At 51.2% G+C, this 120,874-nt stretch overlaps 4 protein-coding genes, 3 long non-coding RNA genes and 1 pseudogene across 33 annotated transcripts, besides 15 other annotated features; 5 read left to right on the forward strand and 3 right to left on the reverse strand.

Annotated features, from left to right (window-relative positions):
- Positions 1-506: 506 nt before the first annotated feature.
- Positions 507-34,842, reverse strand: FENDRR (FOXF1 adjacent non-coding developmental regulatory RNA). Of its 2 annotated transcripts, none has more exons than NR_033925.1 (4): positions 34,637-34,842; positions 4,687-4,738; positions 3,868-4,033; positions 507-3,181 (listed from the first exon to the last, which is right to left on the reverse strand). It is a non-coding gene; the product is annotated as an FOXF1 adjacent non-coding developmental regulatory RNA (long non-coding RNA). The 2 variants fall into 2 exon arrangements; NR_036444.1 differs by lacking the exons at positions 507-3,181; positions 3,868-4,033; positions 4,687-4,738 and adding exons at positions 13,645-15,714; positions 16,246-16,495; positions 16,835-16,986.
- Positions 24,281-24,905: an enhancer, noted in NCBI's record as "H3K4me1 hESC enhancer chr16:86531905-86532529 (GRCh37/hg19 assembly coordinates)". NCBI's record gives its function as "activates a minimal SCP1, AML or CMV promoter by ChIP-STARR-seq in primed H9 embryonic stem cells {active_cell/tissue: H9 hESC(primed)}" and the evidence as "EXISTENCE:reporter gene assay evidence [ECO:0000049][PMID:30033119]".
- Positions 26,483-27,039: an enhancer, noted in NCBI's record as "H3K4me1 hESC enhancer chr16:86534107-86534663 (GRCh37/hg19 assembly coordinates)". NCBI's record gives its function as "activates a minimal SCP1, AML or CMV promoter by ChIP-STARR-seq in primed H9 embryonic stem cells {active_cell/tissue: H9 hESC(primed)}" and the evidence as "EXISTENCE:reporter gene assay evidence [ECO:0000049][PMID:30033119]".
- Positions 36,509-41,404, forward strand: FOXF1 (forkhead box F1). The gene is made up of 2 exons (NM_001451.3): positions 36,509-37,530; positions 38,907-41,404. Exons 1-2 carry the CDS (start codon positions 36,552-36,554, stop codon positions 39,065-39,067), a joined length of 1,140 nt encoding a protein of 379 aa, NP_001442.2. The 5' UTR covers positions 36,509-36,551; the 3' UTR covers positions 39,068-41,404.
- Positions 38,002-38,768: an enhancer, noted in NCBI's record as "H3K27ac-H3K4me1 hESC enhancer chr16:86545626-86546392 (GRCh37/hg19 assembly coordinates)". NCBI's record gives its function as "activates a minimal SCP1, AML or CMV promoter by ChIP-STARR-seq in primed H9 embryonic stem cells {active_cell/tissue: H9 hESC(primed)}" and the evidence as "EXISTENCE:reporter gene assay evidence [ECO:0000049][PMID:30033119]".
- Positions 47,745-48,245: an enhancer, noted in NCBI's record as "H3K4me1 hESC enhancer chr16:86555369-86555869 (GRCh37/hg19 assembly coordinates)". NCBI's record gives its function as "activates a minimal SCP1, AML or CMV promoter by ChIP-STARR-seq in primed H9 embryonic stem cells {active_cell/tissue: H9 hESC(primed)}" and the evidence as "EXISTENCE:reporter gene assay evidence [ECO:0000049][PMID:30033119]".
- Positions 51,417-52,297, forward strand: RPL7AP63 (ribosomal protein L7a pseudogene 63; annotated as a pseudogene).
- Positions 53,040-54,019: an enhancer, noted in NCBI's record as "H3K4me1 hESC enhancer chr16:86560664-86561643 (GRCh37/hg19 assembly coordinates)". NCBI's record gives its function as "activates a minimal SCP1, AML or CMV promoter by ChIP-STARR-seq in naive H9 embryonic stem cells {active_cell/tissue: H9 hESC(naive)}" and the evidence as "EXISTENCE:reporter gene assay evidence [ECO:0000049][PMID:30033119]".
- MTHFSD (methenyltetrahydrofolate synthetase domain containing) lies at positions 56,168-81,217 on the reverse strand. Of its 26 annotated transcripts, NR_027489.2 has the most exons (9): positions 81,155-81,217; positions 80,627-80,730; positions 78,161-78,274; positions 74,446-74,559; positions 74,017-74,093; positions 72,541-72,631; positions 68,083-68,195; positions 67,679-67,804; positions 56,168-58,463 (listed from the first exon to the last, which is right to left on the reverse strand). NR_027489.2 is itself a non-coding variant. In NM_001159380.2 (8 exons), exons 2-8 carry the CDS (start codon positions 80,687-80,689, stop codon positions 57,993-57,995), a joined length of 1,092 nt encoding a protein of 363 aa, NP_001152852.1. In that variant the 5' UTR covers positions 80,690-80,733; positions 81,155-81,217; the 3' UTR covers positions 56,168-57,992. The 26 variants fall into 26 exon arrangements, 24 of the variants coding, with proteins under 24 accessions (NP_001152852.1, NP_073601.2, NP_001152851.1 ...); NR_027490.2 differs by lacking the exons at positions 74,017-74,093; positions 78,161-78,274 and adding an exon at positions 77,955-78,128 and having other exon boundaries at positions 80,627-80,733; positions 81,151-81,217; NM_001159380.2 differs by lacking the exons at positions 74,017-74,093; positions 78,161-78,274 and adding an exon at positions 78,015-78,128 and having other exon boundaries at positions 80,627-80,733.
- Positions 78,824-79,488: an enhancer, noted in NCBI's record as "H3K27ac-H3K4me1 hESC enhancer chr16:86586448-86587112 (GRCh37/hg19 assembly coordinates)". NCBI's record gives its function as "activates a minimal SCP1, AML or CMV promoter by ChIP-STARR-seq in naive H9 embryonic stem cells {active_cell/tissue: H9 hESC(naive)}" and the evidence as "EXISTENCE:reporter gene assay evidence [ECO:0000049][PMID:30033119]".
- Positions 79,489-80,151: an enhancer, noted in NCBI's record as "H3K27ac-H3K4me1 hESC enhancer chr16:86587113-86587775 (GRCh37/hg19 assembly coordinates)". NCBI's record gives its function as "activates a minimal SCP1, AML or CMV promoter by ChIP-STARR-seq in naive H9 embryonic stem cells {active_cell/tissue: H9 hESC(naive)}" and the evidence as "EXISTENCE:reporter gene assay evidence [ECO:0000049][PMID:30033119]".
- Positions 81,074-81,287: a silencer, noted in NCBI's record as "fragment chr16:86588698-86588911 (GRCh37/hg19 assembly coordinates)". NCBI's record gives its function as "represses an EF-1alpha promoter that drives an FKBP-Casp9 reporter gene in an ReSE screen in K562 erythroleukemia cells {active_cell/tissue: K562}" and the evidence as "EXISTENCE:reporter gene assay evidence [ECO:0000049][PMID:32094911]".
- Positions 81,074-81,499: a biological region, named in NCBI's record as "ReSE screen-validated silencer GRCh37_chr16:86588698-86588911".
- Positions 81,120-81,169: an enhancer, noted in NCBI's record as "active region_11317". NCBI's record gives its function as "activates an Ori minimal core promoter by ATAC-STARR-seq in GM12878 lymphoblastoid cells {active_cell/tissue: GM12878}" and the evidence as "EXISTENCE:reporter gene assay evidence [ECO:0000049][PMID:35858748]".
- Positions 81,210-81,499: an enhancer, noted in NCBI's record as "active region_11318". NCBI's record gives its function as "activates an Ori minimal core promoter by ATAC-STARR-seq in GM12878 lymphoblastoid cells {active_cell/tissue: GM12878}" and the evidence as "EXISTENCE:reporter gene assay evidence [ECO:0000049][PMID:35858748]".
- Positions 81,302-83,281, forward strand: FLJ30679 (uncharacterized protein). The gene has a single exon (NR_026674.1). It is a non-coding gene; the product is annotated as an uncharacterized protein FLJ30679 (long non-coding RNA).
- Positions 91,127-93,743, reverse strand: FOXC2-AS1 (FOXC2 antisense RNA 1). The gene is made up of 2 exons (NR_125795.1): positions 93,599-93,743; positions 91,127-91,300 (listed from the first exon to the last, which is right to left on the reverse strand). It is a non-coding gene; the product is annotated as an FOXC2 antisense RNA 1 (long non-coding RNA).
- FOXC2 (forkhead box C2) lies at positions 92,811-95,710 on the forward strand. Its single transcript, NM_005251.3, has one exon. It carries the CDS (start codon positions 93,318-93,320, stop codon positions 94,821-94,823), a length of 1,506 nt encoding a protein of 501 aa, NP_005242.1. The 5' UTR covers positions 92,811-93,317; the 3' UTR covers positions 94,824-95,710.
- Positions 92,946-93,530: an enhancer, noted in NCBI's record as "H3K4me1 hESC enhancer chr16:86600570-86601154 (GRCh37/hg19 assembly coordinates)". NCBI's record gives its function as "activates a minimal SCP1, AML or CMV promoter by ChIP-STARR-seq in primed H9 embryonic stem cells {active_cell/tissue: H9 hESC(primed)}" and the evidence as "EXISTENCE:reporter gene assay evidence [ECO:0000049][PMID:30033119]".
- Positions 93,531-94,114: an enhancer, noted in NCBI's record as "H3K4me1 hESC enhancer chr16:86601155-86601738 (GRCh37/hg19 assembly coordinates)". NCBI's record gives its function as "activates a minimal SCP1, AML or CMV promoter by ChIP-STARR-seq in primed H9 embryonic stem cells {active_cell/tissue: H9 hESC(primed)}" and the evidence as "EXISTENCE:reporter gene assay evidence [ECO:0000049][PMID:30033119]".
- Positions 96,323-96,824: an enhancer, noted in NCBI's record as "NANOG hESC enhancer chr16:86603947-86604448 (GRCh37/hg19 assembly coordinates)". NCBI's record gives its function as "activates a minimal SCP1, AML or CMV promoter by ChIP-STARR-seq in naive H9 embryonic stem cells {active_cell/tissue: H9 hESC(naive)}" and the evidence as "EXISTENCE:reporter gene assay evidence [ECO:0000049][PMID:30033119]".
- On the forward strand, positions 104,531-109,460 carry FOXL1 (forkhead box L1). The gene has a single exon (NM_005250.3). It carries the CDS (start codon positions 104,706-104,708, stop codon positions 105,741-105,743), a length of 1,038 nt encoding a protein of 345 aa, NP_005241.1. The 5' UTR covers positions 104,531-104,705; the 3' UTR covers positions 105,744-109,460.
- Positions 105,391-106,012: an enhancer, noted in NCBI's record as "H3K27ac-H3K4me1 hESC enhancer chr16:86613015-86613636 (GRCh37/hg19 assembly coordinates)". NCBI's record gives its function as "activates a minimal SCP1, AML or CMV promoter by ChIP-STARR-seq in naive H9 embryonic stem cells {active_cell/tissue: H9 hESC(naive)}" and the evidence as "EXISTENCE:reporter gene assay evidence [ECO:0000049][PMID:30033119]".

The raw sequence follows: 120,874 nt of genomic DNA on the forward strand, positions 1-120,874 counted from the left end.
TGTGAGATTGTCTGTCTTTTGACTTCTCTCTCTCTCTATTTTTCTGAGGCAAATTTCCTAAGACAAGCCTGAATTATTGGAAGTGGATCTAGGTCCTGAGGGGGGCACAGGGCACCGTTAGTGTCAGTTTCTTGGCCTGGGTGCTGGATACAGAACTGTATCCAGTGGGTGATGGTTGAAAAAGCTGTTCGTTTGTATCTCTGAAATTTTCTGCTTGTGTGTTATTCTTCAATAAGATGTTTATTAGATTAAAACAATGAGCTACCTCTACACACCTATGAAATGGCTAAAATCCAAAACAATGACAACACCAAATGCTGGTGAGGATGTGGAACAACCGGAGCTCTCATTCATTGACGGTGGGAATGCAAAATGGTGCAGCCACTTTGGAAGACAGTTTGGCAGTTTCTCATAAAACTAAACACACACGTATCATATGATCCAGCAATAGTGCTCTATAGTCCAAATGAGTTAAAAACTGACATCTAGAAAAAAAAACCTGCACACAATGTTTATAGCAGTTTTATTTATAATTGCCCAAACTTGGAAGCAACCAAGATGTCCTTTAGTAGGTGAATGGATAAACAAAATGTGGTACATTCAGACAATGGAATATTATTTAGCAATAAAAAGGAATGAGCTATCAACCCTTGAAAAGTCATAGAGGCACCTTCAATGCACATTGCTCGGTGAAAGAAGCCCATTTGCAAAGGCTACATAGCGTATGATTCCAACAATATGACATTCTGGGAAAGGCAAAACCATGGAGATGGTAAAAGGATCAGTGGTTGCTGGGGTTGAAGAGAGGGATGAATAGGAAGAGCACAGGGTATTTTAGGGCAGTGGAAGCACTCTGTATGATACTGTGATGGGGACACATGTCTTCTTTTTTGTGTTGAGACAGAATCTCACTCTGTTGCCCAGGCTGGAGTGCAGTGGCGCGATCTTGGCTCACTGCAACCTCCGCCTCCCAGGTTCAAGTAACTCTCCTGCCTCAGCCTCTGGACTCTGCAGTAGGCTGTATCATATGGTAATTCTATGACTAAAGCTTCTAGCATTTTTAAAACTGCTTACATGATGGTAAAGTCAGCATGAAACAGAGCCATAGCTCACTGAGCGCATGCAGCCTATGCAGGGAGCAGGCTAAGGGTTTCATGATCGGAATTCTGTTTAACGATCCCACCAACACCATGAGGTAGGTGATACTCTTGTCTCCATTTTACAGATGGAAAAACAGTCCCACAGCTGCTGTCAGAGGTGGAATCTAGCCCACTCTGAGGCCAAAACCTCTACTTGGACCTGTGGTGTTAGAATTCTATGAAGCTCTGTGGATGTAAAACTGAGAATGATCATGGCAGTAGATATTGGACACTGATCCTTGCAACCAATGAGGATGTGTGGCTGTGGATTCTCCACCAGGGACACTTGCTTGTCTACAAAGTGCATCATGGGACATGGGGTTGGATAACGCAGAGAGGATAATGCTCTCTGACTCAAATCATGCCTCTCCACATGGGATAGGAAGGAGAGTTGATTTTGCTATTCTTGCCACCAGGATATAATCAAACACGAGAATAGACCAGATATAGAAAGGACCCAACAGATATTCGCAGTCCGGGCAGGTGGTTAGTGCCCAGCATTAGGGCGCCAATGCCTCCTGCCAGCTTTATCTGCTCACTGCATGAGTTTTGCCACTCACAGAATAAGAACAACCTTGCATTTAGAACTTCACTCGTATATTCTATTGTGCCATCATGTGCTCTGATTATTAGCAGGTAATAAAGTTCCGTACTTGTAAGACCATTATAAGACAGTCAATCGCTTCCCTGAAGATGCTTAAATACTCATAAGAGTCTGGTCAGTGTGGTGTGACAGGAGCTGTCTGCAGGATGCCCTCTGGCCACAGTTGATCACATGACGAGTCTCTCTAGTCAAGGCAGGATTCAGTGCTGTCGATAAGCAAAAACTCCTGGCTGTGTTCAGTCCACCTCAAATGCATTTTCCATCTGTGGATTATTAAATTACATGCATATTTAACTGAAAATGATTATCTCCTCACTGGTTTCAGTGGACCTAGTTAGGGGAGGTATTTCAGTTCTGTCGTCGTTTTAAAATTAAAAATCAAAACATCAATTTCCATGTGCATGTTGATTCTTCCTCAGAAATACACACCGGGGTGTGTTACAATCATTTCTCAACCATTTGAGCTTTCGATGTACTTGTAGGTATGTTTATTTGGCCTCTGGCTGCGTTTTTCACTTAAAAATCAGGATCACATGTCTAATCTCAAAGGGTAGGATAATCCCGGCTCGCATGTGCGTTTGGCAAACGTTCGCATTGGTTTAGCATCAAGAAATGGCTTCCACGGGAGGATCTGCAATTTTATACTTTGCAAAAGACAGCTTTCTGTTGCATCCCCCATATTGTTAGGAACAAACTCTTTTCTTATTTGAAGAAAAGAACCTGCCCTTTTATGGGAAAACTAGTTCAGCTCTGTGTATATTATGCCACATGAAAGCAGTTTTGCCTTCATTTGTGGCTGCCTGATTACAAAGACAAGATCTTTAATTAAAATTGGTTTGGTTCTGTGTATTTCTTTCAAAGAAAACCATCGAAATAGCATTTGTGACTCATTACCTTCTTAACAGTGATGTTCTCCTTCTTGCCTCAGCATTGGGTCCATTTTGATGGAGATGCTGACCTCGAATGATCAGGGGACTGTGCCAACAAAGAGCTTTGTCTTCATCCTCAGGTTGGCTTTCTGGTGCTGTGACTTTGACCTGGGCAGTGAGTTTTTGTCTGAACAATTGTTTTGAGGGCATGGAAACCTCAGTCTTACCTGAGTCCAGGAGGGCATGGTTGAGGCCTCTGCAGGCCAGCTAGCATCCTCTGGGTGGGCCCCGGGCTGAAGCACCAGGGGATGCCCCCATTCACTTGGCTGGAAGGCCAGGGAAGGCCGGAGCTGATTTTCTCATTATCCCCATATGTCCAGGGTGGATTTGGAATCACATGGCTGGCAGGAACTCTTTCCAGCTGAGGAACAAGATTGCCTAGATCCGAAGGCTGTCTAACATGTTAGCAAAATTAGTGCTTAGCAATATTTTTGAGGATCTGTGGTTGGGTATTTTGTGTTTTTTCTTCTGCCAAAACAAGCTTGCTAACTTCTTTGCTTCTCTGTTTCCTGCAAAGAAAAGCAAGGGAGGGGGGACGCCAAATCATTTGCACATTTCACGTTGACGGAGCCCTGTGCTAGCACGATCGGAGGTCAGACGGGAAGCCAGGCTTCTCGGGCGGGGCTTGTAATAACAGAGTGACCCGGGCTCACTCACCCCACCCAGCACTTCCCACCTGATCCCAGCAGGAGCTGCTCTTAGCTGCTCTCCCTCCTCCTCTTCCATGAATCCAGAGCTTTCAAAAATTTGGCAGAGTAAATTGGAATCTTAGACTTTTCTAAGTGTGGGTTGTATTTTTCAGTTCTCCTTCCTCCCCACCTAAGCAAGACCAGCCATATCCCAATTCCTTAGGCAAGTCATGATGACAAGAGCTAAGCTTCAATGAGCACCTGCTGTGTACTGGGTCCAAGTGCGTTCTGCTCACTGATACCTTTAACCCTCATAATAACCTAGATCTGGATTGCTAAGATTGAGTCTTAGTTCTGCTGAGCAGTGTGACCTTGCACAAGTTACTTAACCTCTCTGTGACTCAGAAAGACACAGTGGAGAAAGTATGTGACTGACCTCAAAATGTTGTTTTAAGCAAATAAGGCTAAATATGCAATGCTCTTAAGAGTAGTTCTGGGTACATGATAAGCACCTCCGTCCCAGTGTTAGCTGTTACTGTCCCATTGTCCTGAAGCCAGGCGATTACCTAAGAGCACACAGTGCACTGCTGGCAGAGCTGGGCTTCGGGCTTTTGACGAGTAGGCTGCAGTGCCTTGGACAGAAGCAGCAGCTGCAAGATACCATCACTGTGTCGGGGTATGTGCAGAGAAGAGCTCCTTATGCAAGCATTCTTCAGTGGCTGCAGGCCATAGCTGCATGCAGGCAAACGCAATGCCAAGGCATGTGTGTGTGAAAGAAGGAAAATGTTCACCACCATCCTCTTGCCCCACCTTCTAAAAGAGAAAGGGTACTCCCTTTACTTGGCTGGTTCCTGGGCTGGAGTGTGGTGTGAGGACAAGGGAAGCAGGGTGGAGGCGATCTAGAAGATGGGACAGAGAGAGGCCACAGGATGTAACAGCCAGGGTGTGTGACCAGCCAAATGTCCATCAATGGAGCTTGGTTAAATAAATGGTAGTAGACTAAATATCACACAGCTGCCACCAAGATGGAGGAAGCTCTGTGGGGGCTGACAGGGAAGGAGCACCAAGGTATATTGTTAGGGGGAGAGCCAAACTGCAAAATGGTGTGTATGACGCACTAACTTTTGTGTAGGAGGAATAAGATATACACACTCTTTCCTTGCTATACTCGCAGACTTGGTTCCAGGACCCCTCAATATATCAAATCTGTGCATATTCTAGTCCTGCAGCCAGCCCTGTGGAACCCACGATACCAACAGTCAGCCCTCTGTGTGTGCAGGTTTCACATCCACGAACATCGTATTTCCATCCTTGTTTGGTTGAAAAAAATTCACATATAAATGGATACGTGGACTCAAACCCGTGTTGAACCAGTTCATACCTACGTTGTTCAGGGTCCACTGTAGTTGCGTTTTCTTTTATGTGCATGAAGTAATCCTAGAAGAATAAAACTGGTTATCCAGGAAGGGTGCAGAGAGGAGGAGATGCTAGAAACTGAGCAAATGGGGCACAGAGATGGGAGCAAGCTCTCTCTACATGTGTGTCTGTGTACTGTATGTACATATATTGTATATTGTATATATATGCTGTATACATAATTTCATCCACATATACATTATTAATTAATATTAATAAAACATTAATATTTATTAATGTCATAATCAATATAGTATTATATATTTCTATTTATATTATATACTTGTATAATTATATATTATTATAATGTTATAATTAATACATTAAAATTGCACATTAATTAATAAAACATTAATATTTGTTAATGTTATAATTAATAAATATACATGTGTATGTATATTAACCCATGTGAATAGTTAAATGTGTATATACTTAATAACAGAGCTTGAAAATATCATAAAGCAAAATTTTATAGTAAAAAAGGAGAAACCAAGAAATCAACCATCATAATTGGAGATGTTAAAATCCTCTCAGTAGTTGATCGAAGTAGGCAAAAGAAATCAGTAAAAATATAAAAGATTGGAACAACACTAGCGACCACTTGACCTAATAGAACATATAGAATACTCACTCAGCAAGTGTAGAAAACTCACTCTTTGTGACTGTATGTGAAACATTCGTCAAGACAGACCATATGCTGGAACATAAAACAGTTGTAATACATTGCAAAAGACTAAATGTCCAGAATATGTTCCCCGACCACAATGGAATTAAGTTAGAAATCAACAAGAAAATATCTGGAAAAAATCCCGAGAGACTTGGAAATTAAGGAACACTCTTCCAAATAACCCATGGGTCACAGAAGAAACCGCAGAGGAGCGGTGGATCAAAGAGCACGGACACTCACGCCTCCAGCAATAAAAGACTGGCTCAGCTGAGCCTGTGTGTCCTTGGATGACGCAGAACACAGTGGCCCCATCAGTCCAGAGAACCCGGAGCTGCCATGCTGTCTCTTGCCGAGGCAGTGGCAGAGGTTCCTGGAGTTTTGAACTCCCCTCCCAGCACCCACTAGAAGCCCACCCTTCTGGGATTGCCAGCTGGAGGGAGCCTCATGCTGAGGTGGGCAGGGAAGGTGATCCTTCATCCTGGTCTGGGAATGATTTTGTGTGGTGAAAATAGAAGCAGCACTTTTATCCAAGGAGAGAGGCATAATCACCAAATGCACATGAAATTGCTTAAACTCTGGGAGCCGACAGCCCCCTTGGTTTAATTACACAGCGGGGCCGTATTCTGCTGAAACCATTACATTTTAGATCTTCTCTCTCACACACATCCAGGCGCGCACACACACACACACACACACACCCTGCCCAGCCTCCGGGGGCAGCCAGCAGGACTTCCCATCCCCACCCTCCCTCCCTCTCTGAGATGGGAGTATATATTTAGCCTTTTGCAAGGTGAGGATATTTTTGAATTAGATATTTGTTCACATAGTCCAATATGCCTAAGTCCACAGGGATAGAGTGTAAGTTTCTTCCCCTCCTGTCCCTTCTGCATACTACCCAGCTACCCAGATACAACCAGCGCCATCAATCTCTTGCAAATCTTTCTGAAAATCATTCCCACCACAAGCCCATCTATCCCTCCACAGCCCTTATTCCGGAAGGGATATGTGAATTTTTGTATCATCTGTTTGCAGTAAGTAGCCAACCACTTCTCTTCCCAGCAAACAAGCTGGCCTCCTTCAGGATAGCTCCCTGTTAGAAGTCAAATAAAGGGTTCGTCTCCAAGGAGGGCCCGTTCCAGGTAGCGGTAGCTCGAGCCACAGCCACTGTGCCCAGAGCTGGTTAACGAGCCGGCCTTGAGGTCCCCACCCTCCCCAGTTGCAGCCGTGAAAGGCCCCCTTTGTGACAGGGGAGGGCTCCAATGGGACACAATGCTCTCTTGTCGGAAAGGCCTCCTGGAGCTGTCCAGGAGCAGCTGAGAAGGAAGGGAGCAATTTTTTAGCCGTTCCCGCAGGCTGGTGGAATCTGTGGAGACTCACGTTTCCAGGCCCGAGCTGGCACGTGGGCTCCTTCCCCCGGCAGACCTGACCTCTGCCTCGAGAAGGCCAGGGTGCAGGGTACAGAGCCTCAATGTCACCCTTCTCCAAGACAGGCTAGCCCTGGGGTGGGGGCCATAGGGGAGCGGCACCGGGCTTCGGCCACCCCTCTTGGCCACCAGAGGAGCAAGGCTCCTGGGAGGGTATGATGGCCAGAATGAAACTCAAATCTGTAGTTCCAGGTGATTCCATTCTTCCTGTTATTCTAAAACTAAGTGCTTCACACGTTTGGGAAGTATTATTAAATACGGGTCTGTTGGATGGTCTGTGGTCAGAGCTAATTTCTTCCAGTTTGCAGAGTCTAGTTACCAGACCCCTCCAGAGGAGCTGTCAGAATTGTTTTGGCTGCAAATGCCACTTGCAAAGTTTCTGCTGGCTCTGAGGCCTGGGCCCTGTGGAAGAGACCTGTGCCTTCGCAGCATTTCTTTAGAATTCGCTCCAAGATCGCAGTTCCCTCCTGGTTGGAATTTGAATGTAAAATCCAAGGCAATTGCGTGATCGCTGAAAACCTAACGGAGTAATTATTTTCCTTCACTCCAGTGGGATGAAAGTTTGAGATTTTGTGTTGTCTTAGGGTTACCCCAAAGGCAAACCTATAATTGATTTTTTTGAAAAAATGATCTGGCATTTTAAACATTCTTTTCACATTTCTCCAAAGCATTTGACAGACACAAATTCTCCCAACGTTCCAGAGAAAAGAGATGGGGATTATGTTCTGCTCTGGATTAGAAGATGCATCGGCAAGAGTGGAATGAGGTTTCCATTTGTCAAAAGAGGAATTCAGGGTTGAGGCTAAGACTCCTGGGTGTGCGTCCTGCTCCCAGCTGTCAGCCCCAAGGTTGCCATGGGGACAGACAGTGACATCTGATCAAGAGAACAGAGTGTAGATAGAGCCAGAGGGCCTGTGTTCAAATCCTGACCCTCCCTGTTCTAGCCATGAAAACCTGAGCAAGTTGCCTGACCTTTGGAGGCCTTAGTTTCCTCATCTGTAAAATGGGTGTAACAATATCATAGTATCTAACTGTATAATTAAAGAAGTTAATACTCAGAAGCGGGTTATAGGCCCTTGGTGCATAAAAAATGCTCAGTGTTGCTGTGCTCATCCTCTCTTCCTGCCCTTCCTTCACCCATGGCAAGGTGCCGCTCTCTGGAGGGAGCTGTCCAACTGTGGGCTTGCCAGGTGGCTGAAAGGCCAGCAAAGGGCCGAGGCGCTGACTTTTTGTCCCATTGATAAGCTCAGAAGTGGAGAATGACAAAAACCTTAAAGTGTCAGTCAGCACCTCAGAATAATCCTAAGTGGTGGTGCTACAAGGCTGGGCCCAACGTCAGATACAGGCAGAGCCTGGGCCTGCAGGGAAGAGGGACCCAGTCAGGGACAGTGTGATCTGACCTTGGCCCCTGCCATGGGCAGGTTTATGCATCAGTGTGGCCAGGCTGTAGTGCCCAGAGATTCAAACACTCATCTAAATGTTGCTGCAAAGGTATGCGGTGGATGTGTTTAACCTCTACCATCAGCCGGCTTTAAGAGAAGCAGATTACCTGTGACAGCGAGGGTGGGCCTCATCCAATCAGGTGAAGGCCTTATGAACCAAATATGAGGTTTTCCTGGGATGGAGGAATTCTGCTTGAAGAACACAGCATCAGCTCCTGCCTGGGATTCCAGCCTGCTGGCCTGCCCTGTGGATTTCAGACTTACCAACCTCCACAGCCATGTAAACCTCTGTGTGTGTGTGTGTGTGTGTGTGTGTGTGTGTGTGTGTGTGTGTCTGTGTGCGCGTGGTGGGGGGTGTTCTGTTTGTGTGTGTATGCGTGTGTGTGTATGCGTGTGTGTGTATGCGTGTGTTCTTTTTCTCTGGAAACCCTGATTGCTAATACCGCTCGTATGACTAAGCTGGTTGGGAGGTGTGAGGGGAGGGATGTCTTCTCATCAGTGCTGGAATGATAAGTTTCTATGCCACTTCTTGAGTGCTAGCTGGTTGCTGGGCAGAGTGCTAAGGGGTTCCACTGTCTCACTTAAGCCAACCTGTCACCTCCTTTCATTTCTCAAAACTTCCAAATGAGACACTGCTGTATCACAGGATTCATGCATTTAAAATTATAAGGTTATTTCTAAATTACTTAACCGAAGAGTTCAGCTGCTGATACTCCCACCAATAACAGATTTAATCCAGTGGGTGAAAAATGTTACTTCATTTTGTTTCTCCATTCATCTGTCAGTGGATATTTGGGTTGCCACCACCTCTTGGCTGTTGTGAACAGTGCTGCTGTGAATATGAGTGTGCAAATATCTCTTTGAGATCCAGTTGCTGTTTTTTTTTTTTTTGCTTCTTGTTTTTTTAAGCGATGGGTTAGCTCTATCGCCCAGGCTGGAATGAAGTGGTGTGATCATAGCTCACTACAGCAATGAACTCCTGGGCTCAAAAGATCCTCACTCCTCCACCTCCTGAGTGGGTGAGACTACAGGTGCAAGCCACCAAGCTCAGCCCCATTTTCAGTTCCTTTAGATATATACCCAGAAGTAGGTATCTAGGGGATTAGTATTCACATTTCCTGAACAGTTCTAGTGAGACTGGACCTATTTCCATATCCTTATTGGCCAATTCACATTACTTTAGCATAACAGTTTAGCATGATATCATCGTGTCTGTGTCTGTCTATCCATAATATCACACACTGCTTAGCTGCAGAGATGATGCCTGGTGCATTTAGCACATGGTCTGGCCCTTAGAATGTACTCTTATTTGCTGAATAAATGAATGACTGCTGAAAAAGTAAATGAATGAGTAGGTTAGAGCAGGTCCACTCCCTATTGCCACTGAGCCACAAAGAGAACAGGACAGGGGGCGTGCTTGGTTTGGGATCTGGCAGGAGGCTTTGAAACACACAATGCAAGTAGGATATTGCCAAGGAAAGGCGGTGGTTTTGCCTTCCTATGGCTGGTAACCTCACACAGCCTGCTGGGCAACATACCACCCCAGAGCCAAGTCATGCTGGGGGCTGCCCCCAGGTCCCCAAAGGCCTTGAGCAGGCTACTCTGGGGGATTGTTTACATCCTATTTTGCAGAGGGCAGTTTGCCAGAGAGTTCCTGCAGCTTCTCAAACAGCAATAATTCATGGAGAAATGCTTGCTACAGTACCTAGCACCAAAGTGTATAGTCAATGCATTTCTCTTCGCCTATACGGGCAGAGAGTGGGCTATCATCTCAAAGGACAGAAAGCTGAACCCTTGTCATGCTGGGGCAGTGGGCATCAGCTGGTGTAAAAACAAGCAGTGAAGCCAGCAATGTCCCATAACTGCTATCCTCAAGGAACCAGGCCACCATAAGATCTAGGGCTTTTCCAGGCAAAGACCCATCAGCCTTTCTCCAGCAATCTCCCGGTCAGTGGAAGAGCCAGGAGATGCTGAGCGTGGTCCCAGAAAGCCAGACCCCTCCTTTGCAGAGAATGTTAGCTATCACCCAGTTATCCATTTCCCCAATATCCATTATTAGAATTTTCTGCCAGGCAAATGGCCATCTCCAATAAAGAATACATTTCCCAGACTCCCTTGCAGCTAGCTGTGGTCATAGGACCAAATACTGGCCAATAGGGTGTGAGTGGAAGAGGAAAAGACGGGTATAACTTCTGGGTCATGCCTTCAAGGGGAGGGATATACCAGGGGTGGCAGCCCAAACATTGAACAACCAATAGAGTACAGGCAGTTAGGATACACAGCACCAGGAGGAGGCTCTCAGCCATGACAACGTGCACCAACCTCACCATTAGTCGTGGACAGCCCTCCCCTCGGCCAGAAAGAGGACTTGGAGGTGAGCCATGCAGACGGGTACAGCAGCCTATGGTTGGCAGAGGAACCAGCAAGAGATTCCGGATCTCTGGCACAGGGGACTACCACTCAGCCCTGCACACGACACACCTGGAGTGCAGTGAATGAGCAAGACTTAATTTCCCTCTCATTCAGACCTGTGCTATTCTGGATCTGCACTGCAGCAGCCAAACCCATACTCCACACACATCTCCTACTCTCCCCTCCCGTCTTCCTGCATTAGTTTTGCTTTCCAGGAAGAGAAAATGGAAGAATTTCCTACAACAACTTCTGTCATCTCAGTGCAGCTGCAGGGCATGGAATGGCTACTGCTGGGTGTAGTGGGCTGAATGGTAGCCCTCACTACTCTTCACCAAGAAGAGATGGTCACATCCTAACCCCTGAGCCTGTGAATGAGGTCTTCTTTGCAAAAGGGGTCTTTGTAGATATTATCAGTTAGGCATCTCAACATGAGATCATCCTGTTTGGAGAGGTTCCTGAGTCCTATGACAGTGCCCTTATAAGAGACAGAAGAGGAAGACACAGAGACAGAGATTGGAGTGAAGTTGCCCAAGCCCAGGAGTGCCTGGAGCCACCAGGAGCTGGCAGAGGCAGGAAGGAGCTGCCCCTGGAGCCTCCAGGGAAAACAGAGCCCTGCTGACAGCTTGATTTCAGGCTCTGGCCCCCAGGATTATGAGAAAATAACTTTCTGATGTTTTAAGTCACCAAGTTTGTGGTGGTGATTTTCTCTGGCAGCCTCAGGGCACTCCCACACCAGGGTGACTATTTTTCTCTGCCATCTCGGAAATTTTTGTCTCCTTCCTGCAGAAGAGAGTGTGGCTCTATCTGAAAATCATGGACGAGTAGTCCAGGGTAGTTGCTTGGAGGTCCCACAGTCCTCAGACCTCCTGGGTTCTGATTGCATCTACCCCATGAGGTTCAACCCTGAGAACACCAGCCTCACCCCACCCAGCCACACCCACCCAGCCTCACCTCGCTCCTCTCAGCCTTTCCTTCTGAAGGATTCCCATTGCAGATGCAGGCAGGGATTCCTCTACTTGTGGGTCCTGTGAAACTCCACAACCTGTTTCAGAGATCTTGACTCCTGCTATAGAAAGGGCAGGTGGTCATCATGCAGGACTTTCTCATCAAGACATCAGGGCTATTGGGATGACACAGACTCAAACAGCCTGTTTTGGAAATCAAAAGCTTTCTCTCTGCATTCCAACCATAACATCATAATCCTTCCTGGGGTGAACTCCTGTCTCTCAAAGAAATGCAAAAGGAGTCAGACATTCAAGCGTATGTTAGTTACCAAGCACGTACAGCTGCTGTAGGAGAGACTTGACCACAGTGGCTTAAAAAAATAGGGCCCTAGTGTCCCATGCACACATGCTCACCAGAGGCCCTAGAGAGATGGTTCAGGGATGCTGTGGAAGCTCCGTGGAGGCCCTTGAATGGGGCTCTTCATTCCTCTGCCCTGCTGCTGTCCTGTTCTTGCAGGCTGAGGCCGGGGCAGAACCCACTTCCCTCTCATGGGGTGTCCTGCTTGGATGGCCTTGCCTTTGTGGGGTGACTTCATGCCTGTTGCCTCATTTCTGGAGCCTCTGTCTAAACCTCCAGATGGCGAGACCCTGGGCATCCAGCATCCTGGTCTCACGGCTATTGACTCCTAACAAAAAGAGTAACTGTTCCCTTGGAATTTCCTTAAGTCTTCCCAGCCCTCAGACCAGGCTGCAGCCTGGGACTCAGGAGTCAGGGGTGCCTGGCTCTCAATTCACCTGTTGCTGCGTGACCTGGGCCAGGTGACTTGGCCTCTTCTTACATCAAAATGGGGCAACTGTCTTGTTCCCATCGAGGGTTAAACATGATGTGCCGGGCACTCCACACGTGGATATAAATGTCAGAGGCTGAGGTCAGGGCCCAAGCCCCCCGTGTCTCCAACAGCACTGTGTGCTCGGTCCACGAGGATGCAGACCCAGGAGTTGGGAACCAGCACTCCGCTAAGTGCTGGGGAGGCAACGACCTCCAGGAACAAGAGAGAATATTCCCTGCCCGCGGGACCCTGACAAAAGCAGGATAACTTCAGACAGTGACAAGTAAGGTAGCACGCACAGAGCAAACTGGGGAGGAGTGAGTTGGGGGAGGGTGCCCTGGTGTGGGGATGGCCCCTCTGAGGAGGTGGCCCTTGAACTGAGACCCAGGAAGATAGAAAGGGGAAACGGAGCCGGCCAAGGACAGGTGAAGGTGAAGCCAAGGGTGAGTTCCGTGGGGCGCCCCCTTTCCACGCAGCTAAGCCCCCTTCCTCCTTCAGCTGGATGGTGGAGCTCTGCGGTTCTAGTCCTGTTGTCCTACAGTGGGAAAGTGACTTTAACCTCTCTGTGCCTCAGTTTCCCCTGTCGAATGGGGATGATGATAATAGTCTGGCATCCAAGTAGATGAGCACAGAGAATACTGAGAACAATGTTCCCAAATGCTGCAGGTGTGCTGGGAACACTGGGGAATTTCAAAGGCATGAGTGCTGTTTGCTTGACACAGAAGGGTTGCAGTTTCTGGCTGGCGTGTCCTGAGACTCAGAGACAGATGGGCTCTCAGGAGTGGAATCCTTTTCCGAAGGGTCGAGGCTCCTGCCTGTAGCAAAGCTGCCCCCAAACCCAGATTGCACCATGAGCCAGTAAGCAGGGAGCCAGCACTGTGGCCCAGGAACTCGCTCCTGGGTGTGCATTTCTCGGAAAGGCTTCTATTCCCATCCCTCAAAGTAAGCAAAACCCCAAACCCCACAGATGCACACCACACACATCACTGTCTGCAAGCCCAGCCCTGTTTCCACGCTGGTGGGGATGGTTGATCATTTAAGTGCATTGAACCCTTTCTGTTTGTTTCATGAAAAAATAATTTCTGTTTGCTTTAGTCACATTGTTTGTTGTTTAAAAGAATAAAATAATTAAAATAAGAGGAACCCTATGTAGTCTTAGATTTTTTTCTGTTTGCCAGCACATAAAAATGTGTGGGTGATATCTATCATTTTTTTTAACCAACACAATTTAATGAGTTGTAACGTTGTCCATCGAGTTGTCATGCTTTATCTTTTATTTAACAAATACACATGCATATCTATATATGCAAATTAGATGTCTAAATCTATATTCGTTTTCTGTGGCAACCATAACAAATGACCACCAGCTGGATGGCCTCCAACAGCAGAAACATTTTCTTGCCCAGTTCTGGAGGCCAGAAGTCCGAAAGGTGATGAAGGGCCAGTTCCTTCTGGAGACTCTGACGGAGGGTGTGTTCCAGGTTCTTCCCACTCCCAGGGTTGCCAGCATCCTTGGCATTCCCCGGCTTGTAAAGGCATTTCTCCAATGTCTGCCTCCACCATCACTTGGCCTTCTGTTTGTGCCTCCCTCCGTGCCCTTTCTCTGTGCCCATCTCTACCATTTTCTAAATTATTTTCTTTGCCCATCTTTGTCTAAGCTGGATAAAAAGCCAGGACAACAGGCATGTTTTCTTTCCTAGAATGTATGGTCACCCAAGCTCTGCTGTCCCCCTGGGTTTCAGTTATTTATCACTAGCCAGCAGCTCTGGCATATTCATGGCAGCTGGTACTCGGCCTTCTAATTGGACCCTTCCCTCTTCCACCTGTTTTTGGGGACTACACTTTGCAAAGGAGAGTGGCAACCATCCATGTGGCAAGCCCCAAGCCCCCTTTCCTGACTACTTAACTTTGAGGATGTAAACACAGAGGTCAGGTGACTCGGGGGAGTCATGGTCACTTGGCGAGGGGGCTTGGATTTGAACCTGGGCATTTACCTTCAGAATCTGAGTTTGTATCTATGGTGCTCTAGTGCCTCTACCCTAGTTCTAAATGCCCTGTGTTTAGAATGTGTTCAGGCTGCTCTGATCAGATTAAGAGCACTGCTGAACACACTTTTCCTTCAATGCTTTTCACTGCTGTAGGGCTCTTACCTACTCCCCTGGAGAGGACCACCTAGGTTGTCTCCACTGCTAGGCTTCCCAAACCCCATGCTGATGAGTATCCTCATACACAGGACCTCCAGGGAAACACCCCAGGTGCACAGGCTCAGAGCAGCAGGTTGCAGGATATTCCTATAATTAACTTCTCCAAGCACAAAGTGTGCTCCTTCTGTGAATTCCTGAAGCCGTGCAGGCTCCTACTTCTAAGCTACACAACTGCAAACCAAAAGGTGCTTCGAGGAGCTGTCATCGTGAAGTGACCGGCTGACGGGACTGTGTACTGGAAAGGAATCTGCAAACGGTTTCATGCTGGACAAATGTGTGGGCCACTCACATTGTTGCTGAACAGCAGGATCTGTCTTTAGGGTGAAGTGTGGGCAATTTCCATTGAGGGGATGTACCTGCCACCGTCTGGTTTGTGGAGGAGAGAGTGCCCCTGGAATCCAACCCACAGGCAGGAGCCTAGGACCAAAATCAAGCAAGCTCTTCTGGCCTGTTAGTATGCAGGTCGAGGGAGGGGCCTTGATTCACAATGGCTCAGTGCTCTCACCACCGGGCCCTAATGCACAGGCTGAGGCAAGGGCAGCAGGGCTCGGATTCTTAAATCCTTGTGGACTCTGAGCACACAATCCACTCTCCACAAGCAAGCATAGTGGACTTCCTCAGGTAGAAAGCAGCCCAGCAATTTACTCCTTGGCACACAGCTCCAAAGATGATCCCCAACAATGCTACCCCTACCCCCAGCATATGCCACCCATTCCTGCCCAAGATGGAAAAATTACTAGGCTGGCCTGTAAATGCTCCGGTCAATACAGTGACAGTCTGGGACATCTGAATCCTGGTCTTAAGAAGGCTGAACGCTTCTAATTCCCTCCTCTTGGAATCCAGCCTCTGTATTGTTAGAAGCCTGAGCCACAGGGCAAGGATACAGAGAGGTGAGCTGAGGAGCTCTGGACAGAAGTCCAGTGGAGCTCCCAACAGCAGCCAGCACCACTGATGGCCACGTGAGCAAGAAACCTTGCACGTTCAGCCCAGTTGAGCCTCTGAATGACTGCAGCCCCAGTACCATCACATGGAACAGAAGAACTGCCCAACTGAGCCCATCCCATGCACCAAATCCTGAGAAAGAAGAAAATGGTAATTGTTTCAAGGACTCAATTTGAGGGTGGTCTGTTATACGTTAAGAGATACCTGAAACAACCTCCAACAGAAATGCATGCAGAAGGTAGCCAAGAGACATATACCAGTCTCCAGCTGGAAATAACTATGCGTCCCTCAACAGTAGAAGGAATAAATAGCCTATGTCCCATCAACAGTAGAATACTCTATGGTGGTGAAAATGAACAAACGATGGCTTCCATGCAGCAATCTGGGTGATGCTCATAAACACAGCCCAGAGTGAAAGAAGCCAAGCCCATTCTGTATGATTCCGTTTGTACCACGTTCAGAATTAGGCAGGACTATCTCTGTGGCTGCAAGTCAGGAGACGGGTGACCTGTGAGTGGCGATAACAGGAGGGGGCTTCTGGAGGATGGAGATGATGTGTCTGGATGTGCACACTGCTCAGAGAATGTGTTTCCTTTGAGAAAGCTCATCGAGCCAATTGGTGGACGTCTCTGTGTGTATGTGATGTTTCAATAAAAAGTTTACCTTAAAATGTAAATCCGATGTTTTCTGGTTATCTACGACTGCATAACAAATCATGCCAAAATGCAGTGGCTTTAAACAGCAGTCTTTCATTACTTCTTGCAGTTCCTGTAGGTCAGAAATTCGAGAGGAGCAGGGCTGGGCGGCTGTGGCTCAGGATCTCTCATGCGCTCAGTCCTCATGGAGGGCTAGGTTGGGGTCAGTTGTGCCAAACTGAGTAAACCACTCACCCTCTCTGGTCTTCAGTTTCTCACTGTCAATTGAGAGAAGGAGACAAGACCATATCAAGTTTCTTTGTGGCTTTAAATGCCAGGATTCCCTTCTCTTCTTCTCGGTGTTCATGGAGTTCTTTTGTAATTAATCCTTTTGACCAAGGAACTCTGCAGAGCTTCCTGCCTCACGCCACAACCCACACTGGCCCCTGTGAGGTCACGACAGGTGATTTTAATTTGTTTTATTACAGAAAAAATAAAATATATGAAAGTAAAGACAATAGGATAACCAACCCCTATCTGCCCAGTACTCAGCAACAACCATTTATCAGCTTCTGTCCAGTCCTGTTCCACCTCCGTCCCTTCCCATGGCCTCTTGCCTTGGTTTTTCAGATGTAAATCCCATCTACATGTATTTCACTTGGTATCTTCGGAAGACACGGGCAGAGCTGGTTTTGACAGTGATGCAGTTGCTGGCAAATCCGTTTGCATCCAACATTGTCTTGAAATTTGGGTCACCTCTTCACAAATCCTGTTTGGAAAAGTGCTCTTATGAGGAACAGATGCTCCAGATGAGTCACAAGCCCTAAAACACACATACAAACAGACACGCCCGTCCTTTCTTTTGTTTGGAAAGCAATTGTTAGAACTTCAAGAGTGATTCTAGGGTGCTTTGCAGTCAACTGGTTACCACAAATGGGATGTGTATAACTTTAATGATTTCATTTAACACTGCCCAGTCCAGGCCTCAATCCCCTGCACTACTGTCAATGCTCCTTCATCCTGCACACGTGCTCTGCATCTCATGTTCTACGTCAGTGGTGGCAATGAGCACATGCCAGGTGTCCTGCAAACTTGGGCTCTGGAACCAAATGCCTGTGTGAGACCTGGCTCCACCACTCACTAATGTGTGCCCTTGGGTGAGTCAGAACCTCTCCTTCCCTCCATGTCCACATCTGAAGCATCCTTCATTATACTGCTCCGGGGATTGAGTGAGATCATAGACTCAGCACTCTGCGTGGTGCCTGGCACGCAGGGAGTGCCTCATAAACATCGGGCACTGCCTTCCAAACTGAGCAAGGGTTCCCCATGGCCAGCTGCTGGCTGGCCGTGCCCAGTGTCTGTCTCTCTATAGGTCAGCTATAAGCGTCTGTGTTAAATCCAAAGAACAAGCCCAAGTATGATCCCCAAAGGGAAAAGATTGCCTGAGCGAGCCTAATCCTCCTGCATCTTCCGTTATTGCCTCCACTGCTTGATTAAGCCTGACACAAGGAAAGCATTCAATCTCACTTTTGGAGGCGAAGAAGCACAGAGAAAACCTTTCTCACAGCAAGAACTGAGTTTGTGTAAGAACTGCAATTTTGAGGTCCTGAAGGACACAATCGGGGTATTGTACTTGTGGCTTCTCGTCACAGCAGCCAGCTCGCCGGACAGTAAACAAGCTTCCAATGAAATAAAGGCTTTGCATGGCAGATTCTCTTGCTGTGACTAATAGATCATGTACTTCCAAGAGTATATGTCACATTTGTCATCTCAGATGGGGGACCCTCCCAGCCACAAAACAACCTGAACAGTAGCAAGGAAGCCAGTTCCAGGCAGTGATGCCTGTTTCGGACATGGCCCCCTCTTGGTCTGAGCTGGAGCTTTTAGACACACCTGAGGGTAAGGAAGATGAGAGGAGCCACCCAGCAGTCTGTCCAGCCCTTGGCTGCCTGTAGCCTATCTTCCCTCCTTGGAGTTCCCGGGGAATAAAGGATGCAACCCAATGAAACGTTACATCTTGCAGCATTGTTTAATAGAAACTCTAAGTTAAATGGTGGATCTACATAATTAAACTTGTTGCATTTCCCCTGAACCGCTGCCTTAGCCATGGGTGCCAGGGTCACTAGAACAAATCCCACACAGATCCCTAATCACCTATCAATGAGCACAAATGATGCAGAGAGGTAATACGTGTGGTATCACTCACTAGCTGTGTGTCCCTGGGTAGTTACTCAACCTCTCTGAACCTCAATTCCCTCACTTGGAAAATGGGGATAATACCACCTGCCTTGGAGAGGTGTGATGATTAAATGCTTGTGAAGCAACTGATGTGTGCTTCATGAAGGTGACAGTGGTGGTGATGAAGATGACAGTGGTGGTGATGAAGATAACACTGCAGAGACAAAATGATTAAACTAAAAAGGATGGCACCATCAAATGCTACAGGCAGAAGACCTGGTCTCCAGAGGGTTAACAAAGAATCCCCATTTCCCAGAAGAAGAAACAGAGGGCCAGAGATGGAGCAGGACGTGGCCACGGTCACACAGCACTGCCACCCAGTGCCTCCCTCTCAGAGTGGCAGGAAACTCCAGGAAGGGCCATGAGCATCCCTCTCCTTGCCAGGATGAAATTCAGAAAGCTGCCCAGGACTTGCTGCTGACTCTGTATTCCAATGGATATGAGGAGGCTGCCCTAAGAAGATAGTGTCAGGGGACTTGCTGGGTGTGTGTGTGTCTGTGTGTTTGTGTGTGTCCACAGGATGTGTCTGCAGACTCTGTTCTTGTCCCAGCACAGCCTGCATCTATCTGGCAGGAGCTCCCAGAATCTCTAAGCAGGACATACATAGGGAAGGGATGGAAGGTCTGGTGTCTTGCTCAGCTTGGAAGCCAAGAAAGTTGGGCCTTGGCCAGTGGGGGTGGGGGACATGGCCACTTTCCTCTAGGACACAACTGCCCTGCCTGGGGGGCCCATTAACCTTATAATTAATCTGCCCCCTTGGAGGCCTTGGGCAAACATTTAGATTGGGGACGACCTCATCTGGTTTGCCCAAATATTTGTAGCTTGTGGGTCACCCGGCCACTTCCTGAGAGGCTAAATCTGGGGATGTCCCTGTCCACACAATTTCCATCTCCCCGGCACTGCCAGGATGAAGCTGAGCATTGTTGGTGTGTCTGGAGGCTTCTGGTTCCAACTGGGGCCACCTGGACATCCAGGATGTTGGCGGGGGTTGGGAGGACGGGCAGCAGGGAACAGGATCATGTGTGAGCAACTCCTCTTATGGCGAGCACTGCTGATCACCGGAGAACATGATCTCAGCAAATCACGGCAACTCTGAACAGGCTGCCAGGGCAGGTACTGCCCGGGGTGATGGTCTGCCCCCCCCCCCACCCACCAAAGCTGCGACTGTCCAACCCTGCAGGCAGGTGGGGATCCTGCGCAAGGGAAAAAAGTTACCCTAGCTGGTGGGCACGGCTGGTGATGGTCTGGGCCCCACCGAAACCTAAGGCTGTCCAATCCTGGACTCCAAATCACTCACAGCCCCTTGCATGAGTGGTTTCATTCATGCATTCATATCAGCAGCCCAAAGACTTATTTTTATGCACTTCCTCGTGATTTGTCCTTTGGTCACCATGAACTAAACTTCTCTGCACCCGGCACTGGGCTATACAGGCTTCACATTAACGTCGGATTAAATTCTCCTAAGCTTTCCGGGAGAAGGCATGGCCTTTCCCCCACTTTACACATGAGGTCACTGAAGTCAAGAGAGGTTAACTAACCTACCCATGGCAGCCAGAAGTAGAGCCTCCCTAGAAGCCAGATATACAGACTCTACCAAGCTCCAGATAGTTCCACAGCAAGCCACGGCTAGCACACCACCGTCTTACGATCCTGCCAAAGGCTTTCCCACTACAGACCAGGCGAGTGGGCTGCAGGGAGCTCTGAATTTGGGAACTGAGACAGAACATCATCCATAAGCGCCCTAATCCACAAGGATGTTTCTCCCCCGCGACCAGAGCGGCTCCTTCTGGGATGCAGCAAGCGGCGGGGAGGCAGCGCGCCGGTGCCAGGCCTGTGGCGGGGGCGCAGGCACAGCCGGAAAGGGCCTGGAGGAGCAGCTGATCCTGCTGGGGTCGCTTAGAAGACTGAGCCTGTACTTAGCTCTCCGTGGTAAATAACAGCTCTGGTTTCTGCTAAAAGGATTCATTCCCAGAACACAATAATTTTCATCTCCTCCTCACTACAACCCATATTTTATGGCTAAATATACGCCATAATGAGCCACTGGCCTGATAGCGTCGTTAAGGAGATATTTGACCTCGGGTTTAATTGCAGGATGGAATAAATGGCTGGGAAGCGCAGAAGGGGCCCTACCAGCTCGCAGGCGAGTTCAGGGCTCAGCATCTGGCATTTGCCAGCCCCAGAGAAAGTGGCGCGGGTGGAGAAAGCGGCTCCCGCAGCGTCCGGGGCGCTGAGACGCTCGAGGGCGCAGGCGCCCTAGAGCAGCCGGGTGCAGTCTTTGGCCAGGGCTGCCCCTGGAACACCCCGGTGTGGCCGCATTAGGGAGCCCCCTACCCCTGGGGAGCGGCCCTTTCTATCTCGCTCCCTCTTTAGCTTGCCGCCCTTCCTTTCAAAGCACCGGGAGAAAAGGCCAACCCCACCCCTGTGAGCCAGCGCGAGGCCGGCTACCTGGGCGCATGCCTGGCCACCCATCACGACAGATTAAACATCGGTGTGAAGGGTTCCTGTGTCTATCCCTCCGCCGAGGGCGCGGAGGGAGCGGGGATGAGGACCAGTCCCGGCACCTGCTGAAGGTTATGCAGAGAATGGAACCCGCGCTGGCGGACAAATTGCAGCGCACAGCTGAGCAGGGCGGCTGGCCCAGCAGGAGGGGCTCCGCGGGGCAATTGCACCCGGCCTCCCACCCCTGGGTGTGCAACTCCAGAGCTTCTGTTCGGAAAACACAGGCCAGCCGGAGCCTGTGACCTCCACGGCCCGAAGAAGAGGGGCGGATTCAGGCCTGTGGCAGCGCGGGCCTTTCGCGCTCCCGCCCCTGTCTGTTCTCAGATTTTTCCCTCGGCTGCTCAACGTCAAGGCTACACAACCCGTCAAGGGAGTGTCAGCGGTGCGCACGGGTTTGACAAATCATAGTTCGCTGAAAGAACGAGGTGCCCGATAACTGTGACTTAGGCGCACTTTATTCTGTCTTGGTCGTTTTTATTTGGGAGGGAGATGTGTTAGGGACTTGCTGTATCCGGTGGAAACTATGATGCTGCTATTCTCAAAAATGCACCTACACACCTAGTTTGCACCTTCCACTTCAATATCCTTTGATCTGGAGATAAAAACACAGCCTTTCGCCTTCCCCATGCTTGACCCACTCTGTTACCCAAGGCCCTGGAAGCAGCCCCCAGGCTGACCCTTGATGGGGGGCAGCAACCTCCCGGCCCCCAATCAAGGGGTCTGCTGCTCTCCTCTGAGGTGGCAGAGGAGAGAAAGTGGGACAAAGTCCTCAAAGAAATGCCTCATCCCCAAGTAACTCACTCCCTAGGCTGTGAGCATTATCGCTACGTCAACTTTGGAGGAGTTGGAAGGAACCACCCTCAGAACAACTCTCCTTCCATGGGGGAGAAAGTTTACAAGCAAAACTTTAATTTGGTCCAGTAATTATCTATCTCTCGATGTCCCCTCTTCCTTGTGAAGTGTTGTTTCCTGGGATCGACTGACTTCTTTACCGCCGGGGTGCTAATCTGATTACCAGGCTGGTGAGCTCGGCCTTCAAAGCGTGTGTGAAGCAGTGTCGGTCTTCTTTGTAGTAACGGGGAAAGCAGAGATTCACAACAGGGCTTGGGGGATGGCGCCCCAGCGGTGCCAGGAGGTCCATCTCTCCAGGTGGAAAACCCAGGCCGGGTGTTCTCTGGGCCCTGCCTTCCACCTGCAGGCGGGCGGGGGTCCAATGAACCCACACCCAGGCTGAACTGGCCAGAAAGGGAGGGAACAGCATCTACACAAGCAGACTATGGCGACCACCAGAGAAAATAGGGCGGACAACCCAAATCTCCCCAGTCAAAGTTCCTCTAGGAAAAGATTAGACACGGCTCCGAAAGTTCCACTGGGCTAGACGCCCGCCGAGTCTCCGTTTCACCTTGTCTGTGGAGACGCAGCTATGCGGTGTCTGATAAGTGGACCGGACCTGGAAGCGCCGGGCTGTGGTCGCCCAAAGGCGTGGTGCCCGCATCAGCCTGGCTGCCCTGACCCAGGAAACACCGACCCTGTCCCAGGGCCACAGACACGGCCCAGGTCACCAGCCTCGTGGGTCAGTCTCTCTCCCGCTGCTGCAAGTCGGGCTGTCTCTCCTGCTGGCCGTTCTCCTCTAACCAAAGCAAAGGAGGGCAGCACCGCCAGGGTCCTTGCCTATCCACGGAGGAAAAGACGGCAGTGGGATCCGGAAAAGGGGGAGAGAAAAAAAAGTTCTCTCGGGATGGAAGGACTTGATAGGGCCTTTAGAAAATCTAATTGCTTAGCCCCAGAAAAAAAAAAAAGGCAGCCGGCCAGGAAATAATGTCAAAATCCGGGCTAATTATATTATTAAAAACAAAGAAAAAAACGAAAATGAAAAGGAGCAGAGCGGTGAAGGGGATAAGGGAGACTGAGTTCTAGCCGCATCCGAGTGTCCCGGAAGCGTTATCTGAGTGCTCCTTAAAAAAAAAGGAGCTGCGGGACTTAAATTAGGGTTTTTCTTATCCACAAACCTGATTGCGCTACCGAGGGTTGGTGGGGGGAACGAGGTGAGGGGGCTGATTGCAAACAGAGGGTTCTCGATTTGGAGAAAGTTAGAGAGGCGGGCAGGGCAATTTCACCCAGTTAGAGGAGGTGGGGGGGAGAAGGTTTCTGCTGGAGGTCCCAGAGCGGCCCAGAGCGCGCTCCCTTTGATTGGGCCTGGGACCAGAGCGCGGCGAGTCTCCGGCGGCCGCGGCGCGATCGGCTGGCTGTTTGTAATTCCATCCTTTTTTCATTAACATAAACACCACTTGAACAAAAATATACACGGCCACCTACTTCGTCGGGAAAGACAGTCCAGCGCCCACCGGCCCGTGCTCGCCCGCCTGCCGAGCCCCGAGTCCCGGCAACGCGCCCCGGGTGCTCCGGTCCACTCGGCACACGCCGCGCGCGGGGCTCGGCCGAGGTGGCTTCGGGTGGCTCTGAAGCCTCGGTCTTCCCGGCTCCCAGGACGCCCCCCCCGCCCCCGCCCCTCCATTCAGCCTGTCATCTCGGCCCTCCGCCGCCTCCGGAGCCCCGACGGAGGTGCTGAGTTGTCAACGCAAATTCCTAGTTAAGCCACTTGTTGATAAACCCTCTAGGCAAATTGGTTCCGTCTTTACCTGCCCGCCCCGCCCCCGCCCCCGGCCCCAGCCGGCGCGCCCCTAATTGCTGGAGGAGCTCGACGCCGGCGGCGGCCTCTGCAGCGAGCTAATTGAGTTGGAACCCGAGCGGTCTTCGTTAAGCCGGACGCAAGGCGGGGACGGGGGAAGGGGGCGGGAGGTGAGACGCAGCCTGGGACCTCCGGCCTGGGGTTGGAGGCCCACGCTTGCTGGGGTGGGCTTTTGGTGGAGGAAGAGCAATCATGCGGAGGGCTCTGCCGCCGGGTTAAGTGGACGCAGCGACTATCTGGCGGTTCTCGGGGGTCTGCGTTCCCTGGTTCACAACCACCCCACCCCCACGCGCCTGTGCACATGTCCCTCCCGCCGCGCAGGGTCTCCGCGGGCGCGCCCCGCCCCAAATAGAGCTTACTACAGTAACCCGGGAGTCTCACATCTGCGCGTCCCCCACCCGCCCACCCCCGCACCGCCTGTACCCCAATTTCGGCCCGCACCCGACCAAATTTTAAAAATTGGGAGGGTTTTGGGGACTGCAATGGAAAATCAGCTGGCCCCGGCCCCAGACTCCGTCTACACTGGCACAGACAGGTGGAGTACAAAGCCGGCTTCCTGGATGATTCAGGCCCCAAATCGTAGGTAGAAATGTGCAAGTAATGGACCTTCGATCTGCTTTCCCTCCCTTAGCACATAATCCGTAGTATTCGCTGTTTCCCGTTGCCCCTATAGACACGCCCCAACCAATCTCGCACTGTAAGTGCATTTCTTGGGTTTTCCGGGGAAAAGCACGGTTCCAGCACCCCAGATTCGTCTACCTTGGATTCCGACCCAGGCGTCACCCTCTAGCGGCAATCTCAGTTGCATCCAGAGAACAGCGCCGAGGCCTCCCACTCCCAACCGTCTCCCCTCCTGGCTGGGGCGGGCAGGGGTTGGGGTTTGAGTATGATCCTGATACCCGGGGCCTGGGCAGTTTTACCACCGCCCAAGGGGCAGTCCCGGCGGGAGACGCGCGGGGCCTGGGTTTCCAGAAGGTGCCTCCCCAAGGGGGCGGGCCCCGGGTGCACCCCGGTGCCCCGAGGCCCCCCAGCCTGAAGGCAGGCCGAATCCGCCCTTGACCAAGTCGAGGCCAAGCGAGTGCGAAAAAGGCGTGTATGAGGGGCCCCAAGACCTTTTCCCAGCCTGAAAAGTTTTCGGCGTTGCAGCTCTGGCGTTCCTGGACCCCGGGCGCTCAGGCGCGCACCCCTCCCCTGGGCTGGTGAAGGTATAATAAACACGGCGTTCACGCCGGCAGGACCCATCATTAGCCCAAACCGCGGTGGAAAGGAGCGCTCGGTTGCAGAGCTAGAACAGCAGTTACCAGCCGGGGCTGCCTGGCACCCTCCCGCCGCCGCCGGCGCCTTCCTGGCCGCCGAGCTGCCTCGCAGCCAGGTCCCAATGCCGACCCCAAGGCGTGCCGCCCCTGGAACCCGCGGGGGTCCCAGGTCCACGCCAAAAGAAACGCGCTCTGCTTCTCCCGGGCGTCAGATGCACCGCCTCGGCCGGACGCCAGCCCTGGACAAATTTTTCCGGGAAGGCGACGTAAAGAATGTCAGACTTGCAAAACCAGAGTGCGCCTCGGTTGCTTAAAATGGAGAGAGAGAGAGAGAGAGAGAAGTCAGGGGCAGGTGGGCAGCGGTGGAGGGGCGGCTGCCCTGGAGTCACGGACTTCAGCAGAGGCGGCTTAGCAAAAAACGCAGAAAAACGTGGGGGCGGCAGCGGAGGGAGTGTTGGACGCTTACCGCTGGTCTCACAAAAGAATGAATTTGATTCCTAATTAAGTTAGTTTTCATGGTGCATTAAATGGATCTCAGCTCAATTTTGGGAAAAAAAACAATGACCCCACTGAGAGAAAGCTTCGCCTGCAGCTGCCAGTGGGAACGAAGTGGTTTTCAAACCCTAAGGGAGGTGGGAGGAGAGGCCAGATAAAAGGATCAATGCTGACCTTGGGTATATAACAAAATATTTAAAATATGTTGCGGTTTATGCTTTTTTAAATAGCGGGTCTTATACATCTACCCATGTCAGGGATAGAATTTTTGCAGGTAATTAATTGCTAACTATTAGGAAAAAATCCCCAGGATGAGAATTAATTGGCACTGGGGTAGAGAAATGCAGAGCACATATGAAAACCAAGTGAACCACAGAAATTCCTTTTAAAAAGGAATAGGCGCTAGGATCTCTGTGTGATCAAATTGGTTAAAGATTTGGTGTATTGCAAACATTGAGAAAATACGTTTCAAAATAAAAGGACTATGAACTTTGAGTGGTTACTTTATGTTTTCGCCTCCATTTGATTTTTAAATTCTAGAGGGTAGAAAGCTTGCTGGCTGGTAACAAGGTGAGCACTGAGTGGCAAGGTGAGAGGCAAAAATAATCATCGCTAAGACGGGGATAACGCGCTTGTTATTTACATTGCTAGGAGCGCTCCAACCCTTAGGCTGAGGAGCAGAGGAGCAGTCTCTATGACACCCCAGGTAGAGACAGTGCCTGGGCCAGTCAGGGCCCCCTACTCCAAGGAATTCTCCTGGGAGGTCTGCTTTGCAGAATGGGGGACAGGGGCCCCTCTGACCTCCAAGGAGCTAAGTCCAAGCGGCTCTAAGGGCCCCGCTTTGCTCGAAGTCCTCCTGCTCCAATTCCTTGACTTGAAAAGAGCCTTCAATAAGGATTCTCCCTGAACACCCAGGGAGGGGCAAAGGGCGAATGAGCGCCTCCCCCAACCCCGCAGCAAAACAGCAACAGACAGTGCTGACGTTGAGGGGATGTTCAGGACAAAACCCCCACCCCTCACCCTCCCTGTCATTTCTCAGAAACTGGACTGTAGGGGGCTGAAGGCTGGGAAGTGGGGGTGGGAGCTGGTGGGGCCTCCCCAGGAGGCCTCAGATTTCCCCTGCTTTCCCCGGGGAGGTGGTCCCAGGCAGGACCCCAGGCTAGAAGCTGTTGTTTTGTTATTAGGTGTTGTGGGAAGCTGGGGAAGGGGGATGCAAGGGCTTTCAAACCTGCCTTAACGTTGCCAGAGCCTCCAAGTAGATGAGGACATTTCCCCTCCCCGCTTCCAGCCTCCCCGCCAACCCCGTGCTTTTCCTGGGCTTGCCAATGGCAGCCCAGAGTCCAGATGCCACAGGGGTCTGCACTGTCGACTTTGGGAGAAGGGAGGGAAGTGCCTTAAAATCGATCCAGCGTTTATTGGGCCCTTACTGTTTGCCTCTGTGCTGCACCTTGCTTTCCTGTCTGTGAAATGGGCTTCAGAACAGCAACTGCACAAATAACAGCAATGCCTCAGCACAGTGCTTGCACACTGCGGGTGCTCAGCCGTTCTCTAATTGTAACAGCATTATCTTTCCATTTAGTCTTCATGGCTGCCCTAGAGCACAGGGACTGTTATTCTTGCCATCCTGCAAAAGAGAAAGGGGGCTCAGAGAGGTCAAGAAGCTGCCCAGGGGCCACAGAGCAGATGGGGCAGCGAGGTGGGATTCTGACCCAGTTCTGGGGCAGCCACTACAATGCGGTGGGGACCCCTTAATGAGGGGCTCTGTCGACTGCAGAGGGTGACTGGGGACCAAGCCCAGCCATGAGAGGATGGGGGCTACATCTGAGACTGTGTCACCGTCTGGATGTTGAGAAGTCATTCTGAGTTCTCCAAGGGCTCAAGGAGGCCGCTGGTTGACCCCCAGGCTCCTCCCAGAGCCCAGAGGGGAAGGTGCTCATTCACCAGCACGCAAGAGCTTAGACTCCCCACTTCTGCTCATGCCTGGCCCTGACCCTAAACTGCCAGGCTTGAAGGGGCTCTGCACCCCCAACAATAACAACCACAGCTAACAATTGCTAACTAATTTAATCAGCTCAGCCACCCAGAAAGGAGGTGCTGTCATTGTTCTTGTTTTGCAGATGAGGAAAACGAAGCACAGAGAGACAAAGCCACCAGCCCATGTCCCCATGTCACACAGCAGTGGAGCGGAGTCTTAGCCAGGTGGGACCCACACTCCCAATCACTAATAGCTATATTTGTTTGTTTAACAATTCGGCCATGGTTTGAGTTTACGGTGCCCATCCCCCCACCCCCACCCCTGCCAGACCCTGCAGGACGCACTTCAGGTGTTCCTTCCCTGGTCCTCATGTCAGCTCTGTGGATGGGGACTGAGGCACCGAGAGATTTAAATCATTTGCTCAAGGCCAGAGCTAATGCCAGGGTCAGGACGGAACCCTTCTCCACCTCTGGGACCCTTCCTGCATTAGCGGGGTTTTAAACTCAGAGCTGAGAATGGGGGCCTCTGGAGTGGGGCTCTGGCCACCCCAAACCCCACTTCTTCCTCAGGGTACTTCCCTGCAGCCAACCAAGGAAATCCATCCATGTGAATGGAATCTGTGTATGCGTGTGCTTGTATTGTGCGCTCTCTGTGTGTGCATTTGTGTGTTCTCTGTGTGTGCGTGTGTGTGCATTTGTGTGTCCTGTGTGTGTTCTGTGTGTGCCTGTGTGTGTATTTGTTTTCTGTGTGTATTTGTGTGCTCTGTCTGTGTGAGGTGTGTGTGTGCACGTGTTGTGTGTATGTGCCTGTGCATGTGTGTGTGTTGCTGCCTCCCTGCACGTCTTTGCCTTCCATCCACACCTCCCTCACTGTGCTGAGTCCCCGATTCTCCCACAATCTTTGTATATGTCTCTTGGGGCCTCGCCCCTGTCCCTGAGCCTCTAGATTCTCTGAATTCTGATGAGGGAATATCCTCGGTCTCTCTCTGGGGTGGGCCGGGGTTCCTCTGTCTCCCTGTGCCTCTGTTCTGCGTGCACCCCACCTGGCTCCCACCCTGAACTTTTCTTCTTTACTGACTTGCCAGGGGCTGTGTTACCTTTGCCCACGCCAGGCACGCAGGATCTGGCTCTCCAATCGATTTTGCAAAACAAACAAACAAAACAGGCCGGTGGGTCTGTGCATGTCTGCACACGTCCAAGTGTAAATCCTTCAAGGGGTTCCTGGAGTGGCTGAACTACAACCCGGCTGGGACAAAAAGGACCCAAACTAGCCTTGGAGGAGGGTGTGAGACGAGGGAGGCGCGTTCATTTTCTCAGGGAACCCTGGATTGTGGGCAACATCTTTGAGCCAGTAAAGCCCCTTCCTCCCTTCCCAAGCCTGGCATCACTTGGTTGAGTGGATTTTGTTTTCTCCCTTAAAACAAAATAAAACAAAACAAAAACTTGTTTGCATCATTTTCAACATCCTCTAAGCGGGAATAAACAGGGCATTACAAGTCATAAATGGAGACCAATGGGCACATGTTGAGTGTCCACATTAGCAGGTTTCTGGGAGCAAATTGCTACCTTTGATTAAGAAACAAACCTGAACGCGTTCCCCTTTCACCTCTGTTTCCATGCTCCCCATCTCCAGGGGTCTCCCTGGCTTCTGATTCCCTCTTCCCTGTGGGGTGAACATGCACGCCTATCGCACCTCTCTCTTTCAAATCGGAAACTACACAACACCTGCCCACTGAAATTTAATTTGTTTTCCTTTTGGTTGGTCTTTTAGAAACCTATTCACATTCCCATCTCTTTTCTCTTTGTTGCCTTGCTCCCTCCCGGTCTCAGAAGGACTTATAATTCCACAGAGAGCAACTGAGTCACAGGCCCGCTCCCTGTCTTTCTCTGCTGCCCCTTTTTGGCATCAATTTCCTTTAATGTGGACACTTTGCTCAGAAACAAATTCTGGGAGCCCCTTCAACACCCCCCCCACAACTTACATGCCCCATACGCACACATTCATGCTGTAAGGGAAATAGTATCACCATCTTTCCGGGCAGAACTGTCCATGCAGCAGAGATTAAAAATCTATCGGGATGCTTCAGGCACTGCCCCTGTGGGAAGACAGAGCTGCAGATGGGCCGGGCGTCCAGCAAGGGAGCGCCGGGAAGCTCACTGTCTCAGGCGCTTTCTGTTTCTGAGAGCCACGTGTACTGCAGATGCAAGAAATCTTCTGAAAATCTCACCGGGAAGAGGGCTGGAGATTCCTGGGCTGCAATGTTGTCAAATACTTCCTTGAAGAACATCATGGAAAATGCGTACATTTGGGTAAAAGGGCCGGTGGAAGGGGTGAGCTCGGGCTGCGGCAGCACATGCACCAGACTTTTTTCTTTTACATTTTTCCTTTTATTTTCTTTTTTCCTTTTATTTTCTTTTCCTTTCTTTTTATCCTTTTTCTTTTTTTTTTCTTTTATTTTTTCCTTTTTTTTTTTTCATGACCAAACTAATGAACGTCTCTATATTGTTCAGCTAAGAGGAGATTCACTGCCAGGGTCTGGGACCAGGGATCGCCCTCGTCACAGCTGCTCCCCGAAGTTGGCCTTGATGGTCCCCACAGGTGGGCTCCCAGTCCCATCTGTGCTAAGTGGGTGTGACAGGGCTGGGTAGACCAGCGCGTGCCACCTTTCTCTCCTCCTCACCTTGTGGTACCTTCATGAAGAGTCTGGGGAGGAGCCCAGAGCCTGGCTTGCTACTTGCTCCTGACTGAGTACCTTGGTTTGAGATTGATCAGGCAGCAGCAGGCACAAGTGAAGACAGCACCCCTAATATGTGTGGCTTGGGTCAGGAGCTCTCCTGATAGTGCCATTGCCCCCAGACACTGGGGGACCCCGGGATTTGGGGCCTCTTCTGCTGCAGGTTCCGCAGGTGTCGCCTGAGCCGGCGTCTTCCCTCTGCCCACTGCAGATAGGTGGCTCCGTGCCCTGGGCACACAGCCTCTCACAGGCCCACTGGGAACCCAACACACCTGTCCCCGCATCTCCACACCACACCAAGAGCTGCCACCACACCCCTCACAGAGCCACAAAGCCGGTAAATGTCACTCGATGGCTACAAAAATAAAGTCAGAGCGTCATTTCGCTTCCCTGGCACCTGAGATCAAAAGAGAATCAGCATTACAGTGGGATTTTGTGAGCTGGTGATGACCTTGAGGCGCCTAGCCAGGGCACAGGCAGGGTTCCGAAACCGATTTCTGTGTGGTCACTGCATTATTGCCTTCTTACTATGACTGCGTGTCAAGCGGCGTGGAAACCTTGGGACAGTCTTCCCTTCGCATAGCCGTGCGCTACTGTACACACATGGCCTGACGCTTGGGCGGAGAGAGTACTGGTCACCACGTGGACCCTGTCCTTGCAACGTGCTGTAGCCAGAATTCATTTTGCATCCACCGGTCTCCCACGGAGTTCTGTTTCCTCAGGCACTGCACTGTATACAACTCTAAATGCACCCTGCATGGAACCCATTGCAGGGCACACGCAGTCTACATGTATCCCAGGTTTTATGCTCACAGAGCCTGCAATACTCCGTGTCTGGAATACGTTATTTGCTGCACACCTCCCAGAGGAACATGTAACGTCTGTGTAACATGCTATCCTGCACACATCTGAAAGAATCTGTGTACACAACACTATTATGCTGTGCACACATTTCCTCATATTCTGTGTAGAGAGCACCTCATTTTGTACTCAAATATTCGGCTTCCATAACAAGTTACATTGCTCACATCTTAAAATATTCATTACACGTGAAACCACCGCATGGTACCGACATCCTTCTGGAATGTCCCGCACAGAGGCTGATATATGTGCACAGTTCTCACTGTTCTGCGTGCCCAGCCCCTCACACTGGACGCCCACCTCACACTCTTCTGCCAAGGGAGACTTTGGTTCTCCCCTTCCCTGTGCTGGCTGTGCGGGCCACAGTCCTCTGCACGCCAGCAGCATGACGCGTGCACACTTAGAGCGTGCGAGAAGTATCTCAGGTATCCGTACACAGATCTTCTTATAATCCACCCGCTGGGCTTGATATTTCCCCACAGTCCCCTAGTCCCCAGGGCTGCACTTTCACCCACAAATATCCCTCCCGCGCTCCTCCGGCAGCCGTGAAGTTTCGTTTCCCCCGGCCGGGTCCTCCTTCCCTCCCTTCCGAAGCCCCGAGGACAGGCCGCTTCCCTCCCGCCCAGCTCCCGCGTCGGGTCCTGGCTGGCCGCCCTACCTTGAGGCGTCGTTTGAACCTCGCCTCGCGGGGGGTTGGAGGGAGCGGGGGCGGGCGAGGAGGGCGCGGGCCCGGCGTTAATGCGGAGCGGGGGCGGCGGCGGCCGGCGGGGCGGCTGCCCTCGCGGTGGGTGGTCGGCGGCCCCCTGCCCCGCCCGCGCGGCCGGCCTGGGCTCCCTCGGAGCGGGATCTGGTTCCCCGCTCGGGTTACGGCGCGCTCTCGGCCCGGGCGGCTTCGCTTAAGCAATTAGCTAGTAAAAATACCTTGGGCCTGGGGAGTGGGAGACGTTGCAGTCGTGTCCGTTTTTACACACCCACCCCCGCCCTGCTCGGCCAGTTTCAGGATTCCTGGGGCCAGAGATGGGGCGCAGATTTGTTTTGGGGTGGGAGGGGGCCGGTCTTCATGGATTTTAATCCAAGAGCAAAAGGCTGCCCGCGATCTCTGTCCCTGTCTGCATTTTCTCCTCCATCCCTGGAGCTGAGCCCCTGGGGTTTTTGTTTCTGTTTGTACAACCTAAGCCTTCCCTGCATGGTCTTGTCCAACCCTCTGTACGACCCCAAGAAATAGGAACCATGATGAGTTCCATTTTTCAGATAAAGAAACTAAGGTGCAAAGAGCTTATGCATCATCCTTACATGGTGGGGCGAGTTCAAATCCCCCTGCCTTTGGGGTTCGCGGCAGCGGGGCCCCTCTGCCCTGAGCACCGCTGAGCCTCACCCCGTGGTCAGGACACTTAACGCCCTGGTTCTGCAATCAGGCCAGGTTTGGATACTGGCTTTGCAGGGTGACCCAGGACCTGGAGTGACCTCGCAGAGCTCCAACTGTGAATGAGGAGGGAAATTATACTGACTTGGTAGGGGCATCGGTGAATATTACACAAGTCTCTTAGGGACACTTAACCAGTGTCCTGAGTTCATGGTTGGTGCCTCACAGGTTCACAGATGGGCTCCAGACATTTGGCGAAACCTTCAAAATCATTCTACGAATGTCACAAATATGCACCTTCTGGGGGCGGGGGCAGGTCGGACTAATTTTCAAAGGATTGACAGCCAAGAGGAAGGTTAGGAGCAGACAAGGGCAGTTCATCGAGTGAGGAGCAGCGCCTGGTGCCTGGGCAGCAGTGGATGAGCCTGTTATTATCTAGTATTCGTAGTTGTCATTGCTATTTTATCACCATCAGTTCCCCAACGGGGGCTCTCTGTCCCCTTGGCCCTGGGAAGCCAGGGCTGTGTAATGATGGCAGAGGCATTTCTAAGCCCCATTCTCTCCACTCCCCGCCTACACAGAGGCACATGGGAGAGTGAAACGCCAGGAAATTTTGTCCTTGGACGTAGAGAGGGGAGATGGAGAGTGTTCACCTCTCAGTGCTGGCTGATAAGAGATTCAAGTCCATGCTGAGCCTCAGTTTCTCCACCCTAAAAATGTAGGATCAAGGGAGACCTCTCAGGGACATTGTAAGAGCTGAGAATGAAGTCTCTGAGCATGAAGGAAAGCCCTTCTTGCTACGGCTGTGGTTTTCCCCAGAATTCAGGGGGTCCCCTCCAAATTACAGAGCTGGGAGCTCATTCGCCTCCTCTCTCACGCCCCCACTTCTACACACACCCAGCAGTAGAGATGAGCAGTTGGGGAGAGCCTCCATCTTTGGCCTTCCTGAGACTCCCAGGCCTACTGGGCCGGCTCTTTCGCTGGGCTCCGTGACTGGCTGTTCTGTAAGGTCTGGTTTGCTATCAGAGCCGGTGAAAGGGCAGAAAGAAGGGTGGAAAGGAGGGAAAAATGGATCTCCGGGTTAGCCAACGATGGGACCTGCGGCTTCCCTTCCCCAACTGAAGAGGGCCCAGGAGTGAAGGAGTCTGCTGGGAAAGGGCTCCCCAACTTCATGCTCTAGGGACCCGCTCACTTTGAAGGCGCCCCATGAGTGGGGGAGGGGCGAGGGGAAGGGAGATGCTATTTCCACTTTCAGCGAGCCGCAGCGTGCGCCCTGCACCCCTAGCTGGCTTAAGAGCTGTGCAGCCTTCTCTGCTCACCTCTGCTAAGGGCCAGATGTGCTCTGGCAGTCGGCAGTAGCGACCCCTTCCTGGGAACAGAACTTTCCTCCGGAGGCCAGGGTCTCCTCATCTGCAACTGCCATTTGCCACACACACACACACAAAAGTTGGGAGAGAATGTGAGAATGCTTGTGTTCGTGGACGCGTGCGCACGTATGGAGCGGCGGTACCTATGATTATTTGCGCGTGGCGCCTGGCTATGCGTGGGCGAACGCGCAGTGGAGAACATGTGGGCGTGCATGAAGTGTGCACTTAAACCAAAGTGTGCCCTCCCCGTTGGGCAGGCCTGTGTGTTGGTCCAAGGGTTGGGAGCGCCTGAGCTGTGTGAGGGTCGCTGGGAAGGGTGTTTGAGGCCGTGGGCGGTGCGGAGCGTGTCTGTGTGCGCGGAGGCTGAGCTGGTTGTGTGAAGTGGTAGCGGGTCTGCCAGAGAGCGTTTACCTGCGTGAATGCACAACCACACACTACGGGTCACGTCCCACACTCATTCTTTCCCTAGGCGGGCCAGGCTGTCTGCACGCGGAGACCCAGAGAGGCCAGCGGAAGGGCAGCGCGGGAAGGCGGCTCTCTTCTCCCGCGAGCGCAGATCTGGCGGAGGAGGCGGCGACTGCCCGGCAGGCTGCGCCGGCGAGCCCCCCAGCTCCTCTCACCGACGTGCCAGGCGCCCCGAAGGCGACAGGCGTCTCCCGCCGAAAATGAAGGCGTCCGAGCCAGGAAGGTGGGGGCGGGTAGTTAGCGGGAGACAAGGAGTCCGGAGAAAACCGAGAGGCGGGTAGGCTTTGAACGCGCCGCGCCGCGGGCCGTGCTGCGAGCCCGGCACACGCCTCTCGCCCCAGCTCGCGCTGGGGCTTGGCCTCTAGGCTCTTCGCGATGACCCGCGAAAACACCCCTCGCCCCCCTCTTCTCAACTCGGAACCCTGGAGGGAGAGGCCGCGCCCGGCCAGCAGTCGCTGCGAGAGCAGCACTCACCTGGGTCTGTGCGCGCCGCGATGCGCCGGGGCTCCTGCGCTGTCCTGCGCTCCGCTCTCGGCACCACCTTTCGTGGCTCCACCGCCCCCAGCCCGCACCCGAGCGCTGAGGTGGCAAGGGCAGGTCTGCGTGCGAGCCCCCTGCGGGCTGGCAGCCAGGTGCGCGAGGGCCGCCCTTGCCGGCGCTCCCAGCCCGCGCTGTCTGCTCTCAGGAACCTGGCCTGGCGCGCAGTGTCAGAGGCCCCGCGGCGGCGGCAGGCCGAGCCCACAGGGGCATTAGGCCAACTCCCCCCTCCCGCCCTGCGCACGCGGAATTCTCTATTATTATTATTAAAGAATCCCCCAGAACTTGTTTACGTTAAACCCTGTAAACTTCCTGCCAGGGCCTTTGCCATCTCTCGGGAAATCGGAACCTGCGCTTTGAAAACGGGGCCGCGGGGCCAAATAGGCGGGTTTTCAGTGTGTGTTGGGGGTGGGGGAGGGCAACTGAACTACGTGTGAGTTCAGATCCGAGCGTGGCGTGTGTACGCGTGAGTGGGAGTGAGTGCGAACTTAAGCTCCTGTGGGCCTTAAGCTTCCGTGTCAACGAGTGCATTAGTGGGTGCGCACATGCCTGAGCGCCCTCTGCATATGAGTGTGCACACACGCATGGGTGTGTTTACACGTCTGTTTGCGTAATTTACCGGGTTTGCATGTGCATCAAGACATGTATGTGTGTGCTAATGTGTGGACAAGAGCGCGAGGGTGTGCGCGCACGGGTGAGTGACTGAGCACGCCGCTTATTCAGGGGCCTGTGCGGTCTGGGTCGCCTCTGGGCCAGCGGGTTCTCACTCGCCCCCGTCAGGCCCGCGGCGCCCGAGACAAAGCGGCCGCGACTCGTGCTGCGCTTTCGTTTTCCGCCTGCGCTCTGCCCCGGCGGCTGCCCGCCCGCTCGCAAGCTGCTGGGCGAGTCCGAAAAATCCCGGGAGCGGCGCAGTTCTTCCCGGGGCGGGGAGAGTGGGTAGGCGGTCCCTCGCGGGAACTTAGCCGGCCGGCCGCGAGGACCGGAGTCGAGCCGGCTGTGCCTGCGATGGTCACGACCGGGAGGCCGCCGCACTTGCGATTTGCTACAGGGCTGTGCGCGTCGGGGAAGGCCCCGGCCCAGGGAGCGTTTCCCGCCGCGCCGCCCGGGCGGGGAAGGCGGGGTCCAGCGCGCACCGGGGCTGAACCGCGGGCGGAGGGCGCATTAACACTTGCTCGCCAGGTTGGTGGAGGCGGGGCGGATTCTGCTGGCGGCCGCGGGGCGGCGAGAGTGGGGGCTCTTTAAGCGCCCACCAACGCGGGGGCCCGAGGGGGGCAGGGACGGAGGGAGGGAACTCCGGGAGGGTCTTAGGCCGACCCGCGAGACGCAGCCGAGCGGAGATGGAGTGAAGGCTGCCTCGCCCGGAATCTCGGAGCCGAGCGCCGCGGGCGGCGGGGACTCAGGGCTGCTCCCGGCTGGGGCGCACGGCCGTAAGACCTGGAGGTGGTGCCTCCCCCCAAAAAATACCGGCGGGGGTAGCTTCCTCACGGCCTTCGCCCGGGCTGCCCTCGGCCTCAGCTCGGCTCCTTTCCTTGTGGGAGGGCGAGAAAGAAAGAGGGAGGAGAGAGGTGGGGGAGGCGGGAGTTGGAGAGAGAGGGGCTCTGAGCCAACCGCCGGCGGATCCAGCAGCTCCTCGGGGAGGGCGGGCGGGAGCGCGGGGGCGGGCGCGCCGCGGCTCGCTCGGGAGAAGTGGCCGCCGATGACGGCAGAGGTGCAGCCAGCCCCGCGCGCGCAGCCCCCTCCCCTTCGCCCTCCTCCCCCCCGTCGTCCTCTTCCTCCTCCTCCTCCTCCTCCTCCCGGCCCGTCCGCGGCGCAGAGCAGCGGCGGCAGCGGCGGCGGCGGCAGCAGCCACCCGATGTCTTCGGCGCCCGAGAAGCAGCAGCCACCGCACGGCGGCGGCGGCGGCGGCGGCGGGGGAGGCGGCGCGGCCATGGACCCCGCGTCGTCCGGCCCGTCCAAGGCCAAGAAGACCAACGCCGGCATCCGGCGCCCGGAGAAGCCGCCCTATTCCTACATCGCGCTCATCGTCATGGCCATCCAGAGTTCACCCACCAAGCGCCTGACGCTGAGCGAGATCTACCAGTTCCTGCAGAGCCGCTTCCCCTTCTTCCGGGGCTCCTACCAGGGCTGGAAGAACTCCGTGCGCCACAACCTCTCGCTCAACGAGTGCTTCATCAAGCTACCCAAGGGCCTTGGGCGGCCCGGCAAGGGCCACTACTGGACCATCGACCCGGCCAGCGAGTTCATGTTCGAGGAGGGCTCCTTTCGGCGGCGGCCGCGCGGCTTCCGAAGGAAATGCCAGGCGCTCAAGCCCATGTACAGCATGATGAACGGGCTCGGCTTCAACCACCTCCCGGACACCTACGGCTTCCAGGGCTCGGCCGGCGGCCTCTCGTGCCCGCCCAACAGCCTGGCGCTGGAGGGCGGCCTGGGCATGATGAACGGCCACTTGCCGGGCAACGTGGACGGCATGGCCCTGCCCAGCCACTCGGTGCCCCACCTGCCTTCCAACGGCGGCCACTCGTACATGGGCGGCTGCGGCGGCGCGGCGGCCGGCGAGTACCCGCACCACGACAGCTCGGTGCCCGCCTCCCCGCTGCTGCCCACCGGCGCCGGTGGGGTCATGGAGCCGCACGCCGTCTACTCGGGCTCGGCGGCGGCCTGGCCGCCCTCGGCGTCCGCGGCGCTCAACAGCGGCGCCTCTTATATCAAGCAGCAGCCCCTGTCCCCCTGTAACCCCGCGGCCAACCCCCTGTCCGGCAGCCTCTCCACGCACTCCCTGGAGCAGCCGTATCTGCACCAGAACAGCCACAACGCCCCAGCCGAGCTGCAAGGTGAGTGGGGAGGCCGAGGGCGCCCTGGTCCCCGGGAAGTCGAGTCTGAGTGGCAGCGGGACCCAGCTGGGGCGAGCCCCTCCACTTCTGTGGTCGGAACCCCAAGGCTGAGGGGAGGCACCAGCTCCCCAAGGTGTCTCTTGGCCCCACCTCTCCCCCTTCGAAGAGTGACTACCGCTCTTGACCCTAGTTTGGGCCAATCTGTTTCTCTTTCTGTTCGAACTCCAGCTGCCAGCTGCTCCAGGCCTGACCAGGTAGGCTGGTCCTGAGCCAGATGTCCCAGACCCCAGTGCCCTAAGTCCTTTTGTGTCCCTTAAGTCCCCTCACAGCTTGGAAAGATCCTGGGATGGACCCAAGGCTCCCAGCGCTGGCCAGATGGCTGTCCCTCCCTGGTGGTGGCCCTCAGGCTGCCTGGAGGGCTGCCTCTGCCTGGGGCTGGGCGGAACGGAAGGTGTTAGGCCCAAAGCCGCTGGGCCAGCGCTCAGAGGCTCAGCCCCGGCCTTTCAGGGGACCAGACCTGGCAGACCCACAGCTGAGTCCAGGGGCATTTTGTGGTGACTGAGGCAGGAGGGTGCCGTGGCCAGGCCCCGGAGGGTCAGAGCTGCAGACCGGGCCATGGGGGCTCCTTGTTTTTTAGGATCCAAGTTTTCAGGTCCCCACACCCCCAACACCCCTGATACCCCAATACCCCGAACATGCAGAAGCATCTGCCAAGGGAGATGCAGCAGCCTCGCCTCCTGATTCTGCCCCAGGCCCCCCGCAGCCTGCAGGCCCAGCTCTGGAAAAAGCTGGAGTGAGCTTGCCAGGGCCAGTCCAGGGTCAGCTGTCAGCAGCCCCAGGAGGCAGGAGCCAGGCCTGGAGGCCTTAGGCAGCCTCTCTGCGGGGGACTCCCCGGCTCCGGGGCCTGTTCTCTGGAGAAGCTTCTTCTCACCCCTGCTGCTGGCCCGGCGCTGGCCCTGCACTGGCCTCTCCTTCAACCCCGCCGGCAGTCGTAGCCTCTGAGGTTGGGGGTGGTGGTGGCTGCCCTGGCGGTGACGGCCATGGGCGTTAGGGGCCCTCCACTTGGTCTCCCTCACCACTTCCCCTATGGCTCTGGAAGCCCTGGGCCCCTGCACGGTGTCCGAGGCTGGACAGGCACGCAGCAGGCAGGCAGGCAGGCAGGCAGGCAGGCCGTGGCAAGTGTTCTGGAGTCTTTTCCTTGGGTGCGCAGCTGGAAGGCCGGGACTCGGGGAGGAGAGCGGGGAGGCGGCCGTGCTCTGGAGCCAGGCTGACAGGCCCTGTGCGCCCCACGGGAGCACTGCTCCTCTGCCTGAACTCTGAGCCACCGTGGCTAACTCTTCTGCTCCCCCAACCCCTCCTGTCGCCTCGCCTTGCAGGCATCCCGCGGTATCACTCGCAGTCGCCCAGCATGTGTGACCGAAAGGAGTTTGTCTTCTCTTTCAACGCCATGGCGTCCTCTTCCATGCACTCGGCCGGCGGGGGCTCCTACTACCACCAGCAGGTCACCTACCAAGACATCAAGCCTTGCGTGATGTGAGGCTGCCGCCGCAGGCCCTCCTGGTGCAGGCAGGCGGGTCACAGGGACCCTGGACCGGCACAAGAAACTGCTTTCTTCTCGAGGTATAACCGTCGGCAGAAGAAAAGGGTTCCACCTCTCCCCAACCGGAGTTTTTGGCAAGGAGTCCCCAATGCAAAGACACAGCGCTGCGGTTGGCACCTCCTTCCTCACTCCTTCAAAATTGTTAAGAAATGTTAGTGGTGGGTCTGATCTGACTGCAGCCATCGGTAAATAAAAGTTTTTGATCCTGTTGAACCCGCCTGAGACGGTGCTGTGCAGGGGAAAGCCCCCGCACCCACACAGGAATTCTGCTGAGGTCCCCCCTCCTTCCGGCCAATGGCAGAAGTGGGGGAAAATTTTTAGAAGAAAAGCAAACATGTGAGACCAATCATTATCAAATACTTTTATTTTTTGGTTGAGTATTTATCTTTTTATTTTTTATTTTTTTTTTGAAAGAATGTCTTGGAATGCGCAAGTCTCCCTTTAGAGCCGTCTTTTGCAGGGAGCGGGAAGTGACAAGAGCTCAGATCTCCCTCCCGATCTCCCTCCCCACCTCCGAAGTCTCCTCCGTGGACCACAGGTGGATCTTTGTGCGAACAACTTGCATTTCGGAAGCCACTGTCCGTCTTTAAACAGAAAGTCAAAGGAGCCACGAAGCAAGCGGCCGTCCGGGCGTCCGCCTCCGTCCCCTTCCATGTTCCTCCTCTTCCTTCGCTTCAGCCTCTTCTGTTATGTTTTGTCTTGAATTTTATTTAGACTTTTTCAGTGGGTATTTTTCTGTCTCCCAACCTCTACTGTAAACTTTCTGGTCCGAGAACGAGCCGAACACAGCGCGACGCAGGGACTAGGACGGCCCGGTGACCGCGCGGATTCAGGATTGCGGGGACGCAGAAAGGTTAAGGCACTTTTAAAAACTATAGCAAGGCTCCTGTTTATTTATTCTACTTTCTTTCCCTAATAATCAAAACACCGCGTAGGCTCCTCCGTTTATCAGTATTAATGGTGTAACTTTGTTGGCAATATTTGCCGTGTAGAATTTTTTTTAGATATCCATTGTAAATTTGAAACAAAGACCGATCTGTGTAAAAACAAATTTCCATATGTTTTATATAAATATATATATAATATGAAGGACTACCCTCCTTTTTTTTTTTTGTATTTTGGCTGCTAGAGTGCAGCATTTGTGACACGTATTTGAAATTTGAAATTTCCTTCTGCACTGTATAAAAGGACCATTTGAGGATGTTTTGCCTTTTGTGTATTTTTTCCTAAAAAAAGAACAAAAATAAAAATGTATAACATTTGTACATGGCCTTTAAAATTGTATCAACTAGAAATAAAATTGCATGAGTATTTTATTGGGACTGAGATTGTAGAATACCTTCCAGACTCCCAAAGATAGAGGGGGGAAAAAAGAAAAAACAGGCTTTGGATCTCTAGACGCTTAAAAATTTACAATCTGGGTGATTCTGAGTACTTTTTTCTTTTTTGGCAAATCCTCCTCTTTTCACTCTTCATTCCACTTTGAAGTAAACGCTGGACAAGAGGAACTATTTTTCTTGGCTTCTGTTTTTTAAGAAGAGCCCTTTGCCCCTCTAAATGTCATTGATCGTTTTAAAGAAATAAACTTTTAAAGAACACTATAGACCTCCTTCCCCTAGGGAACACCAATTAAACCATATATGTGCACATACATATGGATATACATATATATGTATATACATATATGTACATATATGTATACGTGTCCATGTACATAATATATATTTTTTTGCCACTACAAGACCAATGAGAGTTTTACTTTGGGTTTCCGACTTTCTTGTTCTCTTGCTGTAGCTGTTATAAATCGTGAATCAACTTTAAGGTTTTTTTGTAGTTGTTGGTTTGTCTTGTTTTGTTTTGGCTTTTTGGTGCCTTGTTCTTGGTTTTCCCCGATAGAAAATCAAGCAAAATCTAAATGAGGCAAAAGGGCGCTTGGTGGGCCAGGTGACAGGCACCTTTCCAATCCTGTAACATTTATCTCCTAAGTCACAGTTCGTCCTCTCTGGGGGAAAAATATTTTTTAACACTTGTACCTTCCACTGACCACCCTCTTTCTATTCCAGTTCCCGGCTACCGAGAAAAACAAACACAGTAAGTCACATTGTTGGTGCGGTCCTTCCAGACCCACCGCAGTGTCTTGCGTCGTGGGGTCGTGAGTCTCTGAACCTGGTTCTTCTCAGAGTTGACATTTTGGACGTGGGGGTAATTTCTCCGGTGCTCTGTTACATCAAAATTATCAATAAACTCGCCTGGGCAATTAGTGTCCCCAACTAACAGCTGTCTATAAAATCGAGATAAAGGGGACAGGAAAAGGCCGGCGACTCCATCCCTTGGGGTCTCCGGGGGGCCGAAGCGTCAGGCCAGGCTCTGCCGGGCGCACGCGCCTGGCCCTGCGCTCCGAGAGCAGGTTCGCAGCAGGCGGAGAAGGCGGTCCTCCTGGGGCGAAGGGTCTTCTCTGCACTCTCCGCCTCCCACCAGAGCCCGGAAAACCAGTCCTGAGAAGAGCCCCCAGGCCTCCTAGCGCGGGAACGCTGCGCTCGCGTCCGGTCAGCCTCTGCAGGCCAGAGGAGCCGGGAGCCCCTCCTCTCTCCCGCAGAGGCTGCGGCCCAGTTAGGGCAGAGGCTCCGGGGAAGAGGGGCTGATTAGGAGAAACCCAACTGCGCGCTCCCAGGTTTTCTTCTGCGGAGTCTCCAGCCCCTGCACCCACTCACTTGGCGCCCTGGCTGGCCAGAGGCCCCCGTGCGCCGTGGTTGCGCGTGGCTTTGGCGCCGCTGGACTAGCGTCCAGGGCGGCGGCAAAGCCCGGTTTCCTGTTCATCTCCTTGCCTTCGCTTCAGCGGGATCTCCCAGCGCACCCATGTCCAGGTCTAGCGGGGCGGGAGGCACCCAGGGGGGCTTGTGCAGGAAAACCGGTCCGGATTGCCCGAGGACGGTGACCGGCCTCGGTCTTCCGGCCTGACTTGCGGCCTGGGAATGAGAGGGAAAGTCCAGCCTTCCCGCAAGGAGATCCTGGCTCCAGGCAAGCCCGGAAGGGCCAGATAACGCAGCGAAACGGCCTCTGCGCCCGCGTCCGAGATTTCGCGCTGCCGCTGCTGCAGCGCCGAGACTGCGCTCGGCTGGGCTGTGTCTTCCTCGGGGTCCATTGCGTCCTGGGCTCGCACAGGGGTCGCGAGTGAAGCTCCCACGGCTGCGGGACGCCGCAAAAGCGCGCCCAGCATGTGCAAGTCACAAGCTTAAAACGCAAAGGGCTCCTGAGTCTGGTGCGAAATTATGCGCCCTGCGTGCATGAAGGACCCCTAGGATCAGCTAACACAGAGGCGTCCTAGGTAGAATTAATTCATAATCGCTCCGATTATCTTAGGGGTTTTTGTCCTGGAATAACGTAGAATTAATTCACAATGTCTTCATCTATTTTAAGGATTTTGCGCTGGAACAGGGAAGTCAAGATGCCCCTTGACATGAAATCCTCCCTGTAATAAAGCCCCGGAGCAGGGGCAGGAGCTGCTTGGAGCAGGAGCTGCTTGGAGCAGGGCTTCTGCGTGTGGATTACACATCAGCGGACGCCGCGGTTCTCCGCGCGGGGCCGACGCCTTGGACGCACCCGAGCCTCAGCGGGTTTCTAGTTGCAGCCCCGGGCAGCAGAAGCGCCTGGGCGCGGCCTCCGAGCTCCTCAGCCCCAGGCAAGGGGGACTTCGCCGCCTGGAGCTCACCCCCAGGGCCCGTCCAGGCCAGCAGCGCCAGTCGCCCGGCCGGAAGGCGCCTGGGGTGTGGGCTTCTGATGGGAAGGCGCCTGGGCCACAGAGGTGTGCTCTTTCTGTTCTCTTTTCTCTTTGGGGCTCGAGGGGGTTGGTGGCCACAAAGGCATGGCTCCAGACCTTCCAGCCACCCACCAGCAGGCAGCTTTCGCTCAAAGGAGCTCAAAAGGAGCTGGGGTTCCTCCTCTGCGGCCACCCCAGCCCGAGCAAGACAAGTCACCTCTGAGCCTTGGTTTCCTCATCTCTAATAGTACAGTCCTGGTGGAGCTTTTGGGGGCCGTGGTTAATGAGGCAGATGCTTCTAAGGAGTAAAGGGGTGGCCTGGTTCCTTGGTACCCAGACAGGAGTGGCCAAGTCAGACCTGGCTTTTCTCGCCGCGACATTTAGTGGGGCCAGTGTGGAGTGGTGGTGGTGTGTGTGTCTCGTGGGGGGTGTGGGAACCATAAGAGGTACAAATATCCATATTTTACGAGGCCCTCTGCTCAGGGACTTCTGATCCCAGTGTGGGGACAGCTAAATTCCCATCTTCACAGACTTTCCCTCCCTTCCCAGGGATAAGGAAGATGGCTCACATAGCTGGAGAGAGACTTTTCACAGTGGGTTAGGGCTTGGGATGCCAACATACACCAGCCACCAGAATCTCCCCCAACCTCACTGACCCCTCCTAGGCATCCGAGTCCTGCGGATGACCCCATGGGGAAGTGGGAGATCAGAAGCCCCCTGAGCCCAGTGGCTTCACCTCTGATGGTAACTATCAGAGTCCAGCCTCATCAGAAATATTTGGGGTGTCAGTTTAAACAGCAGATTCGAGGGGTCCCTGACAGCTATTGGTTAGAATCTCTGGAGGGGAGACCCAGCAGTCCACGGTGTTCAAGGATAAGCTGGGTGGTCCTGGGTGAGCGCTAGTTTGGGTCTGTTCTCCCACGCTGGTCAAGGCTGCTCTGAGCGGCCTCTGCTGCCCCCTCCTGCCCGCCTGCTGGATCAGGCCCACGTGTCTGTAGCAGCAGCTGGTTGAGAGAACTTGGAGGCCAGGCAAACAAGCACCACGGCCACATTTGCAGGCATACCATGTGAACGCCGGGCCGGGGCAGGCCTTCTTCCCACATGGGCATCCCAGTCCACCCCAGCTCACCCTCGCTTGCTCCTGCCCCAGCTCTGTCCTTGTTACTCTGCTTGTTTCGGGGGCAGAACCTGAGCTCAGGGAGGGTCACTGACTGCTCCCGACATGATCGGTAAGATGTGGAATTTGGACTCAGACCCAGTACTTTCTGACCCTGAATCCTGTGTCACTTGCCACTACACCGCAAGGCTCCTGGACACCCGTTTGCCTCCATCCACAGGGCCTAGTGGTAAAAGGAAAGTTGACGTGGGATCCATGATCTAGCCTCTGCTGGCTTCCGGCCTCCAGAGGAGAGCTGGCAATGGGCAGGACCACAGAGAGTCGGGGTCTCCAAACACATGCTCTCAGACCCCCTCTTACCTTCCAGCTGAGCTAGGAGGGCGCTTGCAGGTGGGGCGGGAGCTGGCCTAGCAGCCAGCGCAGCTCAGACCCTGACCTTTACCCCCTCTCAGGGTTCCAAGTGTGATTCACGGGTTCCACCATGGCCTGCCATGGAAGCTTCCTTTGCTTCCTGGGGTCCCCTTAGACCAGCTGAGAAAAACTTCAGATGAAAGTGGGTGCTCAGACGCGGCTGCCTGCACAGCACTGTGGCCACCTCCACACTCTATGGAAACTTCTGGGCACCAGTACGTCAGAGTTCTGGGCTCTGTGTTAAGGAGGAAGGCCCTTTTCCGGCGTCTTCTGCAGCTGAGCCCAGGGGCAGTGTCCTGGGCCATGTGGCCAGCAGGGTGGGACAACAAGGGACGGGGTCGCATCCATCCATGAAGGGACGCTGACTTGTTGTGGGGCCGAGAGGAATCCCAGGCCTTTGACAATTCTGTCTTCGTGTGCTTTGGGGGTGCGCAGGGGCAGAGGAACGCCTGCTGTCTGCAAGCATAAAACATCGTGGGAGTTGGGGGTCTCTGAGCTGATTCTGGCTGGAAGGCTGTCCAATTTGCAAACTGTTCATTGCTCAATTAAACTCTTAAAATAAAACATTGTCAGCATGAAATGACAGATGGACAGAGGGGAACCGTCGTGGAACTATCCGCTCCACACGGGGCCCTGGCTACGTGTCCACCACTGCACTAGACTAGATTTGCGACGGACATGTTGATGCACACCTGTTGTCACAGACGGACCGCCCAGTGCCGTGTTGTCCCAGCCCAGTGGCAAGGGAGCAAGGGTGTGGTGGTCGCACAGCAACTGGCATTGAGGTGGGAAGGTGTGCGGTCCCCATTGGAGTAGATGCCCAGGCCATGCACTACCCAGCAGCTGAATACACAGGGCCATGTCCTGCAGTACCATCCAGCTGCTTCCAGCATCAGGACACCTGGGGTCATGTGGACACTCTGAAGCAACAACGACAGCAAGGGCAGGATGACCACAAATGTCCTTAGCAGAGGGAGAAAGCTGCCCAGATGCAGTGTCTACATGGTCCCTATGGTGGTCTTTCTCCCATCCCACAGTGCAGGATGTTTGCTGGGGACACAACCAAGAGGAAGCCTGGCAGAGCAGGGGCGGAGGGTCGCTGGGACCAGGTGCAGGCATCCTCTCTGACTTATTTTGGACAATGTTCTATGCCTGTGGGGTGGCAGCCTAGGGAGGAGCAGTGCCACACGCAGGGCCCTTGAGAGTGCTGTAGTGCTGTGACCAGCCGCCGCAGGCATTTTATGGAAACTGCCGCCAGCACTCCAGGGAGCAGGCACGGACGCCGGGTTCCCCCCACCCCGTGTTCCCCGGCAGGTCTGGGGTCTGGGCCACGGGGAAGCGTGCTGAGTCTGCAAATGTCCCTGGAAGAGGAGAGCAACATTTCCGTTCCGGACACTTCCCCCCAAACAGGCTGTGATCTATTAGTGCATGGCGTTTCTGTGAGGCAGGAAGCACTGGCCAACCCTGGCTTTCTGCTGTGACTCCTCGGCAGGGTCGCCAGCCTGACTGAGCAGAGAGGACTGCGCCGCCTCTGTCCAGGTGCGGGAGGTGGGCCAGCAAAGTGGGCAGGGCAAGGGGAGGCAGCCAGGGGAGGCTGGGCGAGGCCACAGCAAATGTAGGTCATGAGGACAGGAGGGACAGGAGGGCAGCTGTCCCGGCTCACTTCCCAGGGGCCTTCGCTGCGATGCCCGCCCCAGGGAGAGAGCTCAGGGTCAGGAAACCTCTTGGGAAACAAGAGGACCCAGGACACCAGGGTCCTTCCTGCGGGGCAGCCTCTGACCCACCCTGGGGATTTCCCGCTCGGCTGTTTCTCTACACGGCGGCAGCGCCACCTGCTGTCCACTTCGTGCAGATGCTATTGGGCCCTTAAAATCCGTCCCATCAGGAAAATTGATCTTCCCCAGGATGGGCAGCCGCGGATGCGAGGAATGAACCTGATTGCTCTATTTCAGACCCTTTGACCTTTGTCAAGGCGTAGCTGGCTTTTTATTTTATTTTATTTGGTCGGGGGTCAGTTAATGCAGTGTTTTTCTAATTACACAAATGACGTGGCTTATTCCAAATAAAAAAAAAAAAACTTTAGAAAAGTGAAACGAAGAAAGTAAAAATGACTTCCAACCCCATTCCTGAGTGAGGCAGCTGTGCTCCGTTGGCCACAGGAGACATCTCCCTGCACCCTCAGGGACCCCGCCGTTCTAGGAGGAGCAGATAAGGGATGTAGCGGGTCAGAGCACGGGAGTCACAGGGCCTGGGTTCGAGTCCCGACTCCCTCTCTTCTCAACTTCGTGAGCCTGCACAGGTGTCTCTCTTCTGCTCACCTCGGCTTCCCCATCGTTACAGTGGGGATGATGGTAAGAGTAGGGCTCCCATAGCATTGCTGTGAGGCTTAAATAAATAATAACCTGTGAAAGGCTTACAGTGAATAAACCAGGCACAGAGAGGGCAAGCACTTAGAGGCCACACAGCCAGGACACGGTGCAAACCCTGGTGTGCCTGGCTCCAGCACGGCACTCTTCGACCATTAAATGGTCTCTCTGTTCCGACAAGCTGCGGTGGCTTCGTGACCCCTGAGGCCCTGCTTGTGGTCAAGAGATGAGCACGTGGTGTTTCTCCGGGGGACAGCCTTCTCCCGCCCAGCAGGGAGGGGCTTGACGCTGTGGCCGACTCTGCTATGAGACCGCAGGGAGTCACAGAGCCCTTCTGAGCCACATCTGTCTTATCTGGAAAAGGGAAACAGTAGTACACGCTTCCTGGGACTCTTCTAAGGCTTAAGTGAGCTAATTCACCCTGCAAGGTGGGTAGGGATGTTTAATTTGCTCACAATTCAGTACTCAGGGCCTGAGCTCATTGCTTCCAAACCATCCAGAGTGCAAAACGCGCAAACCGCATGGTCACACGTCAGCTCCATTCCGACCTCTGCGATTTATGGACATCAAAAAGAAAAGGTTCCATTCACATGAAGAAGTGCTGCCGTGTTCGCGGGAATGGGAGTGTGGGTTCCCTAAGCGTCTCTGCTTGCTTGAATAAGTGCCCAGATGGTCTCTGGTAAAAACACGGGATGATCACTGACATTGGCAAAGTCATGGGGACTTGCTGGGGCGGTGGGTGGCCGGGAGAGGGGGACAGAAGAGGGGCGCCCAGATCCCCCCAACCTGCGGCTCTGCAATGCACCAGGAAACAAGCCGCCAATACTCTATGCCCCAGTTTCTCCATCTACAAATGCAATCAAATATGGGGCTATTTCCAGCAACAGGACCAGGGTTGTGTGGGGCTGTCGCATGATGGGCTGGCCGCAGGTCACGGGGTGGTGATGTGCGGATCAGAGTTGAAGGGTTCAGTACGTGCAAGATAGGGACTCCTGCTGGCTTCTGTCGGAACAGCCCTGGGCCCCAACGCGCCTCTGCACTGTGCGCCGTGTGATCGGGTAGAAGCCCCCCACCGTTCCACAGGGCACTGCTTTTCTCTTCCAGGAAACACCTCTGGCTTTGTCTGCCTCTTCCTACCTCAGGTGGCAAGTAGGGGACAATCCCCAGCGAAGGAAGGTACAGTGGGATTGATGGCTCAACCTGTGGTCAGCTGTCGCTGCAATCGCGGCTTCACTCCCTGCCCACAGGGGCACGGTGGGCAAACTGACTCCTCTGCATTTCAGTAACCTCGGCTGTGAAATAGGAGGCCTCTCAAAAGTGACTGCAAGGACTACGGGAAATGATATAAATGTGTGCATCTATGTATATAGTTAATATTTCCTCTTTAATATATTTTATACATATACAGCATGTATTTTATAAATCTATAAAGGGAACGGGATGGAGGGAAGTGGGCTTAGCAAGCCTCGATTGGTTATTTTTGCTGGGGGGGAGGGGATGTGACAATTAAAATTTTGGAAACTGAGTCGGCTGCAAGCCAGGTGCTTCCTGGGGGCCTGCGGGACAGGGAGAGGATACTGCCCAGCCCTTCCCAGGAGGACAGGAAGAGGGGAGGGGAGGGAATCCTCATTTTTGCTCCTTTGGTAAAAAGGCAGAAAGCTTCACATCTCCTGTCCATATCAGCAGGTCTTGGGGCTGAACATGCTGCGGAAGGTACTTCGGATCAGCCAGCAAGAGCACAGGGATCATTACTGATGTCTGTGGTGGGTGCCAGAGGGGGGCCCATATGTTTACCCTAAATTTACCACCATTCCTACACCTGGTTACTGATTCCTGTTCTAAATGCTGTTCTCATCTGACATTTCATCCTCTCCACCATCACTTTGCTAAAATGTAACTCTTTGTGGTGGTCTCTGCACTGGCCCTTTCTTCGTAATTCTGTTCCACCGCTGTTCTCGGCCTTTCTGATTTCTCGGTGATTCTGTTCCGCCGCTGTTCTCGGCCTTTCTGATTTCTCGGTGATTCTGTTCCACCGCTGTTCTCGGCCTTTCTGATTTCTCGGTGATTCTGTTCCACAGCTGTTCTCGGCCTTTCTGATTTCTCAGTGATTCTGTTCCGCTGCTGTTCTCAGCCTTTCTGATTTCTCGGTGATGCTGTTCCACCGCTGTTCTCGGCCTTTCTGATTTGCTGTCTTGTGTCTCCATCCATTTCCTTCTCTACATGGGTATCTGGGGTGAGGTATGTCGGGATCACTGGCTGAGAGCTGGGCCGGGGGCAAAAATGCCCAGAGGACACTTCCTCTGAGTGCAGGGGGCAGCTTCTGCCAGAGCTGAGGGGCTGCAGTGGGTTGGGAGGACAGGCGCCAGTCTTGCCCATCTGGCTGGTTGAGAAAGAAGTAATGAAAGAGGCAGGCACAGCTCTGGGGGCAGAGAGACTGGGGCCCAAGTCTTGGCTTTACCCTGGCCTAGGTCTGGGACCCTGGCCCTAAGTCCCTTAGGCCTTCTGAGCGAAGCCTTTTCCTTTTGCCACAGTCACGGAATCCTTCTCCCAAGGCTGGGCAGGCCATGCCTGGGATGTGTGGCCCTGTGAGCAATAAGAATGGCAGAGGCAGCTGGGCACTGGCTTGGGGAGGTTACCTTTACTGGCTTAGCTCTGCCAAAACTGGCTGTGGGACCAGGCAGGGGGAAAGTCACTTCCTCCTTTGGGACCTCAGTCTTTTCACTGGCAAAACTGGGGAGAGGATTTTTCCTCCTTACAGAGTTGGGAGTGTGTGCCGGGGGCCGGCCCCCGGGGCAACCTGGGTGCTGATCCAACCTGTGCAGCCAGACTCAAGAACAGACACATTTGCCTGTGTAAGTGGAACACCAAGCCTTTGCCCTGTGCATTCTAGAAATTGCTTTTAGGAGTAGACAAATGTTATACAAGGTTTTTATCCTATTGTTCCAAAAATGATTTAATACTAAAAAAAAAAATTAAATTAAAAAAAATCACCTGTGCACAATGACAAGCCGGAGAAAAGAGCCCGTGGAAATCCCAGCGGTGCTTTAGTTAAGGGGGCGTGACGATTCTTCTGCTGCTGTCTTCTGGCCAGCCCACACTGCTGGCTTTTGGAGTCCCACTGCACCTTTGCCTGCCTGCGGTCATCCTGCAGCATGGAGGGAACCCTGTGCAAACATCAGTTTCAACAAACTGCAGAACTAGACTTGTCAAACACTTTGAATGAAGAGCAGAAGGTTTCCCAGGTGCTTCTTCCCGCACCCATCACTGCTCTTCTCTGTTATCTTACTGAAAAATAATTAGGAACTATTTACATCACTCAGACGTGACTTCACATAGAAACCATATGTGAAAAAACCCTGTGAATGTCAATACAGACTCCGGGAACGCCGGCACCTGTGTCACAGCCCTGCCGCTCAGCTGAGGGTGCAGAGCCATGGTAAGAACATGCCAGGGGCCAGCAGCCAGGTGAGTCCCATCTGTTTTCCTGAGCAGTGTGGTGGGATTGCAGGGAGGAGCTGAGAAAGGTGGGAGAGGAAAAGAGCCAGGGGTTGGGGCTTCATCTTGAAGCTGAGAATGCTTTTCCAGAAGTTAGAACTGGGCTCTCCTATGGACTTCTTCCTCCTTTTTAGTATTAATAGAAACAAGATGTGAATTGGGAGAGACACACGCTTTCATACCTTCTCAACTCACACTTGGGGAGCGCTGGGTTCACTGGCCGTATTTTTAAATGGCTGACGCTTAAAGGTGCTTTATCTGTTGTACCTGGCAGCATCAGAAAGGCTGACATGGGGCTGGCCGCATTGGTTTATGCCTGTAATCCCCGCACTTTGGGAGGCTGAGGCAGGTTTATCACTTGAGGTCAGGAGTTCGAGACCAGCCTGGCTAACATGGTGAAACCTCGTCTCTAATAAAAATACAAAAATGAGCCAGGCATGGTGGCATGCACCTGTAATCCCAACTACTCGGGAGGCTGAGGCAGGGGAATCACTTGAACCCGGGAGGCGGAGGTTGCAGTGAGCAGAGATTGTGCCACTGCACTCCAGCTTGAGTGACAGAGCGAGACTCCGTCTCAAAAACCAAAAAAAGGCTGACATGGAATAACTATATAACCTGGCCTGGTTAATTCTGCGGCTTGGAGAAGTCTTCTTCAGATAATTCATCTTGGTGGGTTCATTTGGTTTCTGCACCAGTCAAAATCTGATTTTCTAAGGGGGACAAAGGAATAGATTCCTCTTGAAATTCAAGGTCTTGCTTATGAAGCCCTTTCCTATCCCAACATTATAAAGCCTTCTCTCCTACTTCTCTCCAAAGCAATGGTGTGGTCTCCACTCACTGCAACCTCCCCCTCCCGGGTTCAAGCGATTCTCCTGCCTTAGCCTCCGAGTAGCTGGGATTACAGGTGCCCGCCACCATGCCTGGCTAATTTTTGTATTTTTAGTAGAGATGGGTTTCACCATGTTGGCCAGGCTGGTCCTGAACTCCTGACCTCGTGATCCGCCTGCCTTGGCCTCCCAAAGTGCTGAGATTACAGGCATGAGCCACTGTGCCCGGCTGCCTCTTATATTTTCTGTTTGAATATTGAATTGGCCTGGGATTTATTTTTATGTGTGGCACAATTTAGAAATCCAAGTTGCACTCTCTCCTCCCACTGCCCAAGATGCTGAAAGGAAAGAAGGCTAAGGGGAAGAAGGTGGCTCCAGCCCCTGCTGTCGTGAAGAAGCAGGAGGCCAAGAAAGTGGTGAATCCCGTTTGAGAAAAGGCCTAAGGATTTTGGTATTGGACAGGACATCCAGCCCAAAAGGGACCTCACCTGCTTTGTGAAATGGCCCCGTTATATCAGGTTGCAGTGGCAGAGAGCCATCCTCTATAAGCAGCTGAAAGTGCCTCCTGCCATTAACCAGTTCACCCAGGCCCCGGACCACCAAATAGCTCCTCAGCTGCTTAGGCTGGCCCACAAGTACAGACCAGAGACAAAGCAAGAGAAGAAGCAGAGGCTGTTGGCCCGGGCCGAGAAGAAAGCTACCAGCAAAGGGGACGTCCCCACTAAGAGACCACCTGTCCTTTGAGCAGGAGTTAACAGTGTCACCACCTCGGTGGAGAACAAGAAAGCTCAGCTGGTGCTGATTGCACACGACGTGGAGCCCATTGAGCCAGTTGTCTTCCTGCCTGCCTTGTGTCGTAAAATGGGAGTCCCTTACTGCATTATCAAGGGGAAGGCAAGACTGGGCCGTCTAGTCCACAGGGAGATCTGTACGACTGTCGCCTTCACACAGGTGAACTCGGAAGACAAAGGTGCTTTGGCTAAGCTGGTAGCAGCTATCAGGACCGATTATAATGACAGATATGATGAGATCCGCCGTCACCGGGGCAGCAATGTCCTGGGTCCCAAGTCTGTGGCTCACATTGCCAAACGCAAAAAGGCAAAGGCTAAAGAACTTGCCACTAAACTGGGTTATATGTACACTGTTGAGTTTTCCGTACATAAAAATAATTAAAATAATACAAATTTTCCTTCAAAAAAAAATACAAGTTGCTTTTTTCATCCTTCAAAACAACAGCCAGTAGCTCTGAGTCTATCTCTGAAGAGGCAAATCCTTCCCCCATTTGAAATCACTGTCATGTCCCAGGTTCCCACCTGCTTGGAGACCCTGTCTTCCGTTCTCCTGATCTGCAGACACTCTGCTGCTTGCAGGCGGGAAGCTCCATCATCAGACCTGCATCCAGAGGCCAATCCCTTTTCCTTACCTGGGACTGTTCTTGAGTATTTCCTGTCCACCTTGTCAATTTCCATGAGCAATGCCTGGTGAGATTTTGCTGTTCGGTATGGAATGCCTTCGCGTAGGGAGAAGTAGCATCTTTCCAGTACCAAACCCTTCCCTCTGGAACACAACGTGTTTCTTGATTCAGATCTTTCCTTTCTCTCAGGAAAGTGTGACCATTTTATGCATATGAGACCATTTTATCCATATGAGTTTTTGTTGTTATTGGCTTAAACGTCTGCTAGTGAGTCGTGGAACTGCGTGTGACTTGCTCTGGCCCTCCACACCTTTTCACTGTGAAGTCACATCTTTCTTTAGCTGGTGCAAAGTTTTACTGTTGACTGTTTCCATTTCATGCTTTTTCCACCCCTATCCCATTTTGCACGGCTGTGGGGAAGAATCACGTGGCTCCATCTCTGCACTCTGTGTCTGTGTCATTGTGCCTTCAGCCCACTACTAAGTCTCTGTATTTTGTGATTTCAACTTTTTTTTTTTTTTCTGAGTCTCACTCTATTGCCCAGGCTGGAGTGCAGTGGTGTGATCTTGGCTCACTGCAACCTCTGCCTCCCGGGTTCAAGCAATTCTTGGGCCTCAGCCTCCCGAGTAGCTGGGATTACAGGCATGCGCCAACATGCCTGGCTAATTTTTGTATTTTTAGTAGAGACAGGGTTCCACCATGTTGGCCAGTCTGGTCTTGAACTCCTGACCTCAAGTGATCCATCCACCTCGGCCTCCCAAAGTGCTGGGATTACAGGTGTGAGTCACCACGCCTGGCCTGTGCTTTCAATTTCTAAGGAGTTTTTTCTTACCAGTCTATTCCCTTTTTAATGGAAACGATGGCCTCCGAGTCCCTTTGTGACTCCTGTATGAACATGTCCACCACGGCTAGCACGTGTCTCAAGATGCTGATGTTCGGCAGCTCCTTGTTGCCTGCTCGTATCTGTAGACGAGGCCCAGACTCCTGCCACAGGTGTGTGGAGAAGCCCTGGCTCAGATGCTGCCTCCGCAGCCCAGGGACGTCCTCCTGTCGTGTTTCTGAATGCTGGTGCGGTCTTGCCTTCCACACCGGGCTTGGCTGTGGCTTGCCACCGCCTGGTCTCCAGAACTCTCGTCTTACTGCTCACAGATTTTCTTTCTCCCTACACATCACGTCTTCTAATACAAATGTTGATGTTGTGAGTATGCATTTGTATTTTTAAAAACATCACCACCCCTCCTGCTGAGCTTTTTATTTCTGCTGTCTGCAGGCTCTGTTTAGGATCCTCACCCACCTCACAGGACTTCTATTTTTAGAGCTCATGTTTTCCTGTGTATTTTAAGATCAGAGCAGACACGAGCAAAAAATGACACATTTTCCTTTTTAAAAAACCTTTTTTTAAATAAAGTTTCGAGGACACTTCATCAACACAACTTTTTTTCATGGAAAACCGTCTCACATGTCTCAGGAGTAAGGAGCGGATGATGCCTGAGATTTTCTCGATTCCTGCAGTGAAGCTTTTTCACGATGTAGTTCCTTCACTTTGAGTCTCTCAAAGGCCCCATGTTGATCTGTTTTCTATTTATTCAATTGTATCGATTTCATATTTGCCCAGGAACGAGGCCCACGGGTGCTTCCTAGGTCTCGCGTTCCGACTTGCGTGTGGTGCAGGCTTTCAGAGCTCAACCCGGAGGGGCCCGTTTCCAGTTCAGTGACCGGCCATCTGAGGGCTGGGGAGGGGTGTGGCCAGGCTCACCCAGATGGGGAACTCAGGTCACACACGCCTCCACCTGTTTGGGTGAAGCCAGTGAGCTGGGGCCAGATGACACCTGACCTCCCTCCTGGAGCAGGAACGGAGGCTCCTTCCTGCGTTTCCCACCTGCTGTGCCCAAAGGAGCCTCCTAGAGCTCGCCCAGTGCTCCAGCTTCTCAGCCCACGTTCCCCAGGGCTCGGCTCCCGTGTCAGCCCTGTCACCTGGGAAATGGCTCCAGGGCCATCACCACCACTTCTGCCCCAGGGTCCACTCTTGACACAAGGGCACCAGGCAGGACCTCTGGCTGAGTCCTCAGTCTCACCCCTTTGGAGAGTGAAGTCCTCCGTCTGGGGGGCAATCAGTGGGTCTGGGGCGGCCAGGCCGACTGGCCTCAGCAGCGGGCGCACCGCTGAGCTGTGACCGTGCACCTCAGGCACATCGTTTCGGCTAACGTTCACACAACCCGCAGTGTGTGCTCCTACCGCACCCCCTTACAGATGAGCAATGGGAGGCTCAGAGGGATGAAGCAGCTGCCACCGCACACCCACCGCACCACACGGCGGCAGCACTGACGCTGAAAGCCACGTCTGCTGGCTTCCGAAGCTCCTGTTGTTAATCGTGGCTATGTTTCAAAACTGCAGAGAAGAAAGCCTGGAAATAAATAAGGGGCAATGTCAAGGTTGCCCAAGTGGTGCTCCTTCTTTATCCTTCTCATATTCTAAAATTTCTAGAAGGAATTAGACAACCAAAAAACCTAAGGGATGGGGACTAGTTAGTCTCAAAATAAACTCAGAATATTAGAACTGGTAAGAACTTTAGAAACCAAGGAGTTCAACCCCTTAAGCCAAAACCTGCACAGGTAGGTGACCTGCCCACAGCACCCACCTAGGACCACACCCCGCAGTGAGAGCTGGGCTACTGGGCTCCAGAGTCCAGCGCTCACTGTTGCAGAGCCAAAGGTATGTGTTCTGGAAACTGCAGCTGCAGATTCTGCACAAGTCTTTCTCATCCACTGGCAAAACCACGCCACCATTTAGGAAGATACCAAGATAGGACCCATGAATCACGACGGCTTCATTTAAAAGGGTACAGGCCGGGTACAGTGACTCATGCCTGTAATTCCAGCACTTTGGGAGGCCAGGGCAGGCAGATCACTTGAGGTCAGGAGTTGGAGAGCAGCCTGGCCAACATGATGAAACTCCATCTCTACTTAAAAAAAAAAAATTGGCCAGGCGTGGTGGTGCGCACCTGTAGTCCCAGCTACTCAGGAGGCTGAGACAAGAGAATAGCTTGAATCCAGGAGGTGGAGGTTGCAGTGAGCTGAGTTTGCACCCCTGCGCTCCACCCTGGGCAAGAGTGAGATTGTCTCAGAAAGAAGGGTACAGGCCAGGTACAGTGACTCATGCCTGTAATCCCGGCACTTTCGGAGGCCAAGGTGGGAGGATTGCTTGAGGCCAGACGTTTGAGACCAGCCTGGGCAACATAGGGAGACCCTATCTCTACTAAAAAATATTAGCTGGGCATGGTGGTGCACACCTGTCGTCCTAGCTACGTGGAGGCTGAGGAGGGAGGATGGCTCGAGCCTGGGGGTTCAAGGCTGCAGTGAGCTGTGATCACACCACTGCACTCCAGCCTGGGTGACAGAGTAAGACCCTGTCTCAAAAAATAATAATAACAGATATAAAAATAAGAGGGATGGTCTCAGCAGTTGTCAAGTGGTTGTCTTCCATTCTCCCCTTATCACGTGTGAGTGACACAATCCCGATGCTGAGCCGTGGGAACAAGAAGTTGGGTTGTTGAGCACCTGCCTCACTGCTGCCTGCTCACCACGCTCCTTGGGAACTGTCCCCACAGGCCTCCCTGGGAAGGACAGGGCAGTGAAAGGTGTGCAGGCTGATACATGTGGGGGATTTTATTTCAGGCACTTGCTCTTCAGTTTTTCTTACACGATGTTCCACAAATATAAAAATGAGAAACTCTTTCAGATTATCTGTATATCCATATACCTGGATTATTCTGGCTAAAGCGACAGGAAATCCCAGCAGTCTGGCTTCCCCGAGTAACCCTGTACTGCCTGGTTTAATCCCGCCGTCTGAGGGTGGGGTGGGCGTCAGGCATGGCTGGACACAGGAGTGCCAGTGGTGGGGTCAGAATCCAGCTTCTCCCTCTCCCGGCCCCAGTGGGTCTATTCCCCGAAGTCCTTGCTCCTGTCTGCAGGGCTGTGCCCACTGCCGGTGGGGCAGGGAGTGGAGAAGGGGGGCTGACTCACTTGCTCTTCTCCTGGAGTTGCTATTCTAACGGCAGCAAATCCACAGGAAAAAGGTAAACAAAAAAAAAAAAATAAGAATCTTTCAGAAAAAGAAGTATTTTTTAAAAAAAGAGAGAAAAGAAGGTGAGGAGTTCAGTGTAACCAGGTGACTACTCTGAACTGGGGACTGAGTCAGCCTCTGACGCTGAGCTGAATGCCCAATGACAAACGTGACCAGCCGTGCGGGCGGGGGCAAGGCCAAGGACACAGAGGGCCGAGGGCCCAGGGCCAGGTGTGGCGCTTCCAGACGTTTCTACTCTCTCATTTTATTCATGGCGACTTGGGAAGGAAATCTGTCTTTAATGAGCAAATGTAAGGCTGCGTTTTCTTTGCGAAGTCTCCACAGGATTTTCACGGCAAAACCAATGAGAAAATGTCCTTTCAAAGAGAAGACCGAGTGTCCCGAGAACATTTTCTTGAAAGCGCGTGCACGGGCCGCCCTCTCGAGGCATCGTAATGTGCTTCAAAGAACACTTGGTAAAACCCTCTGGCTAAAAAATCAAAATTTCCAAAGCATATACATTTGAAAAAAACAAAATCTCCACTTAAAAGCTTATTTTGACTTGTTGCCCGGGATCAATTGCAAAAGCGCTTCTGTTGAGAAAGGACAGTTCAGCCAAACTCAAGCTGGTTTTTAGAAACAGAACTGGAGGAAAAAAACCCAGAAAACATAAGGCACTGGGCAAATGTGACGTAGGCTGGGATGAAACCCATTCTCCCAGAGCCGGTCTCTCCCACAGCACAAAGCTGCTCCTCATGCAGCCAGCTGGCTGAGGGCCCGGAGTGTGTCCACAGAGGGAGGAGCGGGGCTGGGGAGGGGAAGAGGGGAGGCTGGCTCCCCGAAATGTGACCTGAGGACTGATCTGAGCTGCAGTGAGCACTTTTTACCCAGGGGCTGAGCTTCCTGGGCTCCTGCGACATGGATGGAGCTCTCCCTGCCGTGCTGCCAGCTCAGGAGCCTGAAGCCCAAGGGCGCGCTTCTGTACCCAGCATCCAGTCCCTGCCAGGGCCTTTTGAGAGCCGGATCCTTTGTTCATCTTCTCCTGTTCAGCCCACCCCTGGCAAACTCGAGATCACCTTCACATCACCCTCCCCTGCTTAGCCACTCACTCAGTCCCTGGCCCCTCTGCTCTGTCCCTCCAGAGAAACAGAAACCGACTCAAGGCCCGAGCCTGCACGATTGGGAGGCTGCAGTCTCTGCGCGCTGTGAGATGAACCGCAGGGCGGCTTCCCCACTCACAGGAGGGCCTGGGCGTTCACTGAGCGGTGACTTCTGAGAAGAATTGAGACCCGAGCAGCTCAGGCGGTGGCTCCGACACGTCTTGCCACGCAGGCCTCTCGAGTGCCATCGGAACCGGAGCGGCAGGGGACGGGGATGGCGAGTCTGCAGTGAGCTCCGTGGCTGTCCACGAGGTCACTTGTCCCTCTGCTGCCTGGCCAGCGCCACCCTCAGGGTGTCGGTGCCCAGGCGCAGGCCCTGCAAGCAGGAGACGGCCTGCTGGGCTGCGGCAGAGTCCGGGTAATGGAGGAAGGCTCTGCGCCGCGGGCCCTGCCAGGTGAGCCGCAGGGGCACGGAGCCGAGTTCCCGCAGGGCTCTCTTCAGGTCACTCACACGGGCGTCCCCGGGGAGGTTCCCAACGTAAACATCGGCTGCAAGCGGGGCACCCTCCCCTGGTGGGGAGCCAGGGGCTGCCTCCATGGAATTGGTTTCTGGTCCGGGTGTGTCCGGGGGCCTCCTGCCAACACTCAGGGGCACTGTCTGCTGGCAGCCTGGTTCCGGAAGGTGCTGGTGCTCACCCTGGAGGGTGACATCCTTCCCAGCCTGCTGCTCTCGGGCGCGGAGGCTCCTCAGTATGGGGATTTTCTCCATCATCTCCAGGCTGATCTGAAAAGCAAAGCAGTTGCAGCTCTTTCAGGGACAGAATCGCAGGGGCACCTGCCACACACGCATCCACACCTCTGACTACTGGCTGTGCTGCACACGTGGACTGGATGCCAAGTGGTCTGAGCCCCAGGGACATGGGACTCCCACTGTCCCACCCACTATCTCACACAGACGATGTCACCAGTCTGTAGCTCTGCCCCTCGCCCCTGGCTTAAGGGAAGTCAGCACTCACGGGGGCTCTGGAGCGTTTGCCACGAGCTGTGGAGGCTGCAGGGTTGGGCCTCCATTTTCCTCCAGGCCCAGAAGCAGGAAAGTAAAGCTGGGGCTCTCTGCTCAGGCCTCCTACCCAGAAGAGGCACCTAAGATTGCTACTATTGGGATTATAGGGTCACAAAAGGCAGCTCCCCTAATGACCCCCCCAGAATAATGGGGAGCTGCCTCCGCATCTGCCCCCTACCTGTACCTTTGGGTGGGATGAGGACTTTAATAAGACCACAGGGGTCTCCTCTCCCCTGAAGGAACGTCTCTCAGGGGTCACCCCCTTCAATGCACAGCCAAAAATGCAGAAGCAAGGCAAGTCTGAAACACAGCTTTGAAAACACTTCCTAGCGATGGGTCATCAAACTATGAAATCAGTAACGCTATGCGAAACTTAAGTCTCAATTGTATGCGACTTGCAGACAAAGGACATCTTTGGCTTTATCTGGATTTTTCTAATCAATTAGCTACGGCAGCGGGCCCCTTGGAACAGACTGGAACTGGCTTGATGCAGCCTAAATGGTGAAGGCCTGATGGCTCTGTCCTGTGGGGCAGTTTGCACTGGGGGCTGCCTATGGGTCAGGACAAGTCAGGTGACGCCTGGACCACCGTGCCCTGTGCAAAAAAGAAACAGACAGACACTGTGTAGTCCTTTTTGACAATTCTCATTCTTTAGAGATGCTTTTTATTTTTCTTTTGGGCACCAAGCTTTCACATGAGCATGGTCATCAAGAGGCAAGCCATGGTCACCTGCAGGCCTCCAACAGAAGTGAATATGTCGCAGTACAGGGCAGCACATGAGCTAGACAACTGTAAATTGTTCTACAAGATGAAATAGTTCAACTAGTATCAATGCTCTCATTACATTCAGAATAATATGTAATTTAGAGCAATGGTCCTTATCCTTGGCAGGGTGAGAGAGGAGCCTTTGTGAGGAGCTGGGGTTCCCTCCCAAGAATGACTCACCCACAATTTTCTGTACAATTTCCCAGGGTCGATAAAGACTATTCATGGGCCTCCAAACTACAAGAAGTACACAGGCCCCAAGTTAAGCATCAATAAATTAGAGTAACAGTTAAAGATACACAAAAACCTAAGAACAGCCAAGTGCATTCCTGCAAACCTAGAGGCTCTCAGTCTTCTCTCATCTAATACCTGGCTCTGTCTCCCAGTGCTGGGTGGAAAGTAACCTCCCCTCCCGGCGAAGCTTTTGCTTTGGTCAGAGTCCTCTGTGGTGGGATGCCACTCTGCTCCCTGGCACTGCCACGTCAGAAGCCTTGGCAGGTAGCAGGCACATGGCCTCATTTTGGTCTTGAATGGCAAACAGACTCTTGGCTGTCATAGAAAGACTCTGCAAAGAAAGACTTGCGCCAACATTTCCCATTGTTCAGATACAAAGGAAAACAACTCATGTCTATGCCATGAACATATCCACGATGCGCTCTTTTCTAATCACAAGGCATTTCTCTTCCACTGGGCCCTCGGCCATCCTTCTCAACTGATTCACTGTGAGGAGACTAAACTCACAGAGCAGTATCATACCAGCTCTGAGGCCCAAGGAATCTTCAGCCGATTGTATATTTGCTGGCTCAGAATAAAGGAGCTCCCTGTGATGTGCACGGAAGGATATATTTGTCTTTCCCACGGCATGTTTCAAAACAGATTTCTGCCGCAAAACCCCAAGTGTGAAGCCTCGCCTGAGAATGCTTGCTTCTGCCATAGGGAAGCTTGAGGTGCTACTGGACACAGATGGGAGGGGAAGAATGAGAACGACCTAAGCCCAACCACCCCAACCTCTTTCTACACCTCTATTCCACCTTCTCAGAAAGTTCAGGCTTTTGTGTTTTTTTTGAAACATGTAAAAACAGATATAAACTGGTCATCATTTGATTTTGAAGGATCTTTTAAATTACCAGATTTAGTATTGAAACAGATGATACAATTTAAAAATGCAATTGCAATGACAGAAAAAGTGTGGCTATGCATTTATCTGGAAGAACTGAAAGTTACTTGGCTCTGAGTACAGCACCAGAAGCCTTGAGGTGAGAGCATCCCGTGGGGTGGGGTGGGGGCAAGGTAAGGGGTGCAGTAAGGGGTAGGGGTTTGGGGGCAGGATGCACCCTCCGGGTAAGCACTGCTCTTCTGATGGGGTCCATCGGGAGCTGCGCCAGCCCAGTCTCCTGCCTCCTGAGTTATTTCCCCTCCCATCTGTGTCCAGTAGCACCTCAAGGTTCCCTATGGCAGAAGCGAGCATTCTCAGGCGAGGCTTCACACTTGGGGTTCTGCGGCAGAAATCTGTTTTGAAACATGCCGTGGGAAAGACAAATATATCCTTCCGTGCACATCACAGGGAGCTCCTTTATTCTGAGCCAGCAAATATACAATCGGCTGAAGAATAATGAAAACATCTTAACCACACATTATGAGCTAACTGGCGGCCAGGGCACTGGCACACTGGCATCCGCAGGGGCCGTTAGAATGGAAATGTGGAAGTGTGTTCCACTGCAGGAAAATCGCTCTTTTCATGAGCAGTGTTTGTGGGTAAAGGATGACAAGGCTTCACATCAGCTCCCTCCTCCTCAAGCTCTAATGGCTGTGGGGCGGCTTTGCCACTCTGCCAGCAGCTGGATGACCACGCCGATCCCTGCCACAGCTGACAAGAAAGCCTCCTGTGTGCCAGCCAGCAGGGTGTCTGGACGTCATGGTTGGGATGAGTGCATGGCAGTGCTACTGTTTCCTGGCTGGCAATGAGGAATAGTTGTTACATTCTGTCAATCTGGCATGTGAAGTGAAAAATTATGCTTGTTACTCAAACATGAGAAAACATTTTTGCCTTTTTATAACTAATTCTATTCTAAAAAAAAAAAATAGAATAAACTTTAAGTTTAAAAACCTGTCCCCTAGACATGCTAAGTCAAATACGAATCCGAAATCTGACTTTCAAGATTTCCGATTGAGAGTCAGAAACTGCTCAAAAAAGCAGACACCTGGGCTCCAATCTTAAGGCAGCTACATGCTGCTCTTACCATTTTGGATAAACTGCTTTTCTTTCTCACTCTTGCATTACCTGACCTGAAGATAAGGAAACTGGGAGGATGATCTTTGAATCCCCCTCATTTTTTTTTTAAGAGACAGGGTCTCACTGTGTCACCCAGGCTGGAGTACAGTGGCACAACTCATAGCTCACTGCAGCCTTGAATACCCAGCTCCAAGTAATCCTTCTGGCTTAGCCTCCCAAGTAGCTGGCACTACATGTGGGCACTCACCACCACACCCAGCTAAGTTCTGTATTTTCAGTAAAGACGGGATCTTGCTATGTTTCTCAGGCTGGTCTTGAACTCCTGGGCTCAAGTGATCCTCTTGCCATGGCCCCCCAAACTGCTGGGATGATAGGCGTGAGCCGTGCTGGTGAAGATGAGCAGACATCAGAAGTATTTCTAATACTAAGTTCAACCTCCATAAATAATGAGTTCTCTTGCCTGAGACTAAATTTGGTTGTTCACTGAGGAAAATGCTTTAAGACACTTCCAAATAGCCACAGTGAAATAACCATAGGGAGTAGGTATGCTCAGAGGAGAGCACAGGGAAGGCCAAGGGACCGTGCTGCCTTCCGTAAACATAAACGCCAGGCAGGCCTCGAAGCCTCTGCTGGCTCTCTAAGGGCAGAATCTCTTCAACGTGGCTCATGGAAAACCCTTTTGTTCATAGTTGATCAAAGGTGTCAGTTGGTAGAAAAAGGCTCAATAGGGCCACCCCTTTACAATCACGCTTCGACTGGGAGTGCTGACGGACAGCAGGGGCAAGGCCTGCATCTCCCAACAGGGGGCCTGACCACAGGCAGCGCTGCGTTCGACTGTACCCCAACATCAGGAAGGGATGGCTCAACCTGGGAGGGGTCTGGAAGTCACTAAGAACTATTTAGTAAAAAACATTTCTGTTTCCTGGTATACATGATCACCTTAAAACTGACGCTGCGAAATGCCAGCTTCCATCTGCACGCCTTGGCTCCTGCCTGGCCCTCATTGCGAGGCCCGCGGGAGTGGCTGCCTCCCTCCCCCTGCTCCGCACAGAGTCCTGCATGGGACCAGCAGCTCCTGTCTCACTTCCGCACTTGGGGTTTCAGCCCTCGGAGAAGAGCAGCCGCGTGGTTCCCCTCACGCAGACATGCTTGAGCTTTCCGTGTTGGCTGTTCCGGTGTCACCCTACACACGTCTGTGCGTGAGTTTTAAGAACTGGCGCATATTTAACTATTTTCATTTCTGAATTCTCATTTCTACTAACTGGGTACCCTGGGAACAGAGATAGCTACCTTGCTGCTGTGTGACTGGGTTCAAATGCACCCGGGCGCAATGTCTACCTTGGAAAATATTGAACAAATTTACTATTTTTTTCCTAAATATTGTTGATTATAAAATTAGTATATGCTTGTTGTGGGAAATTTGGGAAGAAGGTAGAAACGTTTGAAATCCTATCTCCCAGAGACAACTACTGTTAATATTCTGCTGTATTTCCTCGCCGTCTTTTCTCTCTGCCCTTTAACATGAGCAGAATATGAAATTCCATATCAAGCATGTATAATATCATATCGTGCCTTTTCTACTTTATACCACATGCACTTTCTCCTGCCACAAAATATTCTTTAAAAAGCTGTATGCACTTAAATGGACTCCCCCCACCCCCATTTTAAGGCACTGCATGTCTTCTATAGAGATTCAGATAAGTCCTTATCTGAATTTCTACATATTTCTCTAGGACTGATTCCTAGAAGGTAAATTATCAGGTCAAATACAGTAATTCTTTTTCAATGAAAGCCTCTCTCAGCTCTCTAAACATACTGGCCCAGTTGTGGGTAGGGGTTGGTTCACAGTTAGCTGCATTATTTGCAGAGAACAATTGTGTTTTATGCGGGATCTGAAATTGGGCTTTGCTGTCCCAGGACTGCTGCTCACAGAGGAGCCCTGTTCTCAAATCCTTTTTCTTGAGGTATCTGTAGATCATGCAGCATACTGTGGCCATCTGAGAACCACACTCCCCAGCAGGCTGTGTGGGGAAGAGCGGGCCATGCTTTGAAAGCTACAGAATTGTTTCCTTGAGTATAAGCACGAGCGTGGCTCTGGAAGAATCCAGTTTCCCTCATTAAGGAGCAAATGAGTTGACCCAGGAAAGTCAGATGCACGGGCCTTGGTCTATGGTGTCCTCGCCAACCCCGTGGTAATCAGGAGCCATGTGCTGATGGTGAGGAGCACAGGACGGGTGAGAAGATGTGTGTGACTGACAGTCCTTCCACTGGGCAAAGGCCAAAAGGCCCTCTGGTTTGTGGGTCTGGTGACGGGGACCACAGGCTTGTGGGTGCCCGAGTGGCTTCTCCTGAGCCCTCAGTCTCCCACTCAGGCTGGCCTTGCCTTCGGCACAGTTGAGGTTCTGGAGTCTGTAGCCATGTCCTACCATTCCTCTCTGTCTCCAAGGTATTCTTAACATATATCATTCCTGCCCCCAGCTCAGGCCAGCTCTAGGGAAACACTACAATGGTGTGGTGGGTCTCCACGGTCCAGGTGCAGCTTGGGCAGAACAGAGCTTCCAGGGTGGCGGCGGCAGTGGCAGACCCGGGTCTCCCCACAGAGGCTTCACCTGCTGCTGCTGTCCAGGTGCTCACTCGGGTCCAGCAGGTGACCACGGGTCTCAACAGGAAGTTCCGTTCTTCTGTTGTCAGTGACTCATAGGACACCACTCAGCCCTGGGAGCTGGCTGGGACTCTGCATTTCACTCCCGACAAGGGCAGGCACTGGTCAGTGGCCAGGGCTGCTCGACACTAGCGGGTCCAGGGCTTCAGCCATTTTCGGTTTGCTACGGCACAGAGCTGAGGCAGCCAAATGGCTCTCAGCCCACTACAGACTACCTGACACACGGCTGTCACAGGGAGAGACATCGCACGACTGTCTCCAAGGATCAGAAGATCAATGGAGCTGGACGAACTGCCCAGAGGTTCAGGACCACGTTCCAGCTTCAGGCCCAGGTCTCTGGTACCATCTCCAGCCTGGCAGAGATCCTTGGTGTAGCTAGGGGTTCAGGGAGTCCTGGGTTTTCAGGGTACGGTGACTGGGAGATGGGGCAGCAGCGGCTATGCATCTTGTGGTTTGGATGTGGCCAAGTCACCCTGAGTTTCACGGGTCTGTGGGTGAGGCGATCGCCCCCAGAGACAGAAGAGCACACGAGGACAGAGCAGACAATGTGCCTTCTAGAAAGGAGGAGCAAAAGCAGAGCCTTCTGGGGAATGTCTCTGTACCTCTCTCTCTTCCTGCCAGAAAGTTTCTGATGAGGGTGCAGAGTGCTGGAATGCATTTTAAGCCCCTTACCCAACCCTACCAGGCTTCCTTTGCTGAAGATGATATGGAGGAGGAAGAACAACGGCTACTTGTGGGGGGTCTCTGCAAAGCACCTGCATGGTCACAGGCGGTATGGAGCAGCCAAAGGGCTGGAGAGCCGGGGTCAGTGCCTTTCTCTCCTTGTCCTCCACTGAGAGGTACAACCCGTGGCCATAGGGAGACACGTGCAGGACCCCATCTTGGCTCAGTGAGCTACCCAGAAGGACCATCCTAAGAATTCTGCCAGCAGCACAGAGAAAGAAGAAACATGCATGGCGTCCAGGAAGATTTCTCAACTTTATTAACAGCCTACCTCGCATTTGCGACAGTGATGTTGACTGCGGCCATGCTCCCAAGCATCGTCCTGGGCATTCTACATGCACTGCCTTTATTTCTAAGACAAACGAGAGGGCTTGGAGAGTGTGTTGGAAGTTACAGATAGAGCTATGAAGTGGGAAACTCTTGACTGCTAAACTCAGCAATACACTCACTGGCCACCTGGTTTCCTTTCTTTAAAATCATGAGACACAAGCTGAGAAGAGCCCACCGGATGTTGATGGTCAATCAAGGAGATGCGCTGTTTACAGTAACTGCACTCAAACAGAGCGTGTATTAGACTGGTCTGTAAGACAGGGCAGGACGTCAACTACTGGAAAGGTGGAACAAAGGCCAGGGAATTAGATGCTGAACTGTCTTTGCGTATTGAAAATGGGTGAAGAAAAGGCAGTTTGTACTTCCTTCACATCCTTCATCAAGAGATCTATAATGCATCCCAGATATTCCAGTAAGATAGCCAAGAGGTAAATTCTTAGATTCTAAAACCTATAAACCTATAAACCTATCACTATAATATCATGGAGAGGTATGCCAAATATTTGCCAAAGTCAATTTGAAACAATATTATAACCTAGCACTGAACTGTCCGCCTTCCACATTCAAACTCTTTAATGGAATTTAGAGATTTTTTTTTTCTCCCAACAAATGTTGATGAAACTCACTTTGGCTGCATGGCTAGCGAGACTAAAACAGAAACACTGGGAGCTGTAGAAAGTGACTGATTTCCTCTGACCATGCAAAGGGATTATCAGGTGGTGAAACTGAGAACACAGGACCCAAAATGAGAGATGGCCTTTGAAAAGTCTGAGATTCTTGCTGAGGCCTCATAAACAGTGACTTTCCTGGAAGAGGGTCTCGACAAACAGCGAAGCCCCCGATGCCCTCCCTCCCCCACAGTGCTGACCCTCAGGAACCCTGGCTGAGTTTGGTTTGCTTTTCTGTAGGAGGATATATTCACCTAACGTGTCCGATGACTTCATTTGTTGCTACTTTTCTAGTTAAAATCTTCAGAATGTAACCAGGCTGTTCCTAGCTCTCTGCCAGAGGAGGCTGTCCAGGCTCCCCCTAATACGGCTGCAATGGGCCCCTTCTATGACGCGCAGGCCTAGAGGGACTGCCAGCAGCTTCGCTGTGGCTAATGCCCTTGTGCAACCTTCCCACCATCCCTGTTCTCGGCTCTGAGGAGCCGCCAGCCTTATGCTCTGTCTCGTGCATTGGCTTCCACTTACAAGGAAGCTGTGGACCAGAGTTCCCAAGTGAAAGACTCTTAAGAAAGACATCAAGGGATATTTTCATTTCCTGGAAGAGCAGTGACCACCTTCTTTCCCAGTGCTCCTGGTGCGCTTAGAGGGCCGCCCATACACTCTGGGTTACAAAGGCTGTTCCCTCTGCGTTCATCAGCGGCCAACCGAGGAGTGCACACCTGGGAGTCCCCAGCAGTGCCTGCCCAGGACACCTGCAGGGAAAGTCCCGGCTGGGCTGTGGCAAAAGCAGCAGGTATTCTGTGTTCATCCTTAGAGGTGATGTTGTTAATTTTCCATGCCCAAAGGAGGGATTCAAACGGTGAATGATTTGGGATTAAAGAATGGGAGACGTGGACACGTATGCTTATTTGACCAGTAGTTTTGTCCACACGAAGCACAAATGTCTTCTCAGTAATTCTGGCTGTTTGCCAGCAGAGACAGCATCATAACCTACAGGCTGATTTGCAGGGTCAAACTCCTACTGCAGACTAATTTGCAACCTGTGCCATTACCTAATCTGGAGATAAAAACCACAAATGCATAAAATGTACAAAGGCTTGGTACTGCCTCCTACTCAGGCTAGATCTGCTTGAAGATCCAGATCGTCAGTAAAAAAAAAAAAAAAATCTGGATTTAAAAAGGGAAGACCAATGAGATAACACCAGGCAGAGCTTGCTGCGCCTGGGATGGCAGAAAACAACTCTTAAAAATGAAAAACAGGGGGCAAGTAAAGCTTCAAGGCATTCACCCTCCCAGCCCATGTGGCCATTTCTGCCATCTACAGAGGCAGATTTTAAACCTAGCTGCTTTTTCGAATCCCAGAGATCCATACGCAGATTCTTAGGCCTGGGCCTGGACATGGTCATTCAGGAGCCAAATTGCTCAAAAGCTCCTTGGGTGATTCTAACATACAGCCATGCTGGGATTGCCAACAGCTCCCATGCCAGACAGAAAACACTTAAAAGAGGAGGAGCCGCTAAGCTACAGGCCAGAGCTGGCCACTGCCGTGACCCACCTTGAACCAGGTGATTCCCATTGGCTTTGGGCGCTTGCAGCCTGTGGCGATGACTCTGGTTGGAGTGAGGATGTAGTCCACAGTGATGTCGTGCTCCTCAACAAGCTCTTCAGGGATGTCCACGACCTGGGGGAAGAGAGGAGGGATAAAGGGGCTGCTGGGAATGCCACTGCAGTCGTGCACACTGCCCCGCTCGGTGGGAACGTGAGGCTGGCTAGAGAAGCACCCCCAAATCCACTCTGGGGCTAAGGCTTAGCCGCTGTACCACTAGCAAGTCCAGCCCTGGCTGATCCACACCACTCGCCACACAGCATGGTTCAGAAGCAGATGAGTCTCCTTCCCCACCCCCTGCTCCCTCAGAAGAGAATGGCAGTGGCTCTGCTCAGCCCATTCATAAGGAGCACCTGGCAGTCGTGGACGATGGTGACCACCGGCGTCTCCTTGCTGACGGCGCCCATGGATACCATCATGGCATATTCCAGATCGGCGTAGCCTTCTCCCTTCCCGATTCTCCAGCCTAAGAGACAACCGAGAATCAGTATCGCTGTGCGGTCCGGGGCATCGCTGAGAAGTGGATTTTCCATCAGGTCCAGTGGAAGAAGAAACTTGAACCCAATATCCCGAGCTAATCTATAGAAATTTTCACAGAAATGCCCACCAAATGCCCACAAGCAGCCCACACTGACGATGGACTTTTGGGCATTCAACAGGAATAACAACACGGCCAATGTCAGGTGGTGAAACTACAATGACGTGAACACTGGACCGTTCAAGCATGTCACAAAGGGAAACAGATCACACTCATGTCAGCTTTATGTTAGCAAGACTCATACTTAAAAAGAATGAAAAGAGCAGTTCTCAAAAAGACTAAAAACAAATTCCCACTGAAAGCAAAACATGTTTAATCAACTTACCTCGGAGGGAAAATCGCTGCTCTGAAGTCAGGAGTGTGTGAGGGCATGGCCTTGTTTCTTCAAAAGCACTGAATACTCACCACTAGATACCAGGTCCTGAGGGACGGTTTAAGCAGTACTAAAGCGTTTTGCAAATTTGTAATTAGTGGCACAACAAAAGGATTATCTGAGCCTAAAAGAGTAGCTAAGATGAAATCGAGGTTTAACAGCCTCTCTAGCCAAATCAGCTATTCAGAGACAAAAATGCAGGAAGACAGGATACATCAAATGCCTTCTGGCCCCCATGGAGAAGCTACAATTCCGCTTATGAGAAGCCTGAGGCACTTCAGAAACTGAGGCCAGCGAGTGCCACCAGCAGCATCACCCGCAGAGCACCCGCATCACTGCTGCCGTGTCTAAGACTCACATCTGATCAAGCTACTTTGACAATTCAAAACCTTCAACTGTGCATGCAGAGAAACAAGAGAAAGAAAATTCAACAGAAAAATAGCAAAGGATATGAACAGTTCACAGAAAATGACAGGCAGATAAGCCGCAAACATGAAAAATGCTTGACTGCCTCCTAATTAGGTGCAAATCAAAGGCAAAGGAGATGCTAGTCACTGCTCACTAGCGGACTGCTCAAAGTCAAAGCTGGCTCACTCCAGCTAGGAACAAGGAAGCGGGAAAAGAGGCCAGGCACCACTGTTGAGGGCCGAAAGTGAGCGGCCCTTCTGGTGGCAACATCAAGGCTGACAATCCACCCTTCAGTTCAGCAACTCCCCTCCGAGGCATTGGCCCCCATGGATAGCCCCAAAGGTGCACCTAGACTATCCCACAGAACATACTTCACTCCAACATGGTCTGTAAGAGAAAAGACCAAAGCCAAATCTGGAAATAACTCATAACGTATGCATCCATCGGCGGGGGTGGGCTTCAGTTACTGAGGTGCAGTCACGTGAGAACACCGTGCAGTTCCTCAACACGGGCCCAGGAGGCCAGCCCGCAGTGCTGACAGGAAGGGGCTCTAAGACACAGTCTCCAGCAAGGCACGGAGCTCTGTGTGTGCCACCGTCCCTTCTGTGAATGCAGAAAAGGGATATCTATACATCTATACCTAAAAACTATAAGACAGGGGTTCCCAACTCCTGGGCCACAGACCAGTACTAGTCCATGGCCTGTGAGGAACCGGGCCACACAGCACGAGGTGGGCAGTGAGAGAGTGAAGCTTCATCTGTATTTACAGCCGCTCCCCATCACTCTCATTACTGTCTGAGCTCCGCCTCCTGTCCGATCAGCTGCGGCATTAGATTCTCACAGGCGTGCAAACCCTCGTATGAATGGTGCATGCCAGGGATCTAGGTTGCGTGCTCCTGATGAGAATCTAATGCCTGCTGATCTGTCACTGTCTCTTATCACCCTGAGATGGGACCGTCTAGTTGCAGGAAAACAAGCTGAGGGCTCCCACTGATTCTTTATTATGAGTTGTATAATTACTCTGTGATTTATTATGATGTAGGAATAACAGAACTAAAGTACACAATAAATGTAATGTGCTTAAATTATCCTGAAACCGTCCCCTCCCTGGTCCATGGAAAAATTGTCTTCCATGAAACCGGTCCCTGGTGCCAAAAAGTTGGGGACCACTGCTATAACATATCTGTGTCTCGGCAAAAGAAACTATCATCAGAGTGAACAGAGAACCTACAAAATAGGAGACAATTTTGCAAACTATCTGTCTGACAAAGGTCTAATATCCAGAGTCTGTAAGAAACTGAAACAAATTTACAAGAAAAAAACCCAAACAACCCCAATAAAAAGTGGGCAAAGGGCATGAACAGACACTCCTCGAAAGAAGACATTTATACAGCCAACAAACATGGAAAAAAGCTCAACATCACTGATCATTAGAGGAATGCAAATCAAAACCACAATGAGACACCACCTCATGCCAGTCAGAATGGCCACAGATGCTGGCAAGGCTGTGGAGAGATAGGAACACTTTTACACTGTTGGTGGGAAGGTAAATTAATTCAACCATTATGGAAGACAGTGTGCTGATTTCTAGAGGACCTAGAACCAGAAATACCATTTGACCTAGCAATCCCATTACTGGGTATATACCCAAAGGATTATAAATCATTCTACTCTAAAGACACGTGCACATGTAGGTTCACTGTAGCACTATTCACAATAACAATGACATGGAATCAACCCAAATGCTCATCAACGATAGGCTGGATAAAGAAAATGTGGTACATATACACTATGGAATACTATGCAGCCATAAAAAGGAATGAGAGCATGTCCTTTGCAGGGACATGGATGGAGCTGGAAAACATTATCCTCAGCAAACGAACGCAGGAACAGAAAACCTAGCACTGCATGTTCTCACTCGTAAGTGGGAGCTGAACAATGAGAACATATGGACACAGGGAGGGGAACAACACATACTGGGGCCTGTCAGGGCAGGGGCAGTGGGAGGGAGAACATCAGGTAAAATAGCTAATGCATGCTGGGCTTAATACTTAGGTGATGGGTTGGTAGGTGCAGCAAATCACCATGGAACACGTTTACCTATGTAACAAACCTGCACATCCTACACATGTATCCCGGAACTTAAAAAAAAAAGATATCTGTGTCTCACACGCATGCTACTATGTACAACGTCTACACTAGGAACTCCTAATGGGGCAGCTGGGAAGGAACAGGGAAGACTTATGGTGCAGCTTTCTGTGCTGTTCAATTTTCTAAGCAGACACATGGTTACTTTACTACTTTACACAGGGGGTTAGCTAAACGATGAAACTTACGAAGTGTTACTTTCTTCTTTATACATCCCTGAACCTGATGATATTTTCCAAGAGGGGACCTTTGCTGATTTCCCACCACCAAGAGCCCAAGTCCCATCATCTGGCCTCAAGGCTGCTGAGAAGGGGCCGCAACCTAGTAAAGGGCCTGCTGCCTGAGGACCCTTCAGTCCCCTCTGCCTGGACTGTGGCCGGCATGCAGGAGCCAGCCCTGAGGCCGCTACTGAGGAGATGCCCCCTCCAGGCTGGCACGTCCCTCCTCAGACTCCCCTTCCCCCTCCCGTCGGTCCTGACTTGTGTCCAGCACTGAGCACGTCACGTCCTGTCCTGGTCCAGCTCTCGTGTCTGGCCCACCCACACACCATGCACTTAAAGACCACCCAGTGCCTGCCTGGCACACAGCAGGTGTAGCAGGTATACCAGAACAGTGCGCTCCTGAGTCCCCAGCCCCGATGACACAGACGAAGCACCAGAAACTGGGAATGCACTGAAAGCAAAGAATAAAGAACAATGTCCCCACATCAGCTCCAGTGGTGGCTGGGAAAAGAGGGCACCCTGAAGCTGGAGACAGCAAGAGGTGGTGTGGTGACCCTGCCCTCTTAGCAAGGGCCCCCTGGCCTTGTGGACCGAGAGCAGCCTGCCTCACATGCAGCGTGGCAAAGCACCAGGCCTGAGAAGAAGTCTCGGACACACCACGTTGTTCAGGAGTCTCGGACACACCACGTTGTTCAGGAGTCTCGGACACACCGTGTTGTTCAAGAGTCTGCTGCTTCATAATAAAAACAAAGCTTGGAACCTACTGTTTTTCCATTTGCTGGAGTCCCTCCAAAACCAACTATTTACTGACATACTGAAAAGAAATTAAGCTCCAGCTCACTCAAGAACAGAGAGAAAACCTTTCACCACCTGAACAGAGAGTTATCTCACTTTGTTTTTCCTGCTAAGAAAAGTGAAAATGCTGTACACATGTTGGGCTGGGGCCAGAAGCGGGTGGGCTGAGCCAATTCTTCACCTCTGAAAAATGCAGCGGCTTCGGAGACCAGGTAAGCGCATCCAGAAAGCAGACACCACTGGCGACTTTTGAAAGACAAACAGCCTGGCACGCAGCCGCCTTCAGGCAGAGCTGTCACACTCAAGGGTTCCCATCTGCTAGTCTTACCTTTTTCAGAAACGGCGACGGATCCCACCACAACTAAATCCACGAGGACTCTGGAGTCCAAGCCTATGGGGACACTGTAGTTCCTCACACCCTGCACACAGAGATACGGATTGGAAAACTTCAACTCCAGCTGCTTCCTCATTTTATAATTCATGATCAAAGTGCACTCAGGGTTTGAATCAACCTCTTGGACAAAACAGATGCAGGCACACGCAACACCGGAGATGTGGCGTTTCAGGAGAAGCCGCATTCCAGAAACCGCTTTAGGGCACAGTTTCCCCAGTCTCTTTCCCAGAAAGGCGGCCAAGAGGAACTCACAGCACAAATTCATAGGCTGCCAACTTCATAACATTTAACAAATCGTTTTTCCCCATAAGGCAGAAGAGCACAGTGGTGAAAACACAGGGGCAGAGTCCCAGGGAACTGGGTTCAGAGCCTCTGAGCCACAGGTCCCCAGCAGGCTGGAGCTCTCTGAGCCTCAGTTTCTTCAGCTGTAAGACAGGGACACCACCCTCTGCCTCGTCGGACCAGTGTTGGAATTAAATAACAAAACGTATGCATTTAGCACATAAGACATGGTCAGTAAACACTGTATGACATATTTATTCAATATAAAATCCTGAAGGCCACTATCTTTATGTACAATATACTCGCTTCTAAAAAATTATCCCTTCAACCAAAATGTCCCAAAAGTGTACCGCTTTATACTAATGCAGGCATGCATATAAAGAATAGGGAAGCTGAATATGTTCATGGTTCTCATAACACGGTTTATGTAAGACTCAGGAAAAAGCCATTTTCAGTCCCGTATCCAGCAGTAACTGATCATTCGATGTGGCGGTGGGATCTGCCTGCAGTGCTATGACAAGTTCCGTATGGATCAGTGCATACGGGTGGCTTGGGGGTCTCCCGACAGTCACAGAAGGGGGCTTAGTCCAGGAAACCCTGCACTGCAGGAAACCCTGTGTTCTCATCATCTCGCAGGGTCCACGGGGGCAGGCACTGACCAACTGCAAAGGAAGAGACGGCTTGCATTTGTGAATGCTGACCATCACCATGCTTTCGTCTCAGTTTTCTATCTTTCTTTTTCCTTTGCTCCTTTCTCTCTCTATATATATATTTTTTACTTTATTGTATGTATTTTTAGAAACCATATCAAATTCTATTTTTGGAATAAGCAGGGTGCTAATAAGTAAACAATGAAACGTTCCAGTTTTATACATTAGGCTTAAGTGGCAAATCCCATAAAAAAGCGTATCTTCAATTGTCTTATTTTTTCTTCTCAGTAGATTAAAAATTAAATGACTTGGAGTTTACCTTAAGATTCTTAAAAAAGTCACCAAATTCGACTTAACTGTAAAATACATGACCAATTTTATTATAATGCACCCTAAAGTCATATTTGTACACTTGGTTTTACTAAATTGTGAGGCATTCAAGAAAATCTTAAATATGTAATTATCAGCAATTACTCACTTAGAACTGGTGAGGCAATTTCCAATGGAGCATGTTTTGGAAATTCTATCCTGTCTCCCCAGTCGCTCTGGTGGCACCTGATGAACAGGCCGGGAATAAGAAAAAGCTCCACAATACTGAACATCGCAGGTTAACACCGGGCAGTGCCAGAGAACCAGATCACCCGTCTTCCCTTTTCTTACAATAAGGAATTTATAATTTGCCAATTTCGTGCAAAATAGAAACTGAGTTACAGAAATAGAATCTGTTTACTCAGTTTTCCCACGTGGCTCCATTAAGGACAGAATTCTTGAATACTTTAATATCTCTGTTCTTTTGGCTCTGTTAAAAATGAATTCCAACTGTGTGCTGCTATCTTATGCTAAGTCGTCAGAAGCCTTCACAGGGTACAGTTCTTTCCTAGGTGGGGACATTGCTTCTGGTACTTACCTGAGAGGTGGCACATTTTCTCAAGATGTCTTTAGTTGCCCCAGGGGGTGGTGTGATCTTATTAAACAATCCCGTTCTCAGTCGTGGTGTTGGAACCAACAATGTTTTTTTGCTCTTTTAAAGAAAAGACAATCAATAAATTACAAAATCAAATTATTCCATAGGACTTTCTTATATGTATTTTTACCATTTCAGGAGAAGAGGCAAATTACTATTATCCGCATGGTTTTTTTTGGTGTGTGCCAAGGAAATTACTTATTTGAAAACCTAATTAAATAATGTGTGGGGTCGATTTTTCTTAGAATCACCACTCGGCACCTCCTTACCCTGAAGAGCCAGAGGGTTTACTAAACTTGCTAATTTGATTTCACTTGCCATTCAAAATTGTTACAGGTAAAAACTGACAACAGAAATCCAAACTAAGGTCAGTTCTGACAAAATCCCAACCTCAACTTTCCTGTGCCCCCTCTGCTCTCAGCACCAAGTGCGACACAGTTACAATAATGCTGTCATTAGAAACTGGCATGGCATAGCTACCTTAGTTACTCAAACATTTCTATCTAGTTTGACTGTTCAGCAAATCACAGTCAAAGAGATCAGTAATCATGATAATCAATACACTGATACGTGCCAATAGCCCTTGACTTCTACTTAGTTCTCAAATGCCTATTGTGAGAACCTCTAGAACAGGGCTTCTCAAAGTGAGGGCCCTGGGCCAGCGCATCAGCGCTCCTGGCACCTGTTAGAAATGAATCAGCCCCTCTGGGGGTGGGGAGCTTCGATGAGCCTTCCAGTGACTCTGATGCACACGAAAGTTTGAAAACCACTGGCTGAGATGTCTCTGTAGATTATGCAAGGGTAAGCCACAAGGCAATCATAAGATCTGTGAAATCTTTCATGTAAATAATAGTATATTTTAGTTTTTGAGCAGGAGATGACAACCCAAGACCAATAAAAGACCCATGACATCTGTTTGGCCTATTTCAACAAAGGCTTGTCAACCACAAGAGTGAAGTACTTCAACACAGGCAGCTGTGACTGCGGCCTGCTGCTTTTCTGGGAGTGGTGGAGTGTGGCTCCCTCATGGGCAGTGTTGGAGTCCTGTGCCCCACATATGGGGATCACTCTCTCTTTTCTAGAAGCTGCTCATCCTCTGGCTCAGTGGATCTCAGCCTTTAGTGTGCATTAGAATCACCAGCAAGCTTTAAGAATTACCGAGGTCTAGACCTCACTCCAGAGACTGGAACCTGGCATGGCCAACAGTCTTCAAACCTCCTTGAGTGATACCACCATGTGGCCAGAGCTGGCAAGTGGCACCTAAGCCAGTGGGGCTTAAGCCTGTGTACTTGGAGCACCCTCGGAGTACTGATTGAACAGAATCTGATGCCACTTTAGAGACTCACAGGTCTGGGGTTGGGCCTGGGAAGCTGTGCATGCCCCCGGCACTGCGGACTGTCCGGTCAGACACTGGCCACTGTGCCTGTAGCTGTGGCTTGAGGTTGTGCATGCCCCCAGCACTGCGGACTGTCCGGTCAGACACTGGCCACTGTGCCTGTAGCTGTGGCTTGAGGTTGTGCGTGCCCCCAGCACTGCGGACTGTCCAGTCAGACACTGGCTGCTGTGCCTGTAGGTGTGGCCTGAGGCTGTGCATGTCACCATTGCCTGCCCACATGCAGCTGGGGCTCAGGAACTTGCATCTTTACCTGCATCCCAGCTGATCCTTAAGTCCCTTAAAGTTTCCAAAAACCACTGAGGACCCTGAAAGCACCAGAACTCAGGGACCACATGTGTGTAGTCTTGCACCACTACATCCTATGCCCAGCACGCAGCCTGGGAGATAGCTCAGTTACTTATGCAGTTGTTTCTTCAGCCTGAATAAATGATGGCATGAAGCAACAGGGATTTGCTCAGGGCTGCACCCCTCTTCCAGGCCATCTTGGCTAAGGCTGACCACACGGTCAAGGTTTCTGATTTTTGCTCTGAGGGGCTGACAGCTGAGAACACCCTGAACTTCACACTTGCAAGGACTGGCTCTGGAGTCAGGTGGCTGAGTCAGAATCCTGGCTGTACTGAGACTGATGTGCGGTAACCTGAGGTGGAGCCTCTCTGTCTCTGGTTTCAAGTGTCACAGAGGAGCAGAGATGGCTCCCATAGTAGTAGAGAACCAAACCACATAATACAGGGAAAACATTTAGACAGAACTGCGCCTCGAATGCAGTGACTGCCGACTGCCGTCCTTCCTTGCTACTGCTGCTATTACTACTTCTAGCTTATTAAAATGATTCATTAACTGGGAAAATAAGGCTGACAGGAAGCTATGCTTCTGGAAGAGCCTACATGGAAGTCTCTCTTGGGGCTGAACCACCATCAGCAGACAAAATGATCTCCCACACGAGCCTGGACCCCTCCTCTCAGCTCCGGCAAGAGGTGTGGAAAGTGCCCCTCTCACCAGGGCTTCTCAGGAGTCTGACTTGGCAACTTGGGTGGGAGAATGGAGTCAGCACACAACGCATGGCAGCGTTAAGGCAGAATGACAACGATTCTGCCCTGAGATGGCCAGTACTATACTCATGTTATCAGCTGCGATTTGCTCCAGCAAAACCATATCAACCATTACGTTAAATTAATGGGGCCATTTGAATGTTACTGATTTTATAGTTTTGTTTGTATTTAACTTATATGCTTATTTTGGTTTTATAGTTACATAAAAGCTATCTGCATTAAAATTTATACCAAGTTTTATGTTTATCATATTGAATTAGTTTATAATAAACTAATTTAAATCAACCCTGGGGGAGTTTTCTGGTTTTCCTTGAAAAGGGGCCTGTATGTTTTCAGTTGAGGAACAAGTGCTCTAACCGATACCTTTTGAGGGTACATCAGACTTCTTACTCGTGATTTATCATGTTTCAAAGCATCATAATACCACAACTGTGGCAAAAAGAACTAAATCTTCCTTGTAATCTTCCTCCTCTGATGAAGCACATCAAAACTGAGAATGCTTCAACGCCATAGTTTTTGTGTTTGTTTGGTTAGGAAGTTAAAAAATAAAAATTACAAAAGCATGCCTGAATTTAAAAAGTTCAGCAGTGTTGAGAAGAAACCTTTCCAGTTCTTAACCGTGGTCTTTATAGTATCAGAACATGACAAGTGACCGTCTGTCATCCAGAAGCAAATGATTCTGTGTTCAGCAAGCTTGTTAGCATGCTCATTTCAAATGGCAAAGTGGTGTCATCTATTTCAGCTCCAGCTCCTCAATTCTGGAACACCACAGGTTCTGCCTGGGTTCCCTCTCCTGTGCCAACTGGGCCTGGAAGCCATTGTTTTGAACATCCTTTATCTCTGAATTTAGAAGCATTCGGGACTCCTGATTGACTGAATTGCTAAACAGCTGAAGGGCTTCTGAACTATTCTTGGAAAAATCACCACCAAGGGCACTTTCTGTATTGGAGGGAATCGGAAGCACCGACTTTCTAAATGCAAGACAGACGTGTGCACTGACCAGCTACCTGGAAAAGGTGTCCCCCTTGGCGGCCAGGTCTCGGCTCGGCTCAGGGAAGTGGAATTACCTGCAGCACCAGCAGCCGAACGCCTTCCAGTGGTTTATCAGGGTCCACTTTAACTTCCTGTGTTCTGGCAAAAACGTCTAGGTCTTTGATGTTTTGGCAAGCCAGATAAGACCCCTAGTTAGGCAAATAGACAGAGTTGCACTTACTTCAAGGACGAAGAAGCGAGCACTTTTCTGGGGGGCATCAGGATTTACTTTAATGGTCCTGGCCGTTTTGAACGCCTGCAAGCGTGGGAGTTGCTCGGCAGCATGAGAAGCGCCCTGTTTCCAATGCAATCGCACGTTACTGAAAGGACAGCACGCTCTCAGGCCAACTGCAGCCCAAGCAGCTCGGCCCAGAATCTCACCCAGACAGGCACTAACAGTCACCCAAAGAAACATCTAAGGAAGCAGTCTAAGTAAGGAAAGGGATTTGAGAAAAGTAGCCTAATCCCACTTGAGCTTTAACTGAAATGAAACATGCATTCCAAAAAGAATACAAATCCCAAGGGCAAAATTTGATGATTTTTCACAAAATGAAGGCTGCTGTGTAACCACCACCAAAATCAAGCAGTAGCATGACCTGGAAGCCCCCACCTCTCTCCTGTTTGATTCGTTTTTTAAAGATTTCTACATGATTCTCTACATCCTTCATCTTTACCTCTGTTAAGATACATTTCTCTCTCTGGGGTCAGAAGCATTAAAACAAAACACAGTAACAACAAAAAACCATCAAAAGATCAGTTTTTCAAAGGGACAGGACAGTCTTGGAACCACCTCAGCTGAGGACCAGGGAAGGTGGAGCTTGTTGTGGAGAAGCCAGGCTTGGGGAGAGGCAGTCCTGACAAAATGGGGTGAAGCAAGCCAACAGCTAAGTCCTTCAGGGCAGAGAGCATTTTTGAAAAGCGCTTTCTTTTGCTCTTGGAAAATAGGCATGTCAAAGATGATGAACTGCTGCATTGCCTCTTCCGAGTAACCTTTTTTTTTTCTGTCAACACTGTTAGGAACAGCCATCTTTGATTGTCTTACATTTTGATCAGCTGGGAAACTGAGGCCCAGCATCCTTAGGCTGGCAAGGCATTCATTTCTTTCCAAAGGCCTAGAGCCTGAACTTCCAGTTCAGTACCCCTTCATTCCCTAACGCTCTTAGCAGGGTCAATTTTGTGAAAAGCCATTACGACAATAACATGCTTCCGGCCAGGATAAATATTTTACTTTGTATCAAACAGAAAACAGCAACTAGCACCACCTTGAAAGGTGACAGCGTGCTGGCAGCCCTCGGTCCCTCTCGGCGCCTCCTCGGCCTTGGCGCCTACTCTGGCCGTGCTTGAGGAGCCCTTCATCCCGCAGCTGCACTGTGGGAGCCCCTTTCTGGACTGGCCCAGGCCGGCTCCCTCAGCTTGCTGGGCGGTGTGGAGGGAGAGGCGCGGGCGGGAACTGCTGCTGTGCATGGTGCTTGTGGGCCAGCGCGAGTTCCATGTAGGCGTGGGGAGCCCCGCACTCACAGCGGCTGGCCCTGGGCAGTGAGGGGCTTAGCACCTGGGCCACCAGCTGCTGTGCTCTATTTCTCGCCGGGCCTTAGCTGCCTCCCCAAGACCTGCAGCCTGCCATGCCTGAGCCTCCCCACCCCCACCGGCGGGCTCCTGTGCAGCTAGAGCCTCCCCGAGGAGCGACGCTCCTGCTCCACGGTGCCTGGTGCCATCCACTGCCCAACGGCTGAGGAGTGCGGGTGCACTGCACGGGACTGGCAGGCAGCTCCACCTGCAGCCCCAGTGCGGGATCTGCTGGGTGAAGTCAGCTGGGCTCCTGAGGCTGGTGGGGACTTGGAGAATCTTTATGTCTAGCTAAGGGATTGTAAACACACCAATCAGCACCCTGTGTCTAGCTCAGAGTTTGTGAATGCACCAATGGGCACTCTGTATGTAGCTAATCTAGTGGGGAGGTGGAGAACTTTTGTGTCTAGCTCAGGGATTGTAAACGCACCAATCAGCATCCTGTCAAAACGGACCAATCGGCTCTCTGTAAAATGGACCAATCAGCAGGATGTGGGTGGGGCCAGATAAGAGATTAAAAGCAGGCTGCCTGAACCAGCAGCAACAACCCTCTCCAATCCCCTTCCACATTGTGGAAGGTTTGTTCTTTGCAATAAATCTTGCTGCTGCTCATTCTTTGAGTCCACCCTGCCTTTGTGAGCTGCAACACTCTCTGCTAAGGTCTGCAGCTTCACTCCTGAAGCCAGCAAAGACCGTGAACCCACCAGAAGGAAGAAACTCTGAACACATCCAAACATCAGAAGGAACAAACTCCAGACACGCTGCCTTTAAAAACTGTAACACTCACTGCGAGGCTTCATTCTTGAAGTCAGTGAGACCAAGAACCCACCAATTCTGGACACAACCTCACCTAGAGACAACCAAACCACCCTGCACAGAGACGCAAGAGGCCCCAGGTGAAGAGTAAATGACGTCTCTAAATGCTAAGGACGCCCTGGCCAAATGGCTTTGATTTCACACCACTGCTCACTGCTCGCCACATTCTCATCCACCATGACGCAGTAAGAGAATTTTATTACTAGTGTTATTCATTTAAGAATATTTTGTTTTCCTTTTCTGGACTCCAGAAATATGTCAGTACCTTAAAGTTGGGTATCCTGTGATGAACAGGTCGGGGAAAGTCAGCTAAATTTTGTGATTCCATGTAGCCCCAAATTTGTTCACGTATGTCCTGTTTGGAGACACCTACTGCAACAAAAGATTCCCACTTAATAACATACAAAGGAATTCCAGAGCCCATGCTGAAACCGCTTAACAGTAGTTAAGCGACCCCCGCGTGTAGGTCAAACCGGCTTCCGATCCTGTTCCTGAGCCTCAGTTTCCCCGACCTCAAGGGGCCCACGGGCTCCCCCACGTGCACGGCAGGTGTCCCTCCCGCCTCGTCTTCTCGTTATCTTTATTTTTCCTGACATCTTTCTCGGGATTCCGGGCGAGAGAGCCGCTGGTTCGACCCGAACCCAGCACAGACCCCCTCTGACCTCCTCGGCCGCTTCCGGTGATTCTGCCCCATCCTCTGCCAGCCCCGGTGGCCCCGCCTCGACCCTCACCGGTCCCGGCTGTCCCTCCCCATTCCCAGCCGCCCCGGAGCCCCGCCAGGCCCCCCACCTGCCCTCGGCTCCATGGTGATGCAGTCGCTGTGCGACGCTTCCCGGCGCAGGTTCTGGCGCGTAGTGACGTCACCCGCTCCGCGCCTGCGCGATGGTAGGAGGGGCGGAGGCTGAGCGGGCGAGGCCCAGGCGCGCATGCTCGGGCGGGTAAAATCCGCGCCGGGGACAGTCAGGGATGCTCCCAGGCCCTTCGCTCTTGCTTTCAGCTAGTCATTGTCGAGCGCCGCCCGTGACAGGCGTTTTGCCAAGCCCTGGAGTTACTGAAGTGAACAAGTCCCTGGTCTCTCGGGACCCATTGCCGGTTGAAACACATCCCGCCTCCTCTTCCAGTCCTAGAGGCCGCCTCCTCCGGAAAGCCGGCCTTGATTGCTCCTCATGTAGGACGCGGTTCCCTCCTCTGAGATCCTGCAGACTCTCAGGTGCTCACACGTGGGTGTGCAGCGGATTCAGCCGGCAGCTCTTTAAAGCGGCAGGCAGATGGAAATTCGAGGCCAGCCCAGCCCCGGCGACTGCGCTGCGGACGGCCAGAGGCCATCCTTTGAGAAACACCCGTGGATTCTTACCCTGACCTCTGCATACCCTGAGAAAGAACGAACGTGGCAGCCTGCGTCTGCTTGTCTATGTCTTTCATGTTTGCTAACCTAAGGGTCGAGAAGCGGCTCGAGGAGACCAGGCTGCACAGACCGTCACGTCCATTCCCTCTCTGGCCCCAGCCCCGCGGGAAGAAAACGAGGGCGTTCAGCCTGGCAGTTCATTCACTTATTAGGAAGAAGACATCCCACACCCCCACCCAGCACACACACAGATGTCAGGGACCAGCCACTAGGAACCACTCCCTGAGCGAATGAAGGCATCCCCGTAGCCACGTGCCTGGTACATCACAAGCACTCAAAACGTGGCTGCCACCTTTCGAAATTGCATGCCCAAAACTTTATGAGATCCTCACAACACACTTGGGAAACAGACAAAAGAGTTTGAATGCCCGCCTACTTAACAGATACAGAAAATGGTGTTCCGTGTACAAGCGACTTACTCATGTCTGCTGGTAACTCATAATGTGCCGTTTGACCTCCTTAGGACATAATTAATAATGGTAATTAACAGTGCTACGATATGCCAGGCATTGAGCTTAGCGCCTTAAAAGTCATAGCTAACTATGTTTCACAGCAAACCCTCAGAGGCAAATGTGACCCGCCTCCTACGCAGGAGGCAACAGAGGCTCAGACATGTTAAAGAAGCTTGGCCTGAGTCTCCCAGCAGAGAAAGGGCAGAGCGTGTAGCCCTGACAACGTGCTTAATTGCAACTCCTGTGGGTCCCATCACAACTCTCTCTTCCTATGTGGTGTCCGCAACATTAATACATAGAGACACCGAGGAGCCTCAGTTCTGCTTGTGGGCGGGCCTGTCTTTCACCAGGCTGGCAAAAGCAGTGCAAACATCATTTTGGAGGTGATAAAATAAAATCTCTCACAGAGGTTGGATGTCCTTTCCGCCTTTCATGGAAGCACAGTAGATCTGCAGAGTGTTTTATGCAAGTAGACTTGGTGCCAGTAGTGGAAGTGTGTGCAGGATTCTGTTACCCAGCTGTGCTCAAAACAGAGCCCAAGTCTCTCCGATGGTCAGCCTGGCACGGCCCCCAGATGGTAACGAGACGCCAGGGACAATCTGCCAGTGGCAATTTTAGAAAGCAGGTGGTGCTAGGAAGGGCATTCTCTTCAGTTCCATGTTTTCAAGTTAGAAGTGCCTCAGAGCATTTACCCCCAGCTCCTTGAGGGGGTGAGGCAGAGGATCACTTGAGCCCAGGAGTTTGAGGCTGCAGTGAACTATAATGGCACCACTGTACTCCACTTGGGCGACACAGCCAGAACTCCTCTTTGAAAAACATAATAATAAATAAAAATAATAAATAGTAGTAATAAGAGACCCCTTAGAAAAAATCAACTGGCTCTTTTATGAAAGGAAGATGCTTTCAGAATGAATAGCTAATGCATGTGGGGTTTAATACCTAGGTGATGGGTTGACAGGAGCAGCAAACCACCATGGCACACATTTACTACCTATGTAACAAACCTGCACATCCTGCACATGTATCCTGGAACTTAAAATAAAATTTTAAAAAAAGAAGATGCTATTGAACCTTAACTCAAATACTTAAAACTCAATCATATGTGTAAATTTGCATTTGGGCACTTCAGGATTTTTTTTTGTTTTGGTAGATTTTATCATTTAGAAAAGTTTTGGTTTGGCCAAGAGTGGTGGTTCACACCTGTAATCCCAGCACTTTGGGAGGCTGAGGTGGGCAGATCAATTGAGGTCAGGAGTTTGTGACCAGCCTGGACAACATGGTGAAATCCCATCTCTACTAAAAATACAAAAAATTAGCTGGGGGTGGTGGCTCGCGCCTGTAATCCCAGCTACTCAGGAGGCTGAGGCAGGAGAATCACTTGAACCCAAGAGGCAGAGGTTACAGTGAGCCAAGATTACGCCACTGCACTCCAACCTGAGCGACAGAGCGAGACTGTTTCAAAGTAAAGAAAAAAGAAAAGTTTTACTTCACAGCAAAATTGAGCAGAAAGTACAGAGAGTTCCCATATACAACCCCTGCGGCTGCATTTATACACAGCCTCCCCCACTATCAACATCCTGCTGTGGAATGGTACATTTGTTACAATGAACTTACACTGATACATTGTTATCATCCAACAGCCATGGTTTACATTAGAGCTCAGGCTTTCTGTATGTTCTGGGGTTTTGACAAATGCATAATGGCATGTGCCCATCCCTGGAGTATCAGGCAGAATATTTTTACTGCCCTACAGATCCTGTGTGCTCTGCCTCTTCCTCCCTCCCTGCCTGCCTGCTAACCCCTGGCAGTTACTGGTCTCTTTTCTTTCTCCATGGCTTTTTCTTTTCCAGAAAGTCAATAATTGGAATCATACACTATGTAGCCTTTTCAAACAGGCTTCTCGCGCTTAGTAATATGCATTTAAGGTTCTTCCATGTCTTTCCATGGCCGGAGGGTCCTCTCTTTTTAGTGCTGAGTAATATTCCATCGTGTTGGTGTCCCACGGTTTATCCATTCACGCACTGCAGGACCCCTCAGTTGCCCCTACGTTTTAGCAAATACACAGAAACCTGCTATAACTATTCCTGTGCGGGTTCACGGAGGATTGCAAAGCTTGTCACAGGCATCTTTTAGAACCTGGCTGGAAGGAATAGCGTAGAAATGGTGAGTCTGCCTAGGCATGAAGAGCGTGGCTCTGAATCTCCAAGCTGTGTTCCCTTTTACGGTGAACTTTAAACATCATAGTTCTCCGAAACTACATCCAGTAGCTTCAGTTATACTTTCAATCTACATTCAAAGTAATGGCAAAAACCGCAATTACTTTTGCACCAACCAACTTAACAAAATGTAAGATTGTTTAATAAGCTAATAACTGAAAAGGTATTTGAAGAATTCTTTCCCTCACATTAGAGGTTGCCAGATTAAATACAGGTTTCCCAGTTAAACTTGAACTTCAGATAAAGCGATTTTTTTTTTCATTTTTAGTATAAGCACGTTCCATGCAGTCTGTGGGCATTGTTATTTTCATTTGTTCAAGCTGGCAAGCCGAAAGGGCCCCCAGTCTGTTGCCAACTTCTCCAAGAAACTCACACGGCCTCGTCCCCCCTTACTCATTCTTCTGAGCTTGCTCAGCCTGGCCCCTCCCTCCCTGCACCATCCTGCGGCAGGGACGGCACCGCGGTGGAGGTTTGAGCCTGCTCCCTGGCTGGTTCAAATCCCAGGTCTGCAGCTCTCTAGCTGCGTGAGGCCGGGGGCGTCACTGAACGTCTCTGTGCCTTGCTTTTCATTTGCGGAGTGGAGATAGGAGCACCGTTGGCATCCGCCTCTCCACGCTGGTGACGGTGAAGTGCCGGATCCATGCGGCCCGGAGAACAGCACCTAGAATGCAGGGAGAGCTCTCTACGAGCATTGACCTAAAATAAAGTTTCAGCCTGTCATCATCCATGCGCCTGCCACAGCTTGGGAGCCAGGGAGCACTTGACGATGAGTCCCCATTTCTTATGCAGTGTCTGCCTAAAATAAGTGCTAGTAAATGTTTGAAACAAATCCTGGGCTTGAGCCACAAATGGGAGGCAAGGCCTGTGAGTTACGGTTGGGCAGGCAGTGAAGTGGGGGAGGGCTGCGTATCTCTGAAGCCCCATTTGTTCAATGTATAGTTAAGAACATGGAGTCTGTGGCCGGGCACGGTGGCTCATGCCTGTAATCCCAGCACTTTGGGAGGCCGAGGCGGGAGGATCACCTGAGGTCGGGAGTTCGAGACCAGCCTGACCAACATGGAGAGACCCCGTCTCTACTAAAAATACAAAATTAGCTGGGCGTGGTGGCACATGCCTGTAATCCTAGCTACTCAGGAGGCTGAGGCAGGAGAATCACTTGAACCTGGGAGGCATAGGTTGCGGTGAGCCGAGATTGCACCGTTGCACTGCAGCCTGGGCAACAAGAGCGAAACTCTGTCTCAAAAAAAAAAAAAAGAACATGGAGTCTCATGGAGTCTGTGTCAAGCAGAGCTGTGCACAGGGCGGACCAGGCCCCTGCCTGTCTTCCCTGTATGGGGGTGGTGAGGCAAACAACAGATAGAAGACTGAATGAGACCACACCAGGCAGGGGAGCCTGTGCCACTGAGAACATGAGTGAGGAGAAAGGGGGAGGTGGGGGGGGCAAGGTAAGCGGATGGCTGGGGGAGGCCTCGGAGGAGGGGGCAAGGGGGCAAAGAATTGAGATGAGGGACCAGGCCCGGGGCACAGCAGGCCCAAAGGCCATGCGGTGGGTCCAGGCTGGGCTGGCCATGCAAGCCCCATGTCGGGATGCACACAGGCAGAGGTGGGGGCCAGGGCCAGGGAGTGTTCTTGGCTTTTACGGACTCCTAGAGGTGGACAGCACCCAGTGACAGTGGTGGTCGGACTCCCCTGGGAGAGCGCTCTGCACTCTTGGTCTTATTCAGTGAGACCCACTGGGGTCCCACTCAGTTATGCCACTGTGGGCGCCAGCCCTAGTCCCAGTGGTTACTGGAAGCACTGGCTGAAGCTGCTCCCAGACTGTGGCTTTTGAGCCTGGCTTATTCCTTGGGGCTCAGAACACCCATCCTACAGGCTGCGCATTTGATGAAAATTAAATCGTCCCCCTCGCCTCTTTCTCAACCTGTCATTGTCCAAACACTGAAGTCCTCTCTGACCTCCCCAGGGGCAGCCTGCTTTCCACAGGCCATTACGGTGAGTCCATGTACCCCACAGGGTTAATCACAGGGGTTCAAGTTAGTGATATAAAAAACTCAAATCTCATACACATTAAGTTGTGTGTGGTCAGAAGTCATGGCTTCATGGATACACCATTATGGATGTTTTTCATTTAACTTTTTAAATCTCCTCTAATTTCCAAGTCCCTAATTCTTTTTTTTTGGGGGGGGCGGTAGGGGGGATGGAGTTTTGCTCTTGTTGCCCAGGCTGGAGTGCAATGGAGCGATCTCAGCTCAGCGCAACCTCCACCTCCCGGGTTCAAGCGATTCTCTTGCCTCAGCCTCCCGAGTAGCTGGGACTACAGGCGTGCACCACCATGCCCAGCTAATTTTGTATTTTTAGTAGAGACGGGGTTTCTCCATGTTGGTCAGTCTGGTCTTGAACTCCCGACCTCAGGTGATCCGCCCGCCTTGGCCTCCCAAAGTGCTGGGATTACAGGCGTGAGCCACCATGCCCAGCCCCAAGTCCGTAACTCTTAATCTCAAAGAGGCAGCAAAGGAGTGGGTTAAGAGATCCCAATTTCATCACTTGGCAGCAGCAACACTTAGTTTAGTTATTTAAGATCTCAGTTTCCTCACCTGCAAAATGGTGGTATTAATAGTACCTACCCTAAAAGAGGAGTAAGTGAGAGGTCGTGGCCAAAACGCTTAGCACGGTGCATGGCACAGGGTATGTACACATCACTTTTCCCCTTATCTACTAAGGAGAGAAATCTCGGAAACAGTCGTACACTCACTCAAGCACTACTTGCACACACATCTTGTGCTGAGGTACTGGGCAGTGCACTGGGGCTGCAGAGAACAGAGGACAGTCATTACTTACCTGGAAAGACAGTATGAGGCTGCCGAGCAGATGCCTGGGCCCAGGGAAGACTGATCTTCCTGTCCCCTGGGCGCGTTGGGGACTTATGACCAGCTCTGGCCTATGAGCTGTGAATAGAGGTGATACATGTCACTTCCAGGCTGGAAGACTTAATTCCCAGGGCCGGATCACCTCTCTCCCCTGCCTAGATGACAGGAACAGATATGATGAGAGGTGGTCTTTGAAAACTCAGGCTCCTGAGTGACTTTGATGAACAGAGCCCTCTGCTAAGCTGGGGTTGGCTCAGGGTGGTCACTGAGACTAAGTTTCTTTAAAAAGAAACATACATGTATCTTTAATATTATGATTGCTTGAGGCTAAGAGTTCCAGGCTACTGTGAGCCATGAGCCATGAGCCATTACACTCCAGCGTAGGTGACAGAGTGAGGCTCTGTCTAAAAAAAAATAAAATCCCACAACATCTATAATATGGAATGTCTGGCATCTTTGGTTAATTGTGGCAATGCCTGAATTATAAAACAGATAAGCTCCTCAGAGAATGTGCCTTTTTTTTTTTTTTTACCATGAATTATTGTGATGAACTCCATAGCTATTGATGGTAGTTTTCCAGAAACTTCCAGTAAAGGAGGAGAGCAGACGCTGGACTAAGTTAGGCCCTCGCTAAACATTTTGCAAATTCCTTCCATGGAAATACCTTCCTTTACTGTCACATTTCTTTTCAAATTTTCACAGTAACAAAAGTGTTTTACTCCCATTTTTTATTTTGAAAAATTTCAAATTTACAGAATTGCAAGAACAATACAATCAATACCCAGGCACCACGGGTTCAACAACTGTTCTCATCTTACTACCTTTGCACGACCTTCTGCCCTCCTTCTCCCCTCTGACCCCACCTTGGTTGAATCTTTTGAATCTTCTCCTTCTTCTTCTTCTTTTTGAGACAGGGTCTTGCTCTGTCACCCAGGCAGGAATGTAGTGGTGCAATCATGGCTTACTGCAGCCTCAACCTCCCAGGCCCAAGTAATTCTCTGCCTCTGCCTCCCACATAGCTGGCACTACAGGTGCTCAGCACCACACCCGGCTTTTTTTTTTTTTTTTTTTTTTTTGTATTTTTTATAGAGATAGGGTCTCACTGTGTTGCCCAGGCTGGTCTTGAAACCCTGAGCTCAAGCGATCCTCCCACCTCAGCCTCCCAAACTGCTGGGATTACAGGCATGAGCCACCATGCCCGGCAGGGTGAATTTTTTAAAGGTTGCAGAGATGATGAATATCAGCCCCAAACATTTTGACACGTACCTTCTAAAAGCAAGGACATGCTCTTACTTGACCATGTATAATTATCGCACGCAAGAATCTTACCCTTGATTCAAGGTTATTATCTCATACACATCCCAGATGCAAATCTTCCCAAGTCTCCTCAAACCTGTCCTTGGTTGCTGTTTAAAATATCCCAGCACTTTGGGAGGCCGAGGCGGGCGAATCACGAGGTCAGGAGATCCAGACCATCCTGGCTAACACGGTGAAACCCCGTCTCTACTAAAAATACAAAAAATTAGCCGGGTGTGGTGGCGCACGCCTGTAGTCCCAGCTACTCGGGAGGCTGAGGCAGGAGAATGGCGTGAACCCGGGAGGCGGAGCCTGCAGTGAGCGGAGATCGTGCCACTGCACTCCAGCGTGGGCGACAGAGCAAGACTCCGTCTCAACAACAACAGGAAAAAAAGAAAAAAGAAAAAAAAATTTCTTCCGCCTAGGATTGAGGGTTGCGTTTACTTGTTGAGTTTCTTTAATCCTTGTGACCAACAGCAGTTCTCACTACCCACCCGCTTCTGTAGTCCTTTCTGGCCCTGCCCTTTGTCGATGGCGCAGCATGGCTTTCACTCACCGGAAAACTCACACACAGTAAAATGAGCTTGAACTGAGTTTTAGAAAAGACACTTTTTTTGTCCCACAAAAGTTTAGAAGCCGGATTACAATGGATTTTTAGGAGGTGGCGCCGACTTTGTGTAACCCAAGGGCTCCTCGGTTCTCAGGCAGCTTCTGGAAGCCTGGGACTCCTCTGCCACCCGATCCCTTTCCTCAAAACCAAGGCACCTCGTGACCCCAGAAAAGAAATGTTTGAAGGATATTGAAATGAATGAATGGGAAATAGTGAGACAAGAAACAAAACTCCTTTCACTTGTCCCCTCTTTGAGTTCTCTGTTGTACCTCAAAAGTAGAAGTGGCTGCTGCCCAGTTTCAAAGTCTGCCTCTTGTTCAAGCCAACCCTCTAAACACACGACCAGCACAAACAGCTTTCTGATGAATTCCCTGAAGCTCACGCCACACCTCGGGCAGAAAGACAGCTGCAGCGGGAAAACATGGACGAGGCAATTTGTTCAACAACTCCGGGGGAAGAAAATGCAGACTTCTAGCCACCTAAGAGGCATAGATTTTATTTGGGGAAAACCCCAGCAAGTTTCCCTAGAGAAAATTTCTTGCTCCCCGAGCAGTTTCAAAGACATTTTTGTTTCCCAACAGATCATGTTCTTGACACGTTGCGAAGTTACGGGAAATGTTTTTTAATCGACGCGATGCAGTTTATCTCCTTTCTCTGCTTTTACAGATTTCTGAAGGCTCCATTCCAGCCGTGCAATGCCCAGGAGTATCCACAAGGTGTCAGCACCTTCATGATAAGCAGGGCGGGCCGGGCGGTCTTTTTCTTTTTCCTTTTCTCGTAGTAGTTCCCTGGTTGGCCTCAAGATGACGCCAACACCCACGGAGTCCGCCCAGCCGCTCCAGGTGCAGCGGCCACGGGCCGGGAGGAGCGCAGCGCGGTGGGGGCGGAAGGCGAATTAAATACCTTTAGGCTTTATCGCCGCTTATTATTCCAGGAACACGCGAGGCCCTCTGGGACCCGATTCCGCGTTCGGCTCACTGACTTACAAGGTCAAGAAGGGGGAAAATCAGCCAGAAAGTAGCAGCCCCCCATCCGAAATACCCTGGCAGGTTAAAGAAAAGCTGGGAAATACGGTTTTTGCAAAGTCCAGGTGTATGGAAGGCGTTGTTTTAATAACCTGAACAAACATCTTTCCCGGAGTCCCACTGAGCAAACAAGAAACCTAATTCCAGGGGTAAAGGGAAGTGTCTCTCTCACCTTTTCTGTCTTGATGAGACGAATTTCTTTCCCCTCCCCTTTTCCTTTCTTTGGGGCGGGGGAGGGTGGATAATATATTGGGCGACTCGATTTAGGTGTTTGTTTGTTTGTTTGTTTGTTTCCCCAGATGACATTGGTTTAAACCGGGACACCCTTGTGAATACAAACGTAGGCAGCAACTGCCATTTTGGAATTTATTTTTTCATAGTCCTTAGCTATTTTAGGTTTTGCTGTGATAAAGCTGTTTCTCTCTCTCTCTCTCTCTCACACACACACACACACCCCTCGTAAAAGCAGAGTAAATAATATTCCTCCAGGAAGCCTACAGGCTGAGGAGTGTTTCTTGATCAATAGTTTGCATTTCCAGTAAAATCGTGACACGAACTCAGTGTGCCTGTCATGCGCTGCAGGAGAAGGGCACTTTTTGCTAGTCCTTTTTTTTTTTTAAGCTAGATGCGGAAATACTAGCTTATTAAAAATAATAAAGTCATGGTGGGAGTTTAGGGTTGGGGCAGAAAGCTCAAATCATTTGCCTGTGAGCTGAGAACTGGGCAGCTTTATTTTACTTTGTTTCAAAGAAAGAAGAAAAAGGATCAGGTTAGAAAAAGAGCCCAGAATACTCATAAAAACAATGTTTCAGAAGTGGAATATTCAAGGTAAAGGAACCTGATTTGTAGCTTCCCTTTGGCTTTGAATTGATCAGGAGACAAAGATAATGCATCTACATTTTCGTCTTCTGTTCTTTTATTGGAAATAAGTGGCACGCCCCATTGCCTTCTAGTCGCCTCCCCGAAGCGAAGAGGCCGAAGCGAAGAGGCCTGGTGGGTTGTCTCAACATCCTTTTGCTGAGAATCGAATACGCAGCCGATGAACAGCCAGGAAGGGTGCAAGGAAACCTGAAATACAAATGTTCTCCCTGAAGCCCTCTTCCCTGCCCAACCAGACCAGCAACTTCCAAAATTCTGCCCGTGTTTAGCCTTGTTAAAGGGGTGTCTCACTCCTTCAGGGAAAGTGGGAAAAGGGGATCTGATTATTGAGGTGTGGAAGGAATAAATAATCAGTCCACAAATAAACAAACTGTCCGGGATTCCTAGAGGGAAGGAGAAATCCTTGAAGGAGATCCAAGTCGCTCCAGGTCTGCCTGCCGAATAATATCATCCCGAAGGGATCTTGAACCGTTTGCAATCAACCGCTCACCCAGTCTTCCCACGGAGCGCGCTCCCTAACTCACCCTACCCACCCAACAAAACAAAAAAAAGGCTGAAATATAGAAAAGCAACTTGGAGGCTCCCAGGGGGACGTTGCCAGGAGCAGGAGGCAGGGACAGCGCCCTAGGGTCGGTGTTAGCGGCCGGCGCCGGCCTGGGCCACGGGAAACGTCCACGCTTGGTGCCCGCGGTGCGCGGCGCTCATTGCGCGCGCCTTCGAGCCAAGCCCCCGCGGAAAACAGGCTCGGGTTTCTCCTCGCAGGGCCCAGGAACTCGGCTCTGCCTGGCCCGGGTGGGTCGCTGCATTGTCCCGGTCTTCTGGGAGTGCGGGGTCAGCTTGTTAGAGGGAATTTCTACCTGGGAAAAGGGAGACGAGTTTCGAAGCTGAAGTTGGTAGGCTGCGAGTGTCCACGCGGGAGACGAAAGGGGGAAATAGCAGAGTCACTTCACCCTTTTCCCCAAACCCCACAAAACTGCTCGCAGCGACGCGGATGATCTACCGAATTCCCCGCGAATTCGGAGGATTAAGTTGTCAGTCAGCACGTTGCTACCTTCCCCTCTATGCACTCCGCTGCCTGGCTCCTCGGCGGGGAGCGAGGGAAACTCAGTTTGTAGGGTTTACCTCTAAAACCTCGATAGGTTATCCTTGACGACCCCGAGCCTGGAAACTCCCTGTTGATGATTAATTATTTGATTAAATAAGTATAACATCCAGGAGAGGCCCTGCCATTCCAATCCAGCGCGTTTGCTTTGAATCCATTACACCTGGGCCCCCATAATTAGGAAATCTAATTATTCGCTTCATCACTCATTAATAAGAAAAATGTCCCAGGATCATTGCTACTTACAAGGTCTTTGGGAGAGATATTTTACTCTATTAATCCATTCTATTTTATATTTCAAATTGATTTTTTTTAACAGAGGAAAGTGGCTATCTTTTTGTTTTGGGCATGTGGGCCCATTCACCAAAATGTGATCATAAAATAAATTTTAATAAGATATAACTTTTTAAAAAGTTTTCAAGTGAAGACGGAGTCGCCGCGGAGGCCGGGGCGGCGGGGTCTTAGAGCCGACGGATTCCTGCGCTCCTCGCCCCGATTGGCGCCGACTCCTCTCAGCTGCCGGGTGATTGGCTCAAAGTTCCGGGAGGGGGCGTGGCCCGAGGAAAGTAAAAACTCGCTTTCAGCAAGAAGACTTTTGAAACTTTTCCCAATCCCTAAAAGGGACTTGGCCTCTTTTTCTGGGCTCAGCGGGGCAGCCGCTCGGACCCCGGCGCGCTGACCCTCGGGGCTGCCGATTCGCTGGGGGCTTGGAGAGCCTCCTGCGCCCCTCCTCGCGCGGGCCGAGGGTCCACCTGGGTCCCCAGGCCGCGGCGTCTCCGCTGGGTCCGCGGCCGCCCGCCTGCCCGCGCTGCCGCCGCCGGGTCCTGGAGCCAGCGAGGAGCGGGGCCGGCGCTGCGCTTGCCCGGGGCGCGCCCTCCAGGATGCCGATCCGCCCGGTCCGCTGAAAGCGCGCGCCCCTGCTCGGCCCGAGCGCCGCCGCCCGCGCACCCTCGCCCCGGAGGCTGCCAGGAGCCCGGGGCCGCCCCTCCCGCTCCCCTCCTCTCCCCCTCTGGCTCTCTCGCGCTCTCTCGCTCTCAGGGCCCCCCTCGCTCCCCCGGCCGCAGTCCGTGCGCGAGGGCGCCGGCGAGCCGTCTCGGAAGCAGCATGCAGGCGCGCTACTCCGTGTCCGACCCCAACGCCCTGGGAGTGGTGCCCTACCTGAGCGAGCAGAATTACTACCGGGCTGCGGGCAGCTACGGCGGCATGGCCAGCCCCATGGGCGTCTATTCCGGCCACCCGGAGCAGTACAGCGCGGGGATGGGCCGCTCCTACGCGCCCTACCACCACCACCAGCCCGCGGCGCCTAAGGACCTGGTGAAGCCGCCCTACAGCTACATCGCGCTCATCACCATGGCCATCCAGAACGCGCCCGAGAAGAAGATCACCTTGAACGGCATCTACCAGTTCATCATGGACCGCTTCCCCTTCTACCGGGAGAACAAGCAGGGCTGGCAGAACAGCATCCGCCACAACCTCTCGCTCAACGAGTGCTTCGTCAAGGTGCCCCGCGACGACAAGAAGCCCGGCAAGGGCAGTTACTGGACCCTGGACCCGGACTCCTACAACATGTTCGAGAACGGCAGCTTCCTGCGGCGCCGGCGGCGCTTCAAAAAGAAGGACGTGTCCAAGGAGAAGGAGGAGCGGGCCCACCTCAAGGAGCCGCCCCCGGCGGCGTCCAAGGGCGCCCCGGCCACCCCCCACCTAGCGGACGCCCCCAAGGAGGCCGAGAAGAAGGTGGTGATCAAGAGCGAGGCGGCGTCCCCGGCGCTGCCGGTCATCACCAAGGTGGAGACGCTGAGCCCCGAGAGCGCGCTGCAGGGCAGCCCGCGCAGCGCGGCCTCCACGCCCGCCGGCTCCCCCGACGGCTCGCTGCCGGAGCACCACGCCGCGGCGCCCAACGGGCTGCCTGGCTTCAGCGTGGAGAACATCATGACCCTGCGAACGTCGCCGCCGGGCGGAGAGCTGAGCCCGGGGGCCGGACGCGCGGGCCTGGTGGTGCCGCCGCTGGCGCTGCCCTACGCCGCCGCGCCGCCCGCCGCCTACGGCCAGCCGTGCGCTCAGGGCCTGGAGGCCGGGGCCGCCGGGGGCTACCAGTGCAGCATGCGAGCGATGAGCCTGTACACCGGGGCCGAGCGGCCGGCGCACATGTGCGTCCCGCCCGCCCTGGACGAGGCCCTCTCGGACCACCCGAGCGGCCCCACGTCGCCCCTGAGCGCTCTCAACCTCGCCGCCGGCCAGGAGGGCGCGCTCGCCGCCACGGGCCACCACCACCAGCACCACGGCCACCACCACCCGCAGGCGCCGCCGCCCCCGCCGGCTCCCCAGCCCCAGCCGACGCCGCAGCCCGGGGCCGCCGCGGCGCAGGCGGCCTCCTGGTATCTCAACCACAGCGGGGACCTGAACCACCTCCCCGGCCACACGTTCGCGGCCCAGCAGCAAACTTTCCCCAACGTGCGGGAGATGTTCAACTCCCACCGGCTGGGGATTGAGAACTCGACCCTCGGGGAGTCCCAGGTGAGTGGCAATGCCAGCTGCCAGCTGCCCTACAGATCCACGCCGCCTCTCTATCGCCACGCAGCCCCCTACTCCTACGACTGCACGAAATACTGACGTGTCCCGGGACCTCCCCTCCCCGGCCCGCTCCGGCTTCGCTTCCCAGCCCCGACCCAACCAGACAATTAAGGGGCTGCAGAGACGCAAAAAAGAAACAAAACATGTCCACCAACCTTTTCTCAGACCCGGGAGCAGAGAGCGGGCACGCTAGCCCCCAGCCGTCTGTGAAGAGCGCAGGTAACTTTAATTCGCCGCCCCGTTTCTGGGATCCCAGGAAACCCCTCCAAAGGGACGCAGCCCAACAAAATGAGTATTGATCTTAAAATCCCCCTCCCCTACCAGGACGGCTGTGCTGTGCTCGACCTGAGCTTTCAAAAGTTAAGTTATGGACCAAATCCCATAGCGAGCCCCTAGTGACTTTCTGTAGGGGTCCCCATAGGTGTATGGGGGTCTCTATAGATAATATATGTGCTGTGTGTAATTTTAAATTTCTCCAACCGTGCTGTACAAATGTGTGGATTTGTAATCAGGCTATTTTGTTGTTGTTGTTGTTGTTCAGAGCCATTAATATAATATTTAAAGTTGAGTTCACTGGATAAGTTTTTCATCTTGCCCAACCATTTCTAACTGCCAAATTGAATTCAAGAAACCGATGTGGGTTTTGTTTCCTGTACAATTATGAGATATAATTCTTTTTCCCATTGTAGGTCTTTTACAAAACAAGAAAATAATTTATTTTTTTGTTGGTGGATAAAGAAGTCAAGTATCTGATACTTTTTATTTACAAAGTGTGATGGTTTTGTATAGTAGGTTCCACCCTGAGTATTCCTAAAAGAAAAAAAAAAAAAAAGCTTAAAAACTCTAACTTCATCTGTGTTTGTCTTACGTGGTCTTAATCGTTGTACTTACCTTAAAATAAACCCATGTTGTTTTTTCTGCCCAAAGTTTGGACAGTGTGTTTGTGTTGTTGCATTTTTTACAAACGAGGTGTGTTTGCAAACCCACCTGCTTTGATTATTTTTGTTACACAGGTGGGTATATGTGTAGACACATAAAAACGACCAGAGAATAGGAGCACACACCTGCTGTCTTGTTTAGTGACAGAAAAAGGCTTTTGATTAATTTTAAAATCCCACTCTAGGATTTTTTCTTTTCGAGAAACCGCCCAGTTGGAGGGGGCTGCCTGAAGGACCGGACCATGAGTTTGCCGTGATGCATTTTCTTAAATGCACAAAAACATGCTAATTGTCAAAACAAACAGTGCCACTCCATCTCAGTGTCCAGCCGTCCCCAGTTTAGGAGGTGAAGGAAGGGAAGAATAAACATTTCCCGTTTGCTAACTGCAACCCAGGGTGAGTCCTGCTTTCCCCCGATTTTATAAAATTTGAGCCTCTTTGCCTGCTTTAATAGTTTTCCAGAGAATTTGAACTGGGCCAATGAAGGTCTGAAGGGGACGGATTTTCTAGCGTTTGATATCCATCCCCCTTAGCGGCCAGATCAGAGGGGAATTTCAGACTTTATTACTTCTCAATGTCATGTCTAAATCTACACCCTCATCGCAGTGAAAAATTTTAAAACCTCATTACCCTTCAAAAATAATTTATGATATTTTTAGAGTTCTAAATTCAAGTTTTTCAATATGTTAAATAATAGAGATTATTTTTTGTTTTCAATGTTAATATCTCGTCTTTTACATTTTTAATAGTAACATAGTTTTTGTGAAATGTAGCTGACGAAATGGCTTTATTATCTATTTCAATGGCTGAAGTCCACCACTCCCCTGCTGGCCTCTATGTGTGAATTTGGGGACCAAAGCTTCATCAATTCCCACCCCAGCAGGTGAGCTGTACCTTGCTAATGCTGAAGTTCTTTGTGAGCTTAACGTTTCAAGACCAGATGATTTTGCTAAAGGTGATTTTGCTTGATGCAGTGGCGCTGAACGTAACCCGGGTGTTTTTCTTGTTGTTTTCAACATGGCACTTTATCTCCACGCTATGTTGAAATAGAATTAGGGGAAGCTTAAAGCATAATAATTTTCCCCACATGTGCAACACAGACTCTTTCAATCTGTGGCCCCAGAGGTGGCACACAGTTAAGACTTGGCGGCTGTCTCATTCTTTTTCATAATGTGCGGGTTCCCGGGTGTCCGGGTGCTAGACTTTCAGCAGGCCCCAGGCCAGACGGGCTTTGGTTGAGTGAACAGGAGGAGGAAGTTAAGGAGGTAGGGGTGGGGAGAGACCCTCTCCAAGCTGCAGAAGAAGGTGGCCCAAGCTCCTTGCCTGCGTCTGCCGTGATGGTTTCATTTTACTTCTGCTCGCTTCATGCTATTTGCCCCAGGAGAAGAGGAGAGTATTCCAGACGGTAAGCGAGCTGGCTTTTTCCCTTCCCTAGACGTTTTAAAGAAATCTTTCTGAAAGCTTGCCCTCATCGTAAGCTTTGAAACCGTTGGTGTCCTGTTAGTGGCGAGGCCTGAGAGACACACGGAAAATAAAGGAGAGCGACGGTGTGGCTGAGAGCCCCCAGCTCTGCTGTTGAAACTAAGCTGGGCTTTTGCACCTTTAGGAAGCCTTTTTAAAGAAGTCCTGCTGTGTGGGGGCCGGAAGCCCAAGTGAGTGGCCCTTGTGGAGGTTATCGGGAGGGGTTTTTTCCACTCCTTGGGGAACGTGGGCAACGGGGGGATTGTATCTGAAGCTTTATTCAGGTCTTCGGCGGCAGCAGAGTGGAGAACCAGGCCCTTAGTGTGTAGCGGCCTGGGGATTTTGGGACTCATCTGAGGGCCCTGTCACTCAAGGTTTCCTCGTTTCAGTGGGGACAGGGATAGGTGCGGTAAGTGCTAGAAGGCCGGTGGCCCCTTGTGCTGTGAGCTGGCTCAGAGCTCTGTGCAGCCCCTGTCTTCTGCAACCCCTGCGTCCTGCAGTGCCTGTGTGGACCTCAGGCCTGGGGGCTTAATGGCCTCTGGGGCATCTGTTGCTCTCCCAGCAGAGTGGGAAGATTCCACAGCACGTGCTGTGAATAGCCAACGTTCTCACCAACAGTTTTGCATCTTGGCAGCCACCCTGCTCGTCTGCTGCCCAGTGTACAAAAAGTACGTGCCCGGGGCATTGGCTATTCTTGATTCACTCATCTACCACCTTTTCCTGTTGCCTTCTGGTCCTCAGGAGGTTCTGGGCCTTTCAAGGAAAGGTGGAAGGAGGTTGAGGATGGTAGGGTCAGAGTGTCTGCCACAGGCTGCAGGGACTCTGGGCTGGGGCGGCTCTGCAGACCACGCAAATGCAGTTTGCACGAAGTCTGTCTGATAACCCTGTGCCTTCCTGACCCAGTAAGAAGATATCGCAGGGCTAATCACAAAGGTGTGGCAAATAAAATGAAAGTGCCCGAACACCATGGCAGAGACCTTCCCATTGATTTAACGCTGCGTCCCTGGCGGGTTTTGGCTGGGTGGCTTCTGACTCTAAGCACAGTCCGGTTATGACAGATATGGGCCACCCGGAGAGACCCCCATGGCCTCTGAGCATCCCGTACATTCTCAGCCCCAGAGAGGCTATAGCCAGAGTAGCCTCCTCGAATGGGCCATCTTGTGTAACCTCTGAGGCTCCACCCCAAGTTCACAGCTTTCAGGAAGAGGGACTGCCTGCATCCTGCTGGCCGTGCCCAGGCCTCTGGAAGGCTGGGCTTGGGTCTGTGGTCAAAAGGCCATCACTGCTCTGGAATAGGTGACCTATCCCTGAAGATGCAAATCTTGCTGTGACTTTTGTCCGGGAATTGCTGGAGCACTGGGCTAGGAATGAGAAGACCACATCTTTCTGTGTGAACAAACCACTTCCCCTGCCTGGCCTTGGTCTCTTTATCTGTAAAATGACCAGGTGGCCAGGGCTGCGCTGCGCTCCCCTTCTGGGCATAGCCAGGGCTGCTGCCATGGGGCCTCACTTATGCTGCTGACCCTCCTGCCACCAAGACATGAAGATCAGAAACCAGACGCAGAAGAAAACACAGGGTCCTGGGAACTTCTGCGCTTGGCTCATAAATCTTTCGGGGGTCCGTCCCCTTCTCTTTACCCAGTGACTGCATGGGGGTTGCTGCTGGCGCAGGGAGAGGCTTGTGAACAGAGCTCCCAGCTCACCGGTGAAAATGAACCCTGTGTGCTTGTGAAGGTCTCCTCACTCCTCCTCCCCACCCCCATCCAAAAAAGGGGGTGGGGGTGTTGGGCAAGGTTGGTTGATGGGAACTTATTGTTAACTGAAAACATGAGCTGGGTGGAGCTGGAGACACCAAGATAAGACACTCATTGAAGGGTGGGCAGAGCCACGTGTCTGGAGAAAGTGCTGGGGTCTCCGAGCCTGTGGTTGGCACCTTGGGAACGTGTGTTTGCCTGGGTCCCTGGCTGACTCTCTCAGTGGGATGAAGGTGGGTAAGTAGAGACCTGAGGTTTTATGCCTTAGGTGCCAGTAGGCTGAGGCTGGTTGGGGGTCTGGAGTCCAGTGCCTTTGTTCCAGGTGAGTGGGACAGGCCGGGTCAGAGCTACCCAGAGAGCCCGCCCCTTGCCTCCCAGTGAGCACTTCCTTGCAGCACATATTTGAAATGCTTTCCCAAACTTTGAGAAGCGTTCCCTGCCTGCCTCTTGCATGGCCTCAGCTCACGAAGACGTTTGAAATGTTTGCTTTTTGACATAGGCATGTAAGGAAGGGGGCGGACGGTTTCAGGGGAGATTGGAAGGCTGGCAGCCGCTCTTCAGGGACAGCCACTGGGTCTGGGAAGACACCACCCACCTGTAATTTGTGCCAGGCTTTCTCTTCCCTTTTCAACCTTCCTGCTGTAGAGCAAAAGCAGAGGGCTAGGTTTGTCTGAGTGTCAGCCTTGTGGGGACTTCATCCTGGGTGGTGGGTGTGTGAAGAGGGAAGGGGGCATGGTTGGTAAAGCTGCTGGCATCCCAGACCCATTTAGGGGATGGAGCTGGGAGGCTTCCACCCCCTTTGTGTCCTGAGGTGCAGCTTCATGCTCTGGAACCTCAGTCTATGCCCACCCAGGCTGCGAGGTCGTGGAGACCCTGGGCCTCACCTGTCTCAGCGGCCCTCTGGCCCTGGGTCTCCATCTGTCTTGTGTTATTTTCACAGGTGGCCTTCCTAGTGGAGTCCCTCTCTCTAAGGCTGAATCCATGTGCACCAACTCAGGCCCTTACTAAGATTCAGGTGACATCAGACAGATCACCTTAAGCACTCTGGGACAGTCTCTCGGCTGAAAACAGTCATAGCATTGAGAGGGTTATCTCCGGGATTCATGAACGTCACACAGGTTGGCAAGGTGCTTCCATAGTGTCGTGTTCATAGTAAACTGTCATGACCAGCCATTAAGGTTTACGTGGAACACAGAAGAGAAAAAGAGGAAGAGAAAGGAATCTTTGGTCTGAGTGACCTGCATTTATCATACCGTGCCATGCAGCCCCGGCAGGGAATGCCACTGTGTCTGGGAAGATGCCACTCACCTTTAATTCTGCCAGGCTTTTCCTTCCTTTTTCAACCTTCCTGCTCTACAGGGAAAGCAGAGGGTTGGGCTTTTCAAAAACGCAGTGAGAGCATGTGCACCAACTGCCTCTGTTTAGAGCCTTTCGATCATTTCTGGGAACAAGGTGTGCTATAAATAAGTGCATCATTTGGGAAGTCCCGCCCAGCTTTTGGGTCTCCTTCTGCATTTGCTGATTCAGTGGGACCACCATTACCTTCATGTCCTGCTCACTGCCTCCCAAGAGAAGGGAGGCCCTGGGCCCTGCTACTCCAGCTCTGGAAATCTTCCACTCTTTTCAAAGTGGGCGGGGAGGGAAGGAGGAAGAGGTCTTCTGGGTTTTGGTGGAACATAAGCAAGGACTCTGGGATTTTCTTATAATGTCCTGAATCTCCCAGCTCCAGGGGTGCTGCACACCCTCTCCTCTCTGGAGGGCCCCTCTCCCACTGTCTACTCCAGACAATCTCTGCCTCTGAGTCCTTCCAGATACCTGAGCATGTCAGACCCCAGAGCACCCACTTTTGGAGGACACTCACGTGGGCTGTGGTCCCTGTGCGGCCATTTCCTACTTTCAGGGTCTTGGGGTGTTATGTGCCGAGCCTCAGTTTCATCATCTGTCAAATGGGTGAATCTGCCACGCCTGCCTTTCACAGATTTAGTAAGAGTTGGCAAGAGAACTTCCATGGAGCCCTGAGTGTCCACACCTGGTGCTATTGTAAGATTATTTTCTGTCTTTGGAGCACTTCCTCATGGGACACCTGAGGCAGGTTAACTTACAGGGCGTTGTTCAGTTTCCTGGTTTGCAAAATGGGAGCGACAAAGGTTTCTATTAGGGCTGCTGTGAGGATGAAATGGCTCAGTACATTCTAGTTATTCATATTATTATCATCTGTCTCCAATGTTTTTAGGTTGTCAGTAAGGTGAGGGGCTAAACCCTTCATCTTTCCACCGCAGCTCTTCTCAAACATGCTACACGCGGTTGAATCATGCATACGTATGTAACACACACACAAGTCGTACATGCGGTAACTGTCTTTACGTTTGGAAAAGTGATGCAGATGTTTGGAAAGCGACACAGATTACTGTTAACTCAGGTTTCTGCTTTTTGCTTTCCAGTGAGGAAGGTTGAGTGGATGGCTTGGGGCGCAGTGGGAGGAGCTCTTGTCTCTCACCCGTCAGCCTTTTTATCTGAGGCCGTTTTCATCACCAATGCCTGGTCTCTGATCTGCCTCCCTGAGGAACGCACATGCGCTTTGTCCCAGGACTGGGAAGGAGGCTGACTACCCTCATCCCACGCTGAACCCCGTTTCTGCTCAAGCCTCAGAGTTGGAAACTCCAGTCCTTCTGGAGCATCCGGGCAGGCCAGAGATCTCAGGCTTTTCTTGCAGGCTGGGAGGTGAGCCCTCACCAAGTGACTTCTCAGATGACGCGCTTTTCTGGGATCCGAGGCTTATGAATCTACAGGGAACATTCAGTGTCCCCATCTGGCTCTCTAGGACACTCGTTCTAGAGGCCCGCCCGGCCGTCTCCCAGCTCGGCTGCCCCCCGCAGGCCCTTCGCTCTGGCCTCAGCCAACAGAGCCTCCGCACGAGGGCGCATCCGCTCTCGGACTCCTAGGGCTTGAGCCTGCACTCCCCGGAAATATGGAAATTGCCCCAGCGCGGGGTTCCTTCTAACAGAGGCCCCTCCTAGGCTCAGGTTACAAACTCATCAATCACCCGGGAGCCCGGGATTCAAACCCGCTCTGGAGCGGGGCTGGGGCGCAAAGCCGGAGTTCTACAGCTGAAACCTCCCGGAGACTTTGCACACTTCTGCAAACGCGCGGGGCTGGGTGTGCGTCTCCAAACCGCGACTAGAGCGTGGGCATTTGTTTTTTGTTTTTTGGTTTTTCTCTCTCTCTCCTAATCTCTCTCTGTCTCTTTCTCGCTCTCTTTTTTTTTTTTTTTTTTTTGCTTTACTATCGGTGCCCCGCCCACCAGCCTCCCGTGTCTCCGCCCACGTCCCGCCCATTACCAAATCGGGCAGTATTTATCACCGTACAAATTCAAGCTCGGATTTGCCTTAGAGTTTAGAAGACGCGCCGGGACGGCGGGAGTTTCGGTAGAGGCAGGGATGTGCGTGCTGGACTTCGGGTGCCGCGTGGGGAGCTCCAGGAGGGGCTGTGGGATAGGAAGGTGGGGAAAGGGTTGCATAGTGACACCGGTTTATCTCTCGGTCTGGGTGTGTTGGAGCGAGCGCCGAGGCTGGAGAAGGAACTGGATCCAAACTTGAGCTTGCTGGGGGCGCGCGGCCCCGGAGAGGTTGGGTGACCCCAGAGACTGTGGGGCCTGCGGGTTGCAAAGGCGCTGGCATTGAGGTTTCTTCACCCCAAGTTTGAAAGGGGTACGCGGGTGAGAGCGAGTGGTAACGAAAAGACAAAGCCTCGCCCCTCCTGGCCAGAGGTTCACCCCCAGGACCTAGGCGGGCGCGGCCGGGCTGCTCGCTGGACCCACGTTAGAGGAGCAGGGCCGCGGAGGGAGGCCCGAGGTGTCCCAGGGACTGGCCTGTCGCTCCCGCAGGCAGTGCCGGTACCCAGGCCGGTTTTTCCACCCTTCCTGCGACTTCCTTTTTGGTATTTTAAATTTACCCGCTCCCCTGCGGTCTACTTATTCCATGGGCTGGATACCCAGGAACCCCAAACACACGGGTTATTTCTGATTTTCTCATTTTGAAAAAGGATGCCCGCCACGTTTCCGTGTTCAGAGGCTACCTGGGCACTCACATCCTCAGCCGGGTGTGGCAGCGGCAGACACTCCCCCTACCCCTGTAAGTGCCCTCGGTGCCTCTCCCTCCTTCCTGGCCCACTGGCAGTGGGCCATTTCTACACCCACCTGCCATCCTCCCCCTTCCCTCATCTCTTTGACATGCTCACACGATTTGCTCAATGAGACGCCAGTTATCCGAATGTGTGTGTGTGTGTGTGGGTGTGTGTGTGACAGTGTGTGTGTGTTTTAATATTCAGGGGGTGGTCATAAACAGGAAGTAGTCACACTAGGTGCCTCTACCCTTACCCTAACCGGTGGAGTGGGGAGGAGAGGCCCCCTTCGAAATCAGCATGATTCAGGATTTTTTATTCAAACAGTGATGTGGGAAAATGTAAAATGAGATGGGGGTGGAGGGCCGCGTACACCCCAGGGTGGGTGGATACAGGGAGAGCAAGCAGGCTTCCCAAATGCCTAATGTAATCACGGGCCAGCTGCATGCACTTGTAAAGTTGTTATAACCCCCTCCTTGTTATAAACAGGAAAGCCCAGAATATAAAGCTGGAGACCCACATTCACAAATACCAGGCCTCCCGCGCCAGCTGCCACGGCCTCCTTTTATGGTGTTCCTCTCTTGCAACCTTGGCCCCATCAGGAGGACCTTACTTTTGCCCCCGGTTCTCTAAATGGGTTTATTTTGAAACCTTCCTCAATGGAGCTGTGGACCATGAGCTCTTCCCCAGGCCCCCAGTGCCTTAGGCCTTCCCTTCCAGAGAGACTGGGCTCCCAGAGTCCACTTTCCCTCCGATTTCCGGAGAGCCCTGGAAGGGAGGGTGTGGGAGAGCAGGTCCCTAGAGAGTGCCACCTCCTACTGGGTCTGCCACCTGTTTTTCCAGGGAGGGCCGCATCCCCTTCTCAGCAGACACTCAGGCTTCTTAGATACTCTCCCTGCCCCAATCTAAAAGGTTCCTAGGACCTCAGAAAGTGTTTTACTAGACTGTGGCATCTCGATATCTCCGGTTAAGCCTGGGAGAAGAAAAGACCTTTTGTGGGAGGCCCTGGCGTTATGGGGCTCCCCCAGGCCAGCGTAAAACTCATCCCTGCACACCCACCCCCATCTCCACCTCTCCTTCCTGGCTCAGCAGACCCTGCTCTGAGCCACCGCAGTCTACATCCTGCCTCACTGACTGTGTGTGCTTACAGCGTCAAGGGGTGGACGTGATATTTCAAACATCAGATCAGTGCGTTTATATATTGGGTGCCCGGAAATTTTTCCAAATAAACACAGCTTGATTCAACTTGGGTGGGCGGACTTATCAACAGACTAATTCTATAAACAAATGAAGGAATAGCCCCAAAACCGATTGGCTGGTATCAAAAAGACACGTGGAGGGAAAAGCTTGGAGTTTTTCAGCAATGAAATTTTAATTAATGTGGGTGGGCTGAGAACACAAGGACTGTTTATCATAGACAATTTATTTTCCAGGGCTAAGTCAACATATAACAGCAAACTTACAACAATTATTTAACATTTTTAAAGCCATGAAGAAGGGACAGAGCACGGAGCGGCCGGGGAGAGCGGCAGAGCCAGAGGCAGAGGCACGGCTGGCTCCCCGGGAGGGCCCTTGCGGCGCGGGGCGCAGTGCCTAGGCCGCCCGGGTCTCCTGCGTTGCGGGGAGCGCAGCGCAGGCTCTCGCTTGCCATGAGTCACCTCTTCGATCCCCGGCTGCCTGCCCTGGCCGCCTCGCCCATGCTGTATCTGTACGGTCCCGAGAGACCCGGCCTCCCTCTGGCCTTCGCCCCCGCGGCTGCTCTAGCTGCCTCGGGCCGGGCCGAGACCCCGCAGAAGCCTCCCTACAGCTACATCGCGCTCATCGCCATGGCGATCCAGGACGCGCCCGAGCAGAGGGTCACGCTCAACGGCATCTACCAGTTCATCATGGACCGCTTCCCCTTCTACCACGACAACCGGCAGGGCTGGCAGAACAGCATCCGCCACAACCTCTCGCTCAACGACTGCTTCGTCAAGGTGCCCCGCGAGAAAGGGCGGCCGGGCAAGGGCAGCTACTGGACGCTGGACCCCCGCTGCCTGGACATGTTTGAGAACGGCAACTACCGGCGCCGGAAGAGGAAGCCCAAGCCGGGCCCCGGGGCCCCGGAGGCCAAGAGGCCCCGCGCCGAGACGCACCAGCGCAGCGCGGAGGCGCAGCCGGAGGCGGGGAGCGGGGCAGGGGGCTCGGGCCCCGCAATCTCCCGCCTGCAGGCAGCGCCCGCGGGCCCCTCGCCCCTCCTGGACGGCCCCTCTCCGCCGGCGCCCCTCCACTGGCCGGGGACCGCGTCCCCGAACGAGGACGCTGGTGACGCTGCCCAGGGCGCAGCGGCCGTGGCGGTCGGCCAGGCAGCGCGCACAGGGGACGGCCCGGGGTCCCCTCTGCGCCCCGCCTCCCGCAGCTCTCCGAAGAGCTCCGACAAGTCCAAGAGCTTCAGCATAGACAGCATCCTGGCGGGAAAGCAGGGCCAGAAGCCGCCTTCAGGGGACGAACTCCTAGGGGGTGCCAAGCCTGGGCCCGGCGGCCGTCTGGGTGCCTCGCTCCTGGCCGCCTCCTCCAGCCTCCGTCCGCCTTTCAACGCTTCCCTGATGCTCGACCCGCATGTCCAGGGCGGCTTTTACCAGCTCGGGATCCCCTTCCTCTCTTATTTCCCCCTGCAGGTTCCCGACACGGTACTCCACTTCCAGTAAAGCAAACAATGGCACGGTTCTTCTCCCGGCCCAGCCTGAGCCTCCGCTGAGCGAAAGGCCACAGCTCCCACCGGCGGAGGATTTTAAAATGATCTTTGCCTGGGTCGGCCTGTGGGTTCAGGGAAGTGTTACCAACCATTGCGCGCAGGTGGGCGCGCTCGCCTGCCTTCTCCGAAGCAAACTTTTCCCAGCAACTGGGAGCAGCTACGGAGACTTAAAAGATCCCCGCGGGGTCGTGGGCACCGCACGTGGGCCCTGCAGGGACCTCCACCGCGGGAGATTCCTTGACGTTTGACCTGTCTAATGGAGTGTGGTCTTCAGCCGCCCACCGCAGGTCCTGCGAGTCCCGGGCATGCAAGGGCCCGCAGACCACCCAAGGCAGGCCTTACAGGTGCAGTTGAGGTCCTTTCGACCGGGGACCCCCGTATGACCGTCGCCTGCTTCGCTGTTGCCGTGTGGCTCAGGCCTTGGTTTTGAGCCCATCTGGGTGGTGGGTGGTCACAGCTGGGTTTGTTCCTGACTTGAAGTTGTGGAGGTGCCGGGGGTGACCCCGGGTTTTCAGGTTTTCTGAGAGATGTAGGGCCCGATGAGGATTTATGACCAATGTTCAGCTATAGAAGCTGATAACCACCCAGAGCAATAACACTTTTATTTTAAACAGAGACTTTTTCTCTTAATTTCTTTCTGGGTAGTAAAAAGAACATGTTTCATTCTTTGCATAAATACTTGACTCTAAGCATTGACCTTTGAAAACGCTTGTATTAACAATTTTTATTAAGAAAGTGCACTCTATATAACATCTTCTTGCATTACGATAGCTCATTAGCCAATACACATGCAGCTATGTAAGCCACAACAGCAGACGTCCTATCCTTTTGCTTTTGTTTTTAAGGGATCAAAATATTTCAAGGGATACCATGAGGAAGGGTGTGAGGGGAAGGGGATATGCCTTGGACAATGTCAGAGTTTTGATTTCCATGTTTTTTCAAGATCCAGGCTTGGTGGTCGCTATATTTTTCAGAAACAGATAATGAAAGACTACATTTAATTTAAAAAGTTGGGTGAAACAACCAAAAGCAGATGCAGAGAGAGAGAGGGATGAATGCGGGGGAAGAATAAGGGGACGTGCTGGTGTCCGCTGGAAGGGGCCTCTCTGGGCCCCAGAGGACCTGAGGTTTGATGGCAGGAATCTCCCAGACACTCCTGGCCCCCGCACCCCCTGCAGCCGCCCGCTCTTCCCTCCCAGCCCTGCCAGGCAGGCCTGGAGGCTGATACTAAATCAAAACCTTAAAGAGGTGACTGGCAGTCTGGGGAGGGGAGAAGAGGTCTGCAACGAAAATCTAATTAAGAACATTGAGATGTTCACAACCAAGTTCAGCTTGCAGCTTCCGGGGAAATGCAACCGACCTCTATGCCATCTCTAGCTGGGTAATCTTCGAGGCCCTGAAATGCAATTTTCTGAACCTCTAAGTCACTTTTATTTTATGTCATGTGATAAAGACACAAGTAGTCACGCACTATTGGAAATAGGTTGGGAGGGAGGTCTTTAAGATCGCTTTTAAAATAGTTTCCAGGACTTGTCTAAAAATGATGACAAACTTTGAATCCAGAGGGCCTGTTGGTCAATGTGTTGGAAAGGACATTTCAGGCCGGCAGAGTAATTGGATAATTCACAGGCATAGAGGTGACTTTTGGAAAATTCATTCTCCTATCCATGCTGAACCAGGCTTCCACGACTGGGTTCTACCCAGGCCAGTGGGAAGACTCTGGGAAACTTCAGGCCAGCCTTGATTGGAAGAACTTCCAGGAGGAGCCATTGCTGAGATCCAGGCTCACTGTGATTCACTGAAAATGTAGCGAAAGGGCTGTCACTGGATATTTTGCTATCCCAAACTCTCAGCCTCTGTGAATAAAGTTGTTTTTTCATTAACCTCTCAGTGACTGGTTCAGTGGATTACTGGAGGGAAATAAACAAACAGTGTAATAAGAAAGAGGAGACTGGGATTATATCTGGGAGTCGTGTTAGCATCTCAGGAGGCTCTGGCTTCTGAGGGGTAAACACACAGATGGAGGGGAAGGAGTGGAGAGGATGCCGGGCCCAGGAAGCTGCCTCCATATCAGAAAGCACGATGAGTTAATTCTGCCGTATTGAATCGGTTTTTAATCTTTCCTTTTTCTTTTTTGTGTTTGTATGTTATCTTGGGAGGTTTTGTTAATTTGTGATGGCTATGTTTTGAAGAAGCAAATAATTTGATACTGCAGTTTTAAAAGGGTCGTATTTTAAAGTTACTATTCCAAAAAGTATTGTACGAATGTTACTTTTATGACACAGAAAAAATGCAGATGTATCCACTTTGTGTGTTTATACATGCATAAAGAGAAATTCTATTTAATCCCAACTTTTGTCTGGTTTAGAAAAGCTAAGACAAGTGGATACTGAGGTCGTTTTTATGTAATCTATATAATTGCATGTGTATTCCTTCCTCCTGAACCAAAAAGAGGAGGTTTGGGTCTTACCAATCCGAATAGCTGTTCTATTGATCCATATTTAATCGTTGGCTCAAAATTATGGCTCAATAAGGTCAATAGTTTCTGCTCTTAATTAAAACAAAATCTCAGCTATAATTAGGGTGAGCCAGAAGCAAGCTTATCATTGTACTCTTAGGCAATCTGAAGGAATACCTCTCTGCTCTCATCTAAACAAAGGGAACAGATCTGTCTTCTGTAAATGATCTTTGGTTCAAGCCCTGATTACACACACACACAAACAAATACCCACACACATATGAGTGCACTGATCATAATGAGGATATGGCAGGCACATGTTTGATAACAAAGTGTGTATACATATGTACACGTTTATATATATGTATATACATATATATACATGAATGTGTAGGGGTGTGTGTGTGTATTTGTTCTGTGTACATGAATGCTCATAAATGTATCTTTTTTGAATATACCTGAGACTCAGATCAAGTACTGAGTCCTTTCACTTTAACCCAAGTATTGATACTATTTGAAAGATTTTGTTTTTCTATATAGTTTTTAAAAATAGATAATAATTTCTATATAGCTTTAATAGTTTTGTTTCTCTATGTAGTATGAACCAGGGATAACTTTATTGTTCTGTGTTAGTATAGTGAAACTGACAGATTTTATTTAAACATCGCGGAAGACACCCGCTTTGAGAACTTTTCCCTCCGTTCACAAGGACAGAGAACTTTACAAAGGACTCTTGCTCTGCCTGGCCTCATCTAGTTGCTGGCTTTTCTAGAAACAAACGGCCTCCTGGGCCTCCAGTGAACCATAAGAGTTTTGAGAACCTGAATAGGACCTTCTTAGCCATTTTCAGATTTAATTGTGCCCGTTTGAATGGTGGTCTTCACCATTTCACTCAAAGTGGTGAGTGTATGCCCGTGTGTATGTTAAAGAATTAGCCACATATAATTATTGTTACAGCTGAAAGCCAGAGCCAGCCTGCCCAGACCCTGGCAGGTTAATGTTAACATCACAAAGGTAGGTGACGTTTCCAGTAACCAGCTGCACCCAGGAGTGAGAAAATAAGGGGAGAGCCATGATTTTGTGCACTTCCTGGCTTCATGGTGGATGGAGTCTTGTTTCCATGAAATAAAGGTTGTTTCATAGAATGAAAAACATAAATGATAAAAAGCAAAGTTTGTCCATTAAAAATAAAAAGCGTGAGTTTGTGGAAAAGTAAGATTCTTTTGACTCACATTTAAAGCAGTTTTTTAAATACACCTGAATAGCCACATGACAAGCTCTCTCCTCTGCTGGTCCTTATCCAGAGGCCCCAGTGCTGAGTTCTTCAGGGCTAGGCAGGGGCCACAGGTGTTTACAGTGACCTGGAGTGGGGCCTGATCACTGGAGCGGGCAGTGGTGGGGCTTGGGCTGAATTGGGGTGAGGGAAGTTCTGTCCCTTCAGATGGCATCCAAATGCCAATTGCACTAGGCAAATCAAATGTGTGGCTTATAGGCCAGATGTAGAGTCAAGCTCAGGCTCTCCACCTTGGGGTGCAAATGAAATCTGGGGGGGTCACAGTCAACTCAGGTATCTTTACAGTAGCAGTGGGGGTGGAGGGAAGCAATGGAACAAAGATTTGGTCCCAACCTGTTTTTTCCATTAGGTACAAGAATCAGCGTCCTGGCAGGAAATAGAAACCCACTTAGATGGCTCCATGGAAAGGATCAGGGTGGAAGGACTATTTATGGAGGAGTGGGCTGGATGAACGAAACCGCCAGTGATTAGCAAGGGTGAGAACAGCTCCATCCTGCCTCTGCCCCCTCAGCCTGCAGCAGGTACCACCTTCAGAGCTGGAGTGGAAAGGAGCCACAGTGCTGGAGCAGACAGGAGGGAAGGGAAATATCCCACCTCTCCTCTTCCGCCTTCCAGCCTCATCTGATGCTTCCGATGGGCTGAAACCTGCAAGAAACCCAGCCTGCAAGGTAGCCCAGGTAATGCTGTCCATAGGGGTCAACCTGCAGAGGAGGTGAAGAGGGGCTGCGAGTGGACCAGGGAAGGGCTGGGCAAGCTGACTGTGACCAGCACACTGGGGGTCCTTCTGCGGGGACCAGGAAGTTGCCGCTGCCCTGACCACACCTTGATGTACAAAAGCCAAGGCTGGGATGTCCCAGACAATGCCTATGGCTGCATCTGGAATTCCAGAAGATTGGAATCTCCCATCTGGCAAGCTTCCAAGAGAAGCAGGCTGTAGATACTAATCTGGGTCCCTCTTAGGTGGGCAGGGCCTCGGCTTCAACTGAGTTCCAGAGAGGGCCTGCCCTGGCCATGCATCTCTGCCTGGATGTCTTGGAGTCTGAGAAGTTGCTGGACTGCCTTTGACTGTGCACAGTAGTAATGGTTTTTCTTTTTCTTTTCTTTTCTTTTTTCTTTTTTCTTTTTTTTTTTTTTTTTTGAGGCTGAGTCTTACTCTGTTGCCCAGGCTGGATTGCCATGCAGTGTTGTAGTCATAGCTCACTAGCCTCAAACTCCTGGGCTCAAGCCAGCCTCCTGCCTCAGCCTCCTGAGTAGCTGGGACCATACGTGCACACTATTACACTTGGCTTATTTCACAAATTTTTATGTTTGCAGAGAGGGGTCTGGCATGTTGCCCAGGCTGGTCTCGAACTCTTGACCTCAAGTGACTCTCCCACCTCAGCCTCCCAAAGCACTGGGATTACAGGGGTGAGCCACAGGGCTCAGCCTTCACTGGGTTGTGTGGCTGACGCTGTCCTGCCCTTTTAGAATGTGTGGACCACATGTTGGTGAGGGCATCCTCAAGCCCAATCCAGAAGAAGTTGGGACGATAAAAGGGTCTCCACCCCAGGGCAGTGTCCGTGTTAAGCCCACTTGGAAGGGTGAGGAACAACACCCTGGAGTTTGCGAGGTCACATGGACTTCGACAGCATGAACTTTAAGGAACAGCTCATGCCTTTGCAATGTGCAGCGGAAAGTATTATGAACCTCACGCCACCCAGAGCTCTTGGCTTCTCATCTCTCGGCTTCTCATCTCTCCCAGGTAGCTGGTCACCATCTCCTATCCACCTCTTCCAGGTCCACTCCAACACACCCAACAATGGGAACAATTGCTGTAATTGCATCTTATTGATTCCTTACCCCTCAGTAATTGATCTAGTCAGGGTGAGGTGGCCCCGGAAGAGGGTTCCTTAACCTGGATAAGAGTGTGGCCTCGGAGCCCATGAGACAGAGGCTAATAATGCAGCTGAGCCTTCACTTGCTGTTGACATTGGCAGTGACCTAACTCTTTTGTCCCTTAACTCCTGGCATGGGTACAAATAACATTAGTAACTACTTCATAGAGCTGTAATGGGCATAAATTAAATGATGGTTATACATTCATGACCACAGCCTGCCCTGGTTCTCATCTGTAAAGCAGGAAGCATAATCTCTCCTCCTGCATGAGACCTCATCAGAGTTAAATGAGTTGATGTTTGTAAAATGTCTGGCATACAGAAAACACTCAATACATGCTAAGTCTTATGGCTGTATACAGACATAACCTCTAGTCTCCACTCATGACTTCTCTGTGCAGCAACAAAAACACGAACAAACAGTGCTGCTCATGTTAGAGAATTCTGTCGAGAACAGAAGGCTCCTGGGGCTGATTTCTGCAGTCCTCCTGCCCGGGCAGGCTGGGATCCATTTCATCTTTTTGTTGCCGTGTTTCCTCTCTTGAGATGATCCAACCGTTTGAACACGAAACCAAAAGCAAAATAAGCTGCTACACACGGCAGGGGATCTTAGGAAAACCATAGGAGAGATGATTTTCACAGGCTGGAGGAGAGCAACATTCCTTTGGTGCTTCTTTGCTTTGCCCAGGTGGTACAAGGAGCCTAGAGGAGACTTCCCAGGGCTGACTGTCTAGCCATTGTGAACTCAAGGGCCTTGGGAATGAATACAACTCTTTATTTCTGCCCCCCAGCACTGAGACCATTCCTATAAGCCAAAACCGAGGCTCCACCCCTCTCCTGGGGAGAAAGGGCCTAGCCTGGAGGAGCAGTTTTCCCTAAACTCATGCATTTCATAGCCCGCCTTATAAAGTGTAAAGAGTATTTCTTTTCAATGCTGTAGCTAAATATAGCAGGGCTTGGTCAGCTAGAACATTTTTAGTAAGCACATTACAAATCAGGAATGTTTTGGAGAAATAAATAAACTTTCCCACATTTTTGGACTTTGAGTCGGTCCTGCAGCCTCCATCTTGAGAGCATGACTGGTGGGGAAATGATGAATAATTCATCACTGGCACTGCCCAGGGCTCTTTCTGGAACCATGAGTGTACTGGACATTCTGCATTTACTGAAGTTGTGGGACAAGGATGGACATGCAGGGAGACACTCTCAGGGGAAGGGCAGCCCCCTGTCTCCATAAGGGCCACTCAGTGGCATAAGGAAGAGAAACGAATGTATCTCCAGTGTGTTGCATTTCTGACTCAGCCATTTTGGGAGGTGTTCACTGCGGCATCCGAATGTGATGAGAAGAAACCCATGAGGCTGTGGTTCCCACCTGCTCTGCACCAAGGATGACCTGGGAATTTTGGATTCGCCCAGCATCTGTGTCCTAACCTCAGACCCTGGTTCACTTGGCCTCTGGTGAAACCAGACAGGTGTATTTTTATAAGATCCTCAGGCAATTCTATTGATTCTGCAACCAGAGCTGAGAGCCCCTGCAGTGAGGTATATATGCCACTGGGTGCATTTGTAGGGGTAGAGAGAAGACGTACTCAGCATTAGCTATCATTTCTCTCTTTTCACCTATGCATATTTATATACAAGTTTTGTTTGTTCAGAGTAGACTCTCAGCATCTTTCTATGACCTCAACTACCCTTTTTCTTTATTCTGTGTAGATTTGTCTTTCAATAAAATACCACTGTAGAAGTTATATGTGTTCATACAGGAAATGTGTAATATTCAGAAAGGTGGTAAAAAGGGAACAAACCTGTAGCCCCACAATTACTTGTAATAATCCTGCCTCCAAGAGTGTATGCTTGGTATTTCCAATGTATTTTGGTGTTACTTTTGGTATATCATCTTTCTCTAAGTTGTTTGTATTTCATTAATGCTACCACAATTACCTCCACCACGACAATTACCTCCACCACCACAATCATCACCATCATCATCATCATCACTATCGCCACCACCACCATCATTATCATCACCATCATCACCATTATCACCACCATCACCATTATCATCACCATCATCACCATTATCACCACCATCACCATTATCATCACCACCACCATTATCACCACCATCACCATTATCATCACCACCACCATCACCACCACCACCATCACCACCCTCACCGTCATCACTATCATCATCACCACCACCACCATCATTATCACCATCATCATCGCCACCATCATCATCATAACCATCACCATCATGACCACCACCATCACTATTAACATCACTATCATCACCACCACCACCATCACCACCACCACCATCATCACCACCATCATTATCACCGTCATTATCATCACCACCACCACCACCATCATCACCCTCACCATCACTATCACCATCATCATCATCACCATCATCATCATCACCATCACCTCCACCATCAACACCACCATCATCATCACCATCACTATCACCATCATCATCACCATCACCATCATCACCATCACCACCACCATCACTATTAACATCATTATCATCATTACCACCACCACCATCATCATCATCATCATCATCACCATCATCACCCTCACCACCATCACCATCATCATCACCATCATCATCACCCTCACCACCATCATCACCACCATCCTCACCACCATCATCATCATAATCATCACCATCACGATCATTATCATCACCATCATCATCACCCTCACCACCATCACCATCATCACCACCATCCTCACCACCATCATCATCATAATCATCACCATCACGATCATTATCACCACCATCATCATCACCATCATCATCATCACCATCATCACCCTCACCACCATCACCATCATCATCACCACCATCATCATCATCTTCACCATTATCATTACCATCACTATCATCATCATCACCACCGCCACCATTATTATAACAATCATCACCACCACCACCATCATCACCATTACCATCATTATTATCTTCATCATCATCACCACCGCCCTTGCCACCATTGTCATCATTACTGTCACTAAGTTGCATTTCAACATTGCCTGTGCAGTGCACATGCAGATTACTGGGGACAGAGAACTCTGCAAGTCATGCTTCTTTTACTTTAATTGCTGACAGCTTGGTAATGGAGGCAGGTGAGTGAAAAATATTTATTTATTAAAAGTTTTAATTTTGATATAATTGAAGATTCACAGGAAGGTGCAAAGAAATGTACGGGGAGGTGAAAGAGACTTATTTTGTACAAGAATTTTCATATCCACTTTCTCATTCTTTTTTAACCACCTTCATGTGAGGTAGGCATTACCATTTTCTCCACTTACATACACACTAACACAGGGACACTCAGAGAGGGTTAGGTGGCTTTTCTTAAGGCACATGGCTAGTCAGTTTCAGAATTAGTCCTGCAATTGAGAGTCCAGCACTCCCAGCCCTCTGGTTCATTCTGACCTCCTGCTGTAGCATCTGGCACCAGGGATTGGGAACAAAGACTTCTGCCAAGTGACCCCTGGTTGGCAGGTCCAGTCAGTGACTTTGCTGTCCTCTCCATCATTCTCATGGGGGAACCATGCTGGCTTCTCTCTCTAAGCCTTGTCAGGATCTATTTCTTTTTTCAGGTTGATTTTTATCCTTCCTGAAATTACAGGAATAACTGTTGGTTAGAACTGTGACTTCTGTTGTCTGTGTAAACCAGTGAATCTCAATCTGGGCTAAGCACTGAAATCACTCTGTGTGTGTGTGTGTGTGTGTGTGTGTGTGTGTGTGTGGCAGGGGGAGCAGCTTTAAAGGTGCTGGCAGCAGTGTGGCAACCCCAAATGGTATTTCAGAAACCTTCCCAAATGATTCTAGTGTAACAGATTTTGGGAACCAGTGGTTTTGACATCATTAAGGGAAGGCTTGACATCAAGTGCCCAGATTATTCAGAAAAACCACTTGGCATGAAGGAACAAAAAAGTGGGTTCAGGGCTGAAAGAAACAGCCCAACTGTTTGGTATTACACAAGCCCTGTACCCTCATCTCTTTGTCCACGCTCTTGGGAGAAAGATTGAGCACACAATCTTTGCCCTATATCATATCATTTAATCATTTCAACAACTCCAGGAGGTTGGCTAGAGTCTCTCCATTAGACAGATAAGAAACTGAGGCTGGGGTGTGGGACTTCATGAGTAGCACACAGGAAGAGGCTGAGTCAAAAATTGAGGTCAATTTCTTCTAGAACCCTTGCTGTCCTTCACACCATCTTCTACGCTGCCCATACTAGAGTTTCACAAATGTTAAAACACATTTCAGTGCCGTGTAAAGGAAGTGCATGCCTTTAGGAATATCCATAGAGGAAGAGGGTGGCTTACATTTTTCCATGATGAAGAACATGCCTTGTACCTAGTGGTCTTTGTAATCAGCATAGTTTATCATTTCTCATCTAACAAATAGTGATTGCCATTAACTGCCAGGCTGTGATATGCCTTAGGAATATGTCAATGAACCAGACCCAGGTCCTGACCTTCAAGGGCTCATATTCTGGTGGGAAAAACTAGAGAAGCAAATTGACATGCGCCAGCCATCTAAGGCAATTTGGACATTTATGGTTACTCAAAATCTTTTAAACACTCTTCAGTTTCTGATAGGTTCACGTACTTCAAATCCTACCTTCCCAACATAAAACAGGAAGAAAGCCCTGCTTGTCTCTGTGTGCTAGCCATCTGGAGTCAACCACCGAGACATGCAGGGGCGAACCCTGGATTTCTCAGGGAGGCAGGTGAGCAAAGGAGAGGGCATGGTGTGCTGGCTTTGCTGCTGTGGACCATGGAGGTGGTTCTGGAGCCAACAGCTGTGGCAGCCCCTTTCTGTGTGATTTGAAGGCTTCTGATCCTAGAAGAGGCAGCAGTTTCCTTGGTGCTCATTTCTGCAGTATAGTGCAGGGAGTCGCCCCTGGAAGCTCAGCCTCAAATCTGTTTTGTAAGTTTTGCAAATATTCTATAAGTGTGCATCCCTTAATATAAACACTTTCTGTGTAAATGAAGGAGAGTTTGAAGTAAAACTAAGGCCGATAAGAATGATAAGATATATGAGGGGCTAATAGTAATTTTAATATTTTCTGATTACTTGGCCTCCACTTGGATTGTCGTAAGCACTTCACATGTACACAGTATTAACTCATTTACTTTTCCCTTTCAGTTAAGAACTATTGTTTTCCCTTATTTACAGATGGATGAGGTAACAGAGGTTTAAAGAGCTTAGTCATTTGCCCAAGTTCACGTAGCTAGTAAGTGGCAGGCTGGAGTCTGGATTCAGACTCACTGGCTTTGGAGCAATGCCTTTAACCACTGTACTCCGCACCTCCCATTGTTTGAAGCAGCCTTCTATGGCATGAGGGCTCCTTGCCCCTAAGCTTAGGAGCCAAAGAAGTAGAGCAACAAACTCATCCCAGTTTGCCGGGGACTTTCCCAAGTTATTATTGAAAGCCTGGGTCCCAGGAAACCCTTTTGTCCTGGGTAAGCTGGGATGGTTACTCACCCTATGGAGAATTACTCCATAGTCACACTATGGAGAAGGGTTTCTAACCCAATCCTAAAGGATTAGTAGAAGCCACTTGTACATTTATTTCCTCCAGGAGGAGCTGAGCAGGGACTGGAGCTTCTTCCTCTTTTTATCCCCAGCACATGACCAGGGCATGTTCTCTGCCAGGTGCTCAATGTATAGTTGTTGAGTGAGGAGATGAAGCAAAACTTGTATTGAACATCGCTACACCCAAGATGTGAAAAACAATGTAGTTTATTCTTACTGAATGATGACCAGATGCCAGGAACCCAAATGAGTATGGAGGATACATCTGTGAATGACACACAGGCCTTTGCCCACATAGGGCTTTCAGTAGGGAAGACAGTCAATAATGGGATGATGATGGTGATGATGAGGATGCTGATGCCGAAGATGATGATGATGATGATGGTGATGAGGATAGGGATGATAATGACGGTGATGAGATGATGGTAATGGTGATGCTGCCGAAGGTGATGATGGTGATGATAATGATAATAGTGATGATGATGATAGGTGATGATGAAGCTGATGATGATGATAGAGGATGATAATGGTGGTGATAATAATGGTGATGGTGGTGATGATAATGATGATGATGGTGGTGGTGATGATAATGATGGTGATGAGAGGGTGGTGATGGTGATGGTGGTGATGACGATGGTCATGTGTCAAGCTCTGTGCTGAGGTCTTTATATGCATGTTCTCTTTAATTTTCAAGCAAACCTAGAGGGTGAGTACTATTGTGTCTACTTTACTAGTGGTGTTCTACTGATAGTTTCTCCAGGTGGAAAAGCCAGTCCTTGGCAAAGTATCATACCGGGTAGGTGCACCTATCTTTAAAGTTCTTAGCCACTTTTCGGTATCATCTAACCGGGCATGAAAGTATTAGGAATACACGGCCAGTGCTTGCGGGCTCACCTCATAAAGTGAAAGAGACAGGCAAGGAAACACCCTCTTAGCAAACAGCATCCTACACAGAAGTCCTTGGTCTGCATGGCACATCACAACCATCTAGGGAACTTAGCAAAATGTGATACGTGGACCCGGCCCGCAGAGATTCTGATGTATTTGGCTTGAGGTTGGTGCACACTTACCTGGTGATCTTTGTGCACATTTATGGGTGGGAGCCATTAATCTTATAGAATCCAGCAGAGGTCTAGTACAGTGGTCCTCAATTGAGGGCAGTTGGCAATGTCTAAAGACAGTTTTGGTTGTCATGACTGACAGAGGGATGACACTGTCACCCTACAAAGCACAGGACACTCCTCACAGCAGAAACTTATCTGATTCAAAATGTTAACAGTGCTGAGGTTTGAGAAACCTTGTATGATCCCTCTTTGTGAGGTCTTGACTCTGAAGAATGGAGTAATGGTATAAGTCATGTTTCTATTATGTTCTCATCTCCCTGTGAGAAGTTCACAGAGCTCTGGGATTTTGAAGCTAAAGGGCATAGAATACCTCTTAAGCAGGGCTGCCTTTTATGACCTTCTAGACTAGTGAACCAAAAAAAGAGTAACTTAACAATGTTTAGTTGCCACATTAAAAAAAGTAATAAGAAACAAGTGAACAAATTTTAGTAATATGTTTTATTTAACCCTACATATCCAAAATACTATTGGCCGGGCATGGTGGCTCACGCCTGTAATCCCAGCACTTTGGGAGGCCACGGTGGGTGGATCACCTAAGGTCAGGCGTTCGAGACAAGCCTGACCAATATGGTGAAACCCCGTCTCTACTAAAAATACAAAAATTAGCCCGGCGTGGTGGCGGTTGCCTGGAGTCCCAGCTACTCAGGAGGCTGAGAGAGGAGAATTGCTTGAATCCAGGAGGTGGAGGTTGCAGTGAGCCAAGATTGCGCCACTGCACTCCAGCCTGGATGACAGAGTGAGACTCCATCTCAAACAAACAAACAACAAAATTCTACCATTTCATCGTAATTTAATTGAATAAATAATGGCTACTTTACTTTTTTTGGTTTAAGTCTTCAAAATCCTGTTCATTGTTTGTGCTCAGCACATCTTGGCTTAGACTGGCCGCAGGTCATGTGCCCAAGATGCACGTCCAGTGGTCCCTGCATGGGACAGTGAGGCTTCTGTCTCCCTTGGATTGCCTTTCATGCGCTGTTATAGAATTCTGCAGCTCTTTATGGACTTGTCACAGTGGCAATAAGGTAATTATTTGCTCATGAATATGTTTTGCATCTGTCTCTCCCCGCTACTCATAAGCTCTGTGGAGGCAGAGGTTTATTCTATTTGCTGCTCCCATTTTTTTCTACAGCGTCTAGCCTAGTGTCTGTCACACAGTGGGTGCCCCAAAACTACTTGCTAAAGGATGAATTTTTCCCTTACTGCTGACTCTCTTGCTGGAGTGAAAGTCCCCAGCTCATTACAACCAAGTGCTTGGAGCATAATAGACAATAAAAGCTTGTGGAACGGACGTGAAATCTTGTGAAGGTGCCCTCTTCCTCTCCACGTTTCCTTCCTGCTTCTGAAGGCTCCTTCCGTGCAGGGGCGCCCCCACCCCTTTACTCACTCAGCTCTGGAGAGGAGTGGGTGGGAGGGCTGATCTGATTCATAAACAACAGTAGAATTAATGGGATATTGCGACCCAGCCTGGCTCTTCTTCCCCCTGGCAGTGGTGAAATTTTATGTTGTTCCTTTGTGCACTGGCTTTCAGAAGGGGCTGCCCACATCCACCCTAATGAAGTGTGGGGGCTTCAGTGGCCCCAGGCTGCTGTAGCTGCACGGGTGAGTCTGTTGCTCACTGTCAATCTAAGCCACCGGCTCCCAGCTGAGCTTTCATAGCAAAAGTTTTGGCTTCTCTTTGCCCAAGTCTGTCATTCCTCAAGCGGTTTAGAATTCAGGCAACCTCCTGGTTTTACTGGAGAGAACCTCACTGAAGGGCAGCGGGGGGAAATGAACTTCCCCAAGATACAAAATCTTACAGTCAGGGCCGACGGGGGGTTCCCAGTGCCCAGTCTGGGGTGCAGCGGGTTTCAGCTTACCTCATATGAAAATGCTAATTGGATGGGAATTCTCAACTCTGGAGGACCACCCTGAAGAATAAAAGAGCAGGGCAGTATTTACACCACCATGGACAAGACCCAGGGGCTTGGTTTTTTATCTCCACAACTTCTCGGAGGGACAGGGAAAACTTTCAAACTGCAGATTCAAACTCCGGATTTATAGGATTTCCAGAGAGTTGTGTCCCCTTCCCCTTTGGTGAGAAGGATGCCCTCGGGGAGCTGGAGTTGTGATGAAGGGGGTTGGGGAATGGGATAGGAACAAGGAGGGGAGGTGGCCACCGCGGACTGGGAGAAACAGCAAAAGTCCTTCGAGCTCCATTAAGAGCAAGTGGCTGTCTTTCCCGGCAACAGAAATTCTCCATGGGGCTCCTCATTTATGTCACAGAGCTGAGCTTGAAGTCAGGCCAGAGATGCTGTGCTCTGCATGGGTACATGATTATGATGCGGTGTGTCTGTGTGTGTGTGTGTGTGTGTCTGTGTCTGCGTGTCTGTGTGTGGCAAAACTAGGGGGCAGAAAGAGGCTTTTGGGGGGATTTAGAACCTCTACCTTTGACTCAGTCTATCCTCAAATGGAGGGAGATCCCTGCCAGCCTCCCGGCACCCTCCCCTCCTCTCCATTTTAAAGCTATCCTCTGAGTTCTTGAATCAGTGTCTCTGAGTGCTTCCCAAGCCTTTGTTTTCATTAGCAAAGCAATATGTAATAATAGTTGTTAAAATAATTGTATTTCTGTTTTTACATCTGTAAAGATTAAGTTAAACAGTATGAAGCCCATTAAACTATTTCATGACACGCTGCTGTAAATTGCCCTGCATTCCCACTGCTACTATTATTCCAGAGTAAACTTCAGAGATCGGGCGGCTGCCATGAAGGGTTATTTATAGCGG

The sequence above is a fragment of the Homo sapiens genome, chromosome 16 (genome assembly GCF_000001405.40).
Source record: "Homo sapiens chromosome 16, GRCh38.p14 Primary Assembly".
NCBI classification, from domain to species: domain Eukaryota; kingdom Metazoa; phylum Chordata; class Mammalia; order Primates; family Hominidae; genus Homo; species Homo sapiens.

What these genes read in the sequence shown, in the direction of transcription:
- FOXF1 (NM_001451.3), top strand. Translation starts at nt 36,552, where the DNA reads ATGTCTTCGGCGCCCGAGAAGCAGCAGCCACCGCACGGCGGCGGCGGC. An exon ending in CGCCCCAGCCGAGCTGCAAG is followed by an intron (nt 37,531 to 38,906) that starts GTGAGTGGGGAG and finishes CTCGCCTTGCAG; the next exon opens with GCATCCCGCGGTATCACTCG.
- MTHFSD (NM_001159377.2), bottom strand. An exon ending in ACAGGATACCCAACTTTAAG is followed by an intron (nt 78,129 to 80,626) that starts GTACTGACATAT and finishes TTGCCTAACTAG; the next exon opens with GGGTCTTATCTGGCTTGCCA. An exon ending in GAAAATGTGCCACCTCTCAG is followed by an intron (nt 72,632 to 74,445) that starts GTAAGTACCAGA and finishes CTCTGTGTGCAG; the next exon opens with GGTGTGAGGAACTACAGTGT.
- FOXC2 (NM_005251.3), top strand. Translation starts at nt 93,318, where the DNA reads ATGCAGGCGCGCTACTCCGTGTCCGACCCCAACGCCCTGGGAGTGGTG.
- FOXL1 (NM_005250.3), top strand. Translation starts at nt 104,706, where the DNA reads ATGAGTCACCTCTTCGATCCCCGGCTGCCTGCCCTGGCCGCCTCGCCC.